Source organism: Dromiciops gliroides, chromosome 2, assembly GCF_019393635.1.
Source record: "Dromiciops gliroides isolate mDroGli1 chromosome 2, mDroGli1.pri, whole genome shotgun sequence".
Lineage (NCBI taxonomy): Eukaryota > Metazoa > Chordata > Mammalia > Microbiotheria > Microbiotheriidae > Dromiciops > Dromiciops gliroides.
The window spans coordinates 195,889,035-196,027,133 of record NC_057862.1 but is presented as its reverse complement, the minus strand read 5'-3'; the positions used below and the strand labels follow the sequence as shown (position 1 = coordinate 196,027,133).

The window sequence follows — 138,099 nt, the reverse complement described above, 5'->3', positions numbered from 1 at the left end:
AGGAGTTTTATCAATGAATTTAGGGAATTCTCAGGGAGGGAATTCCCTATACCTATGGCGATTAGCCACAGTTCTTTCATTTATGTTAGGGAATTGCCAGGAGGCGCTGAGAGGTTGTGACTTGCCCCAGGTCTCTTAGTATGTGCAAGAAGAAGGGCTTGAAAGAAAGAGAACCCCCACCCCCAGGCCCCCACCCCCACCCCCGCAAATTTTGTTTTTAATTTAAAAAAGAAAGGAAGAAAACCCCTCTATCCACCCATCCCTTCCTTTTTATACGGGTCTACTTAGACTAGGCAAGGTCTTAGGAACAAGACCAGTCCTACTTTCCTTCTCCCCCACTTGTGGTCCTTTCTAGTTAAAGAGGCCACGCGGGTTTCTGAAATGATGGCTACATCTCACTAGACATGGGTTCCACGAAGACCACAAAACCAGTTAGGTGAGAAAGCCAAAAATAAGTGGACTATGATAGGCATTCATATGAAACACTGTCCATACTGAATTTTTGCTACAGGTCCAGGATGCCTCTCACCTTAGTCAGTCAGGCAAAAACCATTTAAGACCTTACATCTCCACCTGCTGGCTTCTCTGGCCTAGAAGTCCCACCTAAAATACCATATTCTGCAGGAAGCCTCTTAATTCTAGTACCTTCTCTCTCTCAATTATTTTCTATTTATCTTGTACATTTTGTTTTTATATATTTTGTTTGCTTGTCATCTCCCCCATTGGATTGTAAGCTTCTTGAGGGCAAGGGACTGTCCACAATAGATGCTTAAAACATGTTTATTGATTGACTGGCTGACTACTCTGTTTTAAGCAATGTGTGACTTGATGAGGGTAAAAAAAAGGCAAAAGAGAATACCTTGTTGTCAAGTTCAATCTAAAGTAGGAGACAAACATCTACATGCAAACAAGATATTTAAAGGATAAATATGAAATAATCCACAGAGGGAGGGCACTAGAATTAAAGGGGATCTGGAAGGGCTTCCTGTAGAAAGGAGGATTTTAGTTGGGATTTGAAGGAAGTCAGGGAATCCAGGAGGCAGGTATTGAGGAGGAAAAACATTCCAGGCTTGGGGACAGTCAGAGAAAAGACCCTAAATCAGGGGATGGAGTGTCTTATTTGAGGCAGAACATGGAGGCAGGTGTCACCAGATTGAAGACTAGGTGGGGTAAAGAGGAGAGGTTTAAGAAGACTGGAAGGGGGAGTGGCAGGGGGGGCAGATACAGAAGGGCTTGAAGTCCAGACAGAGGATTTTTCAATTTGATCCTGGATGTGACAGAGAGCCACTGGAGCTGACTGAGTAGGGTTGGGGTGACATGGCTAGACTTGCACTTTAGGAAGATCACTTTTCCAGTTGAGTGTAGGACAGATTGGACTACAGAGAGACTGAGGCGAGCCGACCCACCATCAAGCTATTGTAATAGTCCAGATGTAAGGTGATGAGGCTGGTGCCACTGTCACAGAAGAGAAGGGAGTATATATAAGTGTTACAAAGGTAAAATTGACAAGATTTAGCAATAGACGGGATACTGAAGGGGGAGAGAGAAGAGAGGGAAGGGTAGAATATGACAGCTATGTTGTTGGTGCTCTCAGTAGGGATAGGGAAGATATGGATAGGAAGAAAGATGAACTTGGGGAGAAAAATAATGAGATCAGCTTTGGACATGCTGAGTTTAAGAAACAACAGTAGGGGGGCAGCTAGGTGGCGCAGTGTATAAAGCACTGGCCCTGGATTCAGGAGGACCTGAGTTCAAATCTGACCTCAGACACTTGACACTTACTAGCTGTGTGACCCTGGGCAAGTCACTTAACCCTCATTGTCTGGAAAAAAAAAAGACATAAAATAAAAAGAAACAACAGTAGATCCCTTAGAATAAAGGCTAGCTTTATTATCTTATTACAAATAGTGTATCGTTTGATTCTCACAACTATCTCAATAGGTAGGCACTATTAATTACATTTTACAGATGAGGAAACTGAGGGTGGAAGAAGTTAAGTGATTTATAAAGGGTCACATAGCTAGTGTATATCAGAGGTAGGTTTATTTTTTTTTCGGGGCAATGAAGGTTAAGTGACTTGCTCAGGGTCACAGAGCTAATGTGTCAAGTGTCTGAGGTCACATTTGAACTCAGGTCCTCCTGAATTCAGGGCTGGTGCTCTATCCACTGTGTCACCTAGCTGCCCCTAGAGGTAGGTTTAGAATTCACATTTTACCTGAATCTAGATCCAGTGCTCTATCTACTGAGCCACTAATCAAGCTCATTCCCTTCTCCAGAGAAGCTAGTCCCAGGTCAAGGGAAATGCCAATTCTATGCATTTTCCTCCACTTCCTTTTTTTTCTTTGGGGAAAAACCACCATTAATCAAGGCCTCAATTTGTTCCTCTTGTAAAGTCCCACTGCTTTTCTTCCAGCTTTCTTCTTCCTGTACCTCCTCTTCCATCACCCCATCATCAGTCAACCTTTTGGACAGATTCTGCTGGCATAATCTTTCCTTTTATTTCAGCTCTTCCTCTTCACCCCCTCTGATTTTCTTCTATGGCAAAGTTCCTTCTCCCACCTTCCTCTTTTCTGTAGCAATGCATGCTGGTCTGGATGCCTACTACTCTGGCTGGTGCCCCTAGGAACAATACCCTCTGCCAAGGGTTCTTAACCTGGAGTCCAGTTGTGTGTGTGTTTTTTTTTAATATTTTCATAATGACCGTTTGATATAATGGGTTTCCTTTATAATTCTGTGTACTTCATTTTATGCATTTAAAAACATGATTCTGACAAGGGGTTGGTCTGATGACTGAGAAGGTCGTTAGCAGACGGTTAGAGGGGTCCACAACACAAAAGAAGGTTAAGCATCGCTGCTGTAGATTTATATTTCAAATCCCGGGAAAGGTACTTTCTATTCAGGGATCACATTTTATTATGGTTTGTTTTGCGGGGCAATGAGGGTTAAGTGACTTGCCCAGGGTCACACAGCTAGTAAGTATCAAGTGTCTGAGGGTGGATTTGAACTCAGGTCCTCCTGAATTCAGGACTGGTGCTTTATCCACTGTGCCACCTAGGTGCTCCCTGTGTTTTTGTTTTTTGTGTTTTTTTTTTTTAATTTTAAATACAGTTCTGCTTACCTCAGCTTGCTAGAGCCTTGATGTATTGATTTTCGAGACATGATACTAAAACTCTCTTTTTAATGAGGTCAGCCCCTAAGGGGTGGCAAGATAAGGATGCTCATTTGACTTTGATGTCTGGCCAGTGTTGCTGCTTCTGTTTTCTTATTCTCAGTGCAGTGAAGTCAGCTGATCATTCAGTCAACATTTATTTAGCTTCCATTGTGTGCTCAGCATTATATTCCAAGATACAACTGGAAAGTAGAAGACATAGTCCCTGACCCTAAGAAATTCCAATTTTGGCAGGGGGGGGGGGAATAAGACAAGCACAAATACTAATAAAACATATTAAACCACATAAACAGGATGGAAACCAGTGGACATTTATGCTGATGTAATCCCAGCTCTAAAACAGATTTGAGAAGTAGCAGAGTTTAAACTGACTCTCCAATTTGTCATCTAGTCCTGGAAGGCTTTAGGGGGTCCCCAGCCTAAGACATATGGGGTACTCTCATGCTTCTGGAGCCCTTGGGTTCTTTCTTTTTTAATGGGTCTTCTTCACATCAGGATGACAGGGCACCTATGGGGTCTTTCTAACCTTCCAATTCAGCCCAAGGAAAGAGTAGACCCTATATAAGTGGCTTCAGGTCAGAAAGCGTCTCTTGGATCCAGGGCTCTTATACAGGAGGATGACTGAGGCTTTGCCTACCAACATTTATATAGCACCTATTATTGTGTGTTAGGCACTGCACTAAGTGCTTTACAAATATGATATCATTTGATCCTCACAACAACCCTGGGAGGTAGGTATTATTCCCCATTTTATAGATTAATAATCAAGGCAAGAAGAGGTTAAGTGACTTGCCCAGGGTCTTACTGTTAGTAGTTGTCTGAGGCCAGATTTGAACAGTGCTTCCCAACTCTAGGACATCTAGCTATGCAAGTGTGCTGAAGGCACAGATAGAACTTTTACTTCATCGCAAAAGCATGTAGAGGTAGAGGGACGGAATAGTTACACTCTATGTTAGTCTGTGTACCAGTAAGAAAACAACTGACCTTAGCCAGAAAAATTAGTTAAATGGCCCACTTCCTCCCCACAGTAGGCCAGATGAGCTCCTCCTTAACTAGAGGAGGTATGGGCCTGGGAGAGGAAGTGGCCATCTGATAGCTTCCTATTCTGTACTCACTTAGCTGCATCTTGTTCCCTCCCTGGTGCAGCCTTCTGAGTGCCTTTATGAGGTCCAGGGCTTCCTCCCAGTTGTAGTTCTCCTGGTCCCAGTCTTCCCCCAAAAAGGAAATGTGCCCCAGGGTATCTGTCTTCCCTCAATAAGGAAATGTCCTTGGCTGATGAGCTCACCATCTCCTACCCTCCAATATCTCTCTTTATCCTGGCTCTAGGGTATGTTTCCTTGTACTTTTGTCCTTAGGTGGTTCAAACTGCTAATTTGTGTTCTTCCTACTTCTGTCTCTTCCCCCTCACCAACCTGACATCACCTTTGGGATTACATAGGTTGTCCAGGAATGTCCAGTGACCTATCTGACCTATTTGCAAAGGCATCCTAAATCCATCAGGAAAAGAACTCTTGGGGCAGCTAGGTGGCACAGTGGATAAGGCATCAGCCTTGGATTCTGGAGGACCTGAGTTCAAACCCAGCCTCAGACACTTACTAGCTGTGTGACCCTGGGCAAGTTACTTAACTAACCCCCACTGCCCTGCAAAAAACCCAAAAACAACAACAAAAAGAACTCTTAAACAGGCGTTCTTGACCTATGCTCTGTGAACTATTTAAAAAAATATTTTGATAGCTCTATTTCAATATAATCAGTTCCCCTTGTTTCATTTTTGTGCATTTAAAAGTGTTCTAAGACAGGCAGGGTCCATATGTTTTAGCAAGTTGTCAAAGGGGCCCATGAGACAAAGCAGGTTAAGAATTCCTGTCCTAATCTGTACTCATCCTTCTAGCACCAAGGAGCTGCTTCCCCAATGCCTTACAAGGCTGATAACTGACAAGTGGCAGATGTCAAGCTGGGGAGCCTTCAGCTTGATCTCTCTGATGTCTCCACACAACCGTCCAGGGTATCTAGCATATATAAGCAACTTTAAGAAAAAAAGAAGTCAGTTACAGAACAGAACCTCTGAGAGGGACAAACCATGTCAGAGGCAAGATTCAATGAAAGGGGGAAGAAAGGCAGTAACCTCTTGGAGCTCCCCACACGATCACACCAAAAACCTCCAAATAATGCCATAAGATTCAATGAAAGGACTAATTTAGCAAGAAGAGGGTAAGGAATGCTTTCCTGAGAGTAGCTGATGAGGTGAAAGTGAACACTGTTGCTATTGGGGGCTATCTACAGACTGTGTTTTTACCTGTCTGCCAATTGTACTGAAAAAGATTTAACTAAACCTGAATTCTCACAAGATGAGGTCACATGTGTGACGCACTCATCACGGCAGAGGGAAAGACCAGAGGAATGAGAAACCCCTCTGATCAAGAGAGAGGGAATCTGGTAAAGAATGCAACTCAGCAAGATTTAAGGGGAGGGGAAAAACCACAGAACCGTACAAGGTAGGCAGATCAGGTGAGGTTGCAAGTTTCTGACATGCCAGCTAGATTCTTTCTGAAGGTGCCTGAGATTACAGGAGAAGTTAGAACAAGAAATGAAATATCATCCTGGGAAAACACCTTAAAGGGGTGGGGAGGAGAAAAGAGCAATGACTCTGACCTAGACTGTCTGAGTTGGAATGTAAATTGCAAACACTGCTGTTCAGTTCCAAGACACCAAGCCAGTATCTGGGCCCAGAGGTGCACATACAGAGCAATAGGTGTGTAGGAGAGCCCATAGGTAACTGTCAAGTACAGCTGCCCCCACCAAAAATGAGAAAAAATTTACAAAAGAAACATTTTTTCACAATTTAATTTTGTATTTTCAATGAACAAAAAATTGATTAATAACATATAAATGATATTTATTAATAGCATAGTGGCTGGTATATAGTAGGCATTTAATAAATGATTGTTCCTTTTCCTTCTCCCCTAGGAAGAAAAACAAAACCCTTATAACAAATATCCAGTCAAGCAAAACAGATTTGTTCATTGGCCATATCTAAAAAAGTTTGTCTCAGTCTGTACTCTGAATCTATTACCTTTGGAATCATAGTTAGTCTTTGAGTTAATCAGAATTCTTGAGTCTTTAAAAGTTGTTTGTCTTGTCCTTGTTACTATATAGATTGTCTCCTACTTCTACTCATTTCACTCTGTATCATTTTTTGGAGCTAAATAGTATTGTATTATGTTCACATACCATAATTTGTTCAGCCATTTCCCACTTGATGGGCAGTCATTCAGTAAACGTTTATTTGAATTAAGCCTTGGGGACACAAAGAAAGGCAAAACAGTCCCTCTTTTCGTTTTTGTTGTTTTTTTGCAGAGCAATTGGGGTTAAGTGACTTGCCCAGTGTCACACAGCTAGTAGGTGTTAAATGTCTGAGGTCGGATTTGAACTCAGGTCCTCCTGACTCCAGGGCTGGTGCTCTATCCACTGTGCCACCTAGCTGCCCCCGTGAAGTCTTTTTTGTTGTTGTTGTTGTTGTTGTTGTTTTGCAGGGCAATGAGGGTTAAGTGACTTGCCCAGGGTCACACAGCTAGTAAGTGTCAAGTGTCTAAGGCCGGATTTGAACTCAGGTACTCCTGAATTCAGGGCTGATGCTTTATCCACTGCTCTACTTAGCTGCCCCAACAGTCCCTCTTTTCAAGGAGCTCACAATCTAATGGGAGAAATAATATATAAACAACTATGTACAACCAACATACACACATATAAGTATATATGTGATATGTGCATATGTCTATATACATATACATGTGTGTATATAATTTAATTACATTATTATATATAATATTTTTTCTTTTAATTCTAACAATGGCACAGATATGCGATGAAGAAATCAGAAGGGAAAAACTTATTTCCTTTTGAATTTCCCTTTATTTTCATTTTTAGATAAAGCTATTGCCACAGGGGACTTTAATTGCTGAGAAAAAATTAGTTCAAGCCATTCTAGTAGAGAGAATGAATGAAATGAAAAAGCATTTATTAAGTGCTTACTATGCGTCCAAGCACTAAACTAAAACTTGGGGATATAAATATAAAAGCAAAGACAATCATAGCTCACAAGGAATTTACATCTTAATGGGAGAGACAACACCTAGAGGAAGTGGCAGCCAAGGAGGAACACTGATCTGGAGAGTTATCTAACTGGTGAGTGAATCTGTAGGAGAGCAGATTGAAGGAGCCTATCCAGGAACAATGGCAGAGTTGATTGGATTATGGTTCCAGGAAACTGGGGCGGGGGAGAGGAGGGAGAATAAAAGATAACTTGTTGAGGTAGTAGAGGAGATAACCAGATAATAGGAAGTGGTGTCTCTGGGGCTTTCCTGAAATAGCAGACCAGATGAGGCAGACTGGATTATAGAAATAATGGAGTCTAAAGGACAGTCTTTTTTTCTTCTAATTTAAATTTTCTTTTTTGTTATTCAACTAACAAACATAAATATTTTAATAAGGAAAAAAACAGCAAGAAAAATGTTATATGAAACTGTGAAGTATTATATCAGGGTTTTTTAAAAGTGTATATTAAATTTCACATAGTAATAACAAAACAAGGGCACATATTTTCACACACATTAAGTTTCACAGCTGAAAAGTTGCTAAGGAAACAGGAGCTTCCCCAGCTTGAGAGGAAGAAACTTTCTGAAGAGGTCTGGCCTTAGTGAATCATTTGCCAGAGAAAGAGCATTAAAAAGTCAAAGGGATGTCCCTATTTCTGTTGAGGCCACCACAATCCTTCCAGTTATCTAGGTTCACAACCTTGAATTATCCTTGACTCCTTAATGCCCTTTATCGCCTATCCAATCAGTTGCCAAGGCTTATCATTTCTGCCTGCATAACATCTATCAGTTAACCTTCTCTCCATTTACATGGCCACCACCCTCACTACCTGAGGTTTTAGGATCTCATGATCTCTCTCATCTGTTCTGTTACAAAACTTCCTAATTGCTCTGTCTTTTTTCATTCCATTCTCCACCTAATGTCAAAGTGCAAAGTATTTTGTCCTAAAGCATAAGTCTGGCCATGTTTTCCTCCCCTGCTAGGTAAACTCCCAGGGGCCACTGATCACTTGGAATGAACTCCCTCCAAATTCACATGTATATTCTGGACAAGCCATCTGATCACTTAGAACTTTAATGGAGAGACATGTATTTTGGAAAGAAAAGTTTTATTGAATATCTTTAACCATATATTTATGTAATGTATATTATGTTTAATAGAAATTATTTATATAATGAATATTATATTTAATATAGATCATATGTTCATATATTATATTTAATTTATATTGTTTTATACATGTTTATATCTATATAGTCCCAATGACACAGACATATAATTTGCAAATACTAATCAGAGGGCCATCTATGGAATGCAACTGGTAGTAGTAAAAGCCCTAGTCAGATGAACCAAGACAGAAGCATCCCCGGGATGGAGTGAATTGGACTCTGGATCTGGGTTAAAATACAAGACCCAAAGAAATGGAAAAGGCACAATCCAGGGAGGAAGATAGTATATGAAAGGAACATGAACAGGAGCAGCCATCATCCTACATCATAGAGAGAAGTGTAGGAAGTGTATGAACAAATTTGATTATGTTTTCTCTATGCTTGTGTCAAGGTCCACAGTCTTTTTTTTTTTTAAGTGAGGCAATTGGGGTTAAGTGACTTGCCCAAGGTCACACAGCTAATAAGTGTTAAATGTCTGAGGCTGGATTTGAACTCAGGTACTCCTGACTCCAGGGCCAGTGCTCTATCCACTGTGCCACCTAGCTGCCCCCAAGGTCCACATTCTTAACTCTGCTTTTCTTGTGAAAAGAGGAAAATCACCTCAGGAACATAGAATTTGAAAGTTGGAAGCAAATCACAGCATAAATCCATTTTACAAATAACAACCAGGAGGAGAAGGGTCAGAGTTCATCTAATTGTATTTAAAGAAAATGAAAGGATATGTATGTATGTATATATGCATGCATGCATGTGTATTTGCGTGTGTATGTATGTGTGTATAGATGACACAGATGGAATCAATCAGAAGGGCTTTCTTCTGTGAGAAGCAAAACCAAAGATGAACAGATAACAACAGACATATTGAAGAATCAAGGGAGTATTAAAGTTTAGATTGACCAACTAGATATCAGGACAAACTACTGAAGAAGTAAGGGGAGATAAAATTCTATGGCAGGAACATCAATTAGGCATATCTACTACCTGGCCAGAGCCAGGAGATAGAGATAACCCCAAAGGTCAAGACCATCATTTCAAAAAAATCCCCCTCAATTCTCAGGAATATGACAAGCATCCAAGCTTTCCCCACCTCACCTCAAAGAGAAACTTCTAGTTTTCAAGTGGTCACCCCATCTATCCTCTATAAAAGCTTTTGCCTTCCCTCTGTCAGTGGAGCAGGAGACTGTTTCTAAGCTCTTCTCCCTGAGGGGCAAGGTCTCTGATTTCCCTCTTGGTCACTTTCCCTAGCATCAACTAAAAACTACTTTAATTCTAATTGGATTGTGTGTGAGTGTGTAATTCTTTCTTTATTTTTTTTGAGTGTAATTCTTTATTGAGGAATACCTAAGAACCACCACAAACGCCCCCATTCATAAATATGCACACACACATATATGTATGTGTATACATATGTATATTTCTGTTTGTGTTTCTATTTATATATGTTATATATACATATATACACATACTCGCACGCTCGCACGCGCACACACACACACACACACACATATACAGTCACCTGACATACTACACCACTTAGAAAATCCGAAAATGAGCTAAACAAGGTGGGGAAAAGCATTAAAAACACCTAAAATATAGCTTACTAGTTTTATCTTAAAAATGAAATTTGTCAGAATTTATGCATAGGCTGCAATCAACCAGGTGAAAAGAAGTCAAAAGGGAGACATAGGAAGACTGCCAAATTGTTCCCCAATTTCAGAATTTTTTTTTTCAGGGCAGTGGGGGTTAAGTGACTTGCCCAGGGTCACACAGCTAGTAAATGTCAAGTGTCTGAGGTCACATTTGAACTCAGGTACTCCTGAATCCAGGGCTGGTGCTTTATCCACTGCGCCACCTAGCTGCCCCAAGATGGATACTCTTTTTTTTGTGTGTGTGAGGTAATTGGGGTTAAGTGACTTGCCCAGGGTCACACAGCCAGTAAGTATTGTGTCTGAGGCCGGATTTGAACTCAGGTACTCCTGACTCCAGGGCTGGTGCTCTATCCACTGCGCCACCTAGCTGCCCCATATATTTTGTACAATGATTATACTATCCACCTCAGAAAAATATATACATGGATGGATATGGATACATGGACATATATATATATATATATATATGGAGGAATGTATCTAGGCTTTTAGATGGAAGGTTATATTGTCATTATTCATCTCTTCTAATGAATAAATGGTATAATTATTTTTGGTTTTGGCTGGTCGTTTGATAAATGTTTCATGTTTCAGATGTCACTGTAACTGATATATATATATATGTATGTATGTATGTGTATATATATATATATTTTTTTTTAATGGGAAGCACATGAGTTGATGCTCAGGACCTAGAGTGGTGAGGAATAAGAGTTTAGTCCCCTCCCCCATCTACTTTCCTTCCCAAATAGCAGAGGCAGCCAGGTGACCTAATGGATAGAGCACTGGGTCTAGAGTCAGTTTCAGACTATGTGTGATTCTAGAAAGTTACTTAACCTCTATTTGCCTCAGTTTCCTCACCTGTAAAATGAGGATAATGAAAGCATCTACCCCACAGAGTAGTGGGGATCAAATGTTGATAAAAGTTGTAAAGCAGTAGAGTGCCTGATTCATAGTAGATGTTCTATAAATGTTTATTCTCTTCCTCCTCTTCCCCTTCTACCACCCCACTCTAGGGTTACTCATACTCCAGGGTTATTTCTAGCACCCTAAAATAGAGTGTGACTATTGTTGCCATAGCAGGCTCCTCCCCTGCGGCCCATCTGGGAAGACTCTCCAGATCTGCCACTATGAGTGTAGACTCTGGGGTCAATGAGTTAGCTAAAAGAAAGAGAAGGGAATGGGGTCCCATTCTGTGGATTCCGCCCCTAGCTAGGTCATGGCCACACCAGGGCTACAGATCTCATTGATCTTGGATTCAGCTGCTTTCGAGTATTGTTTTTCATTTACATCATTGAAGTAATTGTACACATTTTTTCTCGGTTAGGTTTCATGTCCTTCCCTATTTCTCTGAATTCCTCTTATTCATTTGTTTCTTAGAGACAGTTGTAATTGTTAAGTGTTCTCCTTATAGTGAGCTGAAATTTGTCCCACTGAAACTTCCACTTGCAAATAGTTTTGCCCTCTGAGTCTTAGCAAAACAAGACTAATAATCCCTTTTCCCTTCAAATGTTTCAAAAGCAGCTTTCATCTTTCCCAGCTCTCCCTCCTCCACTTTAATCAATCTTTTCTCGGGGACAAGCATCTCTAGACCTTTCAAACAATCCTTGCATGCCATGGTTTCTAATGCTCTTATCATCCAAGTTACATTCCTCTAGACACACTCTAGCTTGTCAATGTCCTTCCTAAAATCTGTGCCCCAAAGGGACCTTACCTTAGGTGTATTCTGATAACAGCGGAAGACAGTGGAACTACCAATCAACAAGCATTTATTAAGTGTTTACAATGTATACCAGGATTTTGCTAAGCACAAGGGACATGAAGAAAAAATAAAAACAGGCTCTGTACTCAAGGAACACATATTCTTATGGGGGATACAACATTATAAAAACAGGAGAGAAATTGGAGACACTGAATGTAGATAGCATTTTTCAAGGAGTTTGGCCAAGAAAGAATGGAAAGATGTAGGATGATAACTAGCAGGGATGTTAATCTCTCCTGAAGGTGTTTAATGTCAGGGGAAAGTGTGCATCTTTGTAGGCAGTGGGGAAAGAACAGGTAGATAAAGATAGATTGAAGATTATATGCACATATGCATGTATGCATAGGTATATATTTGTCTACATACGCATATATATATTATAATAGTATGGGCAATCTGATGGAGAAGATTGGAGAAGAGGGGATTAAGTATCAAGGTTACATGTAGAGGGATGGTCCTTAGTAAGGTAAAGGGCTGTCTCTTCATCAGATTGAGGAGGAGATGCTGGGGGAGATGATCTCAGAAGGATAGGAAATGAAGAAAAGGGCAGAAGAAAAAGCTTTTGGAAAATGACTTCAAAACCTGGAGTGGCAGGATATGAGTCAAAGTCTTCAGCTGAGAAGGTTGGGGTGGGACATTGTGGGAGCCTTGAAGAGATAAGAGAAAGTTTGGAATAACCACTGTGGAGAGTGGGATAGAGAACTGATTGGGGAGGAATAGAAGGATTTCCTTGCTGCAACAATGGTGTAGTTGAGATTAGATAACATAAATGGGTAGTGGGACCACTAAGCATATTTTCATGACTTTTTTCTTTCTCTGTTCAGGAGCCTATGACTAAGGGAGATGTGGGAACAACCTCAGACTGGGGTTTGGCAAGGTATGACCAGCAGAAGGACAAGGGAACAAAAGATTCAAGTGGAAGGAAGGAAGTAGAATGGCCTGGGGGTCAACAGATAACAGCCACAAGGATCAGACAGTGAACCTCAAAGGAGAAGTTGCTGAATGATAGCAGCAGCAAGAGAATCTAGAAGTAACAATTGGGGAACAAGTCATATTCCATCTCAATTATTGGAACCAACGAGTCAGGGATATGAGAGAAAGCACACTCAGTGCTGGAAACAACAGCCAGGGATTCCGTGTCAAAGATAAATTCGGGTCTCAGTGAGTGTCAGAAGAGGGAAACAACAAGAGAGAGAGGGAGGTGAAAATGAAAAGAAATTTGTTCATTATAAGGTGAGAATTTTCAAGGGCTCATTGTTTTTGTTTTGTTTTGGGGGGGAGGTGGGGCAATGAGGGTTAAGTGACTTGCCCAAGGTCACACAGCTAGCAAGTGTCAAGTGTCTGAGGCTGGATTTGAACGCAGGACCTCCTGAATCCAGGGCCAGTGCTTTACCCACTGCGCCACCTAGCTGCCCCCTCAAGGGCTCACTGGTGACTGGGGGCTTATTTAGAATGAGGCACTTGGGGGAATAAGGTCAAGTTGGATAGGAACGATGGTGTGGATAGCAGGGATTGTAGGAGGGGAGATTGTTTTTTGGCAGCTTCTCGTTCAGTATTTAAGGAGAATAAAAGGAGTGAGAATATCCTGGAGAGTGAGTCCAAGCATAATAGCAGTGTTTGGGAAGGCAAAAGATCAAAAGGTGTGCTCTGGGTCCAGGCCCTTGTCAACTCTCAACTGCTTAGTTCTGAGGCAGATGGTAGTGGTATGTGTTGGGTGAGGCATCCAGAAGCCCATCCAGGAAGCAGGAGATAATTGTCCTGGGGCCTTGCCTCATATTCTAGGTACTGTGTTTCTATGGGTACATCCTAGAATCATCTTAACTTTTTTTTGCTGCCAGGCCACACTGTTGATGCACAGAAATTTTGTTGTTCACTAAAATACCCTGGACCTGTTTCATACAAACTGTTATCTAGCCCAGGGCTTCTTAAACTTTTTCTATATGCAACCCCTTTTTGCCCAGGAAATTTTTACTCGACCCCAGGTATAAGGATATATAAAATAGGTATACAAAGCAAACATTTACTGCCAAACTCCTTTATCCTGTTCTTGGGCAGATGATTTTTTTACTCAAATAAAGGACATTACATTTGTCCCTGTTACATTTCATCTTATGAGGTTCATTCTCTCATTCTAGACTGTGAAGATCTTTTTGGATCCTAATGTGTTAGCAATCTTTTTCAGTTTTGTGTCCTCTACAACTCTTGAGAAGTAGGAAATCTACGCTATCATCCAAGCCATCCTTAAAAATACTGGACAAGATAAGGCCAAAAACAGATCCCTAGAGCACTCCAATACAAAGCTCCCTCCATGTTGACACCAACACATTAATTGCTGTTAGTTGGGTCTGATTATTCAACTGGTTCCAAATCTACCCAATTATTCTATCGCCTAGGCTTACTTCAATCTACTCAGCTCCCATGACCTACTCCTCTACTCCACCTCAGCTACACACGAGGATTTTCATATGCTTGATCTTGCCATCACCCACAAGAGCTGTGCTAACGCCAGCTCAAATTGGCTCTTGGGAGAACTGGTTGTTAAATTTCCAGCATAAATGAGCATTTATACCTTAGAAATCAGAAAACACTATAAATCAGGATTTGATTTATTGTTTTGTTGATTGTAGACTTTAATAAAATGATAGAGGAAATGTGAATAGAGCAGATTAAATTTAAAAGTGTGACTTGCATATATATATTTTTGCCCTGGAGAGTCAGTTGTTAAATACTTACCAGCATACTCCGGATACTTCTCTTCATGTAGTCCAAAAGAATAGCATGCAGGGCATTGTGAAGTGCTTTGCTAACATCCAGGTAAGCTATCCTTTCACTTACTTAAAGCTGATATATTGATCAGGAACATCTGGCGTGAGATGATGGACAAAGAGAGTGGTAGGAGGTGACAAAAGTCATTCCTGCCTGGTCTCAGGATATCTTTTCATTTGTGAGTCACTAAGAACAAAAGAGAAGTCAACTTAGATCAACCAGATCTCAGTGAAGAAACTAGGGCTAAACCAGCTGGCAGCTGGAAAAGCATGCAGACTCCTCTAAGAAGAACAAAGGTTGGTGTGTCATCTTTGCATGAGTGGGTCGTGTGATTTGCCCATGCAGCAAAGCACACAACAGTCTACCTCAATAATGTCAGACCTTTCGGTTAACCAGTCAATCCATCAACAAGCATTTATTAAGTACAGACTACGTGCCAGACAATGACAATACAAAGGCAAAAAAAGAAAACAATCTCTACTCTCAAAGAACTTATATGACATGTTTGTGTGTTGCCTTTCTTTGTATCACCAGTGTTTAGCACAATGCTTGGCACATAGTAGACGTTTAATAATGTTTACTGACTAACCAACAAAAAGTACATATATAGATACAAACAAAATAGGGTCAGGGACTGGACCTGTGATTTTGTGAGTAAGGAAACTCCTTTTAATGCAGATCAGCACTTACTCTGAATTTTATAGTCTTAAGGAGTTGTCCAGGGCATTGAGAGGTTGAATGAGTTGCCTAGCCTCACACAGCAAGCATATGTGATAGGTGGGACTAGAAACAGGTCTTGCTAGCTCTCTATCCACTATGCCATTATATCTCTGTTGTTGTTCAATCATGTCCAACTTTTCATGACCCCATGGACTATACTGTCCATGGGGTTTTCTTAGCAAAGATACTAGAATGGTTTTCCATTTACTTCTCCAGTAGATTAAGGCAAACAGAGAGGTTAAGTGACTTGCCCAGTGTCACACAGCTAGTAAATGTCTAAATGTCAAATTTTAACTCAGGTCTTCCTGACTACAGACCCACAGCTCTATCCACTAAGCCATCTAGCTGTCCCAGTACAGGGGTAGTAAATTCAAATAGAAACTGATCCCTGTGAAAATATGTTGAATGACTAGGCTAATTTGGGGGCTAATCTGACTGGAGGACTAATCTGGGGACTTTTGACTATTTGGCTATCTGACTGTCTATCTGACTGCTATTAATTTAATGTGGGCCGTTTATAAAGTTCCACCACACTGCTCCACTCCCAAAATTAATAAGCAAAGGATTAAGAAGCCTCTTAACTAAATAATCAAAGCGAAGTTTATTTATGAGATACTATTTAAAATTATGAATACAGGGAAATAAAACGTACAACCTGTCGGCCTCTCTTTTCTCTGTTCCCGTTCCTTCTCATTTGACGGCCTCCCTATCTTGTCCTTCAGCTCCCTTCTTGCTCTTAGCTTTTTCTCCTTCCCCTGTCTCTTAGTGCTCCAGCCTTTCTAATCTCATCAGCAGCCCTTAGTCTTGTCTGCCAGCCTCCTCTTTTCTGTTCCCGTTCCTTCTCGTCTGCCGGCCCCCCAGTCCTCTTGTCAGCCCCCTTCTGAGTCTAACCCCCAGGTCTATATATATATATATATATATATATATATATATATATATATATATCTTCTTTTCTCCACTCAAATCTCGGGGCTTTTTGCACCCACACACCAAGCTAATCCGCCAGTCAGGGCTGCAGCTGGGGCTGGGGGGATGCTCAAGCATCCCGCGCCTCAGCACGGGATACGCCAGAGCCCCGGCCTGGATGAGCCCAGGATCTCTGGGATAGCTCCGCTCAGGGTGGAGGAAGCTGGGGCTCCCTTCCCCCAGCAGTCTGACTTGGCATCTTGTACAGCCCACGGGGCTTTTTGGCTCAGCTGAAGTGGAGAGGGAGGGACACCAGCACCTCCCACACAGAAGAGACCCTGAGGGCCTAAGGCTTTCTAATCTCAGCCTAAAGGTAGGGTCCCCAAATCAAAATAAATTTCCACATCCCTTTGGTCTTCATATTGACTTAGATAACCATATGTTAACATTATTTATTGCCCCCATGAGGCAAGTTTGATACCTGTGGTGTAGTGAATAGAGTACTCTGGATTAGGATTCAGGAAGACCTAGATTCAAATCTTGCCTCAGAAATTTACCAGGTGTGTAACCCTGGGCAAATTCCTTAACCTCTCATGGCCTTAGTTCCTCATCTGTAAAATGAGAGTGTTGGATTAGATAGTGTATAAGGTCCTTTCCTGCTCTAAATCTATAAGAGACTACTGAAGGTAGATTGACTGGTGTTACAGACTCTGGGTCAATATCACCTAGATCTCAGTAAGGAGTGAGTACTATGATGCTGAAAAGGTAGAAACGTGACCACATCCAAAAAATGATGGCAAGGTGAAGAAAAGAGAGTGCAGTGAGTACCATTAGATATGTCTGAAGAATGATCCCATCATCTCGAAGCATCTCCACAATCTCACCTAATATGCTGGTAAATGTTCAACAAACATCACTCTAGGGGGAAAACTATATGAAAGACAGAGTTTTAAATTAAATCTGCATTATTAACACTTCAAGTCTAGAAACCAACAAAAACAATAAACCAAACCCTGGTTTATAGCGTTTAATGATTTTCAAGGGTTGTAAAAGATCATTCTGAAATTTTAACAATCAGCTCTTGTAAGCCCTAGCTCCAGAATGTTCCTGCCTACCAGTACTCATGAACTGTAAGCAGAAGGATAAAATGGGACAGTCTGGTTGAAACACTCTGACAAGCTTAAGAGAAATCCAAACAGTCCTTTAGAAATTTGGCTAGCTGATTCACAAATGTGCCTGTGTTGGCTTTTGAAGTGTTTAAGCAAGACCTGTGATAGAGAGCTTGAAATTATTTTTATACAAAGAAAGCAGATACAATATATTACAATGACCTGCTGCCCACAGAGTAGTTAGTTGGACTTAATAGAACACGGGAGGACAGAAGTGATGGAGAGTTGAGGAAGCAGGCTTTAAGTAAGACTACCTGGGTGAACTTGGGCATCATTAAAGATTTCTGGGCCTCGGTTTCCTTAACTGTAAAGTGGAGGGATTCAACTAGATTACTTCTGCTCCGGGCATTTTCATATGACCTTATTTGAATGTTTTTTGGAGCTATCGTGTCATGAGTTCGGGAGCTCACTGCCTTTCCTCTGCCATCTTGGCTCCACCCCAGAAGTCTTCCAACTGGATGACTTCTAAGGTCTCTTCCAGCTTTAGATCTATGATCCTATAATCTCTATACTTACTAAATAGTGGTTACAAATACCCGCTACCCAGGACCCATCTTCCAGTAGTCATTATATGGACAGTTGGTACTAGATTTGGCCCAAAACTTTCCAGTTGCTCATTCTAGTCTATTCTCATGACCTTCCCCTCTACTCAGCCTCAGCTTTAACACAGAAATGATCAAACTGCTGATCTTGCCATTACACACATGTTCTACTTTCATGTTCATGAGCTCCAAAATTCCTTTATTTGATCATAATTTGGGGGGTGGGGTGGGGCAATGAGGGTTAAGTGACTTGCCCAGAGTCACACAGCTAGTGTCAACTCGTTTTCACCTCATGGACCTCCTAAAAGGGTCCCCTGATTACACTTTGAGAACTGTTGTTTTAGAACACTAAGAAAACCTGATCCTGGCTTGATTACTTAACCACTAACAGAGCCCTTTGAGTGATCATGGAAAAGACAGCAGTGACACATGACTAGAGAAGGGTGTATGTCACAATGTTCAAAGATAGGGAAGAAGTAGAGCCTGAAAACTCTGGATCAGTAAACGTGACGTTGATTCCTAGGAAAGTTCTAGGACATTTTTTTTTCTAGGACATTTTTAAAAGGATAGTCTGAACACCTAGAAAAGGAAGGGGAAAAAAAAAAAACCTAAGTTGACTGGTTATTTCCCTGTTTATATACATCAGTATCTTTATTTGTTTTTTTTTAAATAATAAACATTTTTATTTATAGTTTTGAGTTCCAAATTTTATTCTTCCTTCCCTCTCTCCCCTACTCCTTTCCTGAACCAGTAAGCAATCAGATATGGGTTATACATGTGCAATTATGAAAACATTACCATATTAGTAATTTTGTACAAGAAAACTTGAATAAAAGAAAAAAAAGAATGAAAGAAAGTGAAAAATAGTATGCTTCAGTCTGTGTTCAATTAATATCAGTTTTTTCTTTGGAGGTGAATAGTATGTTTCATCAGTAGTCCTTTGGGATTGTCTTAGATCATTGTATTGTTGAGAATAGTTAAGTCATTCACACTTCTTCATCAAATATTGCTGTCCCTGCACAATGTTCTCTTGGTTCTGCTCACTTCACTATATATCAGTTCATATAAGTCTTTCCAGGCCTTTCTGAAACCCTCTTACTTGTCATTTCTTACAGCACAATAATATTCTATCACCATCATATACCCCAGTTTGTTTAACCATTCCCCAATTGATGGACGTTCCTTTGATTTCCAATTCTTAGTCACTACAAAAAGGGTTGCTATAAGTATTTTTGCACAAATTGGTCTTTTTCTCTTTTGGGGGATGTCTTTGAGATATAAACCTAGCAGTGGTATTACTGGATCAAAGTGTATGCACAGTTCTATGGTCCTTTGGGCTCTCCAGAATGGTTGGATCTTTTCACCATTGATATTTTTAGAGAAATCTTCATTTTCATCTTCAGCTGAATTCTTTTTTCTTTTTTTGGTGGGGCAGTGAGGGTTAAGTAACTTGCCCAAGGTCACACAGCTTGTAAGTGTCAAGTGTCTGAAGCCATGTTTGAACTCAGGTCCTCCTGACTCCAGGGCTGGTGCTTTAACCACTGTGTCACCTAGCTGCCCCCAGAATTCTTTATGTATAGGGGGGTCAAATCTGATTTTTGAGAGTTTCACAACCCTCTTATACCAATTTGCCATAGAAAGCTTTGAGCTAGGTGATTTAATTTATCCTTTTTTCTCGACTCTTTGAAAGCTGCTCCCCAGAAATTTAAGATTCCTGTCAAACTATGACCAGCTCTACTCAACATGTCTATCAAAAATTCTAAGATAGACAGGGCACTTCTCAAGATTCTGTTGAAAAATTAAATATAGTTTTCATACCCATCCTCCTACAAGGTAATAAACAGGTTAGAGAAATCAATAATATCTCCTACAATTTGTTCACCTAGATCAGAGAAGGCTATTTCTGCTTCTCCTCCCAGAAGTAGGTACCTCACAGAAACCAGATCAGAGAATGGACAGAAAAAACATAATAACAATTTATTTTGTCCCAAGAAGAAAGAAACCATGATCATGTGGAGACCCTTCCCAAAAGGCTTCGAGGACTCCCCTCTTTCTGAGGGAATATAAGGTTTTTTTGGTCCATGGGTTACAAAGTGTTACCAGTTTCAATAGTATGATAAATTCAACCCAGAAGCAAAAGCAGCTTAACAATTTCAGTTATAACAAGTATGGAGGAAATACAGAAGCATCATGATAAGATTATAGGATTCCAAAAAAGGGTTTGGTAAGGATGAGGAAGCCCAGATTTCCCCATAAGATAGGGACTTGCTATCCTTAGGGAAAAGAAATCACCAGGACAGCTAGGTGGCGCAGTGGATGGAGCACTGGCCCTGTAGTCAGGAGGACTTCAGTTCAAATCTGGCCTCAGACACTTAACACCTACTAGCTGTGTGACCCTGGGCAAGTCACTTAACCTCAATTGCCTCACCAAAAAAAAAAAAAAAAAGAAAGAAAGAAATCACCAAGTAGGGTCTTTTATCTGCTAGCTATATGGGTTCAGTTTGGAGTTCAGTTGAAGGACATTTTGCTATTAACCCAGGGTTTCATAAAAAATATTTTTGGATAATAAGGCATCTCCATCAAATCCATGTAATCCATATATTCATATTAACAATTCCAATCATAGGATTACATATTTAGAGTCAGAAAGGATCTCATAGGCCAACCTTCATTGTACAGATGAGGAACTAAGATTCAGGAAGGCTAATTTACTTGCCTAATGTGGGATTTGAACTTTGTTCTTCCTCTCCTCAAATCCAGCATTCTATCCACTAGATAGCCAGTTCCTCCTTGAGGATCAGAATCCTGTACAAAATGGCAGGCTGCTTTGTAAAATTATCATTCTGGAAAGCCAATGGATAGGGTCAACCAACTAGTAAGTGTCTGAAGCCAGATTTGAACTCAGGCCCCCCTGACTCCAGGGCTGGTGCTTTATCCACTGCGCCACCTAGATGCCTCCAGAAATTAGCTTTTTCTGCTTTCATTCAGAACAAGAACTCCAGCAAATAGTTGTCATTATTGTAACCCCTTTCCACTGGTATGGGTGGTCGTTGTTGCTGTTCAGTCATTTCGGTCATGTCCAACTCTTTGTGACTCCCCATTTGGGGTTTCGTGGCAAAGATACTAGAATGATTTGCCATTTCTCTTCCAGCTCATTTTATAAATGAGGAAACTGAGGCAAACAGGGTTAAGTAACTTGCTCACACAGCTAGTAAGTGTCTGAGGCTAGATTTGAACTGAGAAAGAAGAGTCTTCTTGATTCCAGTCCCAACATTCCATCTACTGCCCCACCTAGCTGTCCCATTAGTATAGGACTATCTCCTTACTGAAGAAAGTGAATACCCTCTTCTGCATGAGGGGCCAGGTGGACAGCATGTCACATGGACAAGTTTGTGATACTACCTGACCTTACTTATTTCTTCCTTTCCAGGTGGTAAAGTGGGTACCCTGGTGATTTCAGAATCCTTCTCTGTGTCAAGGCCACATATTATAGTCAGCCCGTCAGCCAAACAAGCACTTATTAAAGGCCTATTATGTGCCAAGCACTCTGGTAAGCACTAGGGATACAAAGAAAGGGAAAAAAAACACCTGGTGTCAGCTCTCCAGGATTGCATAGTCTAATGGGAGAGATAGCATGCAAGCAACTATGCACAAATAAAATAGAGACAGCACAAATGGGAGATAATCAACAGAGAGAAGCCTGTAGCAGTAAGGGGGATGAGGAAAGAAAGGGAAAAACCTCTGGACCAGCAACCAGCAGACAGTTTCTGACTTTGGTACTAATCAGTTATATAACCACAGACAAGTTGCTGAATCTTTCTTCTCTCATCTTCCTCATCCATAAAAAGAGACAGTGGAACAAGATGATTACGAAAGTTCATTCCAACTCTAACATTCTATGATTCTAAGGCTGACAGTACAAATTCCTCTATGGCTAGGTTCACTTGGTAATCTTTTTATTGTCCACTGCATGCCATTCCTAGACTATGGACTGTTATTTTTGGCAGATGAAAATCATCTGATTTTTTTTCTTTTCTCTTCAATCATCCAATGAACAAATCTTAAGGAAATGCTTATTCAGTACTAGCAGTTCTTAGTTCAGACTCATCCTGTGAGCTAAATGATGATGGCTTAGGCCAGTGGTTTCCAAGAGGATCTGTATTCCTTGCTTTCTTTGGCAATCAGTCAACCCTATTAGCAACCACTGGTGGGATGAAATGTCAGACTTAGAGGTCAAAGAAAGTCCACTTACAATACAATTTACCACTGAAATGTGGTTTTGATCATTTGTGGGTTGAGGTGGTGACATTCATGCAAATAACATCTTTGTATCCTACTTATTCCACATCAACAGTCATCTATAAAACTCTGCCATCATGGGATTAAGATGAGAACTAGAAGGGACTTTAGAGATCACCAAGGGTATGCTAATAAATGTTTTAATAACTGGCTCTTGGACTTTGGGGTGAAGAATGTATGTAGGATATACTTTTTTTTTACATTTTACATTTATTTATTTTGGTTTTTTTTTGTTTTGTGGGGCAATAGGGGTTAAGCGACTTGCCCAAGGTCACACAGCTAGTAAGTGCCAAGTGTCTGAGGCAGGATTTGAACTCAGGTCCTCCTGAATCCAGGGCTGGGGCTTTATCCACTGCACCACCTAACTGCCCCCTGTAGGATATACTTTTATGTTTAATATGCATTTTTTTTTTGCAGGGCAAACGGGGGTTAAGTGACTTGCCCAGGGTCACACAGCTAATAAGTGTCAAGGGTCTGAGGCCGGATTTGAACTCAGGTACTCCTGAATCCAGGGCTGGTGCTTTATCCACTGCGCCACCTAGCTGCCCCCTATAGGATATACTTTTATGTTTAATATGCATTATTAATGTTTTTTCTATAACTTTCTTAAATTTAGACAACCAACAAACCAATAAATGAAGCCCTGATTTGTAGTATTTGTCAATTTCCAAGTTCACACTGGAAATTTAACAATTGGCTCTCACAAGCTCATATGAGCCAAATCCACCACTGAAGTCCAACCCCTTCATTTTATACATGAGGAAGCTTATGTTCAGAAAGGAGAAGTGGACTTGCCCACAGTCACACAAGTAGTAAACAGCAGTCCCAGGATTCAAACATAGGCTATCTCTAACAGTGGAGATAGCACTGGAGTCAGGATATAGGGTCTGGAGTCAGGAAGTTCTGAGTTCAAATCTAATTTCAGATATTTACTGGTTGGTTGACTCTGGGCAAGTCAGATCACCTCAATCTACCTCAGTTTCCTCAATGGTAAAATGAAGATAATCATTGCACTGATCTGTTAGGATTGATGGGAGGATCATTTAAATGAGATAAGATTAAAGTGCTTTGCAAACCTTAAAGCATTATATAAATGCTGTTGTTGTTATTAAAATTCAGTACTTTTTCCATCACACCATACAAACTGCTAGTTTATCAAAAGAGGCTAATGGCCAATGTAGGAAACATCACAGGTTTAGGCACTGATTCTCACTTTCAGCTCCTGGATATTCAGAACTCCTGACCCCTATAACTCCAACATACTAGAGTATTCCATAGAAGTTTCCTCAAATTGTGGATAATCCTGAGCATCCCATTAAGTGAGCTTCAATTGCAACTACAGCCCTGGGTTAGGGTTTAACTTCAGTAGAGAAAAATTAAGGGGAGGCAGCAAGTTTTATTTGATTTAAAAAAAAATTTTTTTTATTATAAACTGAATAACGATCAACAAAACAATCCAATAAACATATAAAATAGTGAACATATGGAGACAGCTAGGTGGCACAGTGGATAAAGCACCGGCCCTGGATTCAGAACGACCTGAGTTCAAATTCAGCCTCAGACACTTGACACTTACTAGCTGTGTAACCCCGGGCAAGTCACTTAACCTTCATTGCCCCGCAAAAACAAAACAAAACAAACCCCTCAAAATAGTGAACATAGAGTGCTTTAAATATTGCAAAGCACTTTAAAACTATATTAGCTCACTCAATCCTTATAACAACACTGAGCTAAGAACTATTATCCCCATTTTACAGATGAGAAAACTGAGGCTGAGAAAGATTAAGTGTCTTGCCCAGGGTTACCCACTTAATAAGGGTCTAAAGTAGGATTTGAACTCAAGTCCTCCTGATTTTGTGTATGTCTGTGAAAGAGAGAAACAAGCATTTATTAAGCACCTACTATGTGCCAGGTATTGTATTTAAATTTTTTTTGAGGGGCAATGAGGGTTAAGTGACTTGCCCAAGGTCACACAGTCAGTAAGTGTCAAGTGTCTGAAGCCGGATTTGAACTCAGGTCCTCCTGAATCCAGGGCCAGTGCTTTATCCACTGCGCCACCTAGCTGCCCCCCAGATGTTGTATTAAGCTCCTTACAAATATCTCTTTTGATCTAAGACAGGCAATCTATCCACTTCTCTGCCAAAACTCATACATAAAACCTTTAACATTTTATACTATTCTGTTAATAAAGTAGAAGCAAAGAAATAAACAAAAGACCAAATAATTTATTTCCTGAGTGCCCCTTTTTGAAGTTTTACTACCTTTGATTTTATTCTCTCTCAATCTGTCCAACAAGCATTTATTTATTCAGCACATACTATATACAAGATGCTATGTGCTAGGAATTCAAAATGACATTCAATGGAGCTTTAAAGGAAGCTATAGATTCTAAGAGATAGAAAGGAGAAGGGAATATATTCCAGGAATGTATTCCAGATATGCAGGACACGTAAGCTTTAGACAGTATGTATACTGCTCTGGTTGTGATCTCACATTAGATAACTTTATACATTTCCTTGTAGTCATATTATTTTTTATGAAATCATAATAGGGATAGGAGGTAGGGATGGGAACCTGAGATTTTCCTGGTATAGGGAACTTCTAGGTAAAGAAACTGTTTTTCATCAATGCAGATTGTTACCATCTCGTTTTCTTATAGTTTTCAGTCACCTAGAACATCAAAAAGATGAGTGACTTGCCCAGGGTCATATAGCCAGAATGGGTCACAGACAAGACTTGAACCCAGATCTTGGCTTCAAGGTTGGTTAGCTAGTCACTATATCACATTGCCTCTCTGAACTAAAATATCCTATTATACAAACATAATTTAATGGACATGGGGGAGAGGTGAGTTGTAAAGAAAAAAGAGAGACATGAGAAAAGGAAGACTGTCCTATGCATGAAGAATAAATGGCCTGGGCAAAGGTACAAAATCTAGAAAAGTAGTTTTGTCCTGGAACTAAACAGAGAATAAAAACTGGGGTGTATCTTGTAAAATGTTCTGTGCCTAGGTTAAATATTTTGTTTTTGTTTTTGCAGGGCAATGACCTAGATTTGACTTGCCCAGGGTCACACAGCTAGTGTCAAGTGTCTGAAGCCAGATTTGAACTCAGGTCCTCCTGAATCCAGGCTGGTGCTTTATCCACTGTACCACCTAGCTGCCCCTTAGGTTAAATATTAACATAAAAACAGTGAAGAGAAGGAGAAAACAGGGGGTCAAAAAACCATACACAAAATACAGGAGAGGCAGCTGAGCTAGTAGAGAGAGTGCTGAGCTTAGAATCAAATGGGTCGGGGGCGGCTAGGTGGTGCAGTGGATAAAGCATCGGCCCTGGATTCAGGAGTACCTGAGTTCAAATCCGACCTCAGACACTTGACACTTACTAGCTGTGTGACTCTGGGCAAGTCACTTAAACCCCATTGCCCCGCAAAAAAAAAAAAAAAAGAATCAAATGGGTCCAAATCCTGCCTCTGTGACCTATGTGACCTAGGGTAAGTCTTCATTCCTCTTTTAGCCTCATTTTCCTCATCTAAAAAAGGAGGTTGGACTAGATAATCTCCAAGATTCTCTCTAGCTCTAGTTTTATGGCCCCAGTGAAAATCTCATTTATATATATATATATATATATATATAATTATAAAGAATACACTATAAAGAATGGTTTTCTTTAATAAAGTCATTTCTATATCACAGTAGATGACCCAGATCCAGTTCTTTGTATTACAATCAATCCTTTATTTTTTATTTTTTAATTTTTTTTGGTGAGGCAATTGGGGATAAGTGACTTGCCCAGGGTCACACAGCTAGTAAGTGTCAATGTTCTGAGGCCGGATTTAAACTCAGGTACTCCTGACTCCAGGGCCAGTACTCTATCCACTGAGCCACCTAGCTGCCCCCAATCAATCTTTTATAATATAGTCATTAAATCTGTATAACCAATGTTTTTGTCCACAGAAACATGATTTCCTTTGATGAAAGTACCTGACTATTAATGGTATTTAGTTTGAGCTCTTCGGGTGGGTTTTTTTGTTTGTTTGTTTGTTTGGTTGGTTGGTTGGTTGGTTGTTTTTCACCATTAAGCAACCATAATTTTCAATTATTTTTATGTTTCCATACTTCAAATAATTCAATTCAACAAGCACTAACTATGTACATGGTACTCTGCTAGGGATTGAGGAGGCAAAGACTAAAACCCAAACAGTCTCTGCCCTCAAGGGACTTACATTCTACTAAGGGAACACTATATACATACACATAAAGATAACTGAAACAGGATTTAGGAAATCACAGGAATTGATACCTGGGTTGAACCTTAAAGGAAGGCAAGGATTCTCAGAGGAAAGGTGAAAAGGATATGTATTCCAGGCAAGGCAAAAGGTTTGTGTGAATGTAAGGAGGAGAATCATTCCATCCTTCAAAAGGCAGAAGAACCAATGAAGGGGACTTTTGGATTTAATTCTCAATAACAAGGAGAAATTGGTTACTGAATTTAAAATGATGGGAACTCTAGGAGAAAGTAACACCATCCATCTTAGAAGTGGTTATAGAAGAGGGGGAAAATGAGCAAAGTCTTTTATCCTAGATTTAGGGAGAGCAAATTTCAAAGTGTTCAGTGAAAAAATAGATATGATCCCATGATCTTGGAAAATACTACAGGGAAGTCAACCCAGTAGGGATGGGAAACTCAAGAAAGGAAATTCTGAAGACATAAAGAGAAACAATTCTGACAAGGAGGAAAACCTACCTAAAGTTTAAATGCCATTTCTCTTATCTCAATGATCCCCAGCTTGCATACTCCTATCCTAACACACACACACACAAAATATGTAGGAACTTACAATAGGAAAGGGGTGGGATGAAGGAATGTGCATGGCCTCTCTTTTTCTTGCTTGTTTTGTTTGCTTCACTATGTGTATATCAGCTCCTAATGATGGGGACTGTAATACCTAGCAATGTCCTCATTATATAACAAGAACTTTTGATGAGTTCTTTTTACAGTGTGAAGATTTGAGCTGAACTAAAGTATAATTAAGGAGAAAAATACATTGAAAATAATATTATATAATCTGCAACATTCAATGAGCATATGATCAATACTGTATTTGCTTTGACACTCTATCTTCCAAAAGGCTGTGTATGAGTTCAAGCCATAAGAAGCCTCCAAGCACAGGAAGTTTTGACAAACAGGAGAAGCCTGGATTAGATTTAGGACTGGGAAAGTATGAAGGCTAGCAAGAAAGAGACAGGAAGAAATTGACAGCTGTGTCCTGAACTCTGGATCTTTTATGCCACTAGTGATAGATATATGCCCTTCCTGCTGTGTGGAGGAATGGGGAGTAATTAACTTCCTGGAAGTTAAGGAAGGCATGAGTGCAAGCCATTTGTGAATGGGTGCTGAGAACATTTGATGTATCTGACTCAGTTCCCTATTACTGCCTCCAAACACATGGTCATCTGGTTGGATATTGTAAAAGAAGTATTAGTGGGAGCTTATGATTTATGGATTTGATTTTTATTTTATTATATATTTTTTATTTTTTCTAGTTACACAGATAGTTTTCAACATTTGTTTTCGTAAGATTTTTAGTTCCAAATTTTTCTCCCTCCCTCCCTTCCCTCCCCCCTCCCTGAGACAGAAAGCAATCTGATATAGGTTATATATGTACAATCACATTAAACATATTTTGGGGGGCAGGGCAATGGGGGTTAAGTGACTTGCCCAGCTAGGAAATGTAAGTGTCTGAATCCGGATTTGAACTCAGGTCTTCTGAATCCAGGGACAGTGCTTTATCCACTGCACTACCTAGCTGCTTCATACATTAAACATATTTTTTAAATTAAAAAAATTTTTTGTCAATTTTAAAAGTATTTTACTTTTTTCAATTACATGTAAAGATAGTTTTCAACATTTGTTTTTATAAGATTATGAGTTCCAAATTTTTCAGTTATGGATTTGAATAGATAATACTCTAATGCATGGGCATAGATGTAGCTGAGGAAGGTGTATTTATATACACAGTGGGAGGAGGAAGAGGAGGAGGAGGAGGAGGAGGAGGAAGAAGAAGAAGAAGAAGAAACTTACATAGTGCTATGTACCACACAATGTGCTAAGTGTTGTTGTTTTGTTGTTTTTTTGTGGGGCAATGAGGGTTAAATGACTTGCCCAGGGTCACTCAGCTAGTAAGTGTCAAGTGTCTGAGGTTGGATTTGAACTCAGGTCCTCCTGAATCCAGGGTCAGTGCTTTATCCACTGCGCCACCTAGTTGCCCCCTAAATGTTTTTTTTATACTTGTGCCAGGCACTGTGCTAAGTGCTTTACAAATCTCATCTCATTTGATCCTCACAATAACTTCGGAAGGTAGGTGCTATTATTATCTCCATTTTACAGTTGAGGAAACTGAGGCAAACAGAGTTTTAAGTGATTTTCCCAGGGTCACATAGCCAGTAAGTGGCTGAAACTGGACTTAAACTCAGTACTTTCTGACTCCAGGCCCAGGGCTCTACCCATTGTGCTACCTAACTTCCCTACTTCTAGTTCCTACTCAATAGAAACTCCAGGAAAAGCCCTAAACCAATCAAACTATAAAGAAGAGAGAGAAGAGCCAGTCTGACATGGTAAGGATAATGAGCGAACAACAAGTAAAAAAAACTATTCCATAAGCAATACACACAAAAAAATCGGGGCAGCTAGGTGGCACAGTGGATAGAGCACCGGCCCTGGAGTCAGGAGTACCTGAGTTCAAATCCGGCCTCAGACACTTAACACACACTTACTAGCTGTGTGACCCTGGGCAAGTCACTTAACCCCAATTGCCTCACTAAAAAAAAAATACACACACAAAAAAATCAATTTGCTTTATAAACACACCTTGTCTGTTTATATTCAATGCTGTGTGTACAACGGTACAACCTGTACCCGGGAACTCTCCATGAGTTTGCCATGAGACTGATCCAGGGCTTTATCAACCTTCATTAGGATGTCAGCTTCTTGAGAACAAGGGTCTGTAGCCTTTTTATTTGTATTCTCAGGACTTAGCACAGTGTTTTGCATGCAGTGAGCACTTAATAAATGTTTTGTTCATTCATTTATTTATTCATTCATTCGTTTGTTTGTTCATTAGTTCATTTGTTCATTCATTCTCACTTCTAAACTACTGCAATCACCTCCCAGCCAGAATCCTGACTTTTTGTCTCCAGTCCTTATCCTTCACGCCATTTCAGAGAATTACGGAAGCTCAGAGTTGGTGGCAGGTAGGTGGCTCAGTGTATAGAGAGCTAGGCTTGGAGATGGTAAGACCTGAGTTCACATTGACATGGGCTTAGAATGACTCGGGCTTGGAATCAATGAGAAAGGGTCTCTCCTGTGAGAAGCAAAACCAAGGATGACCAGATAACAGAACAAACATTTGAGGAGTCAAGGGACTATTAAGGTTTAGATTGACCAACTAGATATCAGGACAGACTACTGAAGAAGTAAGGGGAGATACAATTCTATGGCAGGAACATCAATTAGGCATATCTACTACCTGGCCAGAGCTAGGAGAGAGATAACCCCAAAGGTCAGGACCATTATTTCCAAAAATTCCCACTTGACTCTCAGGAATATGATAAGCATCCAGGCTTTCCCCACCCCACCCCAAAAGGGAACCTTCCGGTTTTCAAGTGGTCACCCCATCTTTCTTCTATAAAAGTTTTTGCTTTCCTTCTGTTCAAAAAGGAGAATATTTCTAAGCCCTCCTCCCTAAGGGGTAAAGTCTTTGACTTCTCTCTTGGTCACTTTCCCTAGCACCAAATAAAAATTACTTTAGTTCTAAATTAGATTATGTGTGAGAGTGTAATTCTTTATTGAGGAATACCTAAGAACCACCACAATGCCCTGCCCCCCCCATTTCAATATTGGACCTTTGATACTTACTAGCTATTTGACCCTGGGCAAATCACTTAACCTGTTTGCCTTAATCCAGGAGGGAAGGAAATGGCAAACCACTCCAGTATCTTTGCCAAGAAAACTCCATGGACTATGGTAATGGTGTGCTATGGTTCACAGGGTCACAAAGAGTAGGACACAACTGAACAACAACAACAAGAGTTGAAAGGGGACTCCCAAGGGTAATATAGTCCAATTCATACCAAAGCAGTAATCCTCTCTTCAATGTCCCCAACAAACAGTCTTTTTTTGTTTGTTTGTTTGTTTTTGCAGGGCAATGAGGGTTAAGTGACTTGTCCAGGGTCACACAGCTAGTAAGTATCAAGTGTCTGAGGCCAGATTTGAACTCAGGTCCTCCTGAATCCAGGGCAGGTGCTTTATCCACTGTGCCACCTAGCTTTGCCCTCCAACAAACAGTCTTCTAGCCTTTACTTACAAATGTTCAGTTAAGGGATTAAGAGATTTCCCTATGGATGCACACAGTATGGGTTAGAAGGTGGGGCTGGACCCCAATCTTCCTGACTCTAAGGCTGGCTCTCTATCCATTTGCCATGCTTCCTTTCTTTAAGGTATTTATTAACGCAGTAGAATATTAGTTTCTTGAAGGCAGGACAATTTAGCTTTTATCTTTGTATCCTTGGTACCTCATCACAATGTCTGACCTGTAGCATCATTTAATAAACTTTCATTGTCAGGGAACAATGAAAGAGGAGGAAGAGGAAGAGGAGAAGGAGGAGGAAGGCACCAAAGAAAAAGTTTAAAATGCACAGAAGAGAGAAAGGAGTTCAGAAGGAGATAAAGAAAAGAAGGTCAATGTTGGTATTATATTTAATTTCATACATATTTTTAAAGTTGTATGTCATAAATTCATGATTTCATATACAATCCTCTTTATTCATGTATAGAAATGTTTCATGTTTATTTCTATTCTTTTAGTTCATAATAATCTTTTTTTTTTGGTGAGGCAATTGGGGTTAAGTGACTTGCCCAGGGTCACACAGCTAGTAAGTGTTAAGTGTCTGAGGCCACATTTGAACTCAGGTCCTCCTGAATCCAGGGCCAGTGCTCTGTCCACTGCGCCACCTGACTGCCCCTCATAATAATCTTTTAATAGTAAAAATAGAAATCTAGGTGAATAAAACATTTTCCATAAGGTTACCTACTCTTCCCTGAGTAAATATTCCAGAAAACCTATTTACCATCAACTGCCTAAAGACCTTCTCATTTCTAATTATCTATCCAAGGACTCAAGAATCTGTTTGCTTTGGACAAATATATATTTTCCCCTGGTCTCCGCACTTATAGTAGTGAGTAGACCACTGGACTTAGAGTCTGGAAGACCTGAGTCAAAATTTGACCTCAGACACCGAGTACTAGCTGTGTGACCCTGAGCAGGTCATTCATCTGTCTGTCTTAGTTTCCTTGTCTATGAAATTGAAATAACAATATCACCTACCTCCCAAGGTTGTTGTGAGGATAAAATGAGGTAAGATTTGTAAAGAGATTTGCAAACCTTAAAGTACCATAACCCAGAGGATACTGTGCATGGATTCCTGCCCTCTTCCTCTTCCCAAGGTGACTATCAACCCCATTTTGAATTTAGTAAATGCCAGATGACCAGCAAATGGGCACATCCAAGGTATCATTTTGTAAAACAGCTTTGAGCAAAAGTAGCCCAGATTTATGGATCTGTGACCTCGTAGTAAAATTAACTATAATTTCATGTGGATTCTCCTGACATCTAGTGGTGAACAGGTTGAGTTTGGTACCTCATTTAACTACTAGGTTACTGAAGATTTCAGGGAAAACAGTCATCCCTGCCACGAGTTGTACAAAACACACAAGAAACCTATCCTTAGCTGTTTCGCAAGACATACCGAAATAATACACCTTTGATCTTTTCCTGCTGACCTGAAAGGAAATCTGGATATTAGTGATAAGGAGATGCCTATTACACCAGTATTCATAATGAGAGGGAACATGACAGGTCTTCTAGAATAGGGATCTGTGAACTTGGTTTCCAAATATTTTGATGTATTTCAATATCATCAGATTCCTTTGTAAGCTTATGTATTTTATTTTCTGCATTTAAAAACATTCTGAGAAGGGGTCAGTAGGCTTCACTGGATTGCCAAAAGGGTCTAGGCCTTACACAAAAAAAGGTTAATAACTCCTGGCATAGTGGAGAGAAAGAGCCAGTTTCAAAGCTAGAAAGAAAAAAAAAAGCTAGAAAGACCTGGGTTCAAGTGTCTCCTCTGAAACACATTGGCTGTGTGATCTTGAGTAAGTCAGTTAACATTTTAGTATTTCAGGCAAACCTCTAAGACTTTAAGTTACAGATAATGTGCATTATTGTTAAGGGAGTTTCCTTACCTAGAAGTTCCCTGTACTAGTGAAATAACAGGTTCAGTTCCTATTCCTATTATTCTATTCTTTTTTTTTCTTGTTATTTTTGCGGGGCAATGAAGGTTAAGTGACTTGCCCAGGGTCACACAGCTAGTGTTAAGCATCTGGGGCTGGATTTGAACTCAGGTACTCCTGAATCCAGGGCCGGTGCTTTATCCACTGCGCCACCTAGCTGCCCCTCCTATCCCTATTATTCTATTATTAATAAAACAGTCCCCAAGTTAAGAGTTGCAAAAGTTCGTATAGAAATACTTTTTTTTTTTTAGACACCCGGCGCCGCCGCGCGGGGACAAACAACACGACAACGTCGCTGCGAACGGGCCAACCAGCGTGAGTGAAGACCGGCGGCCGACCGACTCGAAAGAGAGGCGCGACCGCGGGGCCGAGCAGAACGCTCCACTTCAAGGCCAAGGCTCGGGGAAAAAAGACCGGGATCAGAGCGGGAAAGATACCCACCGGTGCCCGGGACGTCAGGGGTCTCAGGTGGCCTACACAACAGCGCCATGGTATCCTCCGGCTTGGTCTCCCCATCACCAACAGTGGCCAGAGCACTGCTCCTCATAGAAATACTTTTTTTCCGGCCTCAGACACTTGACACTTACTAGCCGTGTGACCCTGGGCAAGTTACTTAACCCTCATTGCCCTACAAAACAAAAACAAAAAAAGAAATACTTCCCCCTCCCCATAAAAAAATAATACTGCACACACATGCCTAAAGCATAGTGTGGATTAATATAGTACTGTAATGGCTTGGATAAAGGCATAGATCACACATTTATCAGATTGGCAGATGACATGCTAAATGATACACTGGACAACCCGGCCCCCCAAATCTTGACAGACTAGAATAATAATAGCTAACATTTATGCAGAGCCTATCATATACCAGGTACTGTGCTAAGTAATTTACAATTTTTATCTCATTTAATTCTCACAATAACCCTTTGAGGTAGGTGCTATTGTTACCCTTATTTTATAGATGAAGAAATTGAACCTGAGAGATTGTGACTTGCCCAGAGTCACATAGCTAGGATGTACCTGAGGCTGTATTTGAACTTGTCTTTCTGACTCCAGGCGCAGCTGTCTGTCCACTAAGCTACCTAGCTGCCTAGAACATTAGGCCCAATGGAGTATACAAAAACAATTTGTTAAAGTAAAATTTTATTAAGATTTATTTGTTTTTATATCATCTAGATTTCCTCCTGTTAGTCTCTCCCTTTTCTGTCTCAGAAAGACATAATAACAAAGACTTTTTTGAAAAACAGGAAGGGTGGCAGCTAGGTGGTGCAGTGATTAAAGCACAGCTCTGGATTCAGAAGGACCTGAGTTCAAATCTGGCCTCAGACATTTGATACTTACTAGCTGTGTGACCCTAGGCAAGTCACTTAACCCTCATTGCCCCCCCCCCCAAAAAAAAACAGAAGGGAAAAAATCAAATTAAGCAATCTGTTGAAAAAATAATAATAAACCTGATATTAAATGCAATGCTCTACCCCTGTGTACCCTTACCTCTACAAAGGAGCTGGAGGAGTTATCTTCTCATATATCTTCTTTGGGAATACACTTCTATATAATTTCCCAACATTCTATTTCTATTACTTTGTGACAGTTCTTTCCATTTAAATTGTGGTCTTTGTGTATATTCTTTCACTAGTTCTGCTTACTTCCCTTTGTATCAGTTCATGTAATTTTTTCTGAGTCTCTGTGTTCATCACATTCATTGTTCCTTACAGCACAACAATATCTCATAATATTTACATGCCACAATTCAGCTAGCTGTTTCTTAATTGATTGGCATCTACTTTGTTTTCAATTCTTTGCTACTATAAAAAGTATTGCTGGGGCAGCTAGATGGCGCAGTGGATAGAGCACTGGCCCTGGAGTCAGGAGGACCTGAGTTCAAATCCGGCCTCAGACACTTAACACTTACTAGCTGTGTAACCCTGGGCAAGTCACTTAACCCCAATTGCCTCACTAAAAAAAAAAAAAAAGTAAGAAGTATCTTACTTCTGTGTTTGTATTCTCAGAACTTAGCCTATGAAATAATCATTAAGAAATGACTGTTAGGGGGGGCAGCTAGATGGCGCAGTGGTTAAAGCACCGGCCCTGGATTCAGGAGTACCTGAGTTCAAATCCGGCCTCAGACACTTGACACTTACTAGCTGTGTGACCCTGGGCAAGTCACTTAACCCCCATTGCCTGCCAAAAAAAAAAAACCAAAACAAAAAGAAATGACTGTTAGGGACAGCTAGGTGGCACAGTAGATAAAGCACCAGCCCCGGATTCAGGAGGACCTGAGTTCAAAGTCAGCCTCAGACACTTGACACTTACTAGCTGTGTGACCCTGGGCAAGTCACTTAACCCCAATTGCCTCACTAAAAAAAAAAAAAAGAAAAAGAAAAAGTATTGCTATAAACACACTAGGGTACATGAAGCCTTTCTTTTTGGCAATGACCTCTTTGAAATATATGCCTAGCCAGTCCTGGAATTGTTTGTATAGGGGTATGGCGTAGTAGAGTCAAGTCTCATACTTAGGCAGAAAAAATCAGCCACAATGGTAGGCTAGATTGGAAAGCTCAGTATTCAGGACTAATGAGATAATAGTTCTATCGTATAGAGCCTTGCTTAGACAAGATGTCTGGCACATAGTAGTTGCTTAACAAATGCAAGTTGACAATGAGTTACTGACTGACATCTAGAGTAATGTTTTCAGTTCTGATGCTGCTACATTTTGGAAAGGACATCGGTAAATTGGAGATGATACAGATGAGTGCAACCAGGATAGTGACAAATGGAGATAGATTGAAAGAACTGGACTGGGAGGATATGACAGCTGTCTTCAAGGATTTGAAGTGCTGTCACACAGATGGGGTGAAGGGAATAAGCATGTATTAAGCACCTATTATGTGCTAAGCACTTTACAAACATATCTCATTTGAAGCCCTAGACTCATGCTGCTTAGTCCGGGAAAACAGAACTAAGAGCACTAGGTGGATCTTACAAAGAAACCAATTTCGGTTTGATGTAAGGAAAAACTTCCTAATGTCCAGAAGTATCCTAAAGTGGAATGCGCCACCCTCAGAGGTAGTGGGCTCCTCTTCACTGAAGGTCTTCATGCAAAAGTTAGATGGACGTTTGTTTGGGATTTTCTCAAGAAGATTCAAGTTTAGGCATGAGTTAGACTAAATGGGCTTGGAAGTCCCTGTCCGTGGTAGGCCATATACACATCATCCAAGCCCTGTGATGTAGACAGTTTCGAGGAGGAAATCTCTTAGGCTATAGAGTAGTTAGGATTACCAGACACATGGGAATTAGCTCTTACCACAGAGGCAGCTAGAGCATAAAGGTGGGGTGGGGTTTTTTTGTTTGTTTTTTGGTGAGGCAATTGGGGTTAAGTGACTTGCCCAGGGTCACACAGCTGGTAAGTGTCAAATGTCTGAGGTCACATTTGAACCCAGGTCCTCCTGACTCCAGGGCTGGTGCTCTATCCACTGCACCACCTGGCTGCCCCTGAGCATAAAGGTTTCTTTTTTTTTTAATTTTTTTTTCTTTTTTTTAGTGAGGCAATTGGGGTTAAGTGACTTGCCCAGGGTCACACAGCTAGTAAGTGTTAAGTGTCTGAGGCCGGATTTGAACTCAGGTACTCCTGAATCCAGGGCCAGTGCTTTATCCACTGTGTCACCTAGCTGCCCCGAGCACAAAGGTTTAATGGTGGACTTTGTAGAGGTGATGTGGTCTGTAGTAACCCCATCGCTCTATGAAATGAACCCAATGGGTAGCACTCTTTGCATCCCTTGATTTGGTAACTTCTCCACTACCATATGGATTGTACTCACCACCACTCAAGCACTGTCTCCATGAAGAAAAAGGGAGACAAAGGGGAAGTCCTGAAGCCCGACAGAAACAAAACCAGAATTAGGACTATCAAGATGTGTTCTTTGCCCTTATCTGACAAATGTATCTTTATAAACTAAATAAATCTTTTTTTTTTTTTTTACATACCCTTGCTTGTGTCAAGATAGTCACATGGTTCTCTCCAATACCTGGGACTGGGACAAAAGAGAAGCAGGGACCTATAGCAAAACCCATCGCTTTTCCTTAAGTCTAGGACTGGACCATTGAATGAGGGAAACATTTCGTAAATCTTAAAAGTGTCACAAAACAGTGAGTTCTCCTTATAAAAGGCATTATCTGTTTGTGGTAGAAAATGGAAGCAGGCTAGCCACTATGTAGTATGATAGGATATACATGAGGAGCACAAATGTTCCATTTTTATTTTTCTAGATTTTTTTTAAAAGTGGAAGGTCTCTAGTATATCGGACAGTGTTTCTAGTGGGTATATAGAATGACACATAAAAAAATGGAATAAGATGAGGTAGGGAAGGGTTTCAAACTGTACCTATGAAAAGTCCTTATGCTGGTGAGATCACAGACCCATTGAAGAAATAATGGAAATCATTTTCCAAATAATTTTCTGCTACACCAAACTCCTTATACTGTTTTGATTACAAATGTAATGAATGTGATGTCATCAGAATAACCCATCTAGTAAACATGTTGGCAAGCTCCTCTCTCTTGATTACAGAAAACAGCTTGAAGAAATATGAGGGAATGTGTCATCCTTAAGGGGAATAGGAGTTCAAAGAAAGCAGGGAAAAATATGTAAAGGAAAGAGATTCAGCAGTATCAGACCTTAAACTATATTATAAGGTGAGAGTATTATTGAAATGTAAAATGGCTAAGTTTGATTATTTTAAATTACAAATTTCTTGTATAAATAAAACAGATATGACCAGTAATAGAAGGAATGCAGAAAATTGGGAAGAAACTTTCAGAGACATTCTCTCAAATTAGGATATGATTGTCTTGGGATACTGCTGTAGTGTAGGAAATGATGAATTGTTTGATTTAGAAAAACATGGGAAGACTTGGATCAATGAAGGAAGATGTGATCCACCTCCAGAGAAAGAGATGATAGGAGCAGCTAGGTGGTGCAGTGGATAAAGCACCAGCCCTGGATTCAGGAGAACGGGAGTTCAAATCAGGCCTCAGACACTTGACATTTACTAGCTGTGTGACCTTGGGCAAGTCACTTAACCCTCATTGCCCCCCCCCAAAAAAAATCAAAGAAAGAGAAATATGCATAGTACAGTTTTACATACATGTATATGAGTGTATATGTGTATATACGTGTCTGTTTATAGATATCTATGTATAGGTATAGATAAATCTGCATTTAATTGTAGTCTAGGACAGGGGGATGAGGGGGCAGGGGAACAAACAAAAAAGTGCACAGCAGAGAACAAAAGAAAACCTAGAAGGAAACAAAGAAAAGTTGGGTAGTTTTGAAAACAGTGTGTATATAGATTTCTTGAAATGAAAATTTATAGTTTTATATTGAATCCTCTCCTATATTCTGCTGCATATGTGGAAATGTTCTTTTTCTTTTCTTATTTTGTATTTAAGTTGAAAATGAATAAAAAATTTGCAAAAAAAAAAAAAAAAAGGTAATGGGAAGAAATGCTAAACTGAACATAGGATCTGGAGAGGGGACTGCATAGCCATGTGGCCCTTACAGGAAACCATGTACATCAATAAGTCAGCACCAGCTGGAGGCTAAAACATCAACAGAAACACAGATGGAGAGTGAGGATTTGTAGCCAGAGAAAGGTCAAACAGGGAGGGAGACCTACAGGCTGCTAAATATGTACAGTCCCCCAGAAAGAGAGAGCCTTTAAGGAGAGAAAGAAATAAGACAAGAAGCATTACAACAGGGCACCATGATGGAATGAGAGACTAGCACAACAGGAAACTATGTTCTGAGGAATGCTGGGGCAACATCCTGGACTTTAGCATTTCTGAGACCCTTCCCCATAGGGAAGGTGGAAAAGCCTTCTGGGTTGTCTGGGGGCTTTTGAGTGCTTTCTGTAGTTTTGTTTAAGTAAGACATTTTGTATGTTCAGTGTCTTCTCAGCCTGACCCTTTGCAAGGAAGAGCAAGGCTCCTTTCCTAAGAGAGATGTGCTATTAATATTTCCAGTTTTCTTGGATGGAAATATGAGTCAGATATTTTTTGGTAGACAAAAGCTTGATACTGATGTTTTCAGGGTGGAAATATAAGCCAGAGGTTCTTTGTGAGGCCACTTTCCCCCCAAAAAGTACATAACTTTATTACAGCAAAGGCTGGGGTGCAGTTAACCTATATAACTCCAAGGTTATAGATCTGTCTGTGTTTTATATGTACAAAGACTGAGGTCATTTGGTTAGGTGGCAGTTCTCTGCCTTCAAAGTAGGAGCCTGGTCTTTTATTATTCACAAATCAGCACTGCCTTAACAAAAAGCCCAGCCACATATAGACAGAAACAGAAACTATTTTCTTATGAAATTAGAACCAGGGAGTGACACAGAGTAGTGTGGGATGACTATGCTTGATGCCAAGAATATAAGGGGAGATACACAAAGGGTGTAAGAGTTTGATGAAAGCAATAAAAGCCAGCAGCTTTACAAGTGCAGAATGCATTAAGAAAGGAGGAGACACAAAATCCATTAGACTCACTAAAGTAAATAAAAGAGAATGGAACAATAGCTGAGAGCCTGGCGTTTTTTATCTCTCATTAAATCAACAAATAGTTATCAGTGTGAATCATTAGGCCTGCCCATCTCATTTCTCTGCTGGCAGTATTCCTAGACTATGTCATTTCTGACTTTTTTTCTATTTCTATTTATTGATGTTTAGGAAACAGTTTCACTTTTTAATCTGAAACGCTCAGAAATCTTTCCTGAACGCTAAACATTTCCTTTAATTTGTTTGTTTGTTTGTGGGGCAATGGGGGTTAAGTGACTTGCCCAGGGTCACACAACTAGTAAGTGCCAAGTGTCTGAGACCAGATTTGAACTCAGGTACTCCTGAATCCAGGGCTGGTGCTTTATCCACTGCGCCATCTAGCTGCCCTCTAAACATTTCCAAGAAACTTGAAAACACATTACCTGGTTTCAGTTTTACCTGTAATTTCCAAGAACAGTTCTTAACACCTGAAAGGTTTGCTTTTCTGTAAAGGAAGAGTAATCAGATGTATGTCCTCTAATTTAGTGTGACTAAGATGGAAATGTTTTTAAGGAAGCTACACACATAGTGAGAAATGATCCCCAAAAGTTATTTATTCACAGTAAGCTCAGAAGTTGCTTACTTTAGATATTCATAAAAATTAGGCAAATCACCAGAGATAAGTAGTAGAGCTCTCAATGCTTATGCCAAGGGTAGTTTTCCAATTTTCTACTGTTCTAATCTAGTCAAAATTACAAAAATCATCAAAGACATGAGTCCAGATCCTGGTATGTGTATTTTTCTTAGATAATTCTATCAGTACTAGGACTCTAGTAGGCAGTGGTTCTATCAATAAGAAGGTAATACTGGAGGCTTGTCTTAAACCAGAGATTGTTAACCTGGGGTCCGTGAACCCGGATGCAAAATACATTATCTATTTTCACTGACCTTTGGTTTCCTTTGTACTTTTTTGTATGTATTTAAAATGAGAAGGGGTCCACAGGCTTTACACCAAAGGAGAGCAAGCTCCCCCTCCCAAAGATTAAGAAACCCTAGCCTAGACATGAATAAATCTGAGGTTTTTAGTAACTCTAGACAGATCACAGTAATATTAAAGAATTTACCCTAGAGATATTTTTGGGAGAATAGTGGTACCCTGATAGTAATAGGAAAGTTTGGAAGAGGTGAGGGTTTGGGAGAAAAGATGATTTCAGTTCAGGCAAGCAAGGGGACTAGAACACTGTGTAAGCCAAGTAGTATGTGGAGACTATCTATCCCAGAATCATCAAGATTTTCCATCTTTCCCTGTCCATTTCACCAACTAAAACGTGGCATACACATACACTAATGAAACCTATTTTCTCCCTATCACTATTTCTCAATACTATTTCAGTGAACTGTCAGGACAGAATGATACAAGGTTACTTTATATTTCTGCATGGTCTTAAACAGGTCACAAAGGGGCAAATTATTGGTAAATGACTACTTTTGGTGACTTAAGACTTCATGATTCACCCTGGGGAATTTGTTTACCATGGGATCAACCCAATAACTATCATAATGACTTAGCATTAGGTTACTTGAATATATTCAAAAGTGAAAATGTGGGGAAAGGGGACTGTCAGAGGATATGCAGCTCACTAACCAGTAAATCCCAGTATCAGACAAATGAAGAAGATAGGGCAGAGAGAAGGTATGCTTCTTATAAAAGTTTCCATTTAAAACAGAATTCAGTGCATTAGAAATGGTCACATGATAATAGTGATTTCCTTGTAACATGTTAGTTACTATAGAAACATTAAAAAGGAATGTGGTATTGCCATCTTCTCAAAATACCAAAATTTTATTGAGAAGTACTTATCGGTTAGTCTTCAAACTGTTTAACATTCATGATATTATAATGAAACTCAGAATAAAAATTCCACTTTTAATCCCTGATTAAATCTATACAGAATTCATTTGAAATATGCAAAATTTCAAGATGGAAAGATGCTTCAATATTCAATTTTGTTCTATGAATCTTGTGGTCTAAATAGAAATTACTTGTATATTGTTATCTCCAGGGTAGACAAAGGAAATGACCTGGTTCTTAGTAGAATAATGATCACAAGAAGGTTGCCAACTAAATATAGAGGGTAATTATTCTCCATGAGCTTAATGCTAACTTGTGACTAACTTCTATCTGCTGTAATTTATACTAGAGATTATAATCTCTTAGCAAAGGACCAAAATGTTTACACAATAACAGTCTAAAGAGAGGAAAGCTTCTCCAACTCTTATCAAATCTTTCTTTCTTTCTTTTTTTTTGTGGGGGTGGGGGGAGGGGGGCAATGAGGTTTAAGTGACTTGCCCAGGGTCACACAGCTAGTAAATGTCAAGTGTCTGAGGCTAGATTTGAACTCAGATCCTCCTGAATCCAGGGCTGGTGCTTTATCCACTGCACCACCTAACTGCCCTCAAATCTTTCAAGGTATGCTGGCATCTTCCTGTTATACATATGCTATGGGATATCTCATATGATTGAGGCCTGGGAGTCAGGAGACTTGAGTTCTAGTCCTGGCTGTATAACCTTAGGCAGGCCTCTGGCCTCAGTTCCTTTCTGTAAAATGAGAGAAAGGACTAGAAGATCTCAAAGGTCTCTTCCAATTCAATGACCAGTTAGTTTCAGTTCATGCACTGTGAGTCTGCATTAAAACTTTTCATCACTTTGGTTAGTGAACATTTAAAGCACATCTACAGAATTCTTTTATACAGCTTTTTATTGTTATTATTTCTTTTAACATCACCTTTCATTCTAAAACACCCCTTCTCCTTCACCTCTTGGGTGAGCCATCTCTTTGTGATAAGAAAAAGGAGAAAAAAAGCCCAGCTCAGCAAAAACATTAACACACGAACCAAGCCTAACAATAGATACACTATTCCACCCCCTAGCACTGGAGCAAAGAAGGGAAGGAGGTGTATTTTCTCAATTCTCCAGGCCAAGCTTGGTCATAATGACACAGCATTGAATTTATTTTTTTAAACATGTCATTCTTTTCAGGATTTTTTAGTACAAGAAATCTAAATTCCTAAACTGTGGCTCTATCTGATTTACAGCAAAGAAAAGTGACTCAATATTCTGTTAGATGAAAATTTACTGTGGTATTCCATAATACCTTATGTCAAATTAAATTATCATCAGATGTATGTTCATATTTATAAAGTTTTAGTGGCATTGAACTTCTTATATAGCAATTTTAAGCCAAATGAAACATTTTGACTAATAAGAGTAAATATAAAACTTATAATGGAATGGCCATTTCAATAACAATCACAACACAAAAAAACCCTGTAATTTTATAATTTGCTTCCTTAATGCTACAAATTAGGGCAAAATAATCTGCTCCAGATCTTCTATTATATGACCAAAATGGCTCCAAGGTTTCTAATGAGAAAAAGTTCTATTAATGTTGACAGAGAAAAAATGCAGTTAAAATAAAAGAATGGTAATATTAAACAATGGTTAACTTAGTAACATATTTTATAGAAAATAGATGAGCAGAAGATAATCCAATTTAACATTTTCTCTTCAATTTGTTTTTAACAGCAGAAAAGACATTGATTTCTTTTTGAACATGATATGCCAAGTAGCCTGAGCTTCCAGGAATGAAGTCATGTAGCTCCCCAAGGAATTTCTTCATTGTATCAATAGAGGCATAACCTATAGAGAGAAAATTGTATTTGAAGTGCCAGACATCCTTGTTTTCAATCTTTTTGAGGCTTTGAGTTAGGATTAATGAAAAAGTTGTACAGAAAAGAAGGTGAGATTCCAGTTATCGCACTGAAATTACTCAGACTACAGAATAGTCTAATGGAGGAGAAAGCAGACAAATTACTATGTACAAATCAGATATTTACAGGATAAACTGGAGATAATCAGCAGAGGGAAGGCACTGGCATGCAGGGGGACCAGAAAAGGTTTCTTGTAAAAGATAGGACTTGAAAGAAGCCAGGAGACAGAGATTGTAGAGATCCTACAGGATAAACCAGATCAGAGACAGACAGAAAAAACATGATACCAATTTATTTTGTCCCAAGAAGAAATATAAGCATGATCATGCTGGAGACCCTTCCAAAGAGGGGAGCTCGAAGACTCCCTCTTTCTGAGGGTATGTAAGATTTCTTTGTTCATTGGTCACAGGGTGTTGTTAAGTTTCATTAGCATGATACAAATCAACTTAAAAGCAAATACTATGACAAGAACAGACATTTTAGCAATTTCAGCTATAGTTCAACTTAACAGAAACACTATGATAAGATTACAGGATTCCAGAAAAGGGTTTGGCAAGGATGAGGATGCCCAGATTTCCCCATTAGATAAGGATTTACTATCCTGAGGAAAGAAGTCACCAGGTAGGGACTTGTATCAGCCAGCTATCTGGACTCAGTTTGGAGTTCAGTTGAAGGGCAATTTGCTCCTATTAAACCAGGGTTTCATAAAAAATATTTTTGGATAATAAAACACCTCCATCAAATCCAGGTAATCCATATATTCATATTCACACTAGCTGGCAAGTTGGAAGGGGTTAGGTTATAAATGGCTTTAAAAGTCAAAAAGAGGGCTTTATAACTGATCCTGGAGGTCATAGGAAGCCACTGGAATTCCTTGAAAAGGTGGGAGCAGGAGATCAGATGATTTATACAAGAACACTAAAGAAAAAAAGTCTGAAAGACTTAAGTGCTCTGATCAACGCAATGACCAGCAAAGACTCTAGGGGACTGATGATGAAGCAAGCTACTCACCTCTGAGAGGGGGGACATGGACTCAAGATGCAGAATGAAACATACATTTTTGGATGTGGCAAATATGTGGATTTGCTTGCTTGATTATACTTATTGTTTTTTTAATTGAATAGAATTTTATTTTCCAAAATATATGTAAAAACAAATTTTGACATCAATTTTTAAAAACTTTGTGTTCCAACTTCTCTTCCTCCCTCCCTTCCCACCCTCCACCCACAAGAACTCAAGCAATTCAAAATAAGTTATACATGAGTAGTCATGGAAAACATTCCCACATTAGCTAGGTTGTGAGAGAAAACAGTCAAAAAACAAAACTTCAGATTAAGGAATTGTCAAAGAGAAAAAAAAATTTAAATGTGTTTCCATCTGTTTTCAGATATTATAAGTTCTTTCTCTGTAGATGGGTTGCAATTTTCATTAATCCTTCAGGGTTATATTGGATCATTGCCTTGCTGAAAATAACCACATGCTTCCCAGCAGATCATCTTACACTATTGCTGTTATTTTGTATACAGTACATTTCACTCTGCTTCAGTTCATCTAGGTCTTTCCAGGTTTTTATATACTTGTATTGTAAGGATTGTGTTTTTACCCTACTAACTATCATCCTATTTCTATTCTGCCCTTTGAAGTTAAACTCCTCAAAAAGGCCATGCCTCCACTTTCTCCTCTTACAAACCAGCTTCTGACCTTATCCTCCAACTGCTCTCTCCAAAGTTATTAATGAGGGGCAGCTAGGTGGCGCAGTGGATAGAGCACTGGCCCTGGAGTTAAGAGGAACTGAGTTCAAATACAGCTTTAGACACTTGACACTTACTGGTTGTATGACCCTGGGCAAGTCACTTAACCCCAATTGCCCTGCAAAAAAAAATTTTTAAATAAAATAAATAAAAGGGGCCTCAAGAGGCCATCGAGTCCAAAGTTATTAATGATCTCTTAGTTGCCAAATGCAATGGACTTTTCCCAATACTCATTGTCCTTGAGCTCTCTGCAGCCTTTGACACTTGCTGATGACTCCTTCTTGATACTCTCTCTAGGTTTTTGGGACACCCCTCTCTCCTGGTTCTCCTCCTACCTATCTGACTGCTCCTTCTGTCTCCTTTTCCAGATCATGCCCTCTATGCATAGGTGTCCCTTAGGGTTCTGGTCTCAGTCCTGTTCTCTCTCTAAACTACTTCATTTGGTGATCTCATTAGCTCCTGTGGATTTAATTACCATCTCTATGCTGATGAATCTCAAATCTACCTTCCCTTTAATCTCCAATTCCCTCAAACTGGAAGTCCAATAGACTTTGTTTTTTAAGTGAGGCAATTGGGGTTAAGTGACTTGCCCAGGGTCACACAGCTAGTAAGTGTCAAGTGTCTGAAGCCAGATTTGAACTCAGGTCCTCCTGAATCCAGGGCTGGTGCTCTATGCACTACGCCACCTAGCTGCCCTCCAATAGACATTTAAACTCATTATGTCCAAAACAGAACTCATTATCTCCGCCCCCCCCCCCCCCCCCCCCGCCCCAGTTCTCCCTTCCTCTTTTCTTCCCTGTTACTGTAGAGAGACAACACCATTCTCCCAGTCCCTCAGATTCCCAAGCTAGGAGTCATCCTGGATTCCTTATTACCTCTCACACACCCCCCCCCCCCCCATATCCAACCTGTTACCAAGGCCTGGCAGTTTCACCTTTGCATGATCTCTCAAGTATGCCCCCTTCTCTCCTCTGACACTGCCACCCCTCTAGTGCAGGTCCTCATCACCTCATGCCTGGATTACTGCAATAGCCTGCTTGGGAGTCTGCCTACTTCAAGTCTCTCCCTACACCAATCCATCTTCCACTGAGCTACTAACTAAAGTGATTTTCCTAAAATGCAGGTCTGATCAAGTCACTCCCCCCACCCCTCCACTCCCTATTGTCTCCAGGATCAAACACATAATTCTTTGTTTGGCATTCAAAGCCCTTCATAACCTAGCCCCCTCCTACCGCTCCAGTTTTCTTATACTCTGATTCAATACCACTGGCCTCCTGGCTGTTCTACAAACAAGACACTCCATCTCTCAGTTCTGGGCATTTTCTCTGGATCTCCGTCATGCCTGGAATGCCCTTCCTCTTCCACTCGGACTACTGAGCTCCCTGGCTTCCTTTAAGTCTCATCTGCAATCTCACCTTCTACAAGAGAAGCCTTCCCTAACCTCTCTTCATTTCAGTGTCTTCTCTCTTAATTATTTCCTATTTATCCTTTATATAGCTTATTTTGTATATCCATGTTTTCTCTCCATTAGAATGTAAGCTCCTCAATGGGAGGGATTGTCTTTTGTATTTTTTTGTATCCCCAGCATTTAGCAGTGTGTGGCCCATAGTAGGTGCTAAATGTTTATTGAGTTGAAAATTGAATTGCATTATTTGAAGGTGGGGGTGGGGTGGGAAGCAGTGGAGTAACAGTGTCAAAAGAAAAAGAAAGAAAAGAGGTTGGTGAAATATTCTCAAATATACATGGAGGGAGGGGTGGAGCCAAGATGGCGAAGGAAACACAGTGAGTTTTTGAACTCATGACACAATCCCTCCAAAAACATCCAAATAACGCCATAGGACAATGCCTGGAGCAGTAAAACCCACAGAAGAATGTGCTGAAATCATCTTCTAACCAAGAACAGCTTGGAAGGTCAGAAGGAGGGAGCTGCTGTGCTGAGACAGGAGTGGAGCCCAACCCCACAGTCACCCTAACACAGATCCAGTCCCAGGAAGGCCTCACCAGAGAAAGAGACCCCCAGAGCCTCTGAATCAGCTGCAGCACCAGTGTCATTTGGAACTAAGCTCAGTCTGGTGAGAGGGCTGAGCCCTAGGCAGGGGGGAGACTACAGGGGTCTATGCTGGTGCTGAGGTAGAACTTGGGTTTTTCACCCCTGCTGGGAACCAGGAGGTAGGCTTGAGGAGCAGTGGCCCAGGTGGGGGAGGGGCACAGGATTGTCTGAGCTGACAACCACAACACACAAAGCTGGTTGATTAGCAAGTTGGTCTGGGGTCATCTAAGGACCAGGGAACAGGCCAGGCGAGTGAAGAACCTGATCCTCCTTAAATCATACCGCCTGGGACTTCTGAAGCTTGGGATACTGCAGCCTGGAAACAGTGCCCCACTTTAAGGAGCTAAAAGTCAAGTAAAAGAAAGGCAAGTTGAGTAGACAGAGAAAGGTGAGAACCATAGAAAGTTTCTTCAGTGACAAGATTGAGGTGCACCCTCAGAGGAAGATGTCAATGTTAAGGCCCCTATATCTAAAGCTTCCAAGAAAAATATTAATTGGTCTCAGACCATAGAGGCACTCAAAAAGGACTTTGAAGATTAAAAAGTTAGAGAAGTAGAGGAAAAAATGGAACAAGAAATGACGGTTATGCAGGAAAGACATGAGAAAAAAGTCAACAGCTTAAAAAGTCAAATTGGCCAAATGGAAAAGGAGGTACAAAAACTCTCTCATGAAAATAATTGCCTAAGAATTAGGATTGAACAAATAGAAGCTAGCGACTTTATGAAGAAACCAAGACACAATAAAGCAAATCCAAATGAATAAAAAAATAGAGGGTGGGGGCAGCTAGATGGCGCAGTGGTAAAGCACCAGTCCTGGATTCAGGAGTCCCTGAGTTCAAATCCAGCCTCAGACATTTGACACTTACTAGCTGTGTGACCCTGGGCAAGTCACTTAACTCTCATTGTCCTGCAAAAAAAAAAAAAATAGAGGGCAATGTGAAATATCTTCTTGGAAAAACTGCTGACCTGGAAAATAGGTCCAGGAGAGATAATTTGAAAATTATTGGTCTACCTGAAAACCATGATCAAGGAAGGAACTTAGACATCATCTTCCAAGATATTCTCAGGGAAAATTGCCCTGAAATTCTAGAAGAAGAAGCTAAAATAGACATTGAAAGAATCCACCAATCACCTCCAGAAAGAGATCCCCAAAGGAAAACTCCTAGGAAAAATACATGGAAGGGGGGCAGCTATGTGGCACAGTGGATAGAGCACCAGCCCTGGAGTCAGGAGGATCTGAGTTCAAATCCAGCCTCAGACATTTAACACTAGCTGTGTGACCCTGGGCAAGTCACTTAACCCCAATTGCCTCACCAAAAAAACCAAAACAAAACATGGAAGGAGCAGGACAGCTAGGTAGCTCAGTAAATAAAGCACTGGAACTGGATTCAAGAGGACCTGAGTTCAAATCCGGCCTCAGACACTTGACACTTACCAGCTGTGTGATCCTGGACAAGTCACTTAACCCTTATTGCCCAGCAAAAAACCAAAAAACAAACAAACAACAACAACAACAACAACAAAAACAAAAACACGGAAGAGAAGAGAAGGAAGTTCAGAGGAAAACAAAAATAAGCAAGACAGCTTTGAATGTCAATGTTCAAACCATTACATATGTTGTTGTTTTAAGCAGGCTTCATATTATATGTATTTACACATAAACATATAATACTTTTTCTATTCTCTGATTCAATAAAACAAACCTACTTGTTCCCCATACAGGACAAGTCTTTGCCCAGGTGACTGTCCCCCCCCATACCTATCTATAGTGGACTCTCTCCTCACCTTTACCTCTTAGAATCCTGGCTCCTTTCCTGGCTCAGTTTAAGTTTCACCTTCTAAAGGAGGCCCTTCCTGGTCCCCCAGGTACTAGAGAACCCTTTCCCCCTTCATTCCTTTTGTCTTTACCTTGTATGTGTTTTGTTTTTCCTTGACATGTCAGTGTTGTTTCCCTCAAAAGGATGTGAGTGCCTTCAGGACAAGGACGAGATCTCTTTTTTTGTCAATGTATTCCCTAACACACTGTAGGCATTAGTAAATGCTTGTTCTTTGACTAATAAATCAAAGAACCATAAGCTGCCATTGAGGATACTAAAAACTACAAACAAATTGCTCTTCCTGATCCCCCTCCCCTACATCCAAAAGTGGTTTTTTAAAAAAAGTTGAATATAGAAATACAAATGGGGGGAAGAATTATTTGTTAATATATAAATGCCTGAGCAACAGAAACAATTATTTTTCCTTTAGACTCATCAATAATAATAATGATATCTAGCACTAAGAGAGTGCTTTGAAATTTGCAAAGAGCTTTACAAATATTATCTCATTTGAGCCTTATAACAACCCTTGAACATTGGTGCTATTATTATCCCCATTTTACAGATGAGGAAACTGAGGCACCAAGAAGTTGTGACTTGCTGAGGGTCACACTGTAAGTGTCTAAGGCTGGATTTGAACTCAGGTTTTCCTGACTCCAAATTCAACTCCATTCACTCTATCACACAGATATCCCCCGACACTGAACCCTGGGCTGAATAAAATAATTCCGTTTATATCTTAGTATGACAGCCAACTATTTTCTAGAATTATATTTGACTCTGTTTTTGGTGGCAGAGGCAGTGATAGTGGTGTGTGGGGTGGCATTGAGGAGGGGGGTAATAGTTCTTCTCTTCATCCAGCAACAAAGAATGAAGAATAGTTAGCACTATCACATGTCTAAATCTTACTTAATGTCTTAACTGAATCATCGATATTAATGTCTTTCATTGATTTGTCTTTAGATGTAATTTATCACCTTTAAACATCCAGGAAGTCAAAAGTCTTCTAAGCCAACTGGTTTCTACTGACAGCATTTTTTTGTTTTTAATAAATACCGTATCATGGAGGGCATAGTGCCCATAAGGCTGTGCTAAGCCATGAGCAGAAATGAGAGAACAATTTACATGACAACCACAACAATTTAAATGTAAAACAATTCTGAAAGACTACAGAAATCTTATCAGTACAGTGATGAAGCACAATTTCAGAAGGCTGAAGATGAAGCCTAGTACCTGTACCTTTTGGTAGAAAGGTTACAGAGTACAAGTAGAGATTGAGACATACATTTTCAGATATGGCCAATTATGTTGAATTGTTTTGCTTGACTATACTTATTATAATAAGAGATGGCTTCTATCTGGTAAGAGAGAAGTGATTTGGTGGGTGGTGATAGAGATGCAAAAAAGGGAAAATAAACAGCAACAAAATATTTTTAAAGTGCATAGAAGAAAAAGGTTCAGAAGGGAACCCAAAGCAATTGTATCACTAATGTTTTAATTCAATGTTTTAAAAAACTGTAACAGAACAAATTCAGTGTCATATACGATCCTCATTTTTGTTCTTTGTATACTGACATGTTTGTGATTGTTAAATTTATAATAAAAAATCTAAATTTGAAAAAATTTTATTAACATACAGACTGTCCTCTATTTTCTCTTTTTCAACAGTCTGATAATAGTTACTATCTGAAGTTGGCTTTGGGAGCTGCTGGTTTTCATTTCCCCCATAATTTGGGTTTCTCGAGAGACTACATGGAGTAGTGTATAGAGAGCTAAAATAAAGAAGACTTGGGTTCAAGTCTAGTCTCTGATATATGTTGTCGACTTAGGCAACACTCCAAGATTGTAAGTTGCAAAACAGTTGCAAACCTGCAATAGGCAGACCGATAGAGGGAATTGTATTTCCTCACCAGAAGTTTCCTACATCAAAGAAATCACAGGTCTGGACAAAAAAACCCCCAATAACTATTACTGCCTATTATTAGTCAACTAATGCCATTAACTATCAACTAAGCATAACATCTGAATGTGAATTATCTCCCTTGACCTCCATTTCTATGAATGACCGATAGTGGGCTAGATCTGTCAAGCTACTGAAGTTATTATATTTTCTTTTTCTTTTTTTGGAAGAAGTTATTATATTTTCATCCTTCAACTTAATCACTTGTATCTTCTTTATAAAATCTGTTTAAAAGGTTAAACTTTCTTTCATTCTTTTTTCTTTTACCTGTTACCATGTTATTCACTGGATAATTCTGAAGAGGATAATATAGTTGTTTTCCTGTAACTGGAGTCCTTGAGAAATACTTTTTTGTGCTGCAAAATGAAATATAGAGGGCAAAACCCAATAAATTAATATCTGTATTTCTTTTTCTGGATTCTAATTCATATTTAAAAACCAACGAAACAAACCTAGAACACTTTATTTAAATTTAACTTCAGGGAAAACCTGTCCACATAAATTTAGCTTCAGTGGCTCATTGTTCTGAACTCAGGTCTCACTGGTTAAAACTATTAAATGGTGTCTTACTACATATTACCTTTTGTGCTCCTTAGCAACGGTGCTTATAAAGTTAAAAGTTAAAGGGAGTACATCTTTGGCTTACTTGAGCCAGTAGCTCCATACTTTTATTTTATTTTTTTACAGAGTAATGAGGGTTAAGTGACTTGCCCAGGGTCACACAGCTAGTGTCTAGTGTCTGGGGCTGGATTTGAACTCAGTTACTCCTGAATCCAGGGCCGGTGCTTTATCCATTGCACCACCTAGCTGCCCCCTGAAATGTATTATTAAGAAATCTTAAATGTCTAAAAATAGGATTCATTATTAGTGAATAATGGAACCACAGATATTTTTTCCCAACAACTAAAACAAAAGATCTGCAAAATTATGTAAAGAACTGGGGAAAAGTACACCCTAAAAAACCAATTCAGCTAATTTAGGCAAAACAAATTCCCCTTGTCCCACAACAATAAAAGTTAGAATTGCCTCCTCACAAATGCTTTTTTCTTCAGCTTTTGTTGACCTTAGGCTTTTTGGAAGGTAAGCACAACCTAGATTTTATCTGTGCTACCACTGTGCCCTCTGGTGGTCCTACAAGGAACAGCTCTATGTAGACCTAAAGGAATTTTAGGGAAAACAGAAAAACCTTGGGTTTAAGGGTTGTATTAGAGTCAAGAGCTGCAGGCAGAGTCTCTACTCCCTTTTTTATTTGGGCTACCGCTCTTTTACCTAATCATTCCTCTTAGTCCTAAAAATTACATTTATTTTCTCTTCTTACTATACCTTAATATTTTTTTTCTCTACTCTCTCAGCGAACTTCAACACCAACAACCCTCTTTAAAGCTAGTCAAAAGGAAAATCAGCCTTAGTGATCCCAATAAGCAAGAGAATAGTGGGTCGGGGCTGGGCTGAGTAAGATGGTATTTTGATAGTGCCTGGCCTTCAAAATAAAGCAAATCCATTTAAAAACAAAAATCTAGTTTATTTCCTAATTCTTATTCTATGATAACTATGCTGTAAACCTGTATTCTAATGAAACTTTTTTCAGCTCCCTAATACAGAATGCTTTTTTATAGTTGTATTATTGATTTTTCAGTAATTTCTTCTAGACATTAGAGAAATAAAATATTGTAATTTTTTTCTTCCACCATTCATCATTGTTATGGACCTGGGGTACCTCAGAAGTTTTCTGGTGGAAATCAAGGAAACTTCTCCTTGAGAAACGAAACCAAATGACGGACACACCTAAAGAGATAAGCAGTACCCAATCTGGACTGAGTTAGCTTGAGGACCACCACTCTTCATTCCAGTCTCCCCCACCCCTTAGGGAAATAAGATTAGGTGTGGTTGCTGCCTTTGTGAAGTGAAGGGGGTTGGAGATAGTTCGAGAAATCTGCTTCTGATGGAGATGATTCTAGAAATCTGCCTCTGATGGCCCTCCCCTAATAAGGGAACTTTCCACAGTCAGATAATCAGCCCATCGGTATTTGCCCGTCTTCTGCTCGAGGAGATAGGTATCTCAGAGAGCCATGCCTCTGTGATGTGCCTTCTCCCCATGAGAAGAAGTCCAAGAAGTCCAAGGACTTCTCTCTTGGTTTCCTTTCCATAAACTATTATTTTATTCTAATTGGATTTGTATACAAGAGGGTGTAATTCTTGAAAGAGGAATTCTTAAGAACCTCTACCCCAACCCCTCCCCCCCCCAATTTCTCTATAACACCATTTTGCTCCCTATAAATTCAAGGATTAAAAGTGGGATCATTGATCTGTTTTTGTTTTTTATAATTATTCCAATAACAAATAGTGATGAACACAATACCTTATGGTTAGATCTTTTTCAGGTTGTGTCAATAATTCAGTATTTTCCCCGAGTTTCTGTATTTCACTTGGCTTTCCCTCATCATGCTGTGGATAGGCAAATAAATTGTGTAAAAAGACAGTTCACAGATGACTTAACTACTATGATTTCTTAAACAAAAGTAAAATATTTTAAACAAATTTTTTAAACATTCTTGCCCTTTTGGCAGGCTGATAAATTCCATAAAGGTTATAAGCCAGTGAAGTAAATCAAATTGAAATATGAGAAATGAAAACTTTTTAAAAGTTCCAAATGGAGCATTTAGCGCTAACGTAACTGAATATGGACTAGGTTTCATCTAAAGGATGAATACTCTACAACTACTTCTATTACTGGTATTACATAAGAAATTATATTGAATTGGATTTTAAAACTTGCAGAATTTGTCCTTGTTACTGTCACCAACTTTTTTTTGGGGGGGGCAATGAGGGTTAAGTGACTTACCCAGGGTCACACAGCTAGTAAGTGTCAAGTGTCTGAGGCTGGATTTGAACGCAGGTCCTCCTGAATCCTAGGCCAGTACTTTATCCACTGGGCCACCTAACTGCCCCATCACCAACTTTTTAAAAATTGGGCTTTAGCCCAATTGCTTCTATTAAAATATTTTGATGTGGTAGCCACTTGAGAATAGAATTACTATCAATTAAATAAACTTTTTCCTTCGAAATGGTACCTATAATCATAGCATCTCAGGGCTGAAAGGTACCTCAGAAGTTATCCAGTTCAAACTGGATTAGGATTAGGAGTCATCTAGATTTCTAGTGATGGAGTATCCTGGCCCTGGATTCAAGAGTGCCTGAGTTCAAATCCGGCCTCAGACACTTGACATGTACTAGCTGTGTGACCCTGGGCAAGTCACTTAACCCTCACTGCCCCACAAAAAAAAATTTGTAATAAAATTTAAATTTTTTTTTCAAAAGGGGGGGCAGCTAGGTGGCGCAGTGGATAAAGCACCAGCCCTGGATTCAGGAGGACCTGAGTTCAAATCCGGCCTCAGACACTTAACACTTATTAGCTGTATGACCCTGGGCAAGTCACTTAACCCATACTGCTCCGCCAAAAAAAAAAAAAGCCAAAGAGATGGAGTATCTTCTATATCCTGAAGCAATACATTACACTTTTGAACTGTTTAAATTATTCTTCCCATACATCAAGCCTAAATCTGCTTCTCTAGGCCCACTGTGCCTAGTTCTGCCTTTTGGAGCAAAGCAAGTCTGATCAGACTACCTTCAAATACATTAAGGCAGTTATTAAGGTTCCTTACCCACCCACTGCCAAGTAAGTCTTTTCTAATATAAACATCCATGGTACTTTCAAGGGAGCCTCAGACGACATGGTTTTGATCCCTTTACCATCTGGAAGAATTAAAAACTTTTCTCTCCTAAAATGTGCCTTCTTCTCCAACCTCTTTGAAGAGGTGAGGATAATAGGGTATGGAATGTTGCATCTATGATCAGACTTTTCAATATGTCAGTTTCACTATTTCCCTCACTTTTTTGTTATAAACAATTGTTCTTTGGAAGAGAGAGAAGGAAGGGCACATTGGGAAATGTAGAAAATGTGAAACTGAAAGATGTCAATAAAAACTTATTTAAAAAAAGAAATAGAAAACAACATGGTGCCTAGAACTGAACATGACCTTCCAGATGTTGTCTGACCAGGGCAGAGTACAACAGGACCATCACCTACATCATTCTGGATACTATTCTTCTCTTAATGAAGCTTAAAATAGAATTACCTTTTTTGGTTGCCATGTTATATTGTTAACTCATGTGGGGCTTGATGTCCACCAAAACTGTCAGGTCTTTTACACAAAGACTGTTATTTAGCAATATCTCTACCCTTCCACTCCCCATACTATGAACTTGTGCAATTGATTTTTTAAAACTCATTTATAGGAGTTTGCATTTTAATCCTAAATCCCACCATATTAGATTCAGCCTACCCTTTCTAAATTGTTAACATATTTTTGGATCTTCATCCTGATCTTTACTGTATTAACCCTCCCTTCAGCTTTGTGTTATCCACAAATGTGAAAAGCTTACCCATCTATGCTTTCATTCAAGTCATTGACTATGATCATTCACTACAGTCCAAACAGGTACAATCTACTAATTTCCTAAATATTGTTAGAGTTCTGGTTCTGGCTTTGTTATTTGCCATGTCACCTTGGACAAATAATTACCTTTTTGGACTTCAGTTTTGTATAAAATTAGTGAATTAGACAACATGATCACTAAGGTGCCTTTCTGCTCAATAATTCTACACACATAAACCAGTTGTCAAACAACTACACATACCAGCAAATACAGAATCAAACTTCCATTACTAATCAAAGTTGGAGCACTTCAGGACATAGTTGATGGACTCTCTTCTATCACATAAAACTAAGAGGGAAATTTTGAATTATTCAAGAAAAATTACTAAACTCTTCATCATCTTTGATATGTAGAAACATCCTACACATACCAAAAAATTCATAGCAGGAAATAATTGGAAACAAAGCGATTGCTTATCAATTGAAGAAAAACTGGAAAAAACTGTGGCATATGAATATGATAGAATACTGTTATGGCCCAAGAAATTATAACTAAGAGGGAATTCAGAGGAACATGAGAAAATTTGTATCAATCGATGCAGAGCAAAGAAAAAACGAGGAAAACAGAATACATAATGACTGCAATAATGTAAATGAAAACAAGATTAGTAGACATCAAGAATCAAGTTAAATATGACTAATCCTGGCTCCAGATAAATAATGTAATATACTTTCCTCTTTAGACAGAGAGGTGATGGACTATGGGCATGCAATGCTACATACACTGTTACTTCATAGAATAATAAATTCTGAGTTGGAAAGGACTCTAATTCATAACTGCATGATAATGCCCCCTAAGACATCCCAGAAAAGGCGTCACCCAGTTTTTAACTGAAAACCTCCAATGAGAGGGAACCTACTACTCCCTCTGTAGGCAATCCATTCCACTCTATTAGTAATAAAGTGTTTCCTTCCATAAAGTCTAGATTTGCCTCTTTTAACCTTCTACCCATCAGTCCTGGTTTCTTCCTCTGGAGCCAAGCAAAACAGGTCTAGTCTGTCTTCCACATGACAACACCTCAAGTATTTGACAGCTACCATGTCTCCTCTATGACTCTTCTATAATAGCTTAAACATTCCCCACCTCTCCTCATATGCCATGGCTTTGAGGTATCAATATCCTTACTATTTTCCTCTAGGTGCCCTATAGTTTACCAATGTCCTTCATAAAAAGCAATACTTGCAATTGACCGTGTAATCTAAATATAAGTGGCCCAAAGCTGAGCACATAGAACAGGGCTGTCACCTCTTATTTCAATTAACAAAGCCACAAACTAGATTAGCTTTTTTGGCTACTATCTTATTGTGCTGACTCGCATTGAGCCTGCAATCTACAAGAATTTCCAAATCTTTTTCAGATGAACTACTGTCTAGCCATGTCATCTCCATCTTATAAAGCTGATTTTCTGCTCCCAAATATAAAGTTATACTCATTAAAATTCAAGCCTGTTTATTTTGGGGGTCTGGTTTTTTTTTCAACTGTTCAACTAAGGGGAGGCATAATGGGAGGGGCAGATTATTTTTCAAAACTACAAAAAAGGACATTCATGATATGATGCTCCACATTAATTTCAATATAATGTATTGTTGTGCATTGGTGTTGCTCTGAATGAAAACTCAGGCACTGCCAAAGAGGAATGATGAAAATTTACTACATTTCTTGTTACTAAAACCAGTATTTTAATGCGCTGCCTTAATGGGGTAGGATTGCTAATGGATATTACTGTTATTGAGAATGGATGGGGGGGCAGCTAGATAGCGCAATGGATAAAGCACCAGCCCTGGATTCAGGAGTATCTGAGTTCAAATCCAGCCTCAGACACTTAACACTTACTAGCTGTGTGACCCTGGGCAAGTCACTTAACCTCAACTGCCTCACCAAAAAAAAAAAAAAGAGAGAGAGAATGGATGGGGAGAGTACTTATTGAAAAAAGTGGTAAGAGCACAGGATTTAAAGTGGACCTATTTGTATTTTTAAATCATTGCAATGCTAAGGCATATATGCTGTATAATTTAAAGAAAGATTTTAGCCTGCCAAAATCTTTTTTGTATCCTGACTCTCTTATTCAGTATGTTAGCTCTGCCCCCCAGCCTTGTTAATCTGCAAATCTTATAAGCACATCATCTTTGTTTTACTTTTTTGCAGGGCAGTGAGGGTTAAGTGACTTGCCCAGGGTCACACAGGTCCTCCTGAATCCAGGGCTGGTGCTTTATTCACTGTGCCACCTAGCAGCGCCCCCCATCATCTTATACCTTATTCAAATCACTGGTAAGGATTCTCAGCAATTAAGAACCAAGCAGAGCACTCAATCTGAGGGCTCCTTTCAATTTGACATTGAACAATTAATGTTCACTCTTTGGGGCCAGTCATTCAACCCAAACTGAACCTACCCAGCTGTATTACCATCTGAAACAAAGCTCTCCATTTTTTCCAAAAGAACAGCATTAAAGACTTTTTTCAAATACATTGCTAAAATCTAGGCAAACTGTCTACAGAATCCTCTTGATCTACCAGTCTAATTCAAAAAGGAAGTAAAATTAGTTCATTATATCTGGTTCTTAATGAAGCCATGCTGATTCTCTATGATCATAACTTCCTTGTCTAGATATTCACTAATCATCCCTTTATTAACACTTCCTAGAAATTTGCTTGGAATCAAAGGCAAGCTGTGTCAATTGGTTTTGCTTAAAGGAGGGTTCCCCTGGGTGAGGATTGAATTAGCAAGTGACTAAGATTTAAAAAATTAAGGATCAGTAAAACATTTTTAAATTCTAATTTAATTTTTCTAAATGCAAAGGCAACAATTTCAAAAAATTAAACAGTATTTTTTCAGGGTCTTTATTTTTAAACATACACACAAATAAAACTATGAAGGCATTAACAAATGAAAAACAATGAGGAGCCAATAAATAAAGATAAGGAAAGTGCAAAAAATGTAAAATTATCCCAATATAATTAGAAGTGTTAAGTCAGTTTGAAGCTGGTAGAAAATTTAACTAATTTTTCAATTTTTGCACAGAAAAAAAAGCCATCTAATAGGTATAATTTATGAAGTAGAGTTACAAAAATTATATTAGCAAAGTTACTGGGATTATATAGGTATTCTTCACTTAATGGAATAAATGTGTTCACATTCTAGATTCTCTTATATATAATTTTACAGATACATAAATCCATATAACAGAACAGCTGATTAATTAGGCAATAACAATAAGCACTTTTTTTTTTTGAGGGGCAATGGGGGTTAAGTGACTTGCCCAGGGTCACACAGCTAATAAGTGTCAAGTGTCCGAGGCTGGATCCGAACTCAGGTACTCCTGAATCCAGGGCCGGTGCCCTATCCACTGCGCCACTTAGCCGCCCCAACACTTTTAATTTCATTTAGCCCAATGATGGCAATAACTCACATATTTAATCACCATAGTTCTTTATTTTGCTGAAATCTTTCTTTCCTTCCTTCCTTCCTTCCTTCCTTCCTTCCTTCCTTCCTTCCTTCCTTCCTTCCTTCCTTCCTTCCTTCCTTCCTTCCTTCCTTCCTTCCTTCCTTCCTTCCTTCCTTCCTTCTTTCTTTCTTTCTTTCTTCATTATAAAGAACGTACATATGGGTAGGGGAGTAAGGATATACTTGAAGACGACAGCTATGTAAAAACAATCTAGGCAGCTAGGTGACCCAATGGATATAGCTCTGGGCCTGGAGATGAGAAAACCTGAGTTCAAATACAGTCTCAGACACTTACCAGCTGTGAAACTGAGAAAGTTACTTAATCTGTTTCCTCAACTCAAAATGTGGATAATAATGGCACCAAACTCCCAGGGATATGAGGATCAAATGAGATAATATTTGTAAAGCACTTAACACAGTGCCTGGGACATATAAACACTAACTGTTACTATTGCTATTATTATTACAATCACTGTCACCCTCATCACCAAGATGATGAGGGTGATAATGATGATAAATGAAATGTCAATAAGATTGGTTTTTCAAATAAATAATCATATTACTTTCTTCCCAAAACGTAGAAGGGTGCACATCTAAATCAAAGTAACATTCGATTACTCTTACCTTCTCCATCATGACATGACTGTTCTGTTCCCAAATGAAACTACCAATTTTTTTTCTTATTTCTGTAGTAAAGAAAAATAAATGCTCCTCAGAAAGACACATTTTAATTTGACATTGCAGCATTTTTTAGAACTTTGTCTGAAACTTTCAATTTATATAATTTGCAGGGTAATTCTACTAAATGCATATTTGAATATGTAGGATCACCAGGATTCCAAACATTTAAATTTCTTTTTTTGGGGGGCAGCTAGGTGGAGCAGTGGATAGAGCACCGGCCCTGGATTCAGGAGGATCTGAGTTCAAAACCGGCCTCAGACACTTAATACTTACTAGCTATGTGACCCTGGACAAGTCACTTAACCCCAATTGCCTCAGAAAAAAAATTTTTTCTTTTTTTTGGGGGGTTAAGTGACTTGCCTAGGGTCACACAGCTGAAGTGTCAAGTGTCTGAGACCGGATTTGAATTCAGGTCCCACTGAATCCAGGGCTGGTGCTTTATCCACTGTGCCACCTAGCTGCCCCAAATATTTAAATTTCATATTTGTTTATAAACACTGCTTGTATTCTCAGACTGTAAGATTTGGGGGATAAATTATGGGATTATTTTAATTCTCATCAAATGTTTGAGTAAAAAACATGATTTTTTTACTATACTATTTAATGTAATTATGACTAAGAAAATAAATGATACAACATAATTTTCTTTTACAGTGTTTTTTGTTGGGGTTTTTTTTGTTTGGTTGGTTAGGGTTTTTTGGATGAGGCAATTGGGGTTAAGTGACTTGCCCAGGGTCACACAGCTAGTAAATGTTAAGTGTCTGAGGCCGGATTTGAACTCAGGTCCTCCCGACTCCAGGGCCGTGCTCTATCTACTGCGCCACCTAGCTGCCCCCTCTTTTATAGTTTTGAGGTAGTTTGATCAGATTTGGCCAGGTGGGGAAGTAGAGGGGGAAATACATAGATGGTAACTGCCAGAGTGAATGATTATTCCATAGAAGTAATATCAAAAGAATTATTTAAACCTACATATGTATCCTTATCTACTCTACTCATGACAAGTGCCTGGGGTTTGCTTGCTCTAAATTTGTTAAGGGTGCTAGTTACTTTTTAAAAATCACAATCCCTTGTGCTCAGGTGCTACTCATGATCAACCTAAAGTTCTTGGGGAGCTGGCCAGCAGCTCCTAGTTGGATTTCATACATGCCATGGCACATCCAAGTCAGGACAAAAGGGATCTGGGCAGCCATGTGCCACTGCCAAGCACAAATCCTCAGTATATACTTTATCTTTGTATAATAAATTATAACCAGTTAAGTTTCCTCTCAGCATTGGCTTCTTCAAAGTCATTATTCAACTGATACAAGTTTTTAAAAGCAGTAGTAAATGAATATATATATATATATGTATATATGTGTGTATATATATATATATATATATACCCACACATACATATGTATATATATGTGTGTATGTATGTGTGTGTGTGTGTGTGTGGGTATATAATATCTTAGAAGAGAACATGTTAAACTTTACCCAAGAAATGGACTCTGAAAAAAAGAATAGACCAAATAAAAATCAATCACTTTATGAGAAAGCAAGAAGTAGCAAAACAAGACGAAGATGATGATGAAAATGTAAGATATCTGATATCAACAACAAGTGATTTGGAAAACAGGCCAAGAAGAGTTAATTTAAGAATCATGAGATCATCCAGAAAAAGAACTATGAAGTCTGAATACAGATCGAAGCATACTATTTTTTTTCTTTTTTTATTGCCTATGTCATTGAGAAGTTAAGTGACCTACAAAAAGGCCACAAAAAATGTGTACATCACATTTATTTTTTATTTTTTATTTTTTAGCAACAAACATTTATTTTATTTTTTCCTGTTACATGTAAGGGTAGTTTTCAACATTCATTTTCATAAGATTTAGAGTTCCAAATTTTTCTTCCTCCCTCCCTCCCTTTCCTCCCCCCTCCACAAGATCACAACCAGTTATATATGTACAATCCACAAGTGTTCTTTTTATCAGTTCTTTCTATGGGGGTGAATAGTAAGCTTTCTCATTAGTTCCTTGGGATTGTCTTGGATCATTGCATTGCTGAGAGTAGTTATGTCAATCACGTTTGTTCATTGAACAATACTGCTGTCACTATGCACAATGTCCTCCCAGCTCGAAGCATACTATTTTTATTTTTTTGGTTGGGTTGTAGTTTTTTTGGTTGTTGTTTCTTCTTTCTTGTGGATTTTCTCTTTTGTTCTGATTCTTTTCTCACAACATGATTAATTTGGAAATAATGCTTAACATGACTGTAATGTGGGGCAGCTAGGTGGCACAGTGGATAGAACACCAGCCCTGGATTCAGAAGGACCTGAGTTCGAATCTGGCCTCAGACACTTAACATTTACTAGCTGTGTGACCTTGGGCAAGTCACTTAGCCCCAATTGCCTCAAAACAACAACAACAAAATGACTGTAATGTATAACCTATATCACATCAGATTGCTTGCTGGCTCCGGGAGGGGGGAGGGAAAGGAGAGAGGGAAGGAGAAAAATGTAGAACTCAAAATCTTACAAAAATGAATGTTGAGGGGCAGCTAAGTGGCACAGTGGATAAAGCACCAGCCTTGCATTCATTCAGGAGGACCTGAGTTCAAATCTGACCTCAGACACTTGACACTTACTAGCTGTATAACCCTGGGCAAGTCACTTAACCCTCACTGCCAGGGTGTGTGGGGGGGGTGGATATAAAAGAATTTTGAGCTTTTGCAGGTTGGTGGAGAGTGAGGAGGCAGAATCATGAAGGCCTCAGGTACCCTGAGAGAGTATAAGGTAGTTGGACGATGTCTGCCTACACCCGAGAGTCCAGTGCCACCTCTTTATTGGATGCGGATCTTTGCTCCTAATCATGTTGTAGCAAAGTCCGATTCTAGTACTTTGTTTCCCAACTGAAAAAGATGAAGAAGTCTTCTGGAGAAATTGTGTACTATGGACAGGTCTTTGAGAAGACCCCCTCTTTGGGTGAAAAACTTTGGCATCTGGCTGCACTACAATTCCAGGAGTGGGACCCACAACATGTACAGGGGATACAAGGACCTGACCACTGCTGGTGCTGTCACTCAGTGCTACCGAGATATGGGGACCTGGCACTGTGCCAGAGCCCACTTCATCCAGATGATAAAAGTGGAAGAAATTCCTGCCAGCAAATGATGCCTGCATGCAGTCAAGCAGTTCCATGACTCCAAAATCAAGTTCCTGCTGCCCCACAGAATCCTGCAGTACCAGCACAAGCCACACTTCACTACCAAGAGGCCCAACACCTTATTGTTTTTGTTTTTTTGTTTTGTTTTGTTTTTTTAGTGAGGCAATTGGGGTTAAGCGACTTGCCTAGGGTCACACAGCTAGTAAGTGTTAAGTGTCTAAGGCTGGATTTGAACTCAGGTACTCCTGAATCCAGGGCCGGTGCTCTATCCACTGCACCATCTAGCTGCCCCTCCAACACCTTATTCTTTTTTTTTTTTTAATTAATAAAGTATTTTTTTTCCGTTACATGTAAAGATAGTTCTCAACTTTTGTTTATACAAGCTTTCCAATTTCAGATTTTTCTCCCTCCCTTCCCTCCCTCCCCCCTCCCCATGACAGCAGGTAGTCTGATATAGGTTATATATACACACACACACACACATAATAACATTAATCCTATTTCTGCATTAGTCATGTTATAAGAGAAAAATCAGAGCAATGACGAAAAACCTCAAAACAGAAAAAACAACAGCACCAAAAACAAAAGAAATAGTATGGTTCACTCAGCATCTATACTCCACAGTTCTTTTTTTTTTTCTTGGATTTGGAGATCCTCTTCCATCATGAGTCCCCTGGAACTCTTCTATACCATTGCATTGGTGAGAAGAATATAGTCCATCACAGTAGATCAACACTCAATGTTGATGATACTGCCAACACCTTATTCTAAGTGCAAAGATGAGGAGGCCCATGTTGCATTCATCTGTTTAAATAAATTTCCCAACTGGAAAAAAAAATGAATGTTGAAAAACTATCTTTACATGCAATTGGGAAAAAATATTATAAAAAAAAAAAACATGAGGTGATGTTTTTTTTTGGTGGGGCAATGGGGGTTAAGTGACTTGCCCAGGGTCACACAGCTAGTGTCAAGTATCTGAGGCCAAATTTGAACTCAGGTCCTCCTGAATCCAGGGCCAGTACTTTATCCACCACGCCACCTAGCTGCCCCTAAAACCATGATTTTTGATTTTTGAATTTTATTTTATTTTTTTAACCATGATTTTTTTTTAAAAGTCTGGACCTTCTATTTCAAGACTTATATGAACTGATGCAAAGTGAAATGAGCAGAACCAGAACACTGTACACCGTAACAGCAATACTCTATGATGATTGACTGTGAATGACTTAGATGAGAACAGAAATCCAATGATCCAAGACAATCCTGAAGGACTTATGATGAAAAATGCTATTCACTTCCAGAGAAAAAAAACTTGATGGAGTCTGAATGCAGATTGAAGCATCCTTTTTTAAAAAATTTTGCTTTTCTTGGGACTTTTTGGTCTGTATTTTCTTTTTTCTTTTCTTTTCTTTTTTTTAAGTGAGGCAATTGGGGTTAAGCGACTTGCCCAGGGTCACACAGCTAGTAAGTGTTAAGTGTCTGAGGCCAGATTTGAACTCAGGTACTCCTGACTCCAGGGCCGGTGCTCTATCCACTGCGCCACCTAGCTGCCCCTCGTCTGTATTTTCTTTAGCAACATGGGTAATATGGAAATGTTTTGCATGACTGCACATGTACAATCTACACAAAATTGTTTGCCTTCTCAAGAAGGGGGGCAGGGAGGGAAGAAGAGAATATGGAACTCAAAAGTTTTTAAAAAATTAATGTTAAAAATTTTTTGTTCACATGCAATTGAGAAAATTAAAATTAAGCATAAAATTAAAAAAATAAACAGTATCATGAATGCCTTGCATATAAGGAAGAACTTTCTTGCAATAAGATAGGAGAATACAATTTAGTGAAGATCTCAAACTAGGAGAAAAGAGTGTAAAAGAAGGAGATTTAGAAAAGTTGTGATTTAGAACACATTAGTAATTAAGAAATTGGTTTTGGGTGAATAATTGAATTTGTTGGAATGTTTCAATATCTTTATACAATTTTTACTTTTCCTAACCTTTTTGCAGGCAAGCAGGTGGAAGAACATAGTGACCCAAAGGCACTGTGTTTTTCATATCAGCATTGGCTATTGCTGAGAGATAATAAGCGTGAAACACAGTAGCGTTATCTTCCATGTAATCAAAGCTTTCATATATGCTAGGAGAAAAAAGGAAGTATTTTAGTTTGCAAAATGAATATTAAAACTTAAGAACAAATCTGGTAAATAGAAGAGAAAGGTGAAATGATCTGTTTAAACTCAAACTTCAATCTTTAAAAGGTAAAGAGGGTACATTTTAGGGGCAGGGGAAAGAAGTAAGCTACTAAGTCCACAGAGAATTTAATCAGCTCCAATAAACATTAGTCTATTCAAACATTTAATGTGATTTCCAGCCCCCCCCCCCCATGAAAAGAAAGCCTAAATGGCCTGCCACTCCCCCAAGCTTTGTAACTTAGGCAGCTTTCAGGGTTTTTGTTTGTTTATTTGTTTTTGTTTTTTGTGGGGCAAGGAGGGTTAAGTGACTTGCCCAGGGTCACACAACTAGTAAGTGTCAAGTGTCTGAGGTCAAATTTGAACTCGGGTCCTCCTGAATCCAGGGCTGGTGCTTTATCCACTGTACCACATAGCAGCCCCCCAGCTTTCTGTTTTAAAGTCTGAGGTGATGGTAAATTCTCATCTCTGCCCAGGATTTCACCCCTCCTAAATCCATTCCATGTCTTTATTTCTGTTTTCTTGGGCCATCAATCATGCACTCATCTCACTTTTTTTTCTCCCTTCTAAATATCAACCCTTTAGATAACCAATTTAATTTTATTCTGACCTTGACCATTGAATCACACACAGAGTCATAGAGCTAAAGCTAGAAGGGACCTTAATTCTATAAAAGAAGAAACTGAAGCCTGGGAGATTAAGTGACTTACCCCAAATCATATGCACAATAAGCATCAGAGGCTGTTACTTCTCATCCTTTACAAACCTTGGATCAGTTTTATCATCTACTTTCTCTATTCTGGCTCATTGCTTCTAGTTCAAAGTCCTTCATAATCTAGTCCCATCCTACTTTTACAATCTTCTTACACCTTACTCCCCTACACACACTCTTTGGTTCAGAGACATTGGCCTCTCACAAGACCACCCCCAACTCTCCCCCCTCCCCAGATTTTCTCTGGCTGTTCCCTATCTGGAATGTTCTCCCTCCTCTACTCTGAATACTGCCTCCCCCAGCTTCCTTTAAGTCTCACCTTCTACAGGAAGCCCTTTCCACTCCCACTTAATTCTAGTGCCTTTCCTCTCTTCATGATTTCCTTTTTATGCTTGTATATTGCTTATATGTATATATTTATTTGTTGTCTCAGATTGTGAGCTCCTTGAAGGCAGGGACTGTTTCTTGCCCTTTTGTATCCTCAATGCTTAGCACAATGCTTGGCACATAGTGAGTGTTCAATAAATGTTTGATTTATTGCTCATGTGCTGCTGAGGGCCACTGGAGGAACTCTGGGTCCACTACAAATTTATGTTCTCTAGTTATGAAAAGGCCTCCACTGCTTCATGCCTTTTCCTTCATTTTTCATGATTTTTCCTTAATCGACTTTCCCATATTCTACACAGTGGCTGTTCAAACCTTGTTTTCAAGCCACCTCCACCACCTCAATATCCCTCCCAATTATTGAGTGAGAACCTTCCCTCATTCTCTAAAAAACTGAGGCTCCCTCTCCTCCCCAATTTCACATTTAAATCACTGTATTATCTCACATCTTCTCCTCCTTTGCTGTCTTGGAGATGGTTCTTTTCCTCGCCAAGGCCAACCCCTCTTTTTTGTTGTTGTTGTTGAGGCAATTGGGGTTAAGTGACTTGCCCAGGGTCACACAGCTAGTAAGTGTCAAGGGTCTGAGGCCGGATTTGAACTCAGGTCCTCCTGAATCCAGGGCTGGTACTCTATCCACTGCACCACCTAGCTGCCCCAAGGTCAACCCCTCTTAATTGTGTGCTTTCGTTCTTCTGTCTCCTTCAGTAGATGGACACCCTGTCCTGGATAATTTTCTTCCCTAGATTTTTATGTTTCTCCTCCTACAGATGCTTCTCAGTCCCTTTTTTAGGACTGTCATCCATGTTTCTCCCCCTACTGGTGACTGTAACCCCAACTCTGTCCTGGGCCCCTTTGCCTTTTCTCCCTAGAATCTCTCTCAATGAGAGCATCATTTTTCATGAATTTAACTATTACCTCTAAGCAGAGGACTATCAGATCAATTCTTATCTCTGAATATCTAATGAATGTCCTGTCAGCAACAAACCTTATCCAAAACCGGAACATTTTCTCTTTTTTCTTACTACCCTTACACTCAGCCCTTCTCTAACTTCCCTTTTTCTGTTAAAGATCCCAACATTCTTTCAGCAACCCACCATTCATAACCTAGGAACCACACTTGCCTATATCCAATCCAATCCCAGGTCTCATCAATTCAATTTCCTCAATCTCTCTCAATCCCAACTCTTAATCTCTAGTCACACTCTAACCACCCTATAGACCTTAGACCACCCTATAGACCTATAGACCTTAATCACTTCTCACCGGGCCCTTCGCATATAGATCCTCCCCTCTCTCTCTAGCTCAGACATAGCTGAGGTCCCACCCCGTCAGGGACTCCCGATTGCCTCTAGTATAAAGTACAAACTCCTCTGTTCTCCTTTAAAATAATAATAATAAATAATAATAAAATAATAATAAAGCACCACTCTCTAACCTCCAGACTAATTAGTTTACTGGCTGTTTCCCATAACATGACATTCCATCCTCCAAACCTGCAAGACTTTCCTTTCTCAACCAGATACTTGAGTCCCTAGCTTTCTTCAGGGCTCAACCACACCACGTCCTTCAAGAGTCACTTTTTTTTTTGGTTGGGCAATGAGGGTTAAGTGACTTGCCCAAGGTCACATAGCTAGTAAGTGTCAAGTGTATGAGGCTGAATTTGAACTCAGGTCCTCCTGACTCCAGGGCTGGTGCTTTATCCACTGCGCCACCTAGCTGCCCCTGAGTCACTTCTTGATCCCCCCTCCCCCCTCCTCGCCCCGGTGGTTAACAGTGATGTCTTTCCTCTCTTCTTTCTCCCCATAACTATGCATTTATTTTGGGGTGAACCCGTATTTGTTTATAGTTGCATCCTGCGGTAGAGTGTAAACTCCCTGAGGGCCAGAAACTCTCACTTCTACATTTGGGCCCCCAGAACCTAACAGGATTCCGCATACTGATGGATGAAATGGCATTCTTTGTATACTGCATGGCCTTAGGCCTCAGTTTCCTCATCAGTAGGTTTGTTGTTTTTGTTTTTTTTTTCCCTAGGGGACTGCCCCAGAGTGGCAGGCAGGATGAGTCCAGGAGCACGAGGTTGGAGTAAGGGAAGCGGGCTCCGGGCGCGCAAGGATACCTCATAGTGTCCGGGTGCGAGGCGTCACAGCTGAATAGAAAGTCCGCTTCTCGAACGTGGCTGATCACTCCGCCTTGGGCCACTGTGGAGAGAGAGTGGGGTATGCCGAAGGCTGCGGGGCGCTCACCCATTCCTCCCTGAGGCCCAAGCCCCTCTGCGGTGGTGGGACGGTAGGCCTGGCGAGACACCCCAGGGCTGCGCGCCCCCTACCCCAAAGCTCCTGCAGATCCTGACCCACGCTTCGGCAGAACCAGGCTCGCTGACCCCTGAACATGTCGTCGCCGCCGCCTGCTCCCACGCTCTGCGCGCGCGCCCCCTCCGAGCTCCCTGATTGGTCTTCGTTAGTTCGTTGATTGGTCCCCGCGAGGCGGTGTGCGGGAGGGACGCGGGCCACCGCCCCCTCGAGGGACTGGACCTTGATTTTGGTTCCTCTTTAACCGTAGCGTGACTATTAAGTCACGTCTGACTTCTCTAACTGGGCCTCCCGACCGAACCTTGGCGTCGCCTAGTCCATGGTGACAGATGAAAAAAACTGAGGCCTGGATAGAACCCTGGTCATATTAATGCAAACCTGAAACTAGGTAGGTGCCAGGACCCCTCAGATCCTCACTTGGTCTCTTGCTTTCAAGAAGTTGACAATAAGTTTGGGAGGCAACCAACACGAAGGGAACCATTAAGAGAGCGATGAACTTAAAATAATCGACAGATTGTCGAAGTCCGTTAGGATTTCAGAGAAAGGGATTCAGAATACTCTAGAAAGTCACCAAGTTGCTATGGCCCTTCTAATGATTCCAGCATGCATTAAGATTATTGATGGGTTCTTTTTCTACTTTAAATCTTTATTTCTATAATCTATTCCATGAACTGACAAGCATCCACCATATATGTGCCAGGCACTTAATGTTTATTGAAATTATGGAGGCTTTGGGACTTGAGATGGGTCATGGAAAGATAAGTAAAAGGTCTATGTTGAAATTAGCGTAGTAAATAGGAATAAGGTTACTGGCCTGAGCGAAGCAAAGGATTGATGTCGGTTAATAATAATAGCTCACGTTTGTGTAGTATTTTAAAGCTTGCAAAGCAAGCCTTGATATATGGTATTTGTGAGAAATGGTGATGGTTTGATACACGGTGGAATCTTCTCAGAATAACTTGATACATGAGATCTTCTCATGGAAAGCATGCCCATATAGAGAACAGCAGACAATATTATCCAGTGAATTGTGTCAAACCAGGAAAGAGAAAAGTAAGTTTTTCAGGGCTAGGGATAAAAACCAGTTTGAGCTGGTTCTTGCTGGTGTCCTAGAGAAAGTAGGTAAAAGGTTATCTCTAGTCTCTACTGTGCTTGCTTAATAGACTTATTAATTTCTCGGGGCAGCTAGGTGGCGCAGTGGATAGAGCATCGGCCCTGGATTCAGGAGTACCTGAGTTCAAATCCCGCCTCAGACACTTAACACTTACTAGCTGTGTGACCCTGGGCAAGTCACTTAACCCCAATTGCCTCACCAAAAAAAAAACCAAACCAATATTAATTTCTCCTCCCCTGTCTAAAATCTCCACCTCATTTTTGGTCTTGTATGGAAGGGGTAACCTATCTAGGAGCATTTAGCTAGAACTCTTCTGGGAAGATTGTGAACCTATGGCTAGCAACCTGTGGTGGCTCAGGGGAGGGACTGATTGTGGCAGGGTGTAGGATATATACAAGGTGCTTGCTTTCATCATTTGCACTCACTTATTGCTTTTCTTTCTGTGAGTGCCCATTCTCATGGGAATGCAATAAAGGCTTTTTGTTTTCACCAAAGCTGCCTCTGAAAGAACTTATTTTGAGGTGGTGGGCACCTTTTTCTCACAGTATTGATATGATCCTTACAACAACTCAGTGAGGTAAGTATGGGTGTTATTTCCATTATTACAGATTGAAGCTGAACACCTCAGGGGAATGGAGTCCTGTAGCTAGGAAGTGTCCAAAGTGTTTGAACAGTAGATAAAAATAGGTCTTTCTGATTCCCAAGTTCAACAACTTAGTTGTTATACCTTGATGTAATGGGATAATAGCAGTCTGAAAGAGAAATTTATATTTGATGAATAGCAAGCTATTATAGATTCATGGTAATATGATCAAATCTCTGCTTTAAGATGACAGTATAATTTAGAGGGGAGAAAGACTATCTTCTGAAAACACAAAGTTGAAGGCTTTTAAGTAGTCCAGGTAAGAGAGCCTGGACTAGGATGTCTAGTCCAGAGAAAGATTTAATCTTAGAAATATTTTAAAGGAACCTTGGATAAAGGCTGTGGAATAGAGGGAGGAGTCAGAGATACTCCTATGACTCCAAAGTTTCTAGTCTAGGGACTGGGATAAAAGTAATTTGGGGTTAGGGAGAAAGATGACTTTGGTTCTGAATATGTTGTTTCATTGAAGTGGTGGAAGGACATACTGGAAAAGTCTTCTAGAACAATGGTGTCAAACTCAAATAAGAAAGGAATCCCTGCAAGCCATGTTTTGACTTAAAAAAAAAAAATTGAGGCAGCTAGATGGTGCAGTGGATAAAGCACCGGCCCTGGAGTCAGGAGTACCTGAGTTCAAATCCAGCCTCAGACACTTGACACTTACTAGCTGTGTGACCCTGGGCAAGTCACTTAACCCTCATTGCCCCGCAAAAAACCAAAAACAAATGAACATTATCTGTGTTGTATTTTTTTGTTAAACATTTCCTAGTTAACTTTTTAATGTGGTTTCACCCCCACTCAGTAGTTTTGGAGGCAACAAATTTGACACCTCTGTTCTAGACAGTTGGAAATAGAGGGTTGGAACACATGTAAGCAAGCAGTCAGATATGGAGTTATTGATGTAGGAATCACTTTAACAAACACCAAATGTTCTCTGATTCCTTTCTTATGTGTGTGTGTGATACCCAAAATAAATTGCAAGTTAGTAAAAGAACACCCTGCTGCCCTCTATGAAGTTTAGTGCCCTTTATGGTCAAGTCATTAGGCCCAAGTGAAGCACAGAATTGTGGGAATTAAATGAGGCAAAATAAAATAATTTTATTGATTTATACATCTTTAAAAATTTTTTTAACTACATTGCTGTACTTACTTGTTTTACACAGTTTGGCACTGAGTTCACAAGATTTGACATACATTCTTTAACACATCATGAAACCTTTTGTCACATTTGATATTAATATCTTTAGTGAATAATCCATTTACCCAAAGTTTTTCATGGAATTTAAATCAGGAAAACTTCTAATTCATTGAAGCATGTTTAGTTGCATCTCTTAGATACATTTCTTCACTTTTTATGTGTGGCATGGGATGTTGCAGAATTCCATTTGGGAATTTCTGTAATTCTGGGACAGTTCTGCTTCTCAGTATATCAGTATGTTAATCAGAGTTTATCATTACCTCAGTGAGGAAAGACTTTTGGCCCACTAGAAGTAAAAAAAATTCCCCCAGATTTTTTTATGGAAGATATTTTAGTCTTATTAAGATACATAGAGCTAATCACCTGCACTTCTGAGAATTGGTATAGCCTTGAAAGAAAAAGTGAATTTCATCAGTTAAAAACAAATCACTTTTTTTCCAATCTTCAACAATCCTGTATTTGTATTTAACAATAACAAGGTGTTTTTTTTTTTCCTTCATAGCAATGATGAACAGCTAGCTGTTTTTTTACTGATGGTCTTGCTGCTTTTCTAACTTCAGCGAGTCTACCCCACAGTATAGAGGAATTAGTAACAACCCCTCCAGTTGCCAGATCCCTCTGAAGGGCTTGGATTGTTTTTACAATTAAGTTGTTTTACAGCAATAGTTTATCAGTTCTTAACGGTGTTTTTCATTTTCAACTGTGCATTCCTTTAGGCTTGAGTGCATCTGATCCTTTTTTTGTTGTGGACTTTAATGATCCTTGTAATAGTTAATTTTACCACACCATCAGCTACTGCAATATCGATTGATAAGTCATTGAAGTATGTTCTTTAAGATCTATAATTTTTGTACATTTCATTGTAGTATTGGTGTTTTAGTTTAATTTTTTAAAATTCTGAATAATGAACACCAAAATTTTTTCCATATATAAAGTAGAACAGAAAAGAATTATATGTAAAACTGTAAATCTCTATTAAGTAAGTACAGCTCAGATTAAAAAAAAACGTAATAAATTCAATGTGTTGTTTACAAAGCTGCTATGACTGCTATTCCTTCTGAACTTCCTTTTTTCTTCTGTACATTTTTATTTATTTATTTATTTTTGTTTGTTTGTTTGTTTGTTTGTTTATTAGAACTTTGTGTTCCGAATTCTCTTTCTCCCTCCCCCAAGAACTCAAGCAATTCAATATAAGCTATACACGAGCAGTCATGCCAAACATTTCCAATTAGCCAGGTTGTGAAAGAAAACAGACAAAAACAAAACTTCAGATAAAGGAACTAAGAACCACAAAAAATTATGCTTTCAATCTGTATTCAGACACTATCAGTTCTCTCTGACTGCATTTTTCATAAGACCTTTGAGTTGTCTTGATCATTGCATTGCTGAAAATAACCACGTCCTGCCCAGCAGATCATCTTACAATATTGCTGTTATTTTGTACATTTCACGTTGCATCAGCTCATGTAGGTCTTTCTGGGTTTTTCTGATAGCATCCTGCTCCTCATTTTTTAAATAGTAAACTACTTTTAAATAGTACTTTAATCTCTTCTGTACATTTTAATAAATACTTAATCTTATTTTCTTTCCTCTTTTTGCAAACACTTTCCTCCCCTAACTCCCTTTACCTTCCTCCCATAAAGAAAAACACAACCCTTGCGATAAATAAGCATAGTCCAGCAAAACAAATCCATACTATTGCTGTGTTCAAAAATCTGTGTCTTGTTCTGTACCTTGAATTTATCAGCTCTCTTGTCAAGAGGTGCATAACACAGTTCTTCATCAGTCCTCTGGAGTTGTGGTTGATCATTAATCAATCAATCAATAAACATTTATTAAACACCTACTAAGTAGTAGGAAGTATAAAATCAAATGGGAGAAGACAACGTACAAACAAATATATACAAGCTATACATAGCAGTAAATAAGAAGTAATTAACAAGGGGAAGGCAATAGAATTAAGAGGGTACCAGGGAAAGCTTCCAGTAAAGGAAGGGTTTTAGGAAGCTAGGGAGGCCAGTAGGCAGAACAGAGGAGATTATTCTTTTTTAAAAAACAAGTATTAACATAAGTCAGTTAACAGTTATCTTAGTGAAATTTAGACTCATAAATCACCTTTCCGCATGGAACTAAAGACCTTGAGAGATTTCATGTGGGACATTTTGTTACTGTTGTTTCAGGGAGGGGTATGTTTTGGGTCCAGTGGTGAATGGAAAGATAATTTGGACAATGGAGGCATTGCCCCCGGAGAAACCTGGCCCAGGTAATGTGTTATAGGGTAAGGGGTTGTGTCTTTCCAGAAGGCACTGAGAGCTTAGGAATATGTGAAAAGTGGAGGTGGGAAAGTACCTTAAATTAAATTTTATCAACTTGAAGGCCCAATATAATATTTCATATGCTATATCAATATATTGGAATTTTCTGACATAGAAAGTCAGACCATCTTTAAAAGGTATTCCTGGAATATCATGGAACTCAAGAGATCATTTTTCCCAGTGATAATAGCAGGGGAAATCTACACATATCCAAAGGACTCATGATAGAAAAAGCTATCTACATTCAGAGAAAGAACTGATGGAGTCTGAATGCAGATGGAAACATACTATTTTCACTTTATCTTTTTTTGTGTTTTTTTCCTTTTTGGTCTGTTTCTTTCACAACATGACTAATATGGAAATGTTTTACCTGATTGCACATATATATCCTATTTAAAATTCTTATCTTCTTTAGGGGGGGGAGAAGGAGAAAATTTGGAACTCAAAATTTAAAAAAAAATGTTGGGGCAGCTAGGTGGCACAGTGGATTAGAGCACCGGCCCTGGAGTCAGGAGTACCTGAGTTTAAATCTGGCCTCAGACACTTAACACTTACTAGCTGTGTGACCCTGGGCAAGTCACTTAACCCTGATTGCCTCACTTAAAAAAAAATAATAAATAAATGTTTAAAATTGTCTTTTTGGAAAAAATAAAATACTAGTTTAAAGAAAGATATCGAGGGGCAGCTAGGTGGCACAGTGGATAGAGCACTGGCCTTGGAGTCAGGAGTACCTGAGTTCAAATCCAGCCTCAGACACTTAACACTTACTAGCTGTGTGACCCTGGGCAAGTCACTTAACTCCAATTGCCTCACTAAAAAAAAAAAAAAAAGATATCGAGATCTACATCATATAAGACCCAAAAGAATGAAATGGACACTTTGAAAACCAGCTCGGTAAGTTTGGTTCAATACAAGGAGACACTTCTCAACAATTAGATGTATTAAATGGGCTACCTCAGGAGGTAATAAGTTTCTTCTCACTAAAGAGCTTTAAGTCAGAGCTAAATGACCAATTTTCCGGGGTTTTATATACTGTAGGAATTTATGGTAATGAGTGGATTGAACTTTATGACCTGAAGCCCTTTTTAGCTTTGCTATCTTTTGATTAAAATACAGTTGTCAAGGGGGGCCGCTAGGTGGCGCAGTGGATAAAGCACTGGCCTTGGATTCAGGAGGACCTGAGTTCAAATCCAGCCTCAGACACTTGACACTAGCTATGTGATCCTGGGCAAGTCACTTAACCCTCATTGCCCCACAAAATAAAAATAAAAACAAAAACAAAAAACAATACAATTGTCAAGTAAACTTATGAAGCAAAGTTAAAATAGTGAAACTACAACCTAATTTTTCAGGTATCTACTAGTTATTGACCATGGTTCTAAATGAAGTGGAAAGACAGAGACAGAAGGCTGAAGTAAGAAATGAGTCATGAATCCAAGAAACTGCATCAGTTCCTTTAATAAAGCTCTGAACCAACAAAGCAGCATTACTGCTCGTCTGAGCTCATGCCAAAGGGATGAATGATGCTCAGTGGCTCTAGGTTATCTCCAGAATCATTCAGGCATGGGCAGAAGTAGGGGAGTAGTTTTTCAATAAAGGTGCTGCTGAAGGTATAAATGTGAGACATCTCTTCAGCGTTATAAAAGGACACCTGTCCTCCCTCATAATCCAAATATATTCCCACCTTTTTGAGGCTGCATTTCAGTACCATACTGAAGGAAGGCACATCCAGAGCCTTTAGTTCAACATGGTTTCTTAGCCGGAGAAGCCAGAACCCATCCATAGGAGTCAGAGGACAACAACCCTTCCGATTGATTGACTCTCTGACCACTCCCAATGTCCATTTGGTTTTCCTGGCTACTTCTACCTCCCAATACCATTTTCCGTTGGTGAAGCCTTCTAAACCAAGCACAGCCACACTCGAATCAAACCGCTCTGGATTGTCAGGAATCATCTGTTTAACGTCACCATGCCACACACTGGTTCGATCTTCAGATATCACCAAATTTGGGTGAGCTGTTTTGGGGTCCAGAGTTATCAGACAAAGGCCTAGGGAAAAAAATGAAAAGTTCAGGGCAAAGAGGCTGCCTAGATGTGAATGTACCTAGCCTTGCTAGTAATGGCACAAATACACCATTCCCCGCACCCTCCATATGACATAGATATTTAGGCACAGAGATAGGCAAGTTATTCAGTCTGACCTATTAGATTTATGAATAGGAAAAGAATTTATGAATAAGCAAGTGATAGCATTGTGGTATATAAAATGGATAATTTTTATTAAAAAGGTTTTGTACAAATAAAACCAATGTAACCAAGATTAAAAGGAAAGCAGATAATTGGGAGAGAAAAATTATAATTTCTTGGATAAAGGTCTCAAATCTCAATTATATAGAGAACTTTGTCAAATTTATAAGAGTATGAATCATTCTCCAATTGATAAATGGCTAAAGGATATAAATAAGCATTTTTTTGATAAAGAAATCAAAGCTATCTATAGTCACATAAAAATGCTCTAAATTATTATTGATTAGAGAAATGCAAATAAAAATAACTTTGAGCTATCTTCTCATACCTATCAGATTGCCTAAAATGATAGAAGGGAAAAATGACAGATGTTGGAGGGGATGTGGAAAAATTGGAACACAGATACACTGTTGGTTGAATTGTGAACGGATCCAACCATTTTGGAGAACAATCTGGAATTATGCCCAAAGAGTTATAAACTGTGTATATCCTTTGACTCTGCTTTACCATTATTTGGGAATGTCTCCCAAGGAAATTGGGGAAAAAGGAAAAGAACCTATATGTTCTAAAAAAATTATAGCTTTCTTTGTGGTGGCAAAGAATTGAAATTGGGGGGATGGCCATCAATTGGGGAATGGCTAAACATTAGTATATGATTGTGATGGAATGCTACTGTGCTGTAAGAAATGATATGCAGATTGATTTTAGAAAAACATGAAAAGACTTGCATGAAATAATGGAGTGAAATGAGCAGAACCAAGAGAACATTGTACATGGTAACAGCAATATTGTTTGGAGAATAACTGAATGACTGAGTTATTCTGAGTATTATACACACTCAAAAAAATTACAAAGAACCTATGAAGGAAGATGCTATCTACCTCCAGAGAAAGAACTGATAAATACAAGTATACATAGTATAGGAGATGTGTGTGTGTGTTTGTGTGTATAACATACAACTATACATACGTACATACATCTGTGTCAAATGGTACCCTTCTCTAGTGCAATGTGGGGAAAGAGGGAGGGAGATGGTTCTGTGAGATTTAAAATTGGATATACGAGCATTTATATTCTGTTATTTTTGACTGTTTCATCAAGGAAACGCCGTGTTTCTTGAAGAAACAAAGCGGGGACTGTAATGATTGGAATGACGCCACCTGCTAGAGACTTACTGTAGAAAAGCTCTGCCATGAGGTGAAAGTCTCTGAGGGCAAGACCATGTGTCTTTTCTTTTGTGTCAGGAAGTGATGTTTGCTGGTGGGAGGAAGAAGGGGGAGCCTGGTGCTCTGACTCTCTCTCTTTCCTGAGGACTCTGGTGGAGAAGAGAGCTAGAAATGCGCTCTCCTTTTAGTAGATAGATGAATGTAGGTTTTTCTCTCTCTCTTTACCAAATTCTTATTCTCCTTAATAAATGCTTAAAAGTCTAACTCTTGCTAAAGCTTATAATTTATTGGCGACCACTCAGATTTTAGATAGTTTAGCTAGAATTTTAGCCCTTAACAGTTCAGAATGTAAAAGTAACAAAATTAAATTTTTTGAAAAGTTACTCTGTCTGTACTTTTTAAAAAGTATCCATAGTACCATAATAGGAATTGGGGAATTCATAGTAAAGAGTAGGCACACTCTTTTTTTTTTTTTTTTTTTTTTAGTGAGGCAGTTGGGGTTAAGTGACTTGCCCAGGGTCACACAGCTAGTAAGTGTTAAGTGTCTGAGGCCAGATTTGAACTCAGGTACTCCTGACTCCAGGACCGGTGCTCTATCCACTATGCCACCTAGCTGCCCCGAGTAGGCACACTCTTGACCCTTAAGAAATTTATGACTTAATAAAGAAAACAATATTGTCAGCAAAAATAAGTGCTAATTTAGAAAGCAATCTGACAGAAATTAGGTGTCATCCAACTTATCATACCATATGCTAAGATAAGTTCTAAACTGATATGTAACTTAGACAAACAGGGTGACATCATAAATTACAGGAGCAAGGAAGAAATTACTCTTCAGAACTATATAAAGGGGGAAGAGTTCATGACTACAGAAGGGTAAGAAAGGATTAAAGAATATAAAATGGACACTTTTGATTACATAAACTTAAAAATGTTTTTGCATAAAGCCAATGTAGCTAAAATTAGAAGAGAGATAAGTGTGTGTGTGGGGGAGAATCTTTGAAGCCAATTTTTCTGATAAAGTTGTTATTTCTAAACATGTAAGGAACTGATTCAAATTTTTTTTTTTTTGCAGGGCAATGGGGGTTAAGTGACTTGCCCAGGGTCACACAGCTAGTAAGTGTCAAGTGTCTGAGGCTGGATTTGAACTCAGGTACTCCTGAATCCAGGGCCAGTGCTTTATCCACTGTGCCACCTAGCTGCCCCTACTGATTCAAATTTATTAGAGTAAGAGCCATTCTCTAACTTAAAAATTGTCAGATAATACAAACAGGAAACTTTCTAAGGAAGAAATCCAAACAATAACTAAGTGGAAAAATGCTCCAAATCACCAATAATTAGAAAAATGTCAGTTAAAGCAATTCACCTCATCCCTGCCAGATTGATAAAGTTGACAAAAAAAGGAAAATGACAAATGTTGGAGGGACTGAAGGAAAACAAACACTTCAATACCCTGTTGATGGAGTTGTGAATTGATAGAGCCCTTCTGGAAAGCAAATTAGAACTTTGCCCATAAAGTTCCTTGCTAAACTATGGGTACTCTGACCCAGCAATAGCACAACTAGTTATATATTTCCAAAGAGATCAAAGAAAGAAGGACCCAAATGTACAAAAATATGTAACATTAACTACCCTGGCCATCACTACCTGAAAGGCCAGAAAGATTGCTTTTCACTCCTCCCCCAGGATTCTCTGATATCCTTAGGAGGGTTTAGGGTGTCAAAGCTCTCTGCCATTGATATCAGCCCCCACCAAGAGTGCTCCCTTCAAATGTGGGGAAGGACTCTGTAGCCCAGTTCGATTTATCCTCTAACAGATTATCTTTTACAAAGGAATATTTACTTCAAAGTTATATTAGTGCATTGTTGGTGGAATTGTGAACTGATCCAACCATTCTGGAGAGTAATTTGGAACTATGCCCAAAGGGCTATAAAGTTGTGCGTACCCTTTGACCCAGCAATACCACTATTAGGTCTTTTTCCCAAAGATATCATAAAAAAGGGAAAAAGGACCCACATGTACAAAATATTTATAGCTGTTCTTTTTGTGGTGATAAGGAATTGGAAATTGAGGGGATGCCCATCAGTTAGGGAATGGTTGAATAAGTTGTGGTATATAAATGTAATGGAATATTACTGTGCTGTAAGAAACAAGGAGCAGGTGGATTTCAGAGAAACCTGGAAGGACTTACATGAACTGATGCTGAGTGAAATGAGCAGAACCAGGAGAACATGTTGTACACAGTATCAACAACATTGTATGTTTATCAACTGTGATAGACTTGACTCTTCTCAGCAATACAGTGGTCCAAGATAGTTCCAAAGGACTCATGATGGAAAATGCTCTCCAAATCCAGAAAAAAAGAACGATGGAATCTATATGTATGTTGAACCATACTATTTCTAATTTTTTTTTTCTTTTTTGAGGTTTTTCCTTTTTGCTGTGATTCTTTTTTTCACAGCATGACTAATGCAGAAATATGTTTAATATGATAGTATATATATAACCTATATCATATTGCCTGCTGACTTGGGAAGGGGGGAGGGAGGGGAAGGAGGGAGAAAAATTTGAAACGAGAAATCTTATAGAAGCAAATGTTGAAAACTATCTCTACATGTAACAGAAAAATAATAAAATATTTTTATGAAAAAAAATTAATAAGAAAAAAGGTGTATTAGCAAATATAAAGTATATTCCCCCAATAAATGGGACTTGATCCCTTTCTCACCTTGCATCACCTAAGTCTTTGAGGAGAGGGAGCGGATTAGGTTCACAGTTTAGCTTGGTTCCTATAGAGCCTAGCTTCTTAAATTGTGAGTCTTGACCCCATAGGGGTCAAGTAACTGAATGTGAGGTTGCAAAAAATTTGGCAATAGGAAAAGGTTATGTATACCTATTTTATATATATACTTATATACCCAGGGTCACATAAAAATTTATTGGGCAAAAAGGCGTCACAAATGGAAGAAGTTTAAGAAGCCCTGCTGTAGAGCACAGTTCCGAGTCCAAAACCCCTTTCAGGTTCAAGTCCTAGACATCCTGGCTTCTCAGGGCTTCCTTGCTGGGCTGACTAGTTGCAACATTCTGCCTGCAATATTGGATCCAAAGTCACTAAGACTCAAACTCCCAGATCTGGTCTGTCTAGTGGGGATCACACTGGCACCTAAAACTGAGGACAAATGAAACATAACAGAAACATCACCCCACCTTCCGACCCCCACCACCCTCCTGGGCCTATTTCTAGGACCTGGGATAAAGGCGAGGGAGCAGGGAAAGGAAGTCCTTCACCTCTCACCCATGCAGTTCATGGCAGCACATTGTGGGGAAACTGATATTTTCTTTCTGTGTGCTGCAGAAAAGAACATGCAGGGAGATGGGGGGAGATCTTGCAGGAAAAGTGACAGGCTGGCTAGTTTAAAGACAGTCTGTTTTGTGTACATAGCCAGTCAAAGGAGGCTCTACCCACTCATCATAGGGGATGTAGAGCGCCTCCACATTAATCTGGGCATGCCCAGACAAGCCTCCTCACAAATATTTATAGCAGCTTTATTTGTTGTGGCAAAGAACCCAGAGTTCATCAATTGGGGAATGGCTCAACAAAGTATAGTATATAAACATAATGCGATACTATTGTGCTATAGATGAAAGGGAGGATTCCAGAGAAACCCAGGAAGACTTGTTTGAACTGATGCAGAGCAAAGTGAGAAGAACCAGGAAAACAGTTTATACAATAAAACAACATTGTAAAGACAAACGACTTTGAAAGACTTTACTCTGATCAACATAATCACCATTCCAGAGGACCAGTGATGAAGCATGCTAATCACCTCCTGACAAAGAAGTAATGGACTCAAAGGACAAATTGAAACACTTTTTTTTTTTTGACATGAACAATCTGGGAGTTTATTTTGCTTGACTATGATATTTTTTGGAGGCAGTTAGGTATATCAGTGGATAGAGCATTGGGTCTAGAGACAGGAAGACCTGAGTTCAGATCCAGCTTCACTCACTAGCTGTGTGAACCTGGGAAGTCACTTAACCTCTGTTTGCCTTAATCCACTGGAAAAGGAAATGGCAAACAACTCTAGTATCTTTGCCAAGAAAACTCCATGGACAGTATCAGTGTGCTATGGGTCATGAAGAGCAGGACATGACTGAACAACCATAATGCTATTTATTACAAGGATTTTAAATTTTTTAATGAAGTGGAAGGGAGAGAAATAATTTTTTAAATTAAAAATTAATATTAAAACTTTAAACTTGGTACTCATAAATGTGATAATTTAAAATGTTATTTTGATTAGGGATAGAACTTAGAGGGTTGGAAATAAAATATTAAGGACATTTTTCTGGAAGTGTTACTTCATTTTTTTTTTTTTGCGGGGCAGTGGGGGTTAAGTGACTTGCCTAGGGTCACACAGCTAGGAAGTGTCAAGTGTCTGAGGCTGGATTTGAACTCTGATAAGTACAATGGTCAACCATTACTCCAGAAGACTAATGGTAAAGAATGCATCTGGTCTCTTGGATTGGTTATGAATATGGCCAATGTGTGGACTTGTCTTGCTTGATTATACTTATTTGTTACAAAGGAGAGTGATCTGGGGGAATATAGGGCAGTACTGGTAATAGTGATATGAATAGAAAAAAAGTGTAGAACATCAAAAAATTTCTTTAAATACACAGAAGAAAATTGAAGGTATTACAGGAGGCAGATAAGCAGTTTAACGTTAGAACTAACATTTAATTTGTTACATAGGATGTTTTTTAACTATATAATAGAGATCTACAGTTTCAACTTATCAGCACCCTTAAATTGTGGCACCAGAACTGAGTATAAGGGGGCAGCTAGGTGGTGCAGTAGATAAAGCACCGGCCCTGAATTCAGGAAGACCTGACTTCAAATCCAGCTTCAGACACTTGACATTTACTAGCTGTGTGACCCTGAGCAAGTCACTTAACCCTCATTGCCCCGAAAATAAATAAATAGATAGATAGATAAATAAATAAATAAATAAACAATTTTTAAAAAGAGCTGAGTATAATATCATAAATAAGGTCTAATAAAACCAGGGTGCAATAGGACTATTAATTCCCACTTTGTGGAAGTTATGCAGTAATTAATGCAGCCCCAAATCACATTAAACCTTTTTGGCTATTATATCACACTGCTGATTTCATATTCAGTTTGCAGTCTACTAAAACCTAAAGATTATTTTCAGAACTGCTATTTACACATACCTCCCCTAGTTTATATTGGTGAAGTTGATTTTTTTTTTTTTACAACCAGGTACAAAACTTTACATTTATCTTTGTTGAGTTTAATCTTATTAGATTCATTCAGTGCTTTAACCTGTCAAGATCCTTTTAGATTCTGACTCTCATCTGTTGTGTTAGCTATCCTTTCTAGCTTTGTGCTATTGGCAAATTTGATGAGCATACCATCTATGCCTTTTTCCAAGTCACTGATACAAAGGCAGAGCCAAGATGGAGTGGAATCAGCAATTTGTTGAGCTTTCCCAATACACCGTTCTACAAAAAAATTTTTTTAATGTCAAACTGAGTTGAATCTATCTAACCAAATGAGCAGGAAAACTAACAAAAGTTAGTCATTTTTCCAACCCAGGGCAGCTTAGTAATACAGACTTTTGCAGACATACATTGGGGACTGGCTGGGAGCATGGCAGAGCACACCTGCTTTGGGCTGTAGAGTGGCAGTAGCAGGGATAGAGAAGCTGCTAGGAATGGGAAGGGGACTGAACACTTGATCAGAAAGAGATCCCGGAGGGGCAGCTAGGTGGCTCAGTGGATAGAGCACCGACCCTGGAGTCAGGAGTACCTGAGTTCAAATCCGGCCTCAGACACTTAACACTTACTAGCTGTGTGATCCTGGGCAAGTCACTTAACCCCAATTGCCTCACTAAAAAAAAAAAAAAAGATCCCAGAGTATCCCTGTACTAGAACTGGGTAGAGAATCAGATGCCATTTGGCTGCTCTGTCACCCATTACAGAGTGCCAGGCAGAGAGGAATGACTATAGTCACAAGATAACAGGAGCCCTACCTGTATAGGGACAAGAGCACAGACCAGGAAGGTGAAATGAATGACCAGACCTTCCCCTGGATCACACCACTTTGGAAGCACTGAAAACTTAAAGATATCTACAGAGCTGTAAAAGCATCGGAACTTCATAAAAGACAGAGGCTCTGGCCAGATATCTCTCCCCATCCCCCCCCCCCCAATTCACAGAGGTGAGCAGGGCCCAACTTTACCAAAAAGTCCAAAGTCAAGAAATAGACTGGGAAAAAGAGCACATGGGGAAAAAGAACCTGACCATAAAATAATGCTAGAATACAATGACTTGAAAACATCTACAGTCAAAGCCTCAAAGAAAACTGCAATTTAGACAGAAGGCCTACAATCATTCCTAGACGAGCTAAAGAAAAAAACTTTTTAAAGAACCAAAAAATATGATACTGTGAGACATGAAACAATAAAATAAAGTAAAAAGAATGAAAAATGTGAAATATCAGAGAAACAAGTGATTTGGAAGAGAGATCAAGGAGAGATGATTTTAAGAACTATTGGATTATCTGAAAGCCATGATAAAAAAAAAAACTTAGACATCATATTTCAAGAAATCATAAAGAAAAACCACCCAGATATCTTAGAACAAGAAGGCAAAATAGAAATTGAAAGAATATATTGGTCACCTCCTAAAAGAAATCCCCAAATAAAACTCCCCAGGAATATTATAGCCACATTCCAGAACTCCCAGGTCAAGGAGGAAATACTGAAAGCAGTCAGAAAGAAATAATTCAAGTACCACAGAACCACAATCAGATCACACAAGATTTAACAGCTACCATAGTAAAGGAGCAGAGGACTTGGAATTTGCTATTCTGGAAGGCAAAGGAGCTATGATTACAATCAAGAATAACCTACCCAGAAAAATGTAGAAAACTGAGGGGGTAGAGAGAGGTGATGGACATTTAATGGAAATTTTAGGACTTTTAAGCATTCCTGATGAAAAGACTCAGGGCTGAATAGAAAATTGGAAAAATATAGGACTCAGGCATAAAAAGATAAATATGAAATAATAAGGGACTTAAAAAGGTTAAACTTTACATCCCTATATGAGAAGATGATAATATAACCCCTAATAGGACTTATCACTAGGGCAGTTAGAAGGAGTCTACTTAGAGAGCTTAGGTGTGTCTGTTTTCTTGAGATGATCTAAAGAGAAGAATGAAAAGATGCAAAAGAGGGATGCACTGAGAGAACAAAGATGGAAGAGGAAGAATGGGAAAAGTCACCGCACATAAAAGAAGCACGCAGAGTTTTAGATAATGGAAAGGAAAATATTGGGCTGGGGAGGTGGAGGGAATGTTGAATACTTAATCCCCTCATTGAACTGATTCAAGGAGGAAAGAATAAACACACACACACACACACACTCACAAGAGTGTTGGGTATAGAAATTTCTCTTACCCAACATGAAAGTAGAGGGTGAGGGGGCCAAGAGAAAGGCAGAGAAAGTAGTGATGAAAGGGAAGGTAGATTAAGAGAGGCAGTGGTCAGAAACAAAACAGTCTTTTGAGGAGGGGACTGAGTAAAAAAAAAAGGATAAATAGAAGACAATGGAGGAAAATATACAATTAGTAGTCATAATTGTGAATGGGATGAACTCACCCATAAAAATGTAAAAGAATACCAGACTGAATTAGAAACCATAATCCAAAAGTATGTTGTTTATAAGAGACAACACAGAGTTAAAATAAGGGGTTGGAGCAGAATCTATTATTCTTTAGCTGAAGTTAAATCATGATCTCAGATAAAGGAAAAGTAAAAATAGAATCAGGGAAACTAAATTTTTCTTAAAGGTACCATAGATAATTAATTAATATCAATACTGAATTTATATGCACCAAATGGCATAGCACCAAGATCATGAAGGAAAAGTTAAATGAATTGAGGGAGGAAATAGTGAAATTATACTGGGGGGTGAGGGAGGAACCTTGTTTTACCCCTCTTAGATTTAGATAAACCTAACCATAAAATAAACAAGAGGGAAGTTAAGGAGATTAATACAATTTTAGAAAAATGATAAACCACTGGAGAATATTGAAGGGGAATGAAAGAAGTATACCTATCCTCAGCTGTATATGGCACCCTCACAAAAACTGACCATATATTAGGACATAAAAACCTTACAAAGAAATGTAGAAAAACAGAAATACTAAATGTTCCCTTTTCAGACCATAATTCAATAAAAATTACATTCAGTGAAAAGTCTTGGAAGCATAGATTAAAAATTAGAAACTAAATAATCTCATTTTAAAGACTAAGTAGGTCAAAGAACAAAGCATAGAGTAATTTCATTCAAGATAATGTAAAAAATGAGGCAACATACCAGAATTTGTGGGATTCAGCCAAAGCAGTACTTAAGGGAAAATATATATCAGTAAGTTTTATCAGTAAAAGAGAAAAAGATAGATTGACAAATTGTGCATGCAACTAAAAAAATTAGAAAAACATCAAATTAGGAATCCTGAAAATCAAGGGAGAGATGATTAGATTTGAAACTAAAAGACACACACTAACACAAAACCCCACAAACACCATTGAACTAATGAATAAAGCTAGGAGCTGGGTTTATTGGAGGTTTGAAACCAATGACTGATTTACTAAAAGAAAGAAGAAATTGAAGTTACTAGTGTCAAAGATGAATGCACAACCAACAAAAATGAAGTTAAAGCAATTATTAGAAGCTATTTTACCCAATTGTATATCAATACAACTGACAATCTAATTGAAATGGATATTAACAAAGTATAAATTTCTTAGATTAACAGAAAAGGAAGTAGAATACTTAAATAACCAAGTCAGTGATGAAAATGTTAAATAGCAGACCCAGATGCCTGCAGTACTCCATGGAGACTTCCTGTTATGTCAATATTGAACCTTTAACAGCTATTCTTTGAGTCCAGCCATCCAACCAAGTTCACATCTTTCTTCTATGCAAAAATAGTATGAATTATCACACTGGCTCTTTGTAATCATTTTCTCTTAACTAAATGTTTACAAGTCATCTCTTTAATAACCCATTCTAGAATTTTTCCAGGAACTGAAGTTAAACTCACTGATCTGTGATTTGTAGACTCTGTTCTTTCATTTTTTTAAAATCAGGGAAACATTTGCCCTTCTCCAGTCTTGTGGAGATTCTTCTCTTTTCCATGAATTCTGAAATATCACTGACAGTAGTCCAGCAATCACATCCACTATTTCTTTCAGGACTTAATGGTGTAGTTCCTCTGGGCCAGGTAATTTGAATTCAAGTTCAGGTAGATGCTCTCTCTCTCTCTCTCTCTCTCTCTCTTTTTGTAAGGCAATTGGGGTTAAGTTACTTGCCCAGGGTCACATAGCTAGTAAGTGTGTAAAGTGTCTGAAGCTGGATTTGAACTCAGGTCCTTCTGAATCCAGGGCTGGTGCTCTATCCACTGCGCCACCTAGCTGCCCCTAGCTGCTTTTTTAATATCTCTTTACTTATCTTGGATATCAATTCCCTGTTAGTCATTTTTGTTCTGTAATTTCTTTCTTTTTTTAAGGTTGTCATTATTCTGCTGTGGGTTTTTTTGGGGGGTTGCCTTATTTTATTTTATTTTTTTTAGTGAGGCACTTGGGGTTAAGTGACTTGCCCAGGGTCACACAGCTAGTAAGTGTCAAGTGTCTGAGGCCCAATCTGGACTCAGGTCCTCCTGAATCCAGGGCCGGTGCTCTATCCACTGCACCACCTAGCTGCCCCTATTCTGTAATTTCTAATATAAAATTAATTCTCCTTCATAAAAACAAAATCAAAATTGGGAAGTTCTGCATTTTCTTTGTTGTCTACTGATGTCAATCCATCCATCCAAATCATTTCCCTCTTTTTCCTCCCCACATAACTAAAAGAATCCTTTTTGTTGTCTTCAGCTTCGTTTGCCAGCCTCAGCTCTTTCTGAGCTTTTAGCATTTTTGACATTTTGTTATAAGACTGTGGCACAATCTTATATTGATCATATATTGCCTGGCCTTACTTTACATATATTCTTTTTTTTTTTTTTTTAGTGAGGCAATTGGGGTTAAGTGACTTGCCCAGGGTCACACAGCTAGTAAGTGTGAAGTGTCTGAGGCCGGATTTGAACTCAGGTCCTCCTGAATCCAGGGCCGGTGCTCTATCCACTGCGCCACCTAGCTGCCCCTGTATTCTTTAATTTTAAAAATATATGTGTTGTTTGATGAGTTTTCTGTGTATCTGCATTTGTTAGTAATAAAATAACTTGGTCACATTAATGGACAGTGGTATGAAGAGTAATGTGGGACTTAGGTTAAGATAGCAGAATAGCAGGAAGCAGAAGAGTGAACTCCATTCCCTCTCCCACCCCATCCCCTCCAAACAGATCTAGAAAATGTACCAAAACAAATCCTGATGGGTAAATTCATGAAAAAGTCACAGTGAATAATTTTTCAAACCTAAATCAGCATAGTAAGTTAGAAAGGTCTACAGACATTGAAAATATAGAGCAAAGCTTCTTAAACTGTGGGTCTTAACCCCATATGGTGTTGCATAAAACAGTAAATGGTTATGTATACCTATTTTATAAACCCAGTGTCATGTAAAAATTTCTCGAGTAAAAAGGGATCGCCAGTGGAAAAAGTTTAAGAAGCTCTGCTATAGAACACTCCTGCTCAAAGAAAAGCTGTGCACCTGGGCAACTGGGGCACCATGAGGTAAACAAATGCCAACGGGCAATTGGCCACACCCAGTTCTAGGTCACAAATTCAGGCTGGACTAAGGAGGATACCGGCACCTAGAGGCGGTCAGGGGAACAGGTTCAGAAACAATCAGCAGTGGTGTGGTTCAGACCCCTAGGAGCAGAGTAGACTCTCAGTTCCAGCTTCTAACCCCATTTGAAACCTGCAGAGGAATAACCAGAGCACAAAACTCAGGTTCCCAAAAGGGATCCTGCTGTTTACTCTGAACCAGCAGACCTTTCCAACTGACTAATGGTTCCTGAGGTCAGCAGCAATCTGGTATTGTTCTCACCCAAACCCAGGTCAAGCATAAGGTGGGACAGGGGGAGGAGGAAGGTAGCAATCAGACTTTTGCCTCTGAGAAAAATTATTATTTCTCTCCTATATTAATTGTCAATTATTGAATCAGGACTAAGGTTTTACCCCTTCCTTTCCTCATTTAGAAATCAACTCCTTTAAGGTCATTCGGGCAGCCTTTGAAGTGCAGAGCTTATGATGAAATCTTGGGTTATACTGACCCAACTGGAAAACTCAGATATGATCAAAACATAAAGACATTTTAGTTTAGGTGAATTGATGGATTCTGGCCCATTGTGTTTTACTCAGACAGGTCTGGGTAAAAGTGGGTTCCCCCTTTTGTCTAGGTTACTGTACACAGTGTGATATGGGTATAGATAAGTCTCTTTGACCAAGACTGAGTGATCAGAGTCACATCCCCCAAATCTTCATTAAAATAAGCCCACCTCTCATTATAATATTCATTCTCTCCTTAATCAGAGTCCATTGCCACCCTCAGGAACACCCACTTTTCTAAGGGCATATGTGTTGAGTGGTTTCCATGAGGGGTCTTTGGCATTTGAGAGTGCCATTATTAATTATATCTAGCATAATTAATAAAATTATTAATCTCCCAGAACTATGTCTCTTGAACTTTTTATATGTCACACCCTGGATCAGACCAATTTGGAAACACTAAAAGCTTGCAGATCTCCAACTTGAACTGTTCTTGATTCACAGTACTCAGTATCCTTAAGAAAGCAACAAAAAGACCATCCCAGACCTTCCCTCCAAGTGTGCACAAAACTCAGCTGCTAGATTCAAATTTAATTTCAGAAAGTTGACTGGAAGAATGAGCAAACAAAAAAAAAGAACTATAAACAACTATTAGTGCTACTACACCTCCCTTGTCAACTTACTATCTCAGTGGCTCTCCCAAGCCTTTTCATACTTACTCAAACATTCCTTGTCTCCTCCTCCCCCCCACTCTCTCAACTGGGAATGTTCCTTCATATTTTACAGGGGGGAAAAAAGGCCATTTGCTGTAAATTTCCTCTTCTCTCCTTTTCCTCATCTCTTATATAAGCGGCTAAAATTAGCCTCGAGCACCCCAAATGGGCTGCCCCTCCCCCAGCACCACTGCTCTCTCCAAAACTGCCCCAGGCACATAAGCCTCTCACACCCAAGCCTGGCTCAGTAGGGATGTGCATGGAGGGCCTCAAGCAAGTGCCAGCTTCTTCCACCCAGCCCCTGGCTCTGGACGCACCTGGCACAAAGTCTATGTGCCCTGGCCAGCCTTGGGCCCAGGCCTGGGGGTGCCTGCGAATTAGCTTGGCATGTGTGGGTGGCCCAGCCCGAGGCTTCAGAGCAGAAGAAGGGTTATATAGCCTGGGGGGTAGAGAAGTAGGAGGAAGACAGCTAGAGTGAAAGGGAGCAGGAGTGAAGGAGCTACAGCGAGGACTGAGAAGGGAGACTATGAGAAAAAGGGGCAGCTGATGGTGAGAAGCTGACAGAGAAGGAGAGATGGAGAGGTGAACCAGTCCTAGTGAGGTGTGGCTGCAGTGGTGGCAACAGCAGCCACACCCACAGGCGAGAGAGATGTGGGAGGAGATTTCACCATGGCAGGGAGAAAGTTAAAACACAGTCAGTTTTCTTTGTCTTTTTCCCTAAGTTTATTCACTTCAATAAACCCTGTTTTTGTAATTAAATTGAAAAAAGGCTTTTGCTTATCAATCTGGGAGAAGCAGTTGGGGGATTTTTTAAACCACCCTTACAGACTGGCTTAGGCAGCTAATAGCCAGCTATAGCTTTACCAACTATAGTTTTACAGATAGCCAGCCAGTTAATATTTTACAGATTAGATAGCAGTCATAGTTAATATTTTTTCACTTATCACTCATATGCCTTCTGCCACTATCTCCTCCTTCACTCCTGTCACCTGAAGAGATGAACTTATTCCTTACTGAGCTAATCCCTCTACCTGCACAAATGATCCCATTCCATCCCATATTCCCAGTAGGAAGCCCCCTCTTTTCCCCATTTTGTCACTTATTTTCTTTTTCTTTCCTTCTTTTTTTCTTTCTTTCTTTCTTCCTTCCTTCCTTCCTTTCTTTCTTTCTTTCTTTCTTTCTTTCTTTCTTTCTTTCTTTCTTTCTTTCTTTCTTTCTTTCTTTCTTTCTTTCTTTCTTTCTTTCTTTCTTGTCACACAGCTAGTAATTGTCAAATGTCAGGCTAGATTTGAACTCAGGTCCTCCTGAATCCAGGGCTGGTTTTTTATCCACTGCACCACCTATCTGCCTTCTTGTCCCTATCTACTAGCTCTTTCTCTGCTGCCTACAAACATGTTCCATGTCTCCCCCATCCCCAAAAAATTTCACTTGATTTTTCCATCTTCACCAACTGTCATCCTATATCTCTTCTGCTCTTTGTAGCTAAACTATTTTAAAAGGCAGGCTATCTGCCTACACTCTATCTTCTCTCATTCACTTCTCAAATCCCTTACACTATAGCTTCTGACCTCATCCTTCCACCAAAACTATTTTCTTTCTTTTAAAGTGAGGCAATTGGGGTTAAGTGACTTGCCCAGGGTCACACAGCTAGTACGTGTTAAGTGTCTGAGGCCGGATTTGAACTCAGGTACTCCTGACTCCAGGGCCGGTGCTCTATCCACTGTGCCACCTAGCTGCCCCACCAAAACTATTTTCTGCAAAGTTACCAATGATCTCTTAATTGCCAAATCCAGTGCCCTTCTCTCAATCCTTACTCTCTTTTACTTCTCTGCAGCCTTTGTCACTTCATCGCTCTCTTTTTGATACTCTTCTCTTTAGGTTGTTGGGGCATCACTCTCTCCTGATTATTCTTCTACCTATCAGACTGTTCCTTCTCAGTCTCCTTTCCTGGAACCTCATCCAGATCCCACTCTCTTAATTGTAGGCGTTTCATAGGGTTCTGTTCTGGGTCCTCTTCTCCCTCTATATTACTACACTATCTCTCATCAGCTCCCATGGATTTAATTACCACTTCTATGCTGATGATTCTCAAAATCTACCTATTATGTCTTAACCTCTCTGCTGATCTCCCATCTCCAACTGTTTTTCAGACATTTCAAACTGGATGTTCAATAGACATATTAAACTCAATATGACCAAAACTTCCTGTGTATTGTGCAGATCTCTATTACCCTTTGGGTTACTTACAACTTTTTTTTTTGCAGGGCAATGAGGGTTAAGTGACTTGCCCAGGGTCACACAGCTAGTAAGTGTCAAGTGTCTTAGGCCAGATTTGAACTCAGGTCCTCCTGAATCCAGGGCTGGTACTTTATCCACTGTGCCACCTAACTGCCCCCAGGTTACTTACAACTTAAATTCCTCAGAAACTGTGACCTTCCAACATTCACAACCATAGAATCTTGCCAGAATGTTTTTAATAAAGAGATGAGTTTTGCATCAGGGAGGAGTTTGGATCATAAAGGACTGTGCAGTTTCCCAAATGCATTCTATCCTCATCTCTTTCTCGTGTTCAGTTCTATACCCACCTCATGGTCCACCAGATTATAAGTGAGGCATAAACAGGGAGACTTTGCAAGGATGTGCATTAGTGCCTTGGGGAATGCCTTATACAAGGTCCAGTGGGAAGGGTTATCTATAGATAGTGAGATTCTCAACATGTGAATGATACTGTGCTGTTATGTCAAACCCCAGAACATTGTAGAGACTCATAAGGGAGAGCCTTGATCATTCAAAAAAGATAGAAACTGGAAAAATAAAATGACCACAAAATTTCTGTTCCCATTATGATATCAGTTGGATAACTAATCCACTGAATAAGTATAAAGCTATATAGGTTTGGGGGGTGGAGCCAAGATGGTGGAGAAAAGGCAGTAACTTCTTGGAGTTTCCCACACGACCACACCAACAATCTCCAAATAATGCCATAAAACAATTCCTGGAGCAGTAGAATCCACAAAAGGATGGTATGAGGTCATTTTCCAGCCAAAGCTTAGAAGGTTGGCAGGAGGGGCAGCTAGGTGGTGCAGTGGATAAAGCACCAGCCGTGGATTCAGGAGGACCTGAGTTCAAATCCAGCCTCAGATACTTGACACTAGCTGTGTGACCCTGGGCAAGTCACTTAACCCTCATTGCCCCACCAAAAAAAAAAAAAAAAGGTAGGCAGGAAAGGTCTGTTGTACTAGGGTGAGAGCAAAGCACAACCCCACTTCCATGGGTGCAAATTCAGTCCCAGGCCACACAAGAGAAAGAGACCCCCATAGCCTCTGAATCAGCTGCAGTGGTGGCTTCTTCTGGAACTAAGCTCATGGTCTGATGAGAGGGCTGAGTGGCTGGCTGGGGGGAGATTATAGGGGTCTCTGCTGGTGCTGAGGCGAAACTCATTTGTTTTGCCAGTGGTGGGAATCAGGAAGCAGTCTTGAGTGACAGGCCCAGGTGGGGGAGGGGTGCAGGCTTGTCTGAAGCTTACAGCCACAGCAAAACAGCCTTTTGTTTCTGAGTTAAAGAGCAAGTAGGCCTGGGGTTATTTACAGACCAGAGTACAGGCCAATGCAGAATGTGCCTTTCCTTAAATCATATCACGTGGGACCCCCTGAAACTTGGGACAGTGCATCCTGGAAGCAGTGCCTCACTTTAAGAAGTTAAAAATCAAGAAATGGGCTAGCAAAATGAACAGACAGAAAAAGATGTGGACCATAGAAAGTTTCTTTGGTGACAAGGAAGATCAAAATATACTCTCAGAAGTAGGTAACAAAGTCAAAGCTCCTACATAAAAAGCTTCTAAGAAAAATATGAATTGGTCTCAGGCCATAGAAGTGCTCAAAAAGGACTTTGAAGATAAAGTTAGAGAGGTAGAGGGAAAAATGGAAAGAGAAATGAGAGTGATGCAGGAAAGTCATGAAAAAAAAAGTATATAGGTTTGGGACAGGAATTGCAGCATTTTGTATATACTTGTCTTAAGCCCCTATGTACTATTTTGTATTATAGCTTGGTATGTGTCAGTATCAAAGGGTAAAGTCTGTAAGGGTATAGACTTTCTTATTTGAATTTTGCTTTCTGCCCCCAACCCCAGGCCTATCACCCAGCTACTCTCATCATAAGTTATAATCAAATGGAATTGAATCTAATACCAGTAAATGGAAACGAGAGTACTGTGCGGCCCTTGCAGAAAAAAAGCATAGCCTACAACTTTTTTTTAGAAAGTCAAGCAGTCAAGGTAAACAGGAAAAAGAAATTGTGAGGGATGTTAAAAAGTTAAACTGTTTACATTCTACATGGGAAGATGATACTTCTAACTCATAAGAACTTTCTCAGTATTAGGGCAGCTTAAAGAAATCAATTTGGACAGAGAGCACAGGTGGGAATTGATTATGAAGGGATAATATCTGTATAGCATTTATTGTTTGTTTATCAGTTTTTTTTTGTGGGGCAGTCATGGTTGGGGGGCATGCCCAGGGTCGCATAGTTGGGGAGTGTCTTATGTCTAAGCCTGGATTTGGGCTCAGGTCCACCTCGGTCCAGGGCGGGTGCTTTGTCCACTGTGTCACCTAGCTGCCCCATGATGACATCTTTAAAATAAAATTAAGGAATGAGAGGATTGCACTGGGAGAAAGGGAAAAGGAGAGGTGAAATGGGGCAAAGCAGCTCACATAAAAAAATCAAGAAAAAGCTATGGAGTGGAGGGGAAGATGGGAGAGGAAAGGGGGAGTGAATGACCCTTATTCTCATCAGAATTGACTCAAGGAGGGAATAACATACTCAAGTGGGTATAGTAATATATCTTACCCTTTGGGGAAGTGAGAGGGGAAGGGGATAAGAGGGGAGGGGTAAAGGAAGGGAGGGCAGATTGAGGGAGGGGCAGTCAGAAGCAAAACACTTTTGAGGAGGGATAGGGTAAAAGAAGATAGAAAATAGAGTAAATATCATGGGAAGCGAATAGGATGGAGGGAAACAGCAATAGTAACTGGGGAAAAAGTTTGAAGCAGAGGCAAGAGCAATGTAAGATGATGATGACGGTGGGGGTGGTGGGGGTACTTTGCTGGGCTATTGTGAAGAAAATTCTTTGTCAGGTATAAGGTACTATATAAATGTTAGCTATTATTGTCGCAATAATCAATCCCATGGGTGTTTTGTAAGGACATCTCCCTTTAAGTACTATATAAATGTATTTTATTATATTTTAAAAAAGATGAGCAGGATGCTATAAGAAAAACCTGGAAAGACTTACATGAGCTGATACAAAGTGAAATGTATTGTATGCAAAATAACAGCAATATTGTAAGATGATCTGCTGTGAATGACTTAGTTATTTTCAGCATTGCATTGATCCAAGACAACTCTGAAGGACTTATGAAAAATGCACTCCATCTACAAAGAACTGATAGTACCTGAATACAGATGGAAGTATATTTTGTTGTTGCTGTTGTTAGTTCCTTTTTCTAAAGTATTTTTGTCTGCTATGTTTTACATGACTGCACATGTGTAACTTATATTGAATTCTTGAGTTCTTAAGGGGAGAAGAGGGAGGAAGGATGAGAATTTGGAACACAAAGTTTTAAAAATCAATGTTACAATTTGTTTTTACATGTAAGGTGGGGAAAAATTCTAAATAAACAAAATTGTTAATTAATTAAAAAAAAAGAAATTCAAGCAGTCTCTTTCATAGGTATGTTCCTAACAAATAAGTACAGATCAAACTATTTTTTAAAATTAGAGTTACTATGCACAGCTGTGACTAGGGAGAGATTTATTAACTAAATAAAGGATAGAGGTGACCATAGAAGGAAAAATGGACAATTTCAGTTTGTGGCAGGAAAGCAGTTTCCTGATGTAGCTTGTCTGGGAGCATGAAAGGTCCGAACCTCATGTAGTCCCTGCCTCTCAGACTTGGTGGGTTCTCAAGACCACACAAATCACTATATTCTAATGACTGACCAGTCATGTTTCCAGATGGAGACAAGGGAGGAGCCACACCCAGAGAGAGAGAAGCTAAGTGCCACCGGTTGCCTATCCAAAGCTCTGTTAGGGCAAAATAAAATTCTTCCTTTGTTAAGTGTTTGGTGGCTTGTGAGTACCTCATTTTGTTCCAGCATCAAACCTAAACAAAAAGGATGCTGGCTTTGGTACTGAGCCTAAAACATTTTTGGTTGGCAAGATCAGATGGTAGAATTCTTCTTGACTTCTTGTTCTCAGAGCCCTACTGAGCATGTATGGGGAGTCCTTTCTCTTTCTGGGACGTCATTAGGCTCCCATTATTAGCGCAATGGGTTCTCGAGAAAGCTGCCTAGGAGGATAAAGAAAGCACTACTGACTATACTGCATAGGGTGAACTGCTAGTGTATTCAGACTGAAAGTAAACTGGAAAAAAAAGTAAGTAAACTGGTACATATAGGGACCAGGCAATAAAAGCACAAGGGCTAGGCCAATAAAGACCTCTCTCCTGACTAGGTTGGGGAGGGAAGGTCCCCAGCTAGGAACCTACCCTACAGTCTCTGACCCAAAGGCCATAGTTCCTGCTGAGATAAGAGCCATGAGGCTGGAGATGGGAAACAGGCTTAAGGCAGCAATTACACAAATATATGTGAACAAGAGCCATTTCTCAATAGATACATTATCCAAGGATTCATGAACGGGCAACTTTGAAAAGAATTGCAGCTCTCAACAACTTTATGAACAATACTTCAGGTCAATTAAATTACCTCAAAGAGCTAACCTCAAACCAAGCAACTTTGTAAAATACAAATGCTAAGCATTGGAGGGGTTTTCAGACAAATACACTGAAGCATCAGTGAGGGAATTGTGAATTGGTCTAACCATTCAGGAACACAAAAAAGTCACTAAATTGTGCATACCATTTGGCCAAGAAATACTACTACTAGGCATCTACCCCAAGAAGACCAAAGACAAGAAAAGTCCCAAATGTGCATACCTAATACATATCTATATACACATATATACACAAATGTATGTATATTTGCATATATCTATATACTGATAGCAGCATTTTTTGTAATAAAGAACTGAAAACAGAGTGGGTGCCTATTCGTTGGAGAATGACTGAACAAATTATAGGAGCACTCACAGGTGGATAAGAGATTAATAGCCCCAGAAAAAAAATAGCCACTTTAACCCAGTACCTGGACAGAGGATGGATTGCATTTCTTTCCATGTCATGTACTGGATAGGGCCCTTAAACTTGCCCAGGCTCAGTTCCTTGGAAATGAAGTCTCTGGGGGATAATACTTCAATTCCCTTTTCCAAGCTGTGAGGGAACACAAACCATCTCTTCTTAGATAGTCATCAGAGGCCCGGGTAAGGACAATGAGAACATGAAAAAGTAATACTTACCTACTTAAGAAGGCTGTGATGTCCTAGGAGAGGAAAAAAACAAACAGATGTCAGTGGCGGTTCTGTTGGTGATGTTGGCCACCACCAGAATCTGGTCATGTAGGCCTCTATCTAAGGAAATAACAATATCACCCCATTCCCACTTCTACTTCTTAGCCTTCATGAGCTTTTCCTGTTCTAGAAACATCTGTTATGAGAATGCCCAGCTGCACAAAGCAAAGGGGGCAACAACTAAACAGTTTCCCTTTGAAGGTTCCCTAAGTTAGAAATGTACTCAAGGAAATAATTCCAACTGAACACTGAACCCTCTATCATCAGCAGTCAGTCTCATCCTTCTTGACCTATTTGCTCCATTTGACCACCCTCTCTTCCTGCATGTTCTCTCATCTGGGTTTTTATGACACTACTTTCTCCTGGTTTTCCTACCTGTTTGACTTTCACCTTCTCAGTCTTCTTTGCTATCTCATCATTGATATCCAGTCCCCCAACTATGGGCATTTCCCAAGGTATTGTCTTGGTCCCTTTTATCTATATTCTCTTTCCTGGTCACCTCATCAGATTCCATGGGTTTGATTATCATCACTTTGCCAATGACTTAGAGATCTATGTAATATAGCCCCAGAATGACCTCCCTTAACCACTTTACCAGGAACCTACTGGATGTTCTAAACAGTATGTCCTGGAGACATCTCGAAGTCAACATGTCCAAAACAGAACTTGTCATTACCCTTCCCAACCCCAACCCTCTTCCATACTTCCTTATTTTTTCTATCAATGGCATGCTCATTCTTCTAGTTACCCAAGTTTGTAGCCTTAGTATTATCCTTGACTTCTCACTCTTCCTCACCCCACATATCCAATGTTGCCAAATCTTGACATTTCTATCTCAACAGCTCTCACATTCAAACCCTTCTCTCTGCTCACAGAGCCACTACCTTAGCTCAGACCCTTGTCACCTCTCAGTAGCTTCCTATCTGTTCTCCTTTTCTTCAGATTTCTCTGCACTGTAGTCCATTCTCTATGCTGTTCCCCAAAATTGGTTTCCTTAAGCATAGATCTGACCATGCCAGTCCTCTATTCAATCAAGTTCAATGGCTCCCTATTACCTCTAGGATAAACTATAAACTATTTAGCTTTCAAAACCTTTCGCACTCTGGTACCCACCTCCTCTACAATCCAGCCAGACTGCTCTTCCCTGTGCCTGGAGGGTGTTTCATTCTTACTCTCATCTCCTATAATCCTCTTTCCTGATCCCCCCAACTCTTAGTTTCCTACCTCCCTAACTACTTTGTATTGAACTATTTGTGTTTATTTGTATTTCTCCTCTTCCTATTGTATATATACTAATTATAGAGCACATATACTTATATTCTGTATATACTTGAATGTTGTCTTCTGATTAAAATATAAGCTACTTGAGAGTAGGGATTGTTTCATTCATTGTATTTGTATCATCAGCATCTTGGATCGTGCCTGGTGTATAAAGGTACTTAATAAAAGCTTGTCAACGGGGCGGCTAGGTGGCGCAGTGAATAAAGCACCAGCCCAGGATTCAGGAGGACCTGAGTTCAAATCCAGCCTCAGACACTTGACACTTACTAGCTGTGTGACCCTGGGCAAGTCACTTAACCCCAATTGCCCACACACACACACACACACACACACACACACACACACACACACACACGCTTGTTGATTGGTTGGTTGGTTGGTTGATGAGTGAGAATCATTCACAACGATACTAGCCATAGGATAGTTATTACTGTAGATAGAAATATGGGTAGTATTGACTTAAAAGTTCAAAGGGTGTTTGGTTTTAGTCATTCATTATCCTACTTCAAGCAATGGAGAATGAGTAGAAACAGTGAGGTTCAAGTTTATGTATCCTGATTTGTGAGGGGATTAGGGACAAGCATATGAAACTCCTTTAAACAAAATAACAATAAAAATTATAAATCAATACATTTAAAATTATTATTATTGAGTTTGGGTTTCCTATCTTCATAGCTAGACGGTGTTAGCAGAGCACAGGCTTTGGTACAAAGGAGAAAGAAGTGGGCTGCTTTTCATCTAGAAAATTACACAGCTACTGTTGTGATTATTTTAGTGAATTGGGGGAGATATAATCTTTTTTGGGGTGTCTATGATTCTGTGACTTTTTACCTATAAAGTCTACCCTGGGTCATTTGATATTTTCCCTTGGAAGAAAGAAAAAATCAGGGACTTCAATTAGACCTCACCTGTGACTAAGTTGGGACCTGATTGACCTAGGGTTTGCCACTGAGATAATACTTGCTAATTAAATAAAGGAATGATGTATTGGTTAGTTTTTTGATTTTTGTTTTTGTGGGGCAATGACTTGCCCAGGGTCACACAGCTAGTAAGTGTCAAGTGTCTGAGTGCTTTATCCACTGTGTCATCCAGCTGCCCCCAGTTAATTTTACTAAATTACTTTTTTCCCCAGTTAGATTGTATAGTGAATAGAGTTCTGGACCATTAGTTAAGAAGATCTGAATTCAAAGACAGCCTCATCCACTTACTAGCTTGTGTGACCCTGGGCAAGTCATTTAACTTCTTTCTTTCTTTCTTTCTTCCTTTCTTTTTGTGGGGCAGTGAGGGTCAAGTGACTTGCCCAGGGCCACACAGCTAGTTAGTGTCAAATGTTTGAGGTCAAATTTGAACTCAGGTCTTCCTGAATCCAGGGCTGGTGCTTTATCCACTGCGCCACCTAGCTGTCCCCCATTTAACTTCTTTTTGCCCCAGTTTCCTTACTGTAACACGCACCTACCTCCCAGAGTTGTTGTGAGGACTATATGAGAAAATTATTGTAAAGCACTTAGCACATTGTCTGATAGTGACAATGATGATGGGTGTTGGATTTATTTGCCATTATTATAACATGTGACATAAAAAAACACCTTCTAAGAGTTCTCATTCCAAGAGGAACAGTACAGACGTAAACCCACACAGACTCATAAATGCTCAAAGATATATGAGCCCCAGCCACCCTCGTCAGACTTGCTTTGTCTCCTTCAATCTGGCAACCCCCTAAGTCTCTCCCTTTTTACTACTTAAATAGTGAGTCTTACTCCAAGGAAATCGAAAGGATTATGCTGTTCCATTTGGACTTGGATGTCCACCAACATTTCCTTAGCTAGGACACATTGCTCCTGTAGCTGGTTCAGACTCTTTTCCATCTCATCGTCCAGTTTTTTTCCCATCTCCTGAAGCTCATCCAGAAGTTGCTTCTCTTTGTTGTGCAGGAACTGGTGCAGCTTTAGGAACTCCAGCGAGATGTTTTGCTGCAGATGTAGCTTGTTTTCCTGGAAACCTCCATCACAGACATGGTAATTACTGAGACTAGTGTCTGGGGATGGGACCCCCTAACCCCAACACTCAGATGACTCAGGGAACACAGCACAAAAAGATGTATATATGACTGACTGACTGAGTTTTCAGTACCTACCCACGCACATAGGTACTTTGATAGAAAAATTTCTTCCTGCCCCTAATAGAGTATATCATTCTGTGACCTGGTGTGCCACAGTTTTATTTGGACATTCAGAAGTTGCAAAACTGCCCCTAAAAAGGTAGCAGTGCCATATGGAATACTTTTATATGGCAAGAGTTCAGCAATCACAGATATGGATAACCATTGTTACTGCTGTGGCTACTTAACCTTGGGAAATTCATTTAGACCGTCTGGACCTTCATTTCCTCGTCTGCAAAATGAAAATATAGAATAAAGAATTTCTGAGGTTCCTTCCAGTTCCCACAGTCCATCTTTCAGTGTGACTGAAAAACGCAGGCCCCCTAGCATGGGAGGATTATAGATTTAGAGCAGGAAGTAACCCTAGAGGCCAGCCATCTAGTCCAACTTCCTCATTTTATAGGTTAGGAAACAGCACCAAGGATGTTAAATGATGTCTAAGGTCACACAGGTAGTGTCAGAATCACAAAGAAAACCCAAGTCCTCCTGACTCCAGAGTCATGCTTTCTGCCTCCATGTTCCTGCCTGGTCATAGAATTGCGTAATTGGATATAGCCAGTTTGGGGTCATGAGGAAGCTTTAGGAAGTCCTGCTGTTCCCAGCTCAGTAAGCCTAAAATAACCATCCTGATTTGGAAGTCAGGAATTGAGGGGTACCACTTCTTTTCCAATTGCAGAGGAGGGTAGAGATCAGAAATCCCAACAGTGACTACAAGAGCTGAATTGGAAATGGTATAAAAAAATTCTCTAGTTGTTCCCTAGGTTTGATTGTTGTTATCTGTTGTTTCTTTTCTACCTGGCACCATATTCCTTCTTTCAAATGCCAAGAACTGAAGATGACTCTGTGTCCTAAAATGTTCAGTGAGGAAACAATATCTTGCTTATTCCCCTCAGCTGTGTATTTTTGTGGAGAGAACAGTTAGTACATACTGCCAACCTCCTAACCATTAGTGGTAACATCAAATTCATTGTCTAGGAACACAACTGAGAACGAGAGGTCATGGAAGCAGGGCCAGGGTGTAGCACAGGCAACAGCTTTGTCTCTCTTTGGAGAAGCTCAGAGATACAAAGAGAAGAAGGAAAAGCCAGCAAGTGCAGCAGCTTGTACCTCTCCTAGAACTCTTAACACATTCTACCTTATAGTCTAGTAATTTGGGCATTTGTATTAGCAGTATAGTATAATATAGCATGGCCAGCTAGGTGGCACAGTGGATAGAATGCCCGGCCTCAAGTCAGGAAGACTCATCTTCTTGAGTTCAAATCTGGCTTCAGATACTAGCTTTGTGACCCTGGGCAAGTCACTTAACCCTGTTTGCCTCAGTTTCTTTTTCTGTAAAATTAGCTGGAGAATGAAATGGCAAACTAGTCCCTTTGCTAAGAAAGCCCCAAATGGGGTCACAAAGAGTCAGACAGAACTGAATAACAACAAAAATAATAAAGAATGGAATAATAATACTTATAGTACCTCCAAGATTGTCATAAGAAAAGTGCTTTGTAAATTGTAAAGTATCTGTTACTAAATTGCAAACTCTTTGAAGATACCATCTCTTATTCATCTTCATTCTCTTTACAGTACATGGCATCTGCTCATAATAAGTCCTAAGTAAAATTTTGTTGAATTGATGAATGAAAGAAGAGACTGTAGATCATCCACAGTTTAGTAATTGTCCCGGAGGGAAGGAAGAAAATTTTTACTGAAAATAAAAGAATCTTTAGGGGATTTCTTTCTTGGTCCCATAGAGTTGACTTTTTATATCATAAGTAGGGGGAGAGTGCTCACTTCGGCAGCACATATACTAAAATTGGAACGATACAGAGAAGATTAGCATGGTCCCTGCGCAAGGATGACACGCAAATTCGTGAAGCGTTCCATATTTAAAAAAAAATAAGTAGGGGGAGAGAGACCAGATGGAGAATATATCCACATATCCAAATAACCCTAACAGCAAGCATATCAAGAGAAAAGTCCAGCTGTTCCATGTTGTTCAAAAGCTGTCAAGGACCTTACTCTAACCTCAGTCCAAGAAGCTCCTATACCCACTTCCTAGTACCCATTCCATCTCAATTTCCCAATCCTTTAGCCTAGCCCCTGGGGATGATCCAAGTGGAGGAAAGTCATATAGTGCCCCAACTTTCTCACCAATATTAACACTAGCCCATGAATTCTGGCAGATTACGCCCAGATCTTGTCCTGTGACCCATTGCACCGTGCCTTACCTTATGAGCACAGATTGCCTCCTCTTGCAAGCATTTTAACCTCTGCAATTCCTTTAGGCTTGCTTCCACTTGAGCTTGGTTGATGGTCATCTTTCCCTGGGAGCATTAGATGGGGTTATCCTCCAACAAGTTTGAGAGGAAAGGGGGCTACAGGAGAATAGCACTTCAATGCCCAAAATAACATGTAAGAAAATTATAACCACGGGCCTTTCATGAATTTGGGAATAAGTGAACAAAGGTGCAAAAGAGGGGAGTTATTTGGGGGTAATAACTTCTCACTGCATCCCTACTCCCATCCTCACAATACTCCTTACTCCTCCCTTGAATTCTGGGCAAAGTAGCAGAAATAAAGCACATAGTAATGAATAAATACCTGCTCATAGAAAGGGGGAACATATCAGAGCTATTTAGCTGACATGAATAGATCCAGGAAGGGGAGTTTTTATGATGATTTGTATTTTTGAGCACTTTGCTTGCAAAAGCAGTTTGGTACTTGTTTATGTTATTCCTATAAAACCCAAGGTCAGGGGAGGAGGGGAAGGAAATGTCAGGGCCCTATATATAGTACATTTCTCAGTTTTTCCCTAGAGATGGCTCATGATGTGGGGTTTACCTACCGTGTAGACATGAACAGCTTCAGTTATCTGCATAAATTCCTGTGAATGTCGAACATCCTTACACTGGAAGCAAGCCAACTTCCCTTCCTGCTTACTAAATAGCTTCAAGTTCTCACCATGCTCCTGACACTGAGGCTGAGCTTGGGTCAGAGGCAGATCCTTGATTCTCAACACCAGTCTCTCTAGCACCGTATTGGGAATAAAGCTCTTGTTTTGGCATGGTATAAGGCACTCAGGACATATTGTTTTCTGGTGATGCCTCCATGACTTCTCAATGCATGCTTTACAAAAGTTGTGGCTACAGCTCAGCATCACAGGCTTATGAAACCAGCCGTGACACAGTTGGCAGTGTAGCTCCTTAGTGATGTCATCTATATTTGCCCTAGCTTTCGGAGGAGAGAAAGTGATAATCTTGCCCATTTCTTTGACGTTGACATTCAGCGAAGCCTTGGGAGAATTGTTGAGAGCTTTGTCAGATTTCTGTTGGGAAGAGAATAGCTGTAATAAGTTTCTCTTTCTTAGCTCTCTATAAGGAGTACTGAAGACCTAATAGAGAATCTAGATTACAAGGGGCAGCTATGTATTTCCACCTACATTAAGTAGTTTCTATTTGGGGGGGGGGGCAATGAGGGTTAAGTAACTTGCCCAAGGTCACACAGGTAGTAAGTGTCAAGTGTCTGAGGCAGGATTTGAACTCAGGTCCTCCTGAATCCAGGGCCAGTGCTTTATCCACTGTGCCACCTAGCTACCCCCAGCTATGTATTTACAGCCAGCTGACTGTGAGACCTAGGAATCAAAACTAGTAGCCAAGAATAAGGCTGGAAGAGCTAAACTGCCAACCCATTCTAGCCCCCAAACACAGTTGAAAAGAAAACATACATAACTACTGAGATGAGCTCAAATTGGCTCTTCATATCCTGTTCCTGATAGCAGTGGTATGGGAAACTGTTCACTGATACCATCTGCTTCCAAAGAAAGCAGTGAGCCATGGTGATGGGAGATGGGCACTGGAGAACAGATAGTGGCAGTTTTGCATTTTAAGACATTGTTTTCTTCAGTAAGCTTTTGCACTTCCAGGGCCGGTGCTTCATCCACTGAGCCACCTAGCTGCCCCCCAAATGAATTTTTTAAGGAATGTGTTTCCTTTTCCATGCTGCTGATTATTTTTTGATAATTTTCTTGTGTTGCTTTCATTTCTCTCCCCATTTTTTCATCTACCTCTCTCAGTTGATTTTGAAAATCCTTTTTGAGCTCTTCCAAGAAGGCTTTTTGGTCTTAAGACCGAGTCATTTTCCCTTGAGGCTTCACATGTAGATGATTTGAGAGTATTGTCCTCATCTGAGTTTTTGTTTTGCTCTTCCCTATCCGTACAGAAGCTCTCAATGGTAAGAGCCCTCTTCTGTTTCTTACTCATGCTGCAGCTTATTTTTTAAAGTTGAGGTCTGCTCCTGGGGCACAAGGGTGACTATTTCAAGCTTCTTGTGCTGGGGTGTAGGGGCTGTGTCATTGGCTTTCTACTCTGAGGCTTCCATGGCTTATGGATTTCTCTCCACACTGGGCTTGTTCCCTGTGCTTGCTCCCAGCATGCTGTGTTGGCCAGGCCTGGTCATGACTGTCCTGTGGGTGGCCTTCCAGTTGGCAGCCTGCCCTCTCATCTGTTACTGGTGGATCTCACCACTGGCCTGCTGTGCCACCAGCTTGTTGAGCCAGTATCAAGGGGCCTCAGTTGCTGCACTGTGGCCAAGAGTTTCCTGCTGACTTGCCCAGACCCCCTCAGTGCAGCACTGCACTGTGAGCTACACTGTACTTCCCTTTTGCCTGAGTGACACCTACCTTTCCTGAAGTCTTCTAAATTATCTCAAATTGGAAGATTGTGTCTCTCTGTCTTTTTGTAGGTTCTGTAGTTTCAGAATCTGTTTAGAGGCTTGATTAAATGTTTTTGAGGGAAACTTGGGAGAGCTCAGGCAACTTCCTGGTTTCTTTCTGCCATCTTGGCTTCGCCCCAGTTTTTGCATTTTAAAGGGAAATCTGTGAAGGAAGGAACTGAAAGGAACAAATTTCAGGTACCAGGTAGAATTTCAGGTACCAGGAGGGAAATTCAATTTAATAAACATTTATTAAGTGCCTGGTATACAAAAGGAACTTTGCTAGATGCTGAAGATAAAGTGCTAGAAAATAACAGTCGTTTGGAGGAGTGATGAGTTTCTAGAAGTGCTTGTATGCAGTGAATTATATCACCGAGACTGGGGTTCAGAAATCATAAGTGAAAGAAGAAAAGAGGAAAAAGGATAGAAAGAGAAATTCCTCACACCCAGGCAGGGAAACAGATTCTGTGTGTCTATTTTCTCCCACTCTGCTTTCCATCTGCAGCTCTACTTGGTTTCTGCCCCATCCTCTCAACTGAGTTTACCTCATACTTCATTTTAAAAAATTGAAGCCATTCAACAAGAACTCTTTCCCTCCTCTTCATTTCCCCTCCTCATCTTCTATCTCTCACTCACACATCTTCCTTCACTATCTTTTCCTTTACCCTCCCCCCCCCTGCCCCAAGGCAAACTCCTCAATATGTATCCTTAATCCCATTACATCTTCTTTGGCAGGTTGCCCCATCTATAATCCCCAATTGCTCTCTACTACTCAATCCTTCCCATCTATTGGCCCCTTGCGATCCCTGTTGCCTACAGGCACACCCAAAGTCTTCTATCCTGTAAAAAAAACACCTTCATTTGATCCTACCATCCCTGCTAGCTAACATCCTCTATTTCTAATCCCCTTCACAGCTAAACCCTGCTTCCACTCAGTTCTACAATTTGTGATCTGGCTTCCTGTCTCATCATTCTGCTGAAATTATCTCTCCAAAATCTCTAATGATTTTTTATTTGAAAAAATTACTTTCTCTTAATTCTTATCCTTCCTGACCTCTTAGCACTCTGACCTTGTAAATCACCCTCTCTTTTCTAGGATTTCATGACACTCTTCTCTCCTAGTTCTCCTCCAACCTCTCTGTCTACTTCTTCTAAATGTCACTTTCTTATTCTTCTAGTCATGCAAACAAAACCCTTTTATGCCTTTAGATAACCAGAGACAGGAGATGAAGTGTTGTGTATGAGATAATAGATTTTAGGAGAATAGCTATCAAAAAGTTCAGAGGAAGAATAGTTAAGGATCCCATGATCTAAAATTCGACTGTGTTATTTTGCTCAAGAGGGATAGGATTCTGATATCTGAGAACAGGCACAAAAGCAAAAGACTAACGACCATTCAGTCACTCCTAGATAAGGGGTCAAAAGATAAGAATGATTTTCAAAAGAAATGACTATATGTAATAACATGTTCTAAATTCCTAATAAGACAAACACAAATCAAAACAGCTCTTAGTTTTTAATCTCACATTCATCAAATGGAAAGAAATCATCAAAAACAAAAATAGTATTGAATGGGTTATAGGAAGACAAGCACATTAATGCACTGTTGGTAAAAGTAGATTGGTCGAATCATTCTTTTAAACAATTTGGAATTTCTTAAGAAAAAATACTAACCTAGGGGGGCAGCTAGGTGGTGCAGTGGATAAAGCACTGGCCTTGGATTCAGGAGGACCCGAGTTCAAATCCTGCCTCAGACACTTGACACTAGCTGTGTGACCCTGAGCAAGTCACTTAACCCTCATTGCCCCGCAAGAAAAAAAAAAGAAAAGATACTAACCTGTTCATACGTAGATTAAGCTATTGCACTACTGAGCATGTACTCCAAGGAAGTCAAAGACTGAAAGAAAGGTCTCATACATACCATAATACTAATAACAGTGCTTTCTATGGTAGCAAAAAACTAGGAGCAAAGAAGGTACGTATTTATTGGTGAATGACTGAATAGATTGTGGTGTTTGAATATAAGGATATGGGCTGGACCTGTGTTTTCACTGATATAGAGAACTCCTCAGTGTGAAAACTCCCTTTACCAAGTGCTGGGCAGTACCGTGGAGTTGTAGAGAGTTATGGAGAGCACTGAAAGGTTAAATGACTTGCCTGGGTCTTAGAACCAGTAAATATCAGAGGTGAGACTTGACAGATCTTCTGGGGAGATACAAGGACAGCTCTCCATATACTACATAACATTTCCTCTCATATAAATGTCATGTAATATTATTGTGCCATAAAACGTTAGGAATATGAGGAATTCAGAGAAGCATAGGAAAACATGTTTGAACTGATTTTTAAAAAAAATTTGGTTATTTAGTTTATTATTTTTTTTAATTAATAAAGTATTTTTTTTCCTGTTACATGTAAAGATAGTTCTCAAGTTTTGTTTATACAAGCTTTCCAATTTCAGATTTTTCTCCCTCCCTCCCCTCCCTCCTCCCTCCCCTAGATAGCAGGTAATCTGATATAGATGTTTTATATATATGTATATATACACATAATAACATTAAACATATTTCTGCATTAGTCATGTTATAAGAGAAAAATCAGAGCAATGATGAAAAACCTCAAAATAGAAAAACATCAGCACCAAAAACAAAAGAAATAGTATGGTTCATTCAGCATCTACTCCACATGAACTGATTTTTTAAAAAGGGAAGAGAGAACTATCAAGAGAAGGGTATATAGTTATCCCTTCCACATTGCAACTTTCCCCATTGCAGTTTCAATATATCACAGATCAGCATAAGAAATGAAATGGTAATTTTGGGGGAGTTTTGAGGAAGCTGCAGATGACACATGAAGGCTTGCAGATGACACAAAAAAAGTTTAGAAACTCAGAAGGTTTGTCATACCATATTGATAATGGAGCACAGTCTAATACAGGCTACACCAGTGCAGACCTCACCCCAGCAAACCAGAAGCAGGCCTTGGGGATGACTGAATCAGCCAAAGCAGCACAGGTTCCAGAGCTCTCAGCCCACAGACAGTAAGGAGGTCAGATAACTGGTCAGAAGGAGATTATAAGGGTCCCTTTGCTGGCACTGGGGACAGGACTCTGTTACAAACACAAATCTTGGTCACAGTCCTAGGTCTCAGTACAAGGTGGAAAGGAGCTCTAGGACAACAGAGCTTATGGCTGAAGGGGAGTGGGGATAGTGGTCACAGGTCCAGAGCAGAAAAGAATGATTGTGGTTGCTCACAGACCAGAGTACAGCCCAGGAGAATATACTAAATACACCTCTTCTTAGATCACATCACCTTGGAAGAATTGAAAACTTGCATTCCCTAACAGCAATATTTTAAGATGATCTGCTGTGAATGACTTGGTTATTTTCAGCAATGCAGTGATCCAAGACACCTCTGAAGGACTTATGGAAAATGCAGTCCATCTACAGAGAAAGAATGGAGGGTATCTGAATACAGATTGAAGCATAATTTTTTTTCTTAGTTCCTTTATCTGAAATTTTGTTTTTGTCTGTTTTCTTTCACAACCTGGCTAATGTGGAAATGTTTTGCATGATTACTGATATATAACTTATATTTGATTGCTTGAGTTCTTGGGGGGGAGGAAGAGAATTTGGAAAAGAAAGTTATAAAAAATGGATGTCTAAATTTGTTTTTACATGTAATTTGGGAAAATAAAAAATTCTGAATAGAAAATTAAAATTTTAAAAATTTTAAGAAGAAAAAAAGAAAGAAAACTTGCAATCCCCTCAGAATTAACTCTGAAAACAGCTGCAAAAAACACTAAAGCTTGGTATAGTGCCCCCTTCATTCCAGTAGTGGAGCCCAAATATAACATCAAGTTAAAAATCAAGGAATAGGCTGGAAAAACGAGCAAACAACAAAAAATAACTTGAACATAGAAAGTTATTAGGGTGACAAGGAAGATCAAAATGCAAACTCAGAAGATGACAACAAAGTCAAATGTGGAAATATGTTTAACATGCTTGTACATGTATAACCTATATCAGATTACTTGCTGTCTTGCAGGGGGCGGGGGAAGGGAGGGAGGGAAAAAAATTTGGAATTCAAAATCTTACAAAAATGAATGTTGAAAACTATCTTTACATATAGTTTGGAAAAAATAAAATATTATTAATTTTTTTAAAACATGCTATCCATCTCCAGAAAAAGAACTGATAGAGCCTGAATACAGATTAAAGCATACTTTTTTCAAACTTTGTTTTTGTTTTTTTTTGGTCTGTGTTTTCCTTTACAGCATGACTAATATGGAAATATGTTTTGCATGACTGCACATGTATAACCTGTAGCAATTGCTTGCCTTCTTAGTGAGGGAGAAAATGAGAGAGAGAGAGAATTTGGAACTCAAAATTTTTTTTTACATTAAAAATTGTTTTTATATGTAATTGGGGAAAATGAAATATTAAATAAATATATTATGTTTTTGAAATCAGGTTATTTAGGGGGCAGCTAGGTGGTGCAGTGGATAGAGCACCAGCCCTGGAGTCAGGAGGACCTGAGTTCAAATCTGGCCTCAGACACTTAACACTTACTAGCTGTGTTACCCTGGGCAAGTCACTTAACCCCAATTGCCTCACCAAAAAAAATTTTTTTTTTTAAATCAGGTTATTTAGCTGCCACATCTTAATCATCCCCCTAGGCACCTTTCCAATCAATGCTTGGACCAAAAGTTTCTTCCCTATTTACTGAATTTCCCTTTCATTATCTTACATAAACTTTTACATAAGCTTTTGTTTGAATGGCTGCTCTGCTAAGAGAAATGTATTTTTATTGCATTGTTCAAATGTAGACAGCTAAAAGATGGTCCATTTCTATCATCTCACTTCTCTTCCTTGTGACTATTTGCAAATCACAAAAAAACTGAGGTAACTTTGTATTTTTCTTTTATCTTACTGTATGTTTTATAATATTTTGTACTATATAGTTAGGCATTCTAACATCTTGTCCTGTTTTTGCACAAACAAAGCCAATGCAACCAAAATTATGAGGAAAGCAGAAAACTGGGAAAAAAATTTTTTGCAACAAGTATCTCTGATACCTTTATCTCAAGAAGAAATGTGTGCTTGCTTAACCAAACCAATCATCTAGGGCCTAAAATGCCTCATTTTTCAAATAGATAAAGAACTGAGTCAAATTTTTAAAAATACAAGTCAGGATAAATGGTCAAAGAATATGAACAGGTAGTTTTCAGAAAAAAGATCAAAGCTATCTATAGTCATATGGAAAAAATGCTCACTACTGATTTAAAAAATTCAAATTAAGGGAGAAGCTAGGTGGCACAGTGGATAGAGCACCGGCCCTGGAGTCAGGAGTACCTGAGTTCAAATCCGGCCTCAGACACTTAACACTTACTAGCTGTGTGACCCTGGGCAAGTCACTTAATCCCAATTGCCTCACTAAAAAAAAAAAAATTAAACTTAAAACAACTCTGAGGTACTACCTCACACCTATCAAAATGACCGATATGGCAAAAAAAAAAAAAAAGGGAAAATGATGGATGTTGGAAGGGATATTAGAAAACTGGGACACTAATGCATTGTTGGTGGAGTTGTAAACTGATCAAAATTTCCTGGAAAGCAATTTGGAACTATGCCCAAAGGGCTATAAAACTGTGCATACCCTTTGATCCAGCAATACCCCTGCTAGGCCTCTCTTTACCTGATTTCTTACCCAGCCTTAATCACTAAATCAGTGTTACCTGAGTCAAACTGAGACCTGGGAAAGACCTTAGTTTAAAAAGGCCAAGGTCTCCCACTGTATCGGGGCTATGTCCAGTCATCCTAACATCTTGCCACTGGCCCTGGATGGGTCTGGTGGAGAGAGTTAGGTTGGAGCCCTGCCTCCTTTAAATCCAATTCACTGCAAGTCATAACATCACCTCCCAATGTCATAGTCCTCTTCAAGAAAACAACAAAAACAACCTATTTTAGAGTTACAATGACAATCAGTACCATTAGTTCACTGTCAGTCAGCCAGTAAACATATTAATTACCTACTATGTGCCAAATACTGTGCTTAGCCCTGGGGATACAGAGAGACACAAGCTGGTTCCACTCACATGGAGCTGACAGTCTAATGAGGGAGACAACATACAAATCACTATGTACAAACTATATATAAAAGATAAATTGGAATTAAGCAACAGAGGGAAAGCACTAAAATGAAGGATTGGAAAAAACTTCCTATAGAAAGTGGAATTTTGGCTGGGACTGGAAGAAATCTAGGATGCAGAGATGAGGAGGAAGAGCATTCCAAGCCTTGGGGGACAGCAAATAAATATGCCCAGAGTTGGAAGATGGAATCTCTTGTTCAAGGAACAGTCAAGAGGCCAATGTGACTGCATCTAAGATTATGTGATCAAGTGTAAGATATTAGAAGACTGGAAAAGAAAATGGAGGCCAGGTTATATTCTTGCTATTTATCTACGCAAAATTTTAGTTCTGATGTATGAACACATCTCTTCTTTTCATACTGTCAAAGTTTCCATCTAAGAAGTCATCTTTCTGTCTAATTTGTCAAGAGCTCTTAAAAAATTTTTTAATTAAAGTTTTTAAATCTAAATTTTCTCCCTCTCTCCCCCATCCTTGAGGTGAAAAGCAACCAGATATAGGTTAAACATGTGCAGTTATGTAAAACATTTCCATATTAGTTATTTTGTACAAGAAGACTCAAATAAAAGAAAAAAATGAAAGAAAGTGAAGAATAGCATCCTTCAGTCTATATTCAATCAATATTAGTTCTTTCTCTGGAGGTGGATAGTATGCTTCATCATTAGTCCTTTGGGATTGTCTTGGATCATTTTATTGCTGAGAATAGTTAAGTCATTCATACTTCATGGAACAATATTGTTATTACTGTGTACAACATTCTCCTGGTTCTGTTCACTTCACTGTATATCGGTTCATGTGTCCAGGTTTTTCTGAAATCATCCTACTTATCATACCATAGCTTGTTTAGCCATCACCCAAATGATGGGTATCCCTTTGATTTCCAATTCTTAGCCACAACAAGAAGAGCTGCTATAAACATTTTTGGACAAATAGGTCCTTTTCCTGGTTTTTTTGGATGTTGTTGGGATATAAACCTAGCAGTACTATTGCTTGATCGAGGTTTTGTAGCCCTTTGGGCATAGTTCCAAATTGCCCTCCAGAATTATTGGATCAGTTAACAACTTCACCAACAGTGCATTAGTGTCCCAGGTTTCTAATATCCCCTCCAACATCCAACATTTTCCTTTTTTGTCATATTAACCATTCTGATAGGTATGAAGTGGTACCTCAGAGTTGTTTTAATTTGTATTTCTCTGATCAGTAGTGATTTAAAGCATTTTTTCATATGACTATAGATAGTTTTAATTTCTTTGTCTAAAAACTGCCTATTCATATCCTTTGCCCATTTATCAATTGAGGAATGGCTTGTATTTTTAAAAATTTGACTCAGTTCTCTATATATTTGAGAAATGAGGCCTTTATTGGAGATAGTTATTGCAAAAATTCTTTCCCAGTTTTCTGCTTTCCTTATAATTTTGGTTGCATTGGTTTTGTTTGTGCAAAAGTTTTTTAACTTTAAATAATCAGATTTCTCTATTTTACATGTTGTAATGCTTTCTATATCTTATTTGGTTCTAAATTCTTCCCCTGTCCATGAATTTGATAGATTAACTATTCCATGCTTTCTTAATTTGGTTATGGTATCACCCTTTATGTGTAAAACATGTCAAGGGCTCTTTAAAAAAAATAACACAATATTTGGTAATATAGTACTTAGCAACATGTCCTATTCATACTCAAAGGTAGGCAAGTACAAACTACTAAATAGCAATGTTTTAAAACTCTTGAATAACTTGCACAAGCCATTCCCCAACTGAAAAATGGTCAAAGGATATGAACAGGCAGCTTTCAGATGAAGAAATCAAAGCTATCTGTTGCCATATGAAAAAATGCTCTAAATCACTACTGATTAGAGAAATGCAAATTAAAACAACTCTGGGGGGCAGCTAGGTGGCACAGTGGATAAAGCACTGGCCCTGGATTCAGGAGGACCTGAGTTCAAATCCAGCCTCGGACACTTGACACTTACTAGCTGTGTGACCCTGGGCAAGTCACTTAACCCTCATTGCCCCACAAAAAAAAAAACACAAAAAAACCCCACAAAAACCCCAACTCTGAGGTACCAACTCACATCTATCAGATTGGCTAAGATGACAAAAAAGGAAAATAATAAATGTTGGAGAAGCTGTGGGAAAATTGAATAGCTGGTACATATCACATTAATTGAATTTTTGCTCACATTAAATGTGACTATTATTTTATAAGTTATATTAAGTCTAATATCACACTGTTTAAACTTGAATTAATACAAACCTAACTGTACTTAAAGTCATTGCTTCCTCATTCTGACAGGATTAGAGTATTGATTAGGTACCACTGAGGGCAATGGTAGAGGAAGGATTTGAATAGTTTTATAAGAAAATTCAGTGATTAGTGTCCTATTAAGTGGAGTAGAATGTTAACCCAAAATGATTTTAACATACTATGACCTTCTTCTCATTCAGGATTCCTGTATATATTACCTGAAATGATCTTCTGTTAGAATGATATCCAAGATCATGTGGGAATGATAGCAATTTGAACATTTTTCTCTTTCTAAGCTAGCAATGTTTGGATTTAGAATAATTTTAAATTAAGTTAAATTAAATCAATTAAATTGTTTCTGGTAGGCTTGTGCCTAAACACAGAGTACATTTTTTTCCCATTGGGCATGTGCTTTTAAAGTAATCAGACAGAGGGAAAAACCCATCTGTACAACAGTAGTTGTAATAGCAAAGCACCCTACCCCAAAACACAGCAGGTGGGAGAGCCTGGTTCTGAAGTTCCAATTCAGGAACCAAAGCTGAGAATTTGAGTAAATTTAAAAAAACAACACACAAAACAAAATGCTGACCAGTATGAAGAAATATTACAAATCTAGAGATCCCCAAGTAGGAGAGAATCTCTAATAACTACAAATAGAATTGTGGATTTTCCACAAGGTTTGTATAAACACTTTAAAGAAAAGAAGCAATATTTTTAATGTAACAAAAGCTATGGAAGAAAAATTGGAAAGAGAACAATTAGCTTGAAAGATGAACTGGTAAGCTTTACCCAAGAAATGGACTCCTTGAAAACTAGAATAGACCAAAAAGAATCAGTGACTCTATGAGACAACAAGAAATAGTAGAACAAAACCAAACATTTGGAAAAAATAGAAGAAAATGTAAGATATCTGAAATAAAAAACCTGGAAAAAAATCAAGCAGAGATAATTTAAGAATCATTGGATACCATAAAAACTATGATTTTTTAAAAGCCTAAACAATCTTATTTCAAGAAATCATACCAATATAGATTTATTAGAACTAGAAGGTAAAGATAGAAAGAATCCACTGATCATCTCCTGAAAGGAACCTCAAAATGAAAAGTCCCAACCAAATCTAGAGTTCCCAAATCACAGGAAAAATATTACAAGCATCCAGAAAGAAGGAGTTCAAGTACCAAAGTACCACAGTCAGGATCACACAAGACCTGCCAGTTCATGGTTGAAGCAGGCTCCTGGTGGAGAATTTGAGGAAGAACCAGACCAGGCTGGAACTCTAGGCTAGATAGGCCTTTTCTTAACTTTCTGAACTCCACGTGTTCTCTTTTTACTAATGCCTAGTATGCTTACAAATAAGAATAATTTACCCTGAAAAGCTGATTTTAATCCTACAAGACAAAAAAACCCCAAGCCTTTAATAGAATACTTTTTTTTTTTTGGTAATTTGCAGGGCATTGAGGGTTAAGTGACTTGCCCAGGGTCACACAGCTAGTTAAGTGTCAAGTACCTAAGGCCGGTTTGAACTCAGGTCCTCCCAAATCCACTTTATCCACTGCTCCACCTAGCTGCCCCCTCATAGAAGACTTTCAAACAATTTATTTATGAGGACAGCAACATTGTTGGGTTTTGTTGTTTTTTTTTTTTTGAAACAATGTTGAAAGACTTAACATCTTGGATCAATGCAGGCCCCAACCATGTCTCCAGAGTATATGATGAATGTTACCACCTTCTGACAGAGAGGTAATGAATTCAAGGTGATAAAGAGAGATATGTTTTTGTTTTGCAGGGCAATGAAGGAAATTCATTAGAGGATAAAAGAAAGTTTTACTACTGTTAAATTTAATATGCACTTAAAAACAAAGGATACCATAGTTTACCATTTTATACACACAATTCTCTGTGTTGAAATGGTCGTGTTTATCAGGTTCATCATGAAAAAGAATATTTAAAAATAAATAATAAAAAATAAAAGAGTAGGCTGTCAACATGCATCACACATTTAGAAGGTGATCACCCTTCATGCTGAAAGCCAATGCTAAACTTAACAAATGCTATCACATCATTTGGCCAGGTCCACAGTACAACTCTAGCTTTTTAAATTCTTCTATGTGATTACAGGGTTGTCTGTATTCAGAGACCAGACACATTCGAAAGCCAGTCCTGTGATACAATCCATGCCTAGTCTATACTTCTACCGATTCTCACTAGGCACTGTTTTTCACTTTGTATCTCCCGTGCCTTTCTTTCTTTTTTTTTTTTTTAGTGAGGCAATTGGGGTTAAGTGACTTGCCCAGGGTCACACAGCTAGTAAGTGTTAAGTGTCTGAGGCCGGATTTGAACTCAGGTACTCCTGACTCCAGGGCCCGTGCTCTATCCACTGTGCCACCTAGCTGCCCCCCCCCCTTGCCTTTCACATAGCAAGCACTTAACAAATGTTTGTTGAATTGAATAAATGTCTTCAGGAAAGCTATACCATCTATTTATGCATAGTGTGACCAAGACTACTTTTACCTTTCTAATTCTTACCTTGGTTTCTCCCTCCCCATGCCTAATATTCATCCCTATACCACTTTTACTTTTCTCATGTTCTCCCTTGCCCAACATTCCTTCCCGCCTCCTTTTTTGCCAATCCAAATCTTACACTTTCTTTAAGACTTAATTCAAGGCTCATTTCTTCCAAGAAACATCAAATTAACCCATGTTGAAGTGACCATATTTTGTGGTGTTCGTTTTGACTCAGAGTCAAATCTACAGTTTCAACCACAGTATGACTTGTATAATTTGGAATTATTTTCAGATGAATGTTTATATTCCTTAGGTAGATTGCATATTCCATAGCCATAATGATCTTATTTCCTCTGAATTACACAAAAGCACTTACATAGGGCCATATACTAGGAAATAGTTAATAAATAACTGCTGCATTGAATTAAAGCTGGTTTTTCTACTTTAACTTTCACACTAAATTGAAAGATCCCTATTGGTATTGTGAGAAACAGGTGCAGACCACCTGCACTTCTTTCAGAGGCAGCTTTGGTATAACAAAAAGCCTTTATTGCATTCTCAGGAGAATGGGCACTAACAGAAAGAAAAGCAGTAAGTGAGTGCAAATGATGAAAGCAAGCACCTTGTATATATCCTACACCCTGCCACAATCAGTCCCTCCCCTGAGCCACCATAGGTTGCTAGGCCAGGTTCACAATCTTCCTGAAGAGTTCTAGCTAAATGCTCCTAGATAGGTTACCCCTTCCATACATGATCAAAAATGGGGTGGAAATTTTAGACAGGGGAGGAGAAATTAATATTAATAAGTCTATTAAGCAAACGCAGTAGAGATAACCTTTTACCTACTTTCTCTAGGACACCAGCGAGAACCAGCTCAAACTGGAAACTGTTTTTTATCCCTAGCCCTGAAAAACTCGTTTTTGTCTTTCCTGGTTTGATGTGATTCATTTGATAATATTGTCTATTGTTCTCTATACAGGCATACTTTCCTTGAGAAGATCTCTTCATGTATCAAGTTATTCTGAGAAGATTCCACCATGTTTCAAACCATCACCATTTCTCACAGGTATCATGTGAGTATTTGTTCCTTCTACCTACAAAGATTGCATCCTTTCCCTGTTGAATTTCTTGCCTGATAAATTTGCCCCCCAGTGGCCAACCTCGTAGTGATGATCTCTTCAGACATACGTTGGATCTTGGAGGAGACCCACTAACTACATAATTCCTCAAAGCCTTTCCAGCTTTCCAAGACCCAGGAAAGCTCCCATCCCACTGACATAACCTTTGAAAAGCCAGGGTCACCTTTATAATTGAAATATCAAAGTTGGACTTTGTTGTACTTCTTCAAATCTTCCTGAATGTCCAGCTCAGTAAATACTTCAAAATGTTACCTACTAAATCTTTCCAAATTCCTTAAAATACCACATACCAAGATATTTAGGCCACCATATTCTGAAAGACAACCTAATTAGGAAAATGTTATCACAAATCCCAGAGGGGCCCTCACCTCCATGAAGGTTTTTTCATTGAGTTGCCTTCCACTTGAAGAGTCATGAGATTACATCTTTGACCCAAGCAGGAGTGCAAAAGAGGAGGCTGGAGACGTGATGGTTCACTAGAGGTTGAGAGTTGGAAAGACTCAATAGCTATAGGGCCAAAGAGGAACAAGGATGGGAGGGGGTGGGGATCTTGCAGGTTCCGTGGCAGTTGGTCAGTTGATGTGCTTGCTTGAGAGAAGAAAGCACTACTTGAAGTGTGATTTTCTCCATACTACCTATTTTTACCTAAGGTGGGACACACTATTATTGTTAACAGATCCCATATCCCTGAACCCCTACTGCTCCATGGTAGAAGAAACTGAGAGGCCTGACTGACCCCTATTTTCCCCAAAACCAAAACATGAAAGACAGCTAAGTGGTGTTAACAGAGTTGTATTTCAACACAGCACCCCATTTTGCTCCATCACTTCACAGGTTCTTTAATCTAGAAAAGACACCAGAAACAGAGACAGTGCAGCACAGGGCTTAAGGAAATAGGATAAAATCCCAATTCACCTAACACTGTGACTTTATTGAGCAAATTAGGGAACAAGACTATGCTAGTGAGGGCTTTGAGGCTGGATTATACTGCCTAACAGGAAACTTTGGGAAACAGCAATAACTTCATACAATAGTGGAATCTTCTCAGGGAAAAGCATGCCCATATAAGGAACAGCAGGGCAGTATTATCTAGTCAATTACATCAACTCAAGAAAGAGAAAAGTAAGTTTTTCAGAGTTAGAGATAGGAACCAGTTTGAGCTGACTCTTGCCAGAACTCTAGTAAAAGTAGGTAAAAGTTCAACCCTAGTCCCTACTGTGCTTGCTTAATAGACTTATGAATATTAACTTCTCTTCCCCTATCTAAAATCTCTACCCCATTTTCGATCATGTGCTGCATGAAGGTGTATGTGTATGGGAGGGGTAACATATCAAGGAGGATTTAGTTAGAACTCCTCCAGGAACATTGTGAACTTGAGCCTAGCAACCTATAGTGGCTCAGGGGAGGGACTTACCAAGTCCTAGCTTAGGATAAATATGAGCTGAGCCCTCTCAGTCAGCATTAGCACTCACTAATTGGTTTTACTTTGGGTGCCCATTCTCATGAGAATATAATAAAAAGCTTATGTTATACCAAAGCTACCTCTGAAAGAACTTATTTTGAGAAGGTGGTCTGCATCTGTTTCTCACAGAATGTTTTAGGTTTATAGTTTATTTAAGTAAACCAACCAAGTATGTTTGCTGTCTGCTTAAAAATATTCATCAAAACTTAATCTTGGAAAAAAAAAGGAAAAATAAACTTAATCTTGGTAGTTTTGGTAAATGTTAGTGTCTACTTGTTACTTTTTTTTTGTCCAGGGAGAAAAGGGATGTCTGTACTTGTGATTTCATTGGTGTAGAAAATTCCCTACGTTGAAACTCCCTCTACCAATGTAGATTAACAGTTATTCTGAAACGTAAAAGTCTTGGAGTCTGAGAGAAGTGAATTATCCAGTCACACGCCACTGTGTGTCAGGCAGGTCTTGACCAAGTCTTCTGATTCCAAGGCCAGCCTGTGTCTGCCATATCACATTGTCCATCTTGAATCTCCATTTCACAAATATAGATTGGTTTTGTTTCCCCCATCAAGTATAAGCTTCTTGAAGGTAGGCTTGATGTTTTTTTATGCAAGAGTGTTTCCTAATGCAATAACCTTGAAACAGTGTGTCTTGGGGTTGGTTTCTTCTTTGAGAAAGTATGTTTCTTACATGTTTCTGTTGACTTCTTACCTGTTGCTTTCAATGGTAATTAACCATTCCTTGTCAGCATTTGAAAGTGTGAATAAAAGCCAAATAAAAATAATTTTTCTTGAAATCTGTGGTTTCATATGTTTAACATGATTGCCTATGTATGACCTGTATCACATTGCCCTCTTGGGGAGGGGCGGGAAGGAGAAAGAGGGAGGGAAAACGATTTGGAACTCAAAATCTTATAAAAAATTAATGTTGAAAACTATTTTACATGTAAATAGAAAAATAAAATACTGTTTTTTTAAAAAGAAAGAAATACGTGATTTTATCAGTACATGGAACTCCCAGGGAGGAAGCACTTCCAGGCAATTCAAATCAGCAGTTGTTTTAAAACATAATCTTTAGGGGGCAGCTGGGTGGTACAGTGGATAGAGCACCGGCCCTGGATTCAGGAGGACCTGAGTTCAAATCCAGCCTCAGACACTTGACACTCACTAGCTACGTGACCCCAAGCAAGTCACTTAACCCTCATTGCCCCGCAAAAAAAAAAAAAATATATATATATATATATAATAATAATAATCTTCAAAGTTGCCTGAGGCTGTTCCAGGTGAAATGATTTGTTCTGGTTTAACTGTAGCCCCTGAACATTCTCCCTACCTCGGGCTGTGACATCCCACAGGCTTGTGGTGAGAATCAAATGAGATAAAGCCCTTTATAAACCTGAAGGCACTATACCATGTCAAGATACTGATCAAATGATACTAAAAAAAAAAAACAAAACCTCTGGGGCCAAAGCCAAAAGCTTCTAACCTTTTCCTAAAGACATCTTCCTGTTCCTGTGTATTTTCTCACCACATGGATTTGGCTCTTCTATTTTGGACAGTGAATCAAAAGAACTGAACTGTCATCGAATTCATATTTTAGGAAGTACACAGCTTCTGACCAATAAATGTCTTAAGTCCATAAATGCACCAAGAGACTCACTGATGTGAGAGCTACCAAGAAACAGAGGTCTGGGCCTGCAGCTCAGGAGAAAGCACTCTAAGTTCATTCTCCAATGAGAAGCACTTAGGAACATCAGTGGCTTACCTTGCCCTTGAGTGTCAGGTTTACATGTAGAATTGGTTGTAGAGAAGTGCATCCTCAGTGGCCAGTAAGACCTCTCTTATCTCAAACTACACTTGTTGTTCAGTCATTTTTTCAGTCGTGTCCAACTCTTCATGACCCCATTTGGGGTTTTCTTGGCAAAGATACGAGTATGGTTGATTGACCTTTTCCTTCTTTAGTTCATTTTACAGATGAAGAACTGAGGCATACAAGGTTAAGTGACTTGCCCAGGGTCACACAGCTAAGTGTCTGAGGATGAATTTGAATTCAGGAAGATGAGTGTTCCTAACTCCAGGTCTGGTGTTCTATCCACTGTACCACCCATTCACCCCAAACTAAATAATGTACCATAATCCCACAGTAAAGCAGCCCATCATTTTGAATTAAGTGAGGAATTTACACTCCCAGTTTTATCATTACTTTATTCAGTAAAACATGCTCATCAACAGCAAAATTTAGGTAAACAAATTTTGAAGGGGGTTTCCTTTTTAGGTGTTATTAACAATTAATACAAAACTCCCGCCGGTATGCTTTTTCTTACTGGTTTTTGTAAAAAGGCAGGGTTCAGGACCCCTAGAAGGATGTTCATATACTGAGTGTTCTGGCCATTTTAGACCTCAGGTCCTTACTAAATGCTTGTTCACTTATTGATTGAGTTGGGATATGGCAGATACACTAGGAGTAAAGGTGGTGTACTATCAATTATTGGTTTAAAAACCCCCAATGATACAGATATTATATTCAAATTATCCTATAAAATTCTAAACATAGAAGAAGCAGTCCAGAGGTTGAGATTCTGAGCATCAATGAGTTTATCATCTATTTTCGGATGTTTATAGAATATAATGTAGCCAATTAATCATTCTGCATGAAGAAGTGAAGCATTCAGAATTGACAAAGGGAACAAATATAGAATCCCAGGATTCATTTCTCCCCTCTCTCAAAGTTGTACACTCCTTATGAAATCTAAATGCCTAGATATTGAATAATACATACATGGAAAGTAAACAAAGTTAAACTTTAAGGAAAAGTAGGCATACTTGTTAGCATTTCCATATCCATGCCATTATATTTAGCTATTCAAAAGATAATTATTAAAGTTAAGTCCCATTTAAATGTAATTTCAGTAAAACACTGGGATATTTAAAAGCCTTCCATTTCGGGACAGATTTCTTGAAGCCTAAGGAAGAAGAAAAAAAATCAATTATTCCATCAAGCAAACACTTATTAAGCACCTACTATGTGCTGGGCACTTTGCTAAGTAATAGGGATAGAATTACAAAGCACTACTGCCTACTTGTAAGGAGCTTATACTCTAATGGGGGAGATAAGCATATCTATATGTAAATATAGATATACATACACAGATATGAATTTATGCACTTTATATTTGTGCTACATATATATATATGTACATATGTGTACATAATAATAGCACCTCCTTTTTTTCTTTACCCATTTTGATTTATTCTCTACAAAATTTCATTAGAGGGTAGAGTTGAATGATTTACACTCAGAAGTTATATAGCTAGTAAGACACAACCAAGCATAAACAAAAAATTGGCCTGATATCTCTGCACTAAAGGCCACACGGTCTCTTGCTTTAGGGAAATGAACAAAAGAAAAATGAACCAAAGAGTTCTAAAAACCAACAGAAAGACAACCATTCATGAAAATTATAGATGTTAATGTGTCATGAAAAATAACTGATCCTGTGTAAAAGTTGAAGAGCAGGGATTTTTTTTACAATTTTTCTTGTAAACAATAAAATTCTCATAATGATTTTTAAATTGAAAGAGCCTCTACTGACAATGTACATATATATGCATATGTGCATATTTAGCACAAATAAACACATAAATACAAAGTAATTAAATACAAGGTAGTTTGAAAAAGACAATACTAACAGGTGGGGGATCAGGGAAGGCTTCATGTAGAACAAGAATTTTTAACCTCTTTTTGTGCTGTGGACCCCTTTAACAGTTTAATGAAGTCTACAGACCCCTTCTCAGAATAAGGTTTGTAAATACACAAAATGAAATACGTAAGATTTCAAAGGAAACTTAAATCAAGATGCCTCTTTTTTCCCACCTAAATTTGCATACCCCCATGAAATCTATCTCCCACCCTGGGTTACTAGCCCCTTTGGAAGATAGCAGTTGAGCTTCATCTTGAAGACAGGGCCCCCTCAATAAGGTGAAAGTAAGGAGGGAGTACTTTCCAGGTATGCAGTCCAGCCAATGAAAAGACAAAGAGATGGGACATGGAGGAAGGAACACAGAAGAAGACATGCAATGGGCAAGTAATGTCCAGTGAGGCTGGGGTCGAGTTGTGAAGATTTTTAAAAGCTGAACAGACCTATTTCTCTTGTGTCCTAGAATCAACAGAAAGCTAGTGGAGTAGAGCTGGCAAATCCCATGGACTACAAAACATGGCTGGCTTCCTGGTCCTAACTCTACAGTTGTCCAGGCTCAGCTTCTACTTCAAGTTAGCTGCCATCTGTGATGGAGCCAGCTCACCAGAGCCATGGCTAGCATTTGAGGAGGAGGATAGCTAGCAATTAGCATTTATCAAGTTCTTTACAAACATTTTCTCATTTGGTTCTTAATCCTGAGAGGTAGGTGTGATTATTATCTCCATCATACAGATGAAGAAACTGGCAGACAAAGATGAAGTGACTTGCCCAGGGTCACACAGCTAGTAAGACAGGATTTGAACCCAGGTCTTCTGACTCTAGGCCCAGCATTCTATCCACTGTGCTACCTCCCTGCCTAACATAAAGTCACTATCTGGATATTGTGCTTGATGACAGGGTATAATTTGATTCTACCTAACCTGGGATCCTAATGCGAACTCTAAGTTTGACTGGCAAATGGTATCTTCCATCTCTGTGCTTTTGCACTGGCTGTCCCCCATGCTTGGCATGCATTCCCTCCTTACACTTCATAGGAGCCCTCCCTTCCTTTAAGATTCAGTTCAATCACTGGCTTCTCCATAATGGGTCTCTAACTTGAGGTCTGTGGATAGATTTCAGGGTCTGTGAACTTGTATGGGGGAAAAAAGATAGAGAAATGAGAAGAAAAAAACAATGCCCCACATGTCCAAGGTCAGTAGCTTACCCATCATAATGCAGGTTAGTTATCTGGGTCTGTAAAAGAGAAGAGAGAGAAAATCCATTAAGCTTGAATTTGAAGAAACCAAAGACAAACATCATAGGCAGTACTGAGAGAACTATGTTACTCCAGTTTGGAGGAAGCTCAGCTCACTATCGTAGCTATTCACCTGGGGATGGGCGGGTGGAGGATGTGGGAAATAAGGCAGAGGCAGGTTTTTCTAAGGTTCCCGTTAAATCATACAAAAAATTCATATTATACACAGGAATGTCAAAGATCTGGGAGACTCAGACCTCTCTGACAGGCTGTGCTGTTAGTGAAATTGTCAAATTGTGTAGCATTCCCCTTTTCATTTATTCAAGGAAGCCTATTTATACATATATATATTTATGTTTATATTTTGTGCCTTATAGCATGTCACACTAAAAATGTGGCAGGGGGGCGGCTAGGTGGCACAGTGGATAAAGCACTAGCCCTGGATTCAGGAGGACCTGAGTTCAAATCCAGACTTAGATAATTGACATTTACTAGCTGTGTTATCCTGGGCAAGTCACTTAATCCTCATTGATCCACAAAAAAAAAAAAGTTTAAAAAAATATATGGCAAAACCCCTTCATAATTATCTCCCTAAAAGAAAATAAAGAATAGCTAAAGAAATTATGCTTCAAAGGAACACAGGCCTACAGCCAAAATAAAAGGCTAGCAGCAAGGAAGAATTTTAATTTAAACTAAAAATGTAATACACAACATGGATAGATACCACATTTCTTTTGTTTGTTTTTTTTTGGAGGCAATTAAGATTAGGTGACTTGCCCAGGGTCTCATAGCCAGTAAGTGTCTGAGGCTGGATTTGAACTGAGATCTTCCTTACTCCAGGGGTGGTGCTCTATCCACTGCAACAGCTAGCTACCCTCATACTGCATTTCTTTTTTCTTTTTTTTTTTAAATTTCTACTTTGCTTTTTTTTTGGGGGGGGGGCAGGGCAATTGGGGTTAAGTGACTTGCCCAGGGTCACACAGCTAGTAAGTGTTAAGTGTCTGAGGCCAGATTTGAACTCAGGTACTCCTGAATCCAGGGCCGGTGCTCTATCCACTGTGCCACCTAGCTGCCCCTCTGATACTGCATTTCTTAAAGCTTACCGTTTGTAAGTGCTGCTGCCCTTTGTTCCCTTCTAAGCTGACTGATTCACAATGCCAATACACTGTGGGGTACATTACAGCATCTCAGCCAGGATCACTAATATATACTGAAATTGTCACTATACAGATCAGATTCTTTTTGTTTGTTCAAGTTTTCTGTGGAACTGTGGGGTGCACCTAAAATTTGCTAAGAAAGAACTTAGAACTTACCCCATTTAACCACTTTAGGGTCTTTGAGGGTTGAATGGGTCACTTTACAGATATATTCACTTTTGGTGTTTGGATCAAAAGGGGCAGTGGCAAGGCGATTGAAAGTCCAGTCGTTGCTGAAGGACAGGTCGGACAGTTCAATTTTTTCCATTGGTTTTCCATCTTTTAACAGCTCGATAGTGATCTGGGGTGGGTGGAATCCCGACACATAGCAGTTCAAGTAGTTACTTTTGCCACTGTCTTTTGGGTAACGGGAATAAACTTGAACCTTGGGAGGACCTGAGGAACACGAGAAAGAGGAAAATGAAAAATAGTCAGATTATTTGTCCTGCTATAGTTGAGCTTGAACCCCAAATAGATAAAGGTTCTGGTCATTCTTCTATCACCCTCACCTCCAATTAGGGAAGTCATACACTTTCAGGTCTATTGGATAGGGACAGGTTTGTCCTGAAGTCAGCTCTAGCTATTGTGAGAGCTGATGGTTAAATTTTCAGTGTGAGCACTGACACCTTTGAAATCAGCAAACTATATAAATCAGGTCTTGATTTATTGTTTTGCTGATTTCTAAACTTAAGAAAATGGTGGAGAAAGTGCAGCATGATACTTCTTAGTAATGCAAATTAAATTTAAAGCATATTTCGGGTACATTCCTTCCCCACACACAGGTACATACACCTCCCCCAGAGAACTGGTTGTTAAATGTTTACCAGTACACTAGTACATAGAGAGAATGAGGAAAAGAAATGCTTCTCCATTTATAATCTGGTCCTTCTGACATTGCCAGCTCAGTGTACAAATGGTTTCCTCTCAGTGGTGCCACATGGTTTATATAGCTATGTTGACCTTATGATGACTAGGCCTCTTATCAGTTATGAGCAGGTCTGTTCCAGAGCTTTCTAAGTTACCACATTGACTTGCAGTAATGTTGCAACATCACCTGCTCCTGTCCTTGGTCCAGTCTGTCCCCATTTTTAGAAAAAATCAATCAGCAAGCAGCTATTAAACACCTACTATATGCAAGGTACTCTTTTAGACTCTGGGGATTCAAAATTAAGTGAAATGGGCTCTGCTCTCAAGGAGTTTACATTCTAAAACAACAATGTTTTCCTTGCATAATTCTCCCATGCTTTTATTTGCTTTGAAATGGCACTCCCATATTCCAACAGAGAATATAGGATTATAGACTTCTATTATGTTTGAGTTGGGAAAGACCTTAGAGATCAACTGGTCTGAAGCTTTAAGAGAATACCACCCTGGACACAGTGATTTAAAGAATACTTTGGAAAAGGAAACAGCAAATCACTCGAATAGCTTTGCCAAGAAAACCCCATGGACAGTATGGACCATGGATCACAAAGAGTGGGACACTACTGAACTGAACAACAAAAAAATAGTACAAAACTGGTCATACCCCAAAAGCTTGTAGATTATCCATCTAATACTAAGAACAGTTCCCTAAAACAACAACACAAAACAAAAAAAACTTCCAATGTTGTACATGCTGGTTGGTTTTCTAGGTCAGCCCACAAACATCTATTTGACCTTTGGTGTGCTTAAAGTATGGTATTACACTAAGAAGTGGCAACTAGGTGGCACAGTGGATAGAGCACTGGGCCTAGAATTAGGAAAACACATCATGAGTTCAAATCTGGCTTCAGGCACTTACTAGCTGGGTGACTTATGGCAAGTCACTTAACTGGTTGGCCTCAGTTTTCTCACCTGTAAAATCAGCTGGAAAAGGAAATGGCAAACCACTTCAGTATCTTTGCCAAGAAAACCCAACCCAAATAGGGTCATGAAGAGTTGGATTCGACTGAACAACAAAATTCCATTAAGCATACTATATAATCTAATCATCACATATGTTTCCATAAGAAAATGTTTTCAGAGTTCCAGATTGGGACAGCAAATACATTTGTCCCTATCATCACCACCATTTCCCTTCTACTACAGAGACTCAAGAGTTCCTCAAACTGTAAGCCACTGTTGGTGGCTACAGTTTGTATAGGGGTTGAAAGGGAGTAGCAGAGGGACAACTGGGGTGGGATAAGGAGAAGAGGGTCTTGTGGAATTAGCTAAGGAGCTGGGGGTGGGGGGTTGTAACTTTCTGTGATTCTGAGCCCCTAGGACAAAAATTTTAAAAATAAAATAGTCACTGACCTGGAGAAACTCACATCACTTGTGTGATACAGAGTAGTCTCTCCAGGTTTCCTTAACTATAAAATGAGGGCATTAGACTAGTTGATCAGCTCTAAATTTATGCTATACTCTTTATTGTGGTTTGTCACAATACTAAGCTAATACTAATTTGAGAAATAATTATTAATAATCCATATCTTGGAGAACTCAATGGTCTCCCCTTCTTTCTTAAGTCTTTTCTTCCTCTTCCCCCTTCCCCCCCACTCAAATTCAAGTTTCCTTGAGAAATTCTATCAAATCCCCTCATCTGGGTCAAGCCCAAACCAAGCTTACAGAAGAGCCTTGGGTGGCAATAGATTCTTTCTTCTAGATAAACTAAAGGACTTTGGCCTGCACAGCCACACCTAGGTGGAAAGTATTTTGGGTGAGGGGTCTATATTCTTTCTCTGAATCATGTTGAATGACTTGAGTCATGTGTCCCAGAACTTCATTTTAATATAACCCACCTCTAATCATGTCAACCAATTAAATTTGTTGTGATGGACCTCCTACAGTTGGAAGGGCATATGACCTCTGACCCACCACCTTTAAGGCTCTTTGGTCTGAGAGAGATGGCCAATAGATTAATAACCTTTTATTAATAACCCAATGGTATATTAATAACATGATTAAATTACCCAGAAACTATGACTCTCCTAATTTTCTTCATCACACTGATAATAATATTGTGTGCTGACACACAGTTACTAAAAGTCAGAAGCAGAATTCAACCTTGGGTTTCTCCTTACTCCAAGCCTAGCACGCTTTCTGCTTTCCGTTATATTCTCTGGCCTTTCAAATTCAGTCCCCTCCTCTTTGAAATGGGGCTAATCACATTTCTTAATCCCTGGCCTGCCAGCTACCTGGAAAATCCTTTCTTTTTTTCTTTAGGCCCCAGAACTGCTTGAGTTGTAGCTTCCCATTTCATTTATCATTACCTATTGCTTCCAGCCAGAACTTCTCATGTCCCAGACCCATTACAAAATAGGAACCTCTTATCCTTCTGTGATTACAATCACTTTGAGTCCTTTCTTCCCATCTTCCTCATTTCATTTAGACCAGTAAGGAAAGACATAACTGCACATTGGTGATAACAGTTAAGTCTTTTTGTTATATAGAGGGCTGAAGTCAAGAGTCATCTTTTTTAGTTTTAAACCAGACTCCTACATTTCCCTCTGAGAATCCAGGTGAGGGCAGAGCTTTGGGGTTAAAAACAGGGCCTCTAAGAAGAAAGATGAGAAGGAGGGAGGGGCAGCTAGGTGGCACAGTGGATAAAGCACTGGCCCTGGATTCAGGAGTACCTGAGTTCAAATCCGGCCTTAGACACTTAACACTTACTAGCTGTGTGACCCTGGGCAAGTCACTTAACCCCAACTGCCTCACTAAAAAAAAAGAAGAAGAAGGAGGAGGGAGAGCAGGCACTGGGGATACAGTCAAGTTGGAGGAGTGCCTGATATGGACAGGGAGTTAAAAGGTGCTTTGAAGGTAGAAAATGGAGTAGCTTTGGTGGCTCATTGGATAAGACAATAGGGCTGGAGTCAGGAAGACCTGAGTTAAAATCTGGCCTCAAACACTTACTAGCTGTGGCACCCTGGACAAGTTGCTTCACCTCTGTTTGCCTCAGTTTCCTCATCTGTAAAATGGATAATAATAATACCTACTTCTCAAGGTTGTTATGAGAATCAAATGAGATACTATTTGAAAGGCAGAGAAGTGGGCCTGTGTTTGCTTGCAGACCAGAGCACAGGCTAGGAGAATGGTGAACATACCTCTCCTTAAATCATACCACCTTGGAAGAACTAAGGACTTACAAACTCCTAGAAGTATCTCAGAGAACAGCTGCTCAAATCCCCTGAAGCTTGGGATAGTGCACCCTCCACCCTGGAAGCAGTGCCCCACTTTAACAAAGAGTTAAAAATCAAGAAATAGGCTGGGAAAATGAGCAAACAGAAAAAAATGCTGACCCTAGAAAGTTTCTGTGGTGACAAGGAAGATCAAAAGACACCCTCAGAAAAAGATAACAAAGTCAAATCGCCTACATCCAAAGCTTCCAAGAAAAATATGAATTGGTCTCAGGCCATAGAAGGGCTCAAAAAGGACTTTGAAAATAAAGAGAGGTAGAGGAAAAAATGGAAAGAGAAAGGAGAGTGATGCAAGAAAATCATGAAAAAAAAGTCAGCAGCTTGAGATACTATTTGTAAAGCATAATGTGTTAGGTGCTTTAAAAAATGCTTATCGAGGGGCAGCTAGATGGCACAGTGGATAGAACACCAGCCCTGAAGTCAGGAGGACCTGAGTTCAAATCCAGCCTCAGACACTTAACACTTACTAGCTGTGTGACCCTAGGCAAGTCACTTAACCCCAATTGCCTCACCCCCAAAAAAACATTTTTTTAAATGCTTATCGTCTTCTCTCCTTTATCCAGATATGCCCCAGTAGACCCTATTTTAGGAATAATTCTTCATTGATTGCAATCAATCATTTCTCAAGCACTTACTACATGGCAGTGCAGCAGGCACTGTGCTAAAGTTCTGGGGATTAAGAAAGGCAAAAAAAAAAAAACAGTCCTCTCTGACTTCAAGGAGGTCACATTCTAATGGGGTGAAAATGTAACAAGTAATGGGAGGGGGATAAGATGAAAGAGAAGAAATAGACCTTTATGGTAGGCTTTTAAACCTAACTAGTGCCAACCACCCATCTGCCTCAGCCTCCATATGCTTTTGGACTCCCTTGATGTCCCAAAGACTCACAATCCATAGGCTCTTCCGTTTCAACTCTTCTTCCAGTGGATGGAACCTCTGGCTCTTCCATGTTCCATAAATGATCTGGTAGCTTAGCCAGGGTGGCTTTTTTTTTTTTTTTTGGGCAATGAGGGTTAAGTGACTTGCCCAGGGTCAGACAGCTAGTAAGTATCAAGTGTCGGAGGCTGGATTTGAACTCAGGTACTCCTGAATCCAGGGCCAGTGCTTTATCCACTGTACCACCTAGCTGCCCCTAGAATTAATTTTGAAAGCAAATAACAATAGCTAGTACTTATAAGGCACTTTAAGATTTGCAAAGCACTTTTAAAAAATTATCTCATTTTTACTCTTTCAACAGCCCTAGGATGTAGGTGCTAATATGATTCCCATTTTAAAAATAAGGAAATTGAGACAGAGAGAGGTGAAGTGGCTTGCTTGCCCAGAGTCACATAGCTCATGAGTGTCTGAGGCTAAATTTGAACTCAGATCTTTCTTTTTCTTTTTTTTTAGTGAGGCAATGGGGGTTAAGTGACTTGCCCAGGGTCACACAGCTAGTAAGTGTTAAGTGTCTGAGGCCAGATTTGAACTCAGGTACTCCTGACTCCAGGTCCGGTGCTCTATCCACTGTGCCACCTAGCTACCCCCAAACTCGGATCTTTCTATCACCAAGTCCAGTGCTCTATGCACTGCACCAATGAAAGATCAGTAAGATCCATTTTCCAACAGATATATGGGCAAAGAATATGAACAAGTAGTTCCCAAAAGAAACATGAATTATCAATAATCATTGAAAATTATTCAAATTCCTTAATAACAAAAATGCAAATTAAAACGTTTTACTCATTAAATTGGCAAAAATAGTTCAAAATGATCAAATTCAATGTTGGCGACACTGTGGAGAAACAATGATACAATCCTTTTTTTGGAAAGCCGCAGTTGGATAAAAATAAGAACTACAAAACTGTTCATGACTTTGACTCAGTGGTCCCACTACTAGGATCTAAAGATATTATTGAAAGAGGAAAATACCTAATTGTACAAAAAAAAATCACAAGCATTATTTATAATAGCCCAAAATGTAATAGAATAGTACTATGCCATAATTCTTGCCATATTTGAAAGATAATCCTGGAGTACAGTAAATCTCAAAATCAGACATACATAGTTTCCAAAATAATCTTCCTATTTGGAACTCAAAACTTTGTAAAAATGACTACTAAAAATTGTCTTGACATGTGATTGGGGGAAAATACTATTAAAAAACCCAAAATAATCTTCCTAGAACATAGGTCTGACCATATCAGTCCTCCCTTATGCCAATAAAAAAAAAATCTTCAGGGAATCCCTATTACTTCTGCTATAAAATAGAAAAACTTATTTCTTTTACATTTAAAGCTCTTGTATAATCTGGCTCCAGCCCAGCCTTCCTGATTTATTTTACATTATTACCCTTCACATGCTCTAGAGTCCAACCAAACTAACCTGTCATCTTCACTCCAAACTCAGTATTTCTTCTCTTGCCTCCATGTCTTTGCACCGATTGTCCCCAGCTTGGAATGCACTCCCTCCTCATTTTTGCCTCTCAAAATCCCTAACCTCCTTCAAGGCTAAACATGGGTGCTGCCTTCTCCTTTCTTGCCAATTACTACTTTCTCTCTCCTCAAATTATCTTCTACTTATTTATATATAAATGTTACATCCCCTCAGTAGAATGTTACTTTAAGGCAGAGTCTTTGTATCCCCTTTGTAGCCCTTACACATTGAAGGTGCCTAATAAAGGCTTGTTGAATTTTTTTTTTTTTTTAGTGAGGCAATTAGGGTTAAGTGACTTGCCCAGGGTCACACAGCTAGTAAGTGTTAAGTGTCTGAGGTCAGATTTGAACTCAGGTGCTCCTGACTCCAAGACCAGTGCTCTATCCACTGCGCCATCTAGCTGCCCCAAGGCTTGTTGAATTTAATGGAATTCGGCCATTTCCTCCAGTGATGGTAGCGGCATAAGTAGACTCTTTCTCATAAGAGATACACATCATCAAAAGACTCAAGAGAATCAAACTTACATCTTGAAGTTTGGTTTGATAGAAGGGAAGACTTCATAACAAGTAGACTTGAAAAGCCGAACACGCTACCTAGATAGGCAGTGAGTATCCTAATACAGGTCTTCAAGCAGAGACTAGAAACAGTTTGTCTGGTAGCTGATAGAATGATGGGGTTATTTTATAGTTTTACAGTTAGAAGAGACCCTAGACAACTGAGTCCAGACTTCCCATTTTAAAGCTAAAGAAACTGATTTTTTTTTTGGGGGGGGGATGAAATGTGTTTTGCATGACTCTCACAGATAACCTATATCAAATTGCTTACCTTCTCAGGGTGGGGGAAGGTGGAAAGGAAAAGAATTTGGAACTCAAAAATTTTGAAAATGAATGTTAAAAGTTGTTTTAAGGGGCAGCTAGATGGCGCAGTGGATAGAGCACGGGCCCTGGAGTCAGGAGTACCTGAGTTCAAATCTGGCCTCAGATACTTAACACTTACTAGCTGTGTGACCCTGGGCAAGTCACTTAACCCCAATTGCCTCACTAAAAAAAAAAAAAGTTGTTTTACATATCATTGAGAAAAAAATAAAATACTATTCAAAAGAAAAAAAAAAAGATGAGGAAACAGAAGTTATATGACTAACCCAGCATCCCACAGCTAATAATGGGCAGAATTTGAACTTAGTTCTTCCTGACTCCAAGTGCAGAGGTCTATCTATTGATGAGGTTGTAGAGGGGAATCCTATTAACTCTGAAATCGCTTCCAATTCTGTGATTTTCAATATGCAGCTATGAAAACTTGAGCTGCATGAATTCTGTGATTCTGAATGACATATATGAAGAATTCAGTGAACTACATGATAACATATTGATCAAGTAAAGAAAGCAAAAGTAGAACATGAACACACTGTGAATGTAACAAAAAAGCCACAAAATCTAAAAAATATACTCAGATGAAAAAATTTCAGAAGGGGACACAAAAGTAAAGTAGGCATTTTTTCATTTTAAAGTTCTGAAATAAACCATGAGTAAGAGTTTACAGTTTTATATATAATTTTGTGTGTTTGTGCATTTGAACGTTTTTGTTGTGAGTTGCTAAGTTTAATTGTAAAAAAGAGAAGAAACAAACTAACTATCTGACCTAGTTCAGGCTAAAAGTCAAAAGAAGAGCATAATGCTAAAATAATAAAGAGTTTGTGTCTTAAAGCACAAAGTGTTTTTCTAAATGCTGAGGATACAGGTAGGAGAGAGAAGGTTATAATAAAATGAACCAAACTTTAAAATTGGGGGGGGGGGCAATGAGGGTTAAGTGACTTGCCTAAGGTCACACAGCTAGTAAGTGTCAAGTGTCTGAGGTTGGATTTGAACGATTTGAACTCAGGACTTCCTGAATCCAAGGCTGGTGCTTTATCCACTGCACCACCTGGCTGCCCCCTCAAACTTTTAATTTTTAACTGAACTAAAAGTAATTTTCACAGCATATCTTTTATATGTATTTCACATCTGTTGATGTAGCACTTCTAGCGTATGGCTACCTATATTTTTTTCTTTCTAAGAAATCTTATTTTCAGGAAGTAGGCTCTATTTAGACTGGTCCAGATAAACAATTTTAAAAGTTTACTTCAAAAGTTTTCTTGGTTTAAATGAAGAGGAGGGGGAAAAGCTTGCTAAGGGACAATTTATTTCCTAACTTAAAAAAACTCTCTATTATTTCTATTTTGCTCTGATCCTTTTCTTCCATTTTGGGGAGTGGGAAAGGTCTGGACTTGTGTGATTTAATAGATCCAGGGAACTCCCCAGTATGGAAAACTCCACCATTCCAACAAAGGCAGCTCTTAAACCAAGGTACCTCTCTATCCAATAACTCTGGGCCTCTCATTGACTTCTTTTTTTTTTTTTAGTGAGGCAATTAGGGTTAAGCGACTTGCCCAGGGTCACACAGCTAGTAAGTGTTATGTGTCTGAGGCCAGATTTGAACTCAGGTACTCCTGACTCCAGGGCTGGTGCTCTATCCACTGCGCCACCTAGCTGCCCCTTCATTGACTTCTACTAGGTACTTCTACTGATATTTTTTAGGAGACATTTCCACTGACTCATTTACACACACACACACACACACACACACACACACACACACACACACACGGAGGTAGCTTCAGGAGCTATTCCATAACAGACAGGATTTTAGTTTTTTAATTTTCCCCAAATGGCATGGGGTTCAGAAAGCTTGAAAAACAACTGGAATTATACTAGACACCCATGGAATGGGGGATGGCTAAAAAAATTGCAGTAACTGAATGTAATGGAATATTATTGTGCTGAAAGAAATGATGGATATGATAAATATAGACAGAGAAGCTTGGAAAGACATGAATGGATGCAAAGTGAAGTAAGTACAGCCAGGAAACAATGAACACAACTACAGCAATGTAAATGAAAAGAACAAGGACAAAACAATTGAAAATGAAACAACAGAGTTCAACAGAAGGCAGTAAAGCCTGGCCAAGCCCCGTTTCTAAGTTAACATGTAAAACATCACCCATCAGTTTAATTCTTGCTATACTATAAACATCCATCATTGTTCATGTCATAAAATATCCCTACAGACCCTTTCTGTTTATCAGTTCTGAGCCTATGACTGTAAAACTTCCTCCAGGTTTCTATATGCTTTACCATGGAGCCAGCTCTGTATGGTAGATGGTGACAGAGACTAGGGCTGGATGATCTAAGAATCATGTGTAGTGAGATGGTAATCAAAACCCAGGGGAGTTGATGGTCTCACCAAATGAGAAAATGTAAAGAGGAAAAAAAAAGAGTGCCCAAGACCTAGCCTTGGGGTACAACCACAGTTAGTGATCCAAACAAGAGAGATGAAGGAGACTAAGAAGAAATGCCTTGACAAGTAGGAGGAGAACCAGGAGAGGAGAAAGTATCCAGTAGGTCAACAGTGTCAAATGCTGCAGAGAGGCCAGTGAGAATGAGGATTGAGAAGAGGCAGTAAAATTGGTAATTAGGGGATTAGTAATCTTGGAGAAAATTGGAAACCTGATTTCAGGAGGTTAAAAAAGATAGAGGGAAAAAAAAACTAAAAAAGGGGCAGCTAGGTGGCAAAGTGGATAGACCACCGGCCCTGGATTCAGGAGGACCCGAGTTCAAATCTGACCTCAGACACTTAACACCTACTAGCTGTGTGACCCTGGGCAAGTCACTTAACAAATTGCCTCACCCCCCCCCAAAAAAAAAGTAAAAAAGATAGAGGAGAGGAAGTGAACTTTTCTTTTCTTTTTTTTTTTTTGGTAAGGCAACTGGGGTTAAGTGACTTGCCCAGCGTCATACAGCTAGTAGGTTTTAAGTGTCTGAGGCCTGATTTGAACTTAGGTCCTCCTGAATCCAGGGCTGGTGCTCTATCCACTGCGCCACCTAGCTGCCTGTAAAGTGTTATGTGAGCTCTAAGAGGAAGACATCTTTTTTTTGGAGGGGGGAGGGGAAGGGGGCAGGGCAAAGAAGGTTAAGTGACTTGCCATGGGGTCATACAGGGAAATGGAGTTTTCTAAGTGAAGCTTTCCCTATGGACTTGGTTGAGAAATAGAAATAGGACAATAGTGAAGATGGGAGGCTGGGTAGGTCGGGGTTTTTTTGTTTTCAAGGAGTGGGAAAACACTTTCGTGTGTTTGTAGGCAACAGATAAAAGACTTAATATAGGCTGATAATGGGGACAATATGCAAAAGAAGACGGAAGTGGGCATGGGTACACGTATACACACACACACACACACACACACACACACACACACACACACACACGATAAGGTGGGGAAAGTTAGGAAGCAGAGAGCGAGATCGAGATCCTATCTTGAAGCCATGGGCAAGTTCTGGCGAGTTCGGCTAACAAAGTGACGATTCCATCAAACCTCAGAGCCACCCGTCTCTCCCTTGGTCTCACTCCCCAAGTCTCCCATCCCCTCGGCTATACGATTATCACCATCCTCCATAACTGTACCTACATGCCTGCCAGCGCTCAGAGACTCGAAGTAGGAGGGAGACGCCGACAGCCTCAACCGAGGATTGGAGACAACCAGAGTCTCCCCTAACCCCAACCCAAAGCCACTTGATCCGAAGTTAAAGCAAGGCACTCAGTGACCCACCCTTCCTTGGGCTTACTTGGATCCAGAATCCGCGAATCCCTATTGCCCCCCACTACAGCCTTTTCCTACACCCTCCATCCCCCTAAACATTCCCCCCCCCCAACCCCGACACACACACACACACACACACACGCACACACACACACCACCACCACCACCACCACCACCACCACCACCATCACCATGCCCTAAGTGGCTCCCAGCTACCTCTCAGTATGCACTGCCAGGAAGGGAAGCCAAAAGTTCTGGCTCCCGAGAACCTCCTGCCATGAAGAGTCTAGCTGTCCTGGACCCCAATCTGCAAAACTTCTTCCATCCCGCTGAGGAGGAACGGGACAGAGTGAGGTGGGGAGGGGCGGGAGCCATCCTGGGGCTAGGGGCAGGTGTGGGGAGAAAAAGAAGGATATTGGCACTCACTTGTGATAGCATCCAGGTAGGGGAGGAAGCACAATTGCCCCAATAAGGCGAAAAGAAAGATGCGCGCCATATTCGGGAAACACCGGGTCAGCTCCCTTTGCACTGCGAGCAAGAGTTGGGCTTAACCTTCTTATATAGTGCTCGGCTTTGCCAATAAACACAAAGCATGACAGTAGCGCGTCACTGGTCTCCAGGCAAAAAGCTCTGCTCTAGGTTAGAAGAGGGGTTTTCCAGTGCTTTCATTTTCGTTTGCTTGGAAACTCCCAAGCCTCATGTAACGATTCTGGGAAGCTGAGTTGAACTGGACTTTCTTTTTTTCAATCATTGCATTGTTAAAACTATCATCCCCTCACATGGTTAGACACAATTCCCCGCTCCAAATCCCCGCCAAGGGTCTCTGAGGTTTGTCAATTTGAGTATTCGGGCAGAATTTGGAGGTGTGATTTCTCTGTTGGCTTTGATTTCTTTAATCTAATTTTAATTTTAATTCCTTTTTTGTGTCCTGGGTTCCATTAGCAGTCTGGGAAAGCCTATAGACAGACCCCTTCTCAGAATAAAGCATAAAATAGGCAGGATTGCAAAGGAAGCTAATTACATTGAAATACAGTTGTCAAAATATGGTGGTTGTTGTTTTTAACCTAGTTCAGAGACCTCAGATTAAGAACCCCAGCTTTATCGATTGTTCCCACTGCAAAAAACAAACAAAAAAAAAACCCCAAACGATAGAAATTTAAAGGCCTCCCTGCCCCAGTTTTAGCTGAAGATGACTATCCAGACTTAGCTTCAGATTGCCTTGGAGGTGGGATAAAGGCCCTGTGCTATGACAGGCATTGTATTTGGAGACAGAATATTTGGATCTGAATCCTCTGTGCCACTTGTACTAGTAAGTATGGTGTCACTGGTCTCCAGGTGAAAAGCTCTGCTCTAGGTTAGAAGAGGAGTTACTACTTGGTTGCTGCTACTGCTACCACTACCACCACCACCACCGTCAACACCACCACCACCTCTACCACCACTTTTCATCGCTAGCATATATGTAGTGCTCTGTTATTTGCAAAATGCCTTACATATTACATTATTTGATCCTCACATCAACACTGTGATAGCACCTACCAGTGCTATTACTGTCTCCCTTTTTCAGATGATTAAACTGAGGTCAAGAGAAGTTAAGGGACTTGACTAGGTTTCTAAACATGAGGGATGATTTCAGCTCAGGTTTTCTTTACTTCCTACACCACCCTGGACAAGTTCCTTCACCTCTCTGGGTTCCTGTTTTCTCATCTGTAAAATAAGGGGATTAGACTGGACAATCTCCTAAATTTCCTTTCATCTTCACAAACGTCACATGATTCTCTACACTAAAGATTTTTCTTTTTCTTCAATCCAGGTTAAATAGCTACTTGGACAAAAGGAGAAATTAAAGGAGGAGTTTGGGAAACAAATAATCAACTTAAAAAGAGAACGCTATTGTAACAATGGCAGAGAAATTTGAGTTGCCTTAATAATAATTTCATTCTTCAAACAAGGAAAACTGTTATTCTTGGCCTAATTCCAACCAAGAAGTTGACTGCTAAAGTAGAAATGTCAGAATTCAGAAAAAACAGATGGGCAGGATACATAGACCTAGTACTTTGTAGGGGAAGTAGACCCACAAGGGGTAGTAAACTATTAAGAATTAAATTCTAAACATTTAAGTAGAAATTGTTCCAATGAGGAGGAAAAATGGGGAACTGCCTAAAGAAGTCGTCAACAACTTCAGATTATAAACAGATATTTAAATGACACAATAAGGGAAATCAGCTGAGGATGAATACAAAAGTAGAGCATGGTCTTTTAAAAATATTTTTCCCCAATTACATGTAAAAAACATTTTAACATTCTTTTTTTTTTCCCCAAATTTTGAGCTCCAAATTCTCTCCCTCCCCCCTTTGTTGAGAAGGCAAGCAGTTTAACCTAGGTTATACATGTGTATAGTCATTCAAAACACATTTCCATGTAAGTCAGGTAGCATGGTCTTCTAAGAATTGTATGAACACTAAACTAGGTTGAGACTGGTGATGAATGCTATGAGCAATAAAAATAACTTTTTTAAAAAGCCATATGGGGGGGGGCAAGAGAAGAATCAAAGAAGAAATAGGACTGAAGTTCAACATGGATGAGGATGATAACAGTGAAAAAGGTTGAACTATTCAATTCTTTTATTCGTTTTATTTTCTAAGTAGAATGGCCTTTGACCTCAGAAATACAGATTGGTTAGCAAGGAGTGGAAACCTAAAATAAGTAAGGTAACTGATGGGCACAATCTAAGTCACCAGACTACCTGTTAGGGGATGAAAACAACTGGCAGATGTTATTGTTGAGTTCCTACCCATGATCTTTGGAAGATCTTGATCTTGAAGAATTAGAGAGGTGCTTTAGGACTGTACCAAGACAAATGTCCCAATTTCCAAAAAAGAAAATAGAACTTGCAAATTTGCAACCTTTACTTCTATTCCACACAAAATTCTAAAATACATTAATAAAAGAGCATCATTTGTGAGTACTTAGGGAAGGGAAATAACTAATAGCCTTCTATTTAGTCATAGAAGGTCTTCAAGCAAAAGCTAGCCATCCACTGATTGAGATTGTTATAGAAGGGAATCTTAATCATCTGTAGGTTGAATTAGACGGTCTCTGATCTCCTGTGCCACACTGAAATTCTGATTTTGTGATTATCCCTGTTTGTGAAGGACAAATTTG

At 39.5% G+C, this 138,099-nt stretch overlaps 3 protein-coding genes, 1 non-coding gene and 1 pseudogene across 4 annotated transcripts; 2 read left to right on the top strand and 3 right to left on the bottom strand.

The window, feature by feature from the left end:
* Positions 1 to 42,674: 42,674 nt before the first annotated feature.
* TERB2 (telomere repeat binding bouquet formation protein 2) lies at positions 42,675 to 67,905 on the bottom strand. The gene is made up of 7 exons (XM_043988459.1): positions 67,842 to 67,905; positions 67,632 to 67,713; positions 64,228 to 64,367; positions 59,032 to 59,093; positions 52,828 to 52,913; positions 50,736 to 50,824; positions 42,675 to 42,820 (listed from the first exon to the last, which is right to left on the bottom strand). Exons 1-7 carry the CDS (start codon positions 67,903 to 67,905, stop codon positions 42,675 to 42,677), a joined length of 669 nt encoding a protein of 222 aa, XP_043844394.1.
* On the top strand, positions 61,832 to 64,130 carry LOC122741653 (annotated as a pseudogene).
* A 6,672-nt stretch (positions 67,906 to 74,577) lies between the features above and the next one.
* Positions 74,578 to 122,303, bottom strand: TRIM69 (tripartite motif containing 69). Its single transcript, XM_043980570.1, has 7 exons — positions 122,223 to 122,303; positions 102,248 to 102,727; positions 101,631 to 101,726; positions 99,014 to 99,247; positions 95,925 to 95,947; positions 95,714 to 95,838; positions 74,578 to 75,140 (listed from the first exon to the last, which is right to left on the bottom strand). Exons 1-7 carry the CDS (start codon positions 122,301 to 122,303, stop codon positions 74,578 to 74,580), a joined length of 1,602 nt encoding a protein of 533 aa, XP_043836505.1.
* On the top strand, positions 101,186 to 101,292 carry LOC122744776. Its single transcript, XR_006355122.1, has one exon. It is a non-coding gene; the product is annotated as a U6 spliceosomal RNA (small nuclear RNA).
* Positions 119,796 to 135,499, bottom strand: B2M (beta-2-microglobulin). The gene is made up of 4 exons (XM_043986139.1): positions 135,361 to 135,499; positions 123,850 to 124,128; positions 122,507 to 122,535; positions 119,796 to 120,567 (listed from the first exon to the last, which is right to left on the bottom strand). The coding sequence occupies exons 1-3, from the start codon at positions 135,428 to 135,430 to the stop codon at positions 122,522 to 122,524; spliced, it is 363 nt and encodes a 120-aa protein (XP_043842074.1). The 5' UTR covers positions 135,431 to 135,499; the 3' UTR covers positions 119,796 to 120,567; positions 122,507 to 122,521.
* Positions 135,500 to 138,099: the final 2,600 nt, after the last annotated feature.

What these genes read in the sequence shown, in the direction of transcription:
- TERB2 (XM_043988459.1), bottom strand. Translation starts at nt 67,905, where the DNA reads ATGTTCAGGGGTCAGCGAGCCTGGTTCTGCCGAAGCGTGGGTCAGGAT. An exon ending in GGATCTGCAGGAGCTTTGGG is followed by an intron (nt 67,714 to 67,841) that starts GTAGGGGGCGCG and finishes CTCTCTCCACAG; the next exon opens with TGGCCCAAGGCGGAGTGATC. An exon ending in AGTGAATAACATGGTAACAG is followed by an intron (nt 42,821 to 50,735) that starts GTAAAAGAAAAA and finishes TTCTCTCTATAG; the next exon opens with GTTATGCCTCTATTGATACA.
- TRIM69 (XM_043980570.1), bottom strand. Translation starts at nt 122,303, where the DNA reads ATGGGGGACAGCCAGTGCAAAAGCACAGAGATGGAAGATACCATTTGC. An exon ending in ATCACAGCCTTCTTAAGTAG is followed by an intron (nt 95,839 to 95,924) that starts GTAAGTATTACT and finishes GTTCCCTCACAG; the next exon opens with CTTGGAAAAGGGAATTGAAG. An exon ending in GCAATCCATCCTCTGTCCAG is followed by an intron (nt 75,141 to 95,713) that starts GTACTGGGTTAA and finishes TTTTTTCCCTAG; the next exon opens with GCCTTTGTCTGATAACTCTG.
- B2M (XM_043986139.1), bottom strand. Translation starts at nt 135,430, where the DNA reads ATGGCGCGCATCTTTCTTTTCGCCTTATTGGGGCAATTGTGCTTCCTC. An exon ending in CTACCTGGATGCTATCACAA is followed by an intron (nt 124,129 to 135,360) that starts GTGAGTGCCAAT and finishes CGTGTTCCTCAG; the next exon opens with GTCCTCCCAAGGTTCAAGTT.